The 144179-nt window shown below is 44.3% G+C and overlaps 1 protein-coding gene and 1 non-coding gene across 2 annotated transcripts; one reads left to right on the forward strand and one right to left on the reverse strand.

Annotated features, from left to right (window-relative positions):
- Positions 1 to 2924: 2924 nt before the first annotated feature.
- Positions 2925 to 3007, reverse strand: TRNAS-UGA. The gene has a single exon. It is a non-coding gene; the product is annotated as a tRNA-Ser (tRNA).
- Positions 3008 to 21508: 18501 nt separating this feature from the next.
- Positions 21509 to 114760, forward strand: ANXA4 (annexin A4). Its single transcript, XM_044279287.1, has 13 exons — positions 21509 to 21616; positions 42740 to 42793; positions 55209 to 55296; positions 62158 to 62252; positions 81460 to 81573; positions 84127 to 84217; positions 85250 to 85329; positions 87530 to 87586; positions 90391 to 90484; positions 103588 to 103683; positions 105256 to 105314; positions 112678 to 112800; positions 114540 to 114760. The coding sequence occupies exons 2-13, from the start codon at positions 42785 to 42787 to the stop codon at positions 114597 to 114599; spliced, it is 966 nt and encodes a 321-aa protein (XP_044135222.1). The 5' UTR covers positions 21509 to 21616; positions 42740 to 42784; the 3' UTR covers positions 114600 to 114760.
- The last annotated feature ends 29419 nt before the right edge of the window (positions 114761 to 144179 follow it).

A 144179-nucleotide genomic window follows, 5' to 3' on the forward strand; every position in this document is an offset into this window, starting at 1 on the left:
AGAACCCTTCACATTTTGAGCATGTAAATCGCTAGTTTCACATCTCCATCTGTCATCTCTGACAGATTCTTCTTACAGAAGGTAAAGGAGGTAAAGGAGGTCTTGCACCAGGTCTCAATTTACTAATCAATATGACAGCTTTAGACCATGACAAATTAAATAGAAAATCGCTGTATTCTTCTTTTGGGCTGCAGCCATGTTTTCTCCCCCTCTGATGCTAGTGCAGCTGAGCTAGGAAGTTTAGGAGGAATGGGCTTGGTTTAGGCTACATAATTTAGGTCTACCCAGTGAGAGTAGACAATTTTTGGGACGGAATCTCCTAGTTACCAGTTGAACAAAATAAAAGCTCTAACAGTCCCAGCTATGGTACAGTACATATACAGGGAGTGCAGAATTATTAGGCAAGTTGTATTTTTGAGGATTAATTTTATTATTGAACAACAACCATGTTCTCAATGAATCCAAAAAACTCATTAATATCAAAGCTGAATATTTTTGGAAGTAGTTTTTAGTTTGTTTTTAGTTTTAGCTATTTTAGGGGGATATCTGTGTGTGCAGGTGACTATTACTGTACATAATTATTAGGCAATTTTTACCAGTGAAACCAATATAACATCTCAACATTCACAAATATACATTTCTGACATTCAAAAACAAATCAGTGACCAATATAGCCACCTTTCTTTGCAAGGACACTCAAAAGCCTGCCATCCATGGATTCTGTCAGTGTTTTGATCTGTTCACCATCAACATTGTGTGCAGCAGCAACCACAGCCTCCCAGACACTGTTCAGAGAGGTGTACTGTTTTCCCTCCTTGTAAATCTCACATTTGATGATGGACCACAGGTTCTCAATTGGGTTCAGATCAGGTGAACAAGGAGGCCATGTCATTAGATTTTCTTCTTTTATACCCTTTCTTGCCAGCCACGTTGTGGAGTACTTGGACGCGTGTGATGGAGCATTGTCCTGCATGAAAATCATGTTTTTCTTACCTTGCAGACTTCTTCCTGTACCACTGCTTGAAGAAGGTGTCTTCCAGAAACTGGCAGTAGGACTGGGAGTTGAGCTTGACTCCATCCTCAACCCAAAAAGGCCCCACAAGCTCATCTTTGATGATACCAGCCCAAACCAGTACTCCACCTCCACCTTGCTGGCGTCTGAGTCGGACTGGAGCTCTCTGCCCTTTACCAATCCAGCCATCTGGCCCATCAAGACTCACTCTCATTTCATCAGTCCATAAAACCTTAGAAAAATCAGTCTTGAGATATTTCTTGGCCCAGTATTGACTTTTTAGCTTGTGTGTCTTGTTCAGTGGTGGTCGTCTTTCAGCCTTTCTTACCTTGGCCATGTCTCTGAGTATTGCACACCTTGTGCTTTTGGGCACTCCAGTGATGTTGCAGCTCTGAAATATGGCCAAACTGGTGGCAAGTGGCATCTTGGCAGCTGCACGCTTGACTTTTCTCAGTTCATGGGCAGTTATTTTGCGCCTTGGTTTTTCCACACGCTTCTTGCGACCCTGTTGACTATTTTGAATGAAACGCTTGATTGTTCGATGATCACGCTTCAGAAGCTTTGCAATTTTAAGAGTGCTGCATCCCTCTGCAAGATATCTCACTATTTTTGACTTTTCTGAGCCTGTCAAGTCCTTCTTTTGACCCATTTTGCCAAAGGAAAGGAAGTTGCCTAATAATTATGCACACCTGATATAGGGTGTTGATGTCATTAGACCACACCCCTTCTCATTACAGAGATGCACATCACCTAATATGCTTAATTGGTAGTAGGCTTTCGAGCCTATACAGCTTGGAGTAAGACAACATGCATAAAGAGGATGGTGTGGTCAAAATACTCATTTGCCTAATAATTCTGCACGTAGTGTATAGAACCAGCCATAATACCAATTAGTGTTTATATAACTAATTGGGGCTCGTTTACAGCTTTACATGGAAAGTCACTCAACTTTTCCTAGACACCTATGTGGAGGCATAAAGAGGACACTATTACTGTCTTCTTGCCACTAATGGGACAAAATTTCTGTGTGGGGCACACAATGGAAACATTCATTTGTGGAAAACCTTCTGGGGTACTGTATAAAGCTATTAGTTTTGGAGTAACTATAGTTAAGACATCATTATTTCTGTAGTGGAGTACAGTATTTGGGGGAGTACTTTACAACATAGCAAGTACAGGAATGTGTGAATCTGGGGCAGCTACAGGAATAGTGATAGGGAAAGGAGTGGGAAGTACTTTTAAAGGGGAGGCAGGGTCAGAGGTTTGAGAATAGGGTATAATAGTAAGGGAGGGAGCTGGAAAAGCAAGGTGCTAAAGCTGTCTACTCAGCAAACTCTGCAGAGATTTGTCATGGTCAGAAGAAGTTATCATGGCAGCCTGGGCCTGATGAAGAAGAAGAGGGAAAGTTAACATCTCCAATTAGAGGAGATGTCAACTTGAGTCATTGGACTGAATTGTATTCTAGAATATTAGCCTGTGTGGTAAGATTAAATAGACATTTTTTCGGTCTCCTCTAAGTAGGTACTAACAACATACAATTTGACAAGCTGTGGATGTCCATCAGCAACAATAGCTTGTGGAGGGTTCCATGGTGTAATGGTTAGCACTCTGGACTCTAAATCCAGCTATCCGCGTTCAAATCTGGGGGACCTAACTTTTTGAATTCTTGTTTTCTATTACTTTTGCTACATTGCTTGTTTTTTTTTTTTTTTTTTACAATACTCCACTCTTAATTGCGATTAGATTTCTATTGAGGTAGAAGGTTTTGTATTTCACAATGGGAAAAGACATAGCTACTAAGCTTTGCATTTAACCAGCTCACTGAAATGAGGAGCATGAGCCTATGTGCCAAGGATGCATAAGCTTGACAACTGCAAATGCCCCCAGTTTTATTTAAGGATAAGCTAGACATCGCTGCAAACAGATATTTGAACCTGTGTGGGAAAACCCCATTGGATTTCAAGTCCAACACCTTAACCACTCGGCCATCACAGCCAGGGTGTCACGGTAGGTAAGGGAAGGGAAGCAAACTGAATACAACAAAAGCAACAAAACACCAAGACGGACGGGGAGCAGGAGATCCACCAAACACCAGCTGTGAACTCCAGAAGCAAATATAAACCGCAAGGGCTATAGTGAGAGGTGGGTATAAATTGCACCACTAAATAGCTAATGAGCAGAACCTGTGGGGAGGTGGGATCCTGCCCAAAACCACAACAAAGAGAAACAGAACCATCTGTCAGATAGACTCACGTGCAGCAAGTCTGTCAGATTTTCTCAGGCCTCTCACAGGGCAGGGAGTGACTTAGGGATGCACCACCAATGAGGCGAAGTGAGCTGATTGCTTCAGGCAGCACCAGGTAAGGGCAAGAGGGGTGCAGTGGAAGAGGGATTATCTGTTTCTGCAGTATAGTATTGGGAAGCACAGTGGTAACAGTATCTGGTGCTGTATTACCCTGTATGTTTTGTAGCCCTGTATGTAATGTTTTCCAAATATGTCTTTAACAGTAGGGTTGGAGGGAAGTGGTTAGGGTTGGGGCACCGTTTCAGATTTCACCTCAGACAGCAAAAAGTGTAGGTGCACCCCTGACCGGACTGTAATGGGGTACAACACAGATCTGGCCGTTAACCGGCAAAATAAACTGCTGCAGAACAGCCTGGCCTTTGGACGAAGTGCAGGTATGCACGAAACGGCCGTCGCCTAGATGTTCATGACCATGTAAGCAATAAAGCAAGAAGATTTTTACTCCTGGATGAGTGACATGTTATGCTCTACTGCACATTATTTACAGTACATATGTAATTCCCCCACAATTACTTTCTCTACTGTCTACTCAGAGATTTCGCTGTATATTTCTATGAATTTAGAAGTGGGTATAAATGAATTAAAGATGTCTGGGCTGCTTCACCCTTTTTTTTCTATGAAATTATTACACAGGCACTGAGAAGAGGAAGGGAGCAGGGAAGCTACTGCGCACCTCTGCAGTCCACCTCTGCGTGCAGGAGAAGGTAGACCACAAGGATCAACTGCACTTCCAGAGAGAAAAATGTAATGTACATTAAAAAACTAAATATCTCTATCACATGTGTATTGCAATGATACTTAATTTAAAAACTCTATTCATTGCATAGTAATAATTTTCATAGGATAACCCCTTTAAGGATGTATGCACACAGTACGTATTATGCAACCTGCTTCCATCCTTACTGGTGCCAGAAAATTGCTCTTTGAAATTGCCCATATTGAATCTACCTGAAGCTCTATGTTACACTTAGCTAAAGAGACTTTTATATGTTTAATTCTGGCTCCATTCTTCAGTACTACATCTCCATCGCACTGAACCCTGGGGAGTCACAGCCTGAGGGAGAACACCGTAACACAACACTTCATTAGGGCGACTACCACTCCCATCCTTTGCACCAGTTCTTCCGGGGCTCTCTGCACGTGTAGCTCATGAAGGAAGTCTTGTGTCCTGAGCTGGCTTGGTGGGTATATAAGGTGTGCGATAAGCTGTCTGCATATCCCTCATTGCTGTTATGGGTAAAAGGGGTGATTTATCAAGTTGCAAAAAGAGATTATTATTATTTGGAACAAGGGTGACTATTTATGAAACTGCTCAGTTGGTGAACTGCTCGCCTGCTGTTGTAGTGAAAGTGTATCGTGAGTGGAGAAATGGCGCCACTGCTCATAAGTGACATGGAGACTTCAGAGCTCTACAAGCCATCGATGTGATAGGTGAATGTCGGCTAAAAAGATGCATAAGGGCGGACTGACACCTAGAGTAGAGCAAGTTACTGTCAAAATGAACCAGGGGGCTACCAAATAAATACCCCAATAAAAATGCACCATTCATCTAAATATGGAATTCAGCTGAGGAGCCATGTGCCATTCTGGCCTCTGATATTGATATGGCCACCGAGGGAGATGAGGATGCCACATTCCTCTGCTCTTCAAGAAGGCAGCCCAGGACAACAGCTGAGGTAGCCCCCAAAAAGGGTGCCATATGGAACCCACCCCTTGCGGATTAGTAGTCTTAAATTTGTGAGTTTGTGGGCAGCTCAGGAATCTGGATGGACACTGTGGGATTCATGAAAATTGATTTTTTTTCAGTCTTTTTCTCTGTAGCTTTTATAAATTGTGTGGTGGTCCAAACAAATGTATAAGCCCAGCAATTTATTGCCTAACATCTAACATCACCTTTTGCTTGACCCCTGATGTTAACCCCTGTAGATACAACATAGATGAAAACCTTTTGGAGGATCATGCTACATATCCGCCTCGTTAAAAAGCCAAAAATTAGACAGTATTGTAGTGCTGATGTTTTGTACCACACTCCAATTTACAGTTAAGCCATAGACCCGAATCGATTTAGAAATTTTTCCATTACAGTGACAATGCACAATGCCCACCCCAGAATAACCCAAGATTTAACTATCTAGGTAAAATTAGGCCAGTCCTCGAACACATTTGAGCCAAGTTTGCTCAGGTGTACACCCTCTAAAAAAACATCTGCATAAACTAGTCCCTTATACATTTTAAAGGGAGGGTAAAAGTCCACCAATACCTGCCCAGCAGGAGGGCATTAGAATGGAAAAACTGTGTGAGAGTACCTCTGAATACCAACAGGTCCCTGAGGGTTAATGAAAGGAAGGACACTCTGACTGAACCCCCCAAATGGCCCCTCCATAAAACAACACGCATATAAAATTTGCATGTCCTCTCATGAAATGCCCATGAGAGGACATGCACACTTTAACGCGTTTCAGGAGAGGACGTGCACATTTTATACGCATGTTGTTTTATGGATCTTGTGAGTACAATAAATCACGTTATTTATTAAACTCAGTTGGCGGTATTTCACTATGTAGGGCCATCTCTTCTTTGACTTTTAGGAGATTTGAGCATCGACCTTAGTGGGAATTAAAAGTGAGGAATCACATCGATAGATTCCTCTTGCCTCCCTCAGTGTGAACTGCACTCCAGTTGAAGCAGGGCGGTTTTCTATATTATATACATAGGCATATGGGACAGGTTGACCTTCCAGATTAAGGTCTGAAGCTGAAAAGTGCCATGCACAAAACTAAGGTGTGGTACAAAAAGCGAGCCGTGCCCATTATACAGATGGCACTGTACAATGCTTACGTGTTATTTTAATCTACAGGCCTGACCAGTGGTCATCAAGGCCCTAATTTTGCTAAGCCAACAATGGGGGAACCCAGTATTTCTGGAAGTTATGGTGTCTGTGTTGTACCAGGTCAACATTTCCATGGTGAAATACCCCAAACATCAAGGAAGAACCCAAAAAGACGCAGAGTGTGTTCCAAAAAGGGACAGAGAGCTGGTGCCATCTTTAAAGACCCATCCATGTGGGAACGGGTTAAAGGCAGTCCTATTAATTGCAAAAATACATGTATAGGGAACCTACCCTGAGTCCAGATCAGTCATTTGTATGTCGATACTCATCCCATTTCCTCTCTATCTGCCCACAAATGACAGCAGAAAAATACATCATGGTCCATTTAAATTACCCTTATATTACCGTATATACCGTATTTTTCGCCGTATAAGACGCACTTTTTCTTCCCCCAAAATGGGGGAGAAATGCCCCTGCGTCTTATACGGCGAATGCAGTCAGTTTTACATCGCTGGCAGCGATGTAAAGAGAGCGAGGACTCGGGGAGGGACTGGGAGGAGGAGCTGGGGCCGGCAATAGCGGCGGGGCGGTGCAGTCACTGTACTAAAGGCCCGCCCCGCCGCTCCGGTGTACTAATAAAATATGTCATATTCAATGAATGGTTATTAAATATGCCCCTTTATGCTTAATAGTACCTTAAATCCTTAGCGCTTCAGTAGTATGCAGGCTGGGCGGGCGGCAGCGTAACTCCCTGATGTCACGTGCCTGCGCCGCCTACTTTATGAATGAAGCAGGCGGCGCAGGCAAGTGACGTCAGTGAGTGAAGCGCCGCGCCGGCTGCCCGGCCTGCCGGCATTGTACTGAAGCGCTTCGGATTTAAGGTACTTTTAGGAATAAAGAGGCATATTTAAAAACTATTAATTGAATAAGACATATGATATTAGTATACAGGAGCGGCGGGGGATCTGTGGATGGCACAGTTATGGGCTGGGAGGGTCTGTGGATGACACATGTATAACAGTGCCATCCACAGATCCCCCCCTGTAACAGTGCCAGCCACAGATCCCCCTGTAACAGTGAAAGCCACAGATCCCCCCATAACAGTGTCTGTCATCCACAGTTCCCCCCTAACAGTGTCCGTCATCCACAGTTCCCCCCTAACAGTGTCCGTCATCCACAGTTCCCCCCATAACAGTGTCCGTCATCCACAGTTCCCCCCATAACAGTGTCCGTCATCCACAGATCCCCCCATAAGTGTCCGTCATCCACAGATCCCCCCATAACAGTGTCCGTCATCCACAGATCCCCCCATAACAGTGTCCGTCATCTACAGATCCCCCCATAACAGTGTCCGTCATCCACAGATCCCCCCATAACAGTGTCCGTCATCCACAGATCCCCAGTAATAGTGCCATCCACAGACCACCTAGTTCCAAACCCACAGCACACCTTTTGGTTAAAAATATTTTTTTTCTTATTTTCCTCCCCAAAAACCTAGGTGCGTCTTATACGCCGGTGCGTCTTATACGGCGAAAAATACGGTAATAGTTTATATTATTAGAATATGGTGCCCTCTGGTGGCATGCACAAATGTTTAGGGAACAGGAGGTATTGGGCTAAATTTGAACTAATCTTGAATGGACTAGTTTATATGCTCTTAACCTTAGCAGACTTAGGTGATATGAGAACTGGTTTCCAGATGCCTCTCCACCTGCATGAACTATTGCAGTACACGGCTGACAAAATGCTACATATCATTAGGTTTTTATTTAGCACCTGACAAAAGAAGATATGTGAAACCAGATATTCAATAACTATGCTGAACAGATGAGGCTGAGTGTTGGGTTACGTTGCATAGTTTCGTAGTAAAGCTGCTTTCCAGCAATGCGGACACCCGCTTAGTAGCACTGTTAATATTTGATGACGTTATTGATGTGGTGCAGGCTTGTACATTTGCTTGGAGCAGCTCTGTCTTCTTCTGTGGTCATTACTCAGTCACGTGGCATTGCTCCATGCCATTGCCAAATATATTTAATTTGAGGACTAGCCTGCATTAAAAAAAATTGTAATTAAAGTGTTATGTGTGCTTTGTATGACATTGTGGGCTACACATGCAAGTACCCTGTTCATACCTACCATACACACATGCTCCCCTAGTTGTAGATAAGGCTGTAAAGGGGTCAGACCTTTCTAAATTATCTTTTTGGCACAAGTGGCATACCTGATCCCATACTGTAGGTAACTGGAAGAGGACAAATGGACACAGATGTGACAGTAGCAATGGCTTTTACGGTTTACACTTGAGACAACAAACTTGATGGTTACAAGCAACTTGCAAGAGACAACTGGCTTGATGGTTACAGTCTCTCAATGAGGGCACAGGCTTAGAAAGGGGGTAAAAGAGCTGACAAATGCAGGTGTTGCACCCACTTCCTGGGCGATGTGGGACATCAGTGCACAATCTGCACAGGCTTCTATCAGGTCGCAGTATCACTTTCCTTGCAGCCTGGCTTCTCCACAGGTCCTCAGCTGCTGCAGAGTGCGGGGTCTAGGAAGTGCAAATGGCTGGGAAACTCAAAGTGAGCGCACACTGGAAAACATGTCCTAAACCAAAAAATATTAGATCTTTCAGACAGTCCTAACATGGAACATAAAATATTCATGGTACATATACAATATTCATTTAGAGCAGGCAGACAGGTATCCACACGAGGTTATTCCCTGGTAAGGTCAGACTATGTACTTTGTAAGGAGCAAAGAAACACTCTTTCACACGGGCGAGATTTCTGCGCGGGAGCAATGCGTGAGGTGAACACATTGCACCCGCACTGGATTCGGACCCATTCATTTCTATAAGGCTGTGCACATGAGCAGTGATTTTCATGCATCACTTGTGCGTTGCGTGAAAATCGCAAGCATCCACATGCAAGTGCGGATGCGGTGCGATTTTCACGCACAGTTGCTAGGAGACAATCAGGATGGGGACCCGATCATTATTATTTTCCCTTATAACATGTTTATAAGGGAAAATAATAGCATTCTTAATACAGAATTCTTACTAAAATAGGTCTGGAAGGGTTAAAAAAATATAAAAATTAATTTTACTCACCTTAATCCACTTGTTCGCGCAGCCCGGCTTCTCTTCTATAATTCATCTGTGAGGAATAGGACCTGTGGTGACGTCACTGCGCTCATCACACGGTCCATCACATGATCCATCACCATGGTGATGGATCATGTGATGAGCCATAAATCACCTTCCGGCTGCATTGCAGGAGTCTCTGGACGGAGCTAATGGGATTAGGTGGTGAGCCACGGTCCGGACTCACGTGACCAGTGACTCACTCACACTACACAGCCAGACCTGCCACTGCCACGCAGGAGGAGGAGTTAGGTAGAGCGGCTCTGACTTTATAGACCAAATTATTTTAATAATGCCCCAATAATAGTAAGTTAATAACCTACCGTAACCTCATACATAAATTACTGGTGGATTATTATAGAGACGACCCCAGGCCAGGAGACATAAGGGGTTGGGTTGAACTGTGGGCTGGGGCCACATTTACTAATCTTTGCTCAGGGGGGCCCTCAGAAATATAGACCCACATGGTGTGGACTGGTCATTTTTACTAAGGAATATAGTTTAACTGTTTATGTGCAAAAGAGAAAATAAGAAGTCAGCTCCAATCAGATATCTGCACATAGACCAAGACTCTGGGTCTATGCAGATATCTGATTGGAGCTGACTTAGTGACTTATTTTTTTCTCTTTTGCACATAAACGGTTAAACTATATTACCTAGTAAAAAGCACCAGTCCACACCACACCATGTGGGTTCATTTATGAGAGCCCCCCCTGAGCAAAGGTTAGTAAATGTGGCCCCAGCCCACAGTTCAGCAGACATACAGAAACCCTTATATCTCGTCTCTCAAATAATCCACCAGTAATTTAAATAACCCCATTAGTGGGGGATTATTATAGAGACGGGAGACATAAGGGGTTCTCTCTGTCTGCAGAACTGTACATTTACTAATCTTTGCTCAGGGGGGGCCCTCATGGTGTGGACTGGTCATTTTTACTAAGGAATATAGTTTAACCATTTATGTGCAAAAGAGAAAAGAAGAAGTCAGACACCATTTTCTACCGTATCGGGTGACACCAGCCATAGCAACGCCACTGCACCAACCACTCATCGGTCTGTTGTTCCATGCCCCTCCACAGCTCCTGCGTGGTGTGGGGTTTTTCCCCCAAACAGATGAGCTTCAAAACTGCCTGCTGTTGTTTCCCCCTGGCTGTGCTGAAGTTGGTGGTGAAGGTGTTACGCTGACCGGATCAGGAGGCGGTAGAGGATGAGGAGGCGGTAGAGCAGTGGTGCACAACCTTTTCTGGTCTGGGGCCACATTGTCAGCCTGAACCAATTCCAAGGGCCGAAAATAAAACTTAAAGGGGTATTACCAACTGAAATACGGTATTTTTGGCATATTGAACATACTGTATATTCTATAAATGTTTAGTTACAGTTACAGGACTCCCATCTAATAGGAGAATACATGAAAGATACATGTCTTTTACCAGATGTTTGGGGGCCGCACAAAATGGTATCAAGGGCCGCATGTGGCCCCAGGGCCGCAGGATTTGCACCCCTGCGGTAGAGGATGAGGAGGCGGTAGAGGATGAGGCAACAGGAGGCAAAGAGAAAGGTCCTGCTATCTTCGGTGGCGGAAGGACATGCACCAAACTGCTATCCCCTTCAGGCCCAGCTACCACTGCATTTACCAAGTGTGCTGTTATGGAGATATAACATCCCTGCCCGTGCTTACTGGTCCACGTATCGGTAGTTATGTGGACCTTGCCACAGATGGCGTTGAGCAGTGCACACCTAATTTTGTCCGCCACTTGGTTGTGCAGGGCAGGGATGGCTCGTGGCGGCTGGGAACCACGTACTGTGGGACAGCCACCGCCATAAGGTTTTTAAAAGTCTCTGTCTCTACCAGACGTAATGAAAGCATTTCAACGGCCAGGAGTTTCAGGGCCAGGGATTGTGGGTGGGTGGGGGGGGGGGTACTTCCTCTTTCTCTCTAGTGTTTGGGGGATGCACAGCTGAATGCTTCCATGGGACAGTGTGGACATGCTGGGTGACGGTGGTGGTGTTGCTGCAACATGCTCTGTTTGAAGGGTGGCAGGTGCCACTGTCACTTCAGAGGGGGAGGAAGAAGCCGAGACCGCAGCAGAAGAGGGAGCAAGAGGAGACTGAGATTTTTTTGTGGTTTTTCAAGTGTGTACTCCACCGCAGCTCGTGCTTTGCATTTAGATGCCTGGTCATGCAGGTGGTGCTCAGATTTAGGCCCCTTTCACACCAGTGAGTTTTCCGCACGGGTGCAATGCGTGACGTGAACGCATAGCACCCGCACTGAATCCTGACCCATTTATTTCAATGTGTCTGTGTACATGAGCGTTTTTTTTTCACTCATCAGTTCTGCGTTGCGTGAAAAACGCAGCATGTTCTAAATTTTGCGTTTTTCATGCAGCCCTGGCCCCATAGAAGTGAATGGGGCTTCAGTGAAAAACGCATTACATCCTCAAGCAAGTGCGGGTGCGATGCGTTTTTCACTGATGGTGGCTAAGAGATGTTGTTTGTAAACCTTAGTTTTTTTATCACGCGGGTGAAAAACGCATCAAAAAAAGCATTCGGAAAACGGACAAGAATAGGACATGCTATATTTGTTTTTGGTGGGGCCACAGAACGGTGCAATGGATGCGGACAGCACACAGAGTGCTGTCTGCATCTTTTGCGGCCCCATTGAAGTGAATGGGTCCGCACCCAGGCCGCAAAAAATGCGGCTCGGATGCGGACCACAAAAACGGTTGTGTGCATGAGGCCTTACTTTTACACATAGCAGATTATGTGCAGTTTTCCAGAGCGAATTCTTGTGCAGAAAAAACTGAGCATAATGCAGTTCCAGCAAAGTGTATGAGATCATTTATTTCATGCTGTGCAGATTTTGAAATTCTCTGTGCAATTTTTTTGTTATTATTTCACTCTTTTTAATGTGAGATCTACGAAATCCGCATCGGTGTGCAGGGTAGCCTTAGGCTAGGTTCACATGGAGCATTTTATGTGTGACAAAATCTTTTGTGTATCCCACTTAAGAAACCAATCTGCTGTGCTGCAGGTTCTGCTGTGGTTTTCATGTGGACCTGGCAGTTGAAGGATGAAACTGAGCACATACAAGTACGTCCACCGATACTGGATTGCAGGGTGGTCATAACCATGGAAACGAGTCGTGTATGGAAAAATGAATCAAGCCAACAAAGGAGGCAATATGGACAATTACAATACACTAGTAAGTGGCTTGTAATAACTTTCTCTACATGATAAATGCCATATGCTGAAGTGAGACAACCCCTTTAAATGGAGTTAAACCGCAAGCATGCTTGCGCTCAGGCTTTGCGAGGGGTCCATGCAGTAACCGCGCCAAGAACGGCCCTGTACATTCTTGGCGCCGTTTTGAAAACCGCGTGTCAAAAACCCTTGGCACCATGAACACAATGAAAACAATGGGAATCCACATCAAGTTTTTTTGCCTGTGTTTTTTTTTTTCTGGTGTGTATGTAACATGGTGCGGTTTTGGTAGAAATTTTTGTTCCAGCCCATTTTCAATGGAATTTTTGGATGCAGTATCCGTGTCAAAAATTGACAGGACACTTCTTTTTTCTGTGATGCATTTCTTTAAACTGTGGGGGAAAAAAATCTTTTTATGGTTTAACATATTGATTCCCTATTAAAATCAATGAGGAAGTTCCTGCATGCAGAATCTGCTCCAAACTCTGCACCAAAAATCCTCTGTGTGAACATATCCTAATCATGCACACGACCGTTGTCTTTAGCTGACACTCTAGGATTCTTCTTCACCTCATTGAGCAGTCTGTGCTGTGCTCTTGCAGTCATCTTTACAGGACGGCCACTCCTGGGCAGAGTAGCAGCAGTGCTGAACTTTCTCCATTTATAGACAATTTGTCTTACTGTGGACTGATGAACAGCAAGGCTTTTGGAGATACTTTTATAACCCTTCCAGCTTTATGCAAGTCAACAATTCCTAATCGTAGGTCTTCTGAGAGCTCTTTTGTGCGAGGCATCATTCACATCAGGCAATGCTTCTTGTGAAAAGCAAACCCAGAACTGGTGTGTGTTTTTTATAGGGCAGCTATAACCAACACCTCCAATCTCATCTCATTTATTGGACTCCAGTTGGCTGACACCTCACTCCAATCAGCTCTTGGAGATGTCATTAGTCTAAGGGTTCGCATACTTTTTCCACCTGCACTGTGAATGTTTACATGGTGTGTTCAATAAAAACATGGTAACATTTAGATCTTTGTGTGTTATTAGATTAAGCAGACTGTGATTGTCTATTGTTGTGACTTAGATGAAGATCAGATCACATTTTATGACCAATTTATGCAGAAATCCATATCATTCCAAAGGGTTCACATACTTTTTCTTGCAACTGTAACTGCCTATTCTTGTCCGCAATGTGCGGACAAGAATAGGACATGTTATATATTTTTTGCGGGCCAGGGAACAGAGCAACGGATGTGGACAGCACACCGAGTGCTGCCCCATTGAAGTGAAAGGGTCCGCATCCGAGCCGCAAAAACGGCGGCTCGGATGCATACCCAAACAGCGGTCGTGTGCATGAGGCCTTAGGGTGAAATTTGCACAAAAGAACCGCATGCTGCGGATCTCAAAATCTGCAGGCGGATCACTTTCCACATGGAATGAAAAAGCAAAGTGTACATGAGACCTGTCTAATCTCTACACTTTGCTGGTACTGTATTAGGGCTTATGTACACGACCGTTGTTTTAGTCGGCATCCGATCCGCATTTTGTGCGGGTTGGATGTGAACTCATTAACTTCTATGGGACAAAAGATGCGTACAGTACACCGTGTGCTGTCTGCATCCCTATGTCCTATTCTTGTCTGTTTTATGGGCAAGGATAAGACAGTTCTATTATGGGCCGGATGTTCTGTAAAATGCGGAACGCACATAGCTGGTATCTGTGTTTTGTTGATCCGCAGTTTGTGGACCAGATACAAACGGCTACGCCTGTGTGCATGAGCCCTTACCCTGTGGTTTTTCAACTCCAGAATCCACATGGAAAACCTTTATGTAATCCGCAACGTGTGCAGGTAGCAAGTGGGCTCCAACTAGTAATAACATAAAAGACAATGTAACAGCCAACTGTAGTAACAGCATACGTGTAGGAAAGGTTGGGGTGGCTGCAAGTTAATTTACAAGCAGGAGGAAAACCTTGGCAGCATGTTACTATCAAGTATTTAAACATCCGTCTTCTGGCTTGTCTGCCAACCAGTTTATAGTTGGGCATGTCCTAATAGTTTAGGCAAATGAATTCCGGCTCTGGAAGATTCCCCCCCCCCAACCCCCCGTCAGATACGACTTCTGAAATCAAACAGGTAGGAACAGAAAATAATCTAATAACATATACCAGGCAGGAACAATAAGTATAATATAATAATATAAAATAATAATACAAATAATATTGATAATCATAATAACAACAACAAATATTAACTAATAATAATAATTAAATAAGAAAAAAAATATTTTTTTAATGTTTAAAATTGCTAAGAGTGTTGTTAAAAAAAAAAAAGCATACCACACTGATCCCCTGCTGCTCCCATGCCGAGGCTATAGCAGTTCACCCCTGCAGCCAGTGTTTTGGGATATCATCCCTGGGCCAGGCAGCAGAAAGCGTCAGCGTGGTAGCATGGTTATGGTCCACTGCCTACACAGTGGATATGCTCTAGGCTACTGCTGCTTATTAGGCCACTTAAATGAGTGATTGCTCCCTGTGAAGAGATCACCCTGAGTCGTGTAAATGGTTGCAAACCACTTCTGATTCAGAGACTGTAATGTGGCAGGCCCAAACTTGATAAAGAGAGTAGTACCCTGAGATTCTGAACCCATCAGGCCACTATGCCCTGAATAGTGGCCGTGACACGTGTACCACATGACGCTCTGTATTGATCCACTAAGGCTGGGTTCACACCCGTGCGTTTTACAGAGCCTTCCTACGCGCTGTAAAACGCGCAACAGGCAAGAACCAATGATTCCCTATGGGAATGGTTCTCACCTGGCCGTTTTACAGCGTGTACGATCGCGTTGTAAAACGCACGACGCCCCAAGAAGTACATGAGCTTCTTTGGGGCGTCTTGTCGCGCGTTCCCGTACATAGACTTCCGGGAAAGCGCGACAATGGGCGTTCGCTTGTCTCTGTATGCGCGATTGCAAACGCCCGTACAATCGCGCATACAGAGCGCTCCATTGCGAACGCTCAGGTGTGAACCCAGCGTAAGTGTTTGTCAGGTTCTTCTCTGTTTCCTCTCTTTTATATTATTTCATTAATTAATGCAACTTAGGTTTTAGAAATGTCTATATTCAGATAATTTTTGCGCTATTGTGTAAAAAAATAAATACTGTAATATATAGATGAAAAAAAATGCATCTTTTACACCAGTGTTTCCCAACCAGTGTGCCTCCAGCTGTTGCAAAACTACAACTCCCAGCATGCCCGGACAGCCTTTGGTTGTGTGGGCATGCTGGGAGTTGTAGTTTTGCAACAGCTGGAGGCACACTGGTTGGGAAACACTGTTTTACACAATGCACCATAAGTGTCCCTCTTTGACCGTTCAAAAAGTTGGGAGGTGATTGTCCTGCCACCAATCTCCTGTGGAGTCATACCACACATAGAGACTGCTCTGCTGCTACTGTGCCTCACAGTTCTGTGTGCAACCAAATGTGTGCCCTCTATGAGAGACTGTACCCGTAGGCTGAGAGGGGTACCATGCGGAGGTCATAGGCCACGTGCATATTTCTGTCCCTCATACATGCTCTCGCCCTGAAAGATGTCATCTGGCCAATAGGGCGTGGAGAAAACATGCATGGTTTGTTCTTTTCCCCCTCCCATGGACCCTCAGCCACTCATTATGGTATCTTATGGGGAGCCCATTGCTCCCTCCCCTGTATAGCTAGTGTGATGGTGGTGCAGCAGGTTCTCATATTAAGGCCTCATGCACATGACCGTTGTTTTGGCCCACAACCGAACTGCAGTTTTTGCGGCTTGGATGCGGACCCATTCAGCTCAATGGGGCCGGAAAAGATGCGGACAGATGGGGACTACTTCCCCATGTGATATACGGAGCGTCAGTCTGAACGCACCTCCAGAGACTCTGCTGAAGCCTCATGTCCGATGTCAGTACAGTCTTCTCTATGGAGCATTTGGGAGAGGCCAGTGAAGTCATTCCTCAGTGTCTTCCTTGCACAAAGCAGGTTTAATGGTTTACTTACCAGTTAAGCATTACTATTTGTTTTGCATTTAGACCTATGTAGAACTGCTGGTTTTATACAATACTGGGGGGAGGAAATGTCAACCAGCAACCAATGAAGTTGCAGATTTCATTTAACACAGTTAAAGGGGTTATCATAGAACATAGAAACATAGAATGTGTCGGCAGATAAGAACCATTTGGCCCATCTAGTCTGCCCAATATACTAAATACTATGGATAGCCCCTGGCCCTATCTTATATGAAGGATGGCCTTATGCCTATCCCATGCATGCTTAAACTCCTCCACTGTATTTGCAGCTACCACTTCTGCAGGAAGGCTATTCCATGCATCCACTACTCTCTCAGTAAAGTAAGGGTACTTTCACACTTGCGTTTTTCTTTTCCGGCACTAAGTTTCGTCACAGGGGCTCTATACCTGAAAAGAACTGATCAGTTTTATCCCCATGCATTCTGAATGGAGATTAATCCGTTCAGTTTGCATCTGGATGTCTTCAGTTCAGTCGTTTTGACTGATCAGGCAAAAGAGAAAACCGTAGCATACTCCGGCGAAAAAAACTGAAGACTTGCCTGAATGCCGGATCCGGCATTTTTCCCCATAGGAATGTATTAGTGCCGGATCCGGCATTCAGAATACCGGAATGCCGGATCCGTTCTTCCGGTCTGCTCATGCGCAGACTGAAAAAAAGGTTAAAAAAATAAATGCCGGATCCGTTTTGCCGGATGACACCGGAAAGACGGATCCGGCATTTCAATGCATTTTTTCGACTGATCAGGCATTTTTAAGACTGATCAGGATTCTGATCAGTCTTATTAATGCCATCAGTTAGCATACATTTTGCCTGATCCGGCAGGCAGTTCCGGCGACAGAACTGCTTGCCGGATCTCTCTGTCGCAAATGTGAAAGTAGCCTAATACTTCCTGATATTACTTTTGCCCCTCTAATTTAAAACTATGTCCTCTTGTAGCAGTTTTTCTTCTTTTAAATATTCTCTCCTCTTTTACCTTGTTGATTCCCTTTATGTATTTAAAAGTTTCTATCATATCCCCTCTGTCTCGTCTTTCTTCCAAGCTATACATGTTAAGGTCCTTTAATCTTTCCTGGGAAGTTTTATCCTGCAATCCATGTACCAGTTTAGTAGCTCTTCTCTGAACTCTCTCCAAAGTATCAATATCCTTCTGGAGATATGGTCTCCAGTACTGAGCACAATACTCCAAATGAGGTCTCACTAGTGCTCTGTAGAGCGGCATGAGCACCTCCCTCTTTCTACTGGTAATGCCTCTCCCTATACACCCAAGCATTCTGCTAGCATTTACTGCTGCTCTATGACATTGTCTGCCTACCTTTAAGTCTTCTGAAATAATGACCCCTAAATCCCTTTCCTTTAGATACTGAGGTTAGGACTGTATCACTGATTTTATATTCTGCTCTTGGGTTTTTACCCCCCAGGTGCATTATCTAGCACTTATCAACATTACATTTTAGTTGCCAGATTTTTGACCATTCCTCTAGTTTTCCTAAGTTCTTTTCCATTTGGTGTATCCCTCCAGGAACATCAACCCTGTTACAAATCTTTGTGTCATCAGCTATAGGACACACCTTACCATCGAGGCCTTCTGCAATTTCGCTGATAAAGATATTAAACAATATGGGTCCCAGAACAGATCCCTGAGGTACCCCACTGGTAACAAGACCATGGTCTGAATATACTCCATTGACTACAACCCTCTGTTGTCTGTCCCTCAGCCACTGCCTAATCCATTCAACAATATGGGAGTCCAAGCCCAAAGACTGCACTTTATTGATAAGCCTTCTGTGTGGGATTAATGTAATGATTAATGTAAAAAAAATGAAAATGAGACATCATATAGTACATGACAACCTGTTTCTAACAAAGCTAGAACCAGCCCTGTACCTCACATGGATCCAGAGATCTCCTCATTCATTGCTCTGCTAGAATAGATTTATATCAAGCTGACAGCTCATGGGGAGTGTCTTTTCTGCTGCAGCTAAGGGGGCGTGTCCATGCTCTCCCTATCACAGCTCAGGGGGCGTGTCTCAGCTCTCCCTATCACAGCTCAGGAGGCAGCTGTAGGATGAAACTGAGCATGTGCAGCCTTCTCAGTGGGAAAGACAAAGAAATAAGAAATAGAACAAACAGCAGGTGGCGCTATACATATACATTTTATTAAATAACTCAGTGGCTAAACAAAATTTTTAATGATATGCAATTACAAAAGTATTCAGATTTAGGTGCTGGTTTGAAAACTGGAGAATATTTTTTGTAGGATATCCCCTTTACCCTATACCATCACTGTAATTAGTGTTGTCCAGCTTCTGGGACCCCCACTAATCCTGACAATAAAGGGGAGCTTTGCTCATTTAGTTTCCCGGCACAGTGACCCTCCAGGCAGGGTACAGCACAGTGACTCCTTTCACTTGAATGGGGCAATACTGTGGGTGCTAATTTGCAGGGGAGAAATATGGTCAAGATGTGAAACACATCATTGCTTTCCGATTGATCAAGGTCTGACCCCTGGGACCCCCAATATTTACAAAGTGATGGAATATCCTAGCGATATGCCATTATTACTTTAAATTCTAGAAGATAGAAATAACTCTTAAAGGACCGGGGAAAATTCAGCATTAAAAGGGGTTGTCCTATCTGAAAATTGTATCCACAGGATAAACCATAAACGTCCAGTAGGTGTGGGTCCCATCTCTGGGACCAGCTCCTACATCAAGACTTGGGCCCTGTCACCTGCCTTCAGGAATGGAGAAGAGGCTGCGCATGTGAGACTCACTCCATTTGCTGCCAAGGGACTTTCCAAAAAAGCCACCCAAGTGCACACCTCTATTTTCAGAAGTCGTGTAGCAGTGAATAGAGAGCGCCGTACATGTATGAGTTGCTCTCCATTCCCGATGGCACGCGGCAGGGGCTCTGTTCTTTAGACAGCCAGAGGTGGGACCCGCACCTGTCAGACATTTAAGGCACATCCTGTGGATAGCCTATTTAAAGAAGACCTGTCACCTCTCCTGACATGTTGTCATCCCTTCTTGCATCTTTTCATATAATTCTATGTTGTAGGTTAATTCTATGCCATTCCTCTATTATTCCTACTAAAAGTTATGAATGAGCTACTAGCAGTCTGCATTAGGCCCCTTTCACACGAGCGAGTTTTCCGCGCGGGTGCAATGCGTGATGTGAACCCATAACATCCGCACTGAATCCTCACCCATTCATTTCAATAGGTCTATGTACATGAGCGTTGTTTTTCACGCATCAGTTCTGCATTGCGTGAAAATCGCAGCATTTGCAAGCAAGTGCGGGTGCGATGCGTTTTTCACTGATGGTTGCTAAGAGATGTTGTTTGTAAACCTTCAGTTTTTTATCACGTGCTTGAAAAACGCATCAAAATGCATTGCACCCATGCGGAAAAAACTAAAAAACTGAACGCAATCGCAGACAAAACTGCCTGAACTTACTTGCAAAATAGTGCGAGTTTCAATGAACGCCCCCTGAACGCATCTGGACCTAATCCGTCACGCTCGTGTCAAAGAGGCCTTAGGCCAGGTCTACACGACGACATTTGTCGCACGACATTTTGTTGCACTAATGTCGAGTGACAATGTTTATAATGGCAGTCTATGGTGTTGCACTGCAACATGCGACATGCTGAGACTGTGACGCGACAGTCGCAGAAAATCCATTCGAGATGGATTTTTCTGAGACTGTCGCAGTCGCAGCATGTCGCATGTTGCAGTGCGACACCATAGACTGCCATTATATAAATTGTCACTCGACATTAGTGCAACAAAATGTTGCGCGACAAATGTTGCGCCCTATCTGTCGCGCAACAAATGTCGTCGTGTAGACCTAGCCTTAGGGTCTTGGTCAATAGAGTCCATCTGGATGTTACCAATCTAGTGTCAGACTGTGCAAGGACACCCCCCCAACTGGTAACACCCAGATAGACTCCAATGACCCAGACCCTATTGCAGATTGCTGGTAACTCATTCATAACTTTCTTTTATTACATTGGGAAATGCAAATAATTAGTGAAACAGACATGTCAGGAGAGGCGACAGGTCCTCTTTATGGACATCCGGAATTTTTAAAATTTTTGTGTCACCACTATAATACAAAAGATAACACATTTTATTAGACTAGTAGTTTAACGTTTAAACTATAGTTACATATACATATGTTAGCAGCATTACATTCACAGGAAAAAGTACCCACAGGACCGCTATCCTCAGTACATACATACAATACGCTCCTATAATTGAAGGGATAAAATAAATCCCAACAACAAAATAAGTAAAGTGCAAAGTGCTACAGTATAAATCGATACATACAGGAGACAATCGTATAACGTGTACAGACCGAAGTAATCCTGGATCCCGACACGTGTTTCGCGGTCGCTTTCTCAAGGGACTTGTCCGCCGCGTCCCCTTGTTTCTGCTCTGTAGTTTTTGTGGTCACCACAATGGCATCTCAGAGGTTACATGGCTGGTGCTGTTGCAGCAACGTCTGAAAAATGATAGCTGGAACTGATCACAGCAACACTAGAGGGCAACCAAAAACAGCTAAAAAACAGTTACAAATAAAATGCAAAATTACAAAAGAACTAAACAAAATTACAAAAAAAAACTATAAACACATTTCTGGGGGGGAAAAAAACTAAGCAAATTTACAAAAACGATGGTTCTAATAAAACATCAGTGTATAATGTGCTTGCATGCAGTATGCACAGGGTTAACGCAGCCCCATGAATACAGCCAGCCTGTTCTAGGGAGGCTCCGCAGCGTATTGGGCTGTGTTCCAAAAGCAGTTCTTTACATACTGCAGCAGTCCACCCAGCAGCTGTGGAACTATAATGCCCAGCAAGCTTTATCATACAGCTCCACAATAGCAGGGACGCTCTGCACTGTAAGATAAACTCAGTTCCTAAAACCAAAAGAAGTGTAAAGTAGGAGGGACACTGATCTACCACACCCAGGCCTGGGAAGAGAGTCACCTCCCAGCCAGGCAGCTTTCACTTATAAACCGTGTACATCTGAGAAGGGTTCCTGTGCTGGGCCTGGTCTCTGTGAAGGTGAGTCTGGGGGGGGGGGCACTGTCTGCAGGGTGGTGTGACAGCTACGACAGGACTAGGGGTAAACAGTTAGCTGAAACTTTGCTGCATATACTGTGGCTTCTCTTCTAAAGTTTATACAGATGTAGCAGAGCTGAATGTGTCTTTTACGTTTCTTTTGTACATGCTGACTTATTGAAAACCAGTTAGGCTAATACTACTGCACACTATGCTAAAGGACAAACTCCTCCGTGCTTCACCGTTAGACATTAGCAGGTATGGGTGCGGTTTAGTTGAACAAGCCGGTAATGCTGTAATACTCACAGCTTCAAAAGGGTCTCGCTTGTGTCGAACAATGACACTCTTGTACGTTTCAAGTCCCGTCGCTTTCTTGCCCGTCCCTTTATTATATTTCCATGGCAGTGAGCGCTGGTGTCATATGACTGCTCTGCACAACCGCCCATCTGTGTAGTGCAAGCAATTTGCACGCTGTGGACACTATTGTCCCACAACGGTTGTGCATCAAAACTTCTGTAGCCCTGAGGTTAGCCTTCAGTGATGTTGGAACTACACCGGTCACTCAAGAGATGGTGGGCACATCAATGGTTGTTCGTATCTTGGGAGGTGCGGACATGGCGTCTTTGTCCACGCCAGGAGTTCCACGACCAAAGTTTCGTGTTGTAGCGCTGCCTACGTTCCAAGTAATCTAAGTGAATGGGGTTGCGACCTGCCATGACTGTAGCTCAAGTATCGCAATACATATTAGTATCGCAACCCATCTCGGGAGACAAGGGTTGCCACTAGCGTTGTGCGAACTTGTGTTTTCACGTTCAGCGTACAAGGTTCGGGTTATCTATGGATTCCGCTACCACAGACCATAACTTATGGTCTTCGATAACCCGAACCTTGTACTCCAAACTTGAAAACACAAGTTCTCTCAACACTAGTTGTGAGACCCCCATCTCTTGTTTGCTAAGATAGTATTGTGGGTACAGGGACATTTTGGACAGAACGTAGGCTAGGGTCAATGTCATAGGTCAGAAGTCTGTTAAAAGGAGAGGTACCACTAATGCCCCTCTAAAACTGCCTTCCTGTACCTTGCATCAATGAACCATTAACATTACCGGAGGAATTAGATAGAATATAGAATTACATCTCCCCACAGGACTCCGTAGTTGCATTGACTCTATAGGAGCTTGTTACTATTCTTCAGTGTTAGGTGTGGCTGAGTAAAATACATGGTGAATGCCCCGAGGCGGCAGTACAGTGGGTGTGGACAGACTGCTGTAGTAGTTCAGTGCTCTGTGCTGAAATCCCCGCATGGATCTACAGTGCGGTCTGTGTACACTGCAAATACTTAGATGTGGACTCACCAGACTGACCTGGAGTTCAGAGCCCGAGGTGGAAGTGTCACGCACTATTAAAGGGACACTTCCATCAGAAAGGGGTATTCTCTGAAACCCAATATTCCAAGAAAATATATATTTGTCTTTATTATTTTCCTTCATTTCTGCAGTTCTGTGCCATTAATAATGACGTACAAAATCTCCCTCTGTAGCAGTCAACCCAAAAGATAAGACCTTCCATATAGATAGGTAATCCATTGTCAGTGAAAGATGGTAGCCGTAAGGTGATCTTTGTGATAATAGTAGGTGTAGAATGCTAGGACCGCTTTCTTGATAAGCCTTTATAAAGCTGCTCAGAGAAGATACTTGCATTGGTCAGTTTAATGTGTGATGCTCTGAGTCACTACAGAGGGCTCTCTCTGGTTGCAGTGATGTCTGAGAAAGTTATGCAAGACTATTTGCTGTGCAAAATGTCCAAACAAAAAAAGTTTAAGGGGTTCCCTGAGCCTAGGACCCCCTTCTGAGATGGCCAAGCAGGATGTCATAGACACTCCCGGTCCAGTGTTGAGCTACTTTCTCCTCCAGTTATGGTCCCCGCTGGACCGCAAGAGTGACACTCGTCACCACTGTCGACCAACCAAGCGGTGGCAGAGGTTTTGTGCCGTACCTGAATACGTCACTGAATGTAGACCCTTTTGTGGCTGCAGGACCTGGAAATGAAGGAGACTCGGCGTGGACCCAGGGCGCCTATGACAAGTCAGATTTTATTTTATTTTTATTTTTTTTCACTTTGGTACCCTGCCCGGTTATCTCAACAGGGGTTCTTGTTCTTGGAGAATCCCTTTAAAGAGCTAGGACAGCAGGGACTTCAAAAAACTATCCATCTGTATTTTATATATATTTTTTTTAATTACATAGCATATTCACATGTAGGTTAATATGTGTAAAAATATTTGATGAAAGTTTTCCCTTTTTAATTAGCATAGTAACATAGATTGTAAGGCTGAAAAAAGACATCCGTCCATCCTGTTATCCAGCAGGTTGATCCAGAGGAAGGCTAAAAACCCCAGAAAACCTGCTGTTCTCTATTGCTTTGAAATCTTATTTTAAGCCTTTACCCTGCACTGTCTTCATGAATGCCTTTAGACTGAGTTTACCCAGGGACATTGCTGTTACTGAATACAGCTAGAATAGGCTCTCCCAGTACACTCCTTGCTGTTATGTCACCTCTTGAACATAGGAGTGCCATTCTTTTATATTACTTTATAAGGCCTCATGCACACTAACGCATTTTCTTTCTGTGCCCGTTCCATTTTTTTGCGGACCGTATACGGAACAATTCATTTTAATGGGTCCACAAAATAAACTAAAGGTACTCCCGTGTGCATTCCATTTACATACATCCGTATTTCTGTTCCACTAAAAAATAGAACATGTCCTATTATTGTCCGCATTACGGACAAGGATAGGACTGTTCTATTAGGGGCCAGCTGTTCCGTTCCGCAAAATACGGAATGCACACGGACATCATCTGTATTTTTTTTGCGGATCCATTCTTTGCTGACCGCAAAATGAGTACAGTCGTGTGAACAAGCCCTAACACTTTTTGTTGCTCCCACTGGCTCTCTTGAATAGGACATGGTACAAACTCTGGGGCAGATTCATCAATCCATGATGGGTGTGACACTATGCACAGGGCAAGTATCAGGAATAAATTGTTCCCAATCACTGCCCGCTTGTTCAGTTGCATTTACATACAGCAGTTATCATCTCTGTATGGGAATAGATCCTTAGCCCCCATACAGTTTCATTGTCCGTCAGCAGCCCATCCCTGTTTACACAGAGCAATATGCAATCAACAAACAATAATTTTATATGCTATATAAACATCACGTCACCTGACAAATTTGTGTTTGCTTCTTAGGCTACTTTTACACCTTCGGTTTCAATTCTCTGGATCCGGCGCTGCTGGATGCAGACGGGATGTCCGGCGAAGATCTGTACGCATTCCAACAGACAAGCGGAGATTCTCCGCTACTCTGCCGGAACAGCCATGCCGGAGTTTCAGACCGGAGGTGTGAAAGTAGACTTAGTCGGGTGAACAGCAGCACATTTACACTGGGCAATTATTGGGAACAAGAGCTGGTAGTAACATTCTTTTTCTAATAATTGGCCTTCTAATCTACTCATGTAAATTGGCCCTTACTGCAGTTGTACCTCTTAAAGTTATCCAATATCCACAGATTAAGGGATAACTAACTGATTGGTGGGTGTCCGAATTGTGGAACCCCCACCGATCCCGAGAACAGGGGTCCCGTTCCCCAGTCCTGATGGTGCAGCAGGTCAATCGGGCACTCTGCTGCTCCATTTGTTCTCTAGGAGACTGCTGGAAATGGCTGAACGCTGTACTCTCCAGCTCTTCAGCAGTCCCATAGAGATGAATGGATCAGCTGCACACCTGCTTGACTGCTACAACATTGATACCAGGTGAATGACCCCTGTTCGCATCAGTAAGGTCCCAACGGTAGACCGCCACTGAGCTCACACTTATGTTTTATCCTTAGAATATGGTATAAGCTTATATCTTTAGACAGCTACACAGCAGTGATGGTTTAAAGGATATATTATTTATTATTATATATATATTTATTTATTTTTTTTATTTTATTTTTTACTAAAAGGGGTTGTTCAGAATTAGAAAAACATGGCTACTTTCTTTCAAAAACAGTACCACCCTGTCCATGGATTGTGTGTGGTCGTGTAGCTCAGCCCCATTGGAGTCTCTTAGAGAGCTGCATTACTGCACACAACCTGTGTGGTGCTGTTTTTTGAAAGAAAGACGCCTTGTTTTCCTAATCCTGGAGAAACCCTTTAAATGCATGTATATTTGACTCCATAGAACAACACTCATGAGAAACAAAACCTTCAGGAAAAAGCAGGTTTATTCAAAGCCAGACCAGGAGCACGAAGACTTTCCACAAACACAAAGGAAAACGCTTGCGTAGGGGGAGGGCCCTTTTGACTTATATACTTACATACTTTTGGGGTCCATTCACACGTCCGCCTCCATTCCGCAATTTTGCGGAACAGGTGCGGACCCGTTGATTTTTTTAAATGGGGCCGGAATGTGCTGTTTGCATGTGCATTTGCGGATCCACACTTCCGTTACGCCAAAAAATAGACCATGTCCTATTCTTGTCCGCAATTGCGGACAAGAAAAGGCATTTTTCTATGAGAGTGCCGGCGATGTGCGGTACGCAAAATGCGGAACGCACATTGCCGGTGTCCGTGTTTTGCGGATCACATACGGACGTGTGAATGAACCCTTAATCATACATCAAGTCCTTATCCTGCCTCACTGTCTAACATTATGGCTCCATCCTATTGGATACGTTTGATGCATGCACCACTTGTGTTTTCCAGTGTTTATTTCATGGTAAACACATAGCTATGAGAGTAGAACTAGTTTTGTCAAGTTTCACTTATGGGCCCTCATTTGAATAATTTCCTTCACTTTGGAATGTGGCGAACAGCCCAGGTAACCTTGAGAATGTAATGTATGGCAAGAAAAGGAGATATATTCCTTCTTCATATTATCATAAATGGGCTTAGAAGATCATTCATAAGAGAAGAGTGACCAAGCCGTCAGACAAGCTCTCTGATGGGTTCCATTGTAAATAATATTCTGTAGCCTATGGTAGACATAGAAGCTGCAGACACCAAGAAGCCAACATTTTTAATAAAACCCTACTGCAAAAAATACTTTTCAGCCCAAAAATACATGCATGAAGTAAAAAAAAGTGTCCATAGGGAAAGATTCACTTCTGACAGCTTATGCAGGACTGTCCGTCTCCAAGCTCTGTGGTCTTATTATTGGTGTCCCCCCCCCCCCCTCCTTTATATCACCAAGCTCCTGGGGCACATGCCTTCCCTCTCTCCTCTTGCTTGCATAAGGAAATTGCATTTAAAGGCCATTTGACTATACAGGATATACTAAATAGTCTCATCCTCTAAGTCAGGCATCCTCAAACTGCGGCCCTCCAGCTGTTGCAAAACTACAACTCCCAGCATGCCCGAACAGCCTACAGGTATCAGCCTACAGCAAGGCATTGTGGGAGTTGTAGTTTTACAACAGCAGGTGGGCCGCAGTTTGAGGATGCCTGATCTAAGTAGTAGAAATGAGTCAACTAGATGGGGAGATCTATGAATGCAACGGGTCCGCAAAACAAGGACCTACAGTAACTTCATGGGACCACTGAAGATAATGCATTAAAGGGCTTATCCAACCACTATAATGCCTCCCAAAATGCCTGGGCACCTGATACAGGTTGTACTTGCCCCGCTTCCCGGCACCCGCGTCTCTCCGCTGCATCTCGCCGCGAGGCTAGGGAGACTCATCGCAGCCTGCTATTGGCTGAAACCCCCCCCCCCCCGTCACTCGTGGGGGCATCAGGAGCAACACGGTTGCCGGGGAGCGGGGTAAGTATAAACTGTATGATGTGCCTGGGCATTTTGGGGGGGGCGTTATAAGGGTTGGATAACCCCTTTTGACTTCATAAGTGATTTTATAAGTTCCCTATGATAATCTCATGATCTGATATTTACGAAGGGGAACTTACCTGTTCTGGAGATCATTACCAGAGTATATGGCAAGTAGAGTTGGAACAATTTGCCTTGCTGGCATAATTACACATACGGTATGAGTTATGGCAGGTTGTTTGGAAATTGTCCCACCTCCCGCTAGCTAACAAATGAGTAGCTGGTATTCATTAATATCCTGACTAATGAGTAACGGCTGACAAGTCAGTGATTAATAGTATTTGTATACTAAGACTTTCTAGTATTGATTAGTCTTCTCATGGTTTGTAAATGAACATGTAAATAAAAAAGGTGACCACAGGATTGTGGACAACGTGGCCTAGCTCTGGCAGACGGCTCCACTACCTAACAAGCTCATAGTTGGATTATTGCAATGGGAAATGCTAGTTTTTTCCAGCAGTTTGTGCTGGTGCATGTAAAACTTTGTAGCATGAATAGATAATTCCAAGAACTTGTAGTTACCTGTGATTCTGATACTGCTGTGGTAGGGGTTTTGGTTAGATGTTTGCCATACAATATCTAATGCAGATGGTTGCATGATGCAAGCTTTAGAAGATGTATACTGTGTGAAGTATTTGTTGGGCAGCTTTTCACTAAGGAGTGGTACAAGACAACAACCAACTGCAGCATTGGGTTGCTCACGGCTGTATAATGAGAAGCCTCATGCACACGACCACTTGTATTTTGCTGTCCATCTACCATCCGTGTTGCATCCACTTTTTTTTTTTTTTTTTTTTTTTTTTAAGTCATTGGGTCCATGGTCTGCATTTTGCATCCAAGAATAGGAGATATTCTATCTTTTTGTGTAAAGGACATACCATATATGCTGGCGTATAAGACGACTGGGCGTATAAGACGACCCCCAACTTTTACACTGAAAATATAGAGTTTGGGATATACTCGCCGTATAAGACTACCCCTTTTTCAACACACAGCAGTACATTACTGCATCCCTGGGTACCACTGCCATCCCTGGGTACCACCGCCATCCCTGCATCCCACTGTCATCCCTGCATCCCACCATCCCTAGGTACCACCGCCATCCCATGGTATCACCACCATCCCTGTATCCCACCACCTTCCATGTCCTCCCTCCCTGCCTCCCAGACCCTAAACATGTGCCACCTATACCCTGAACATGTTTTTGTTATGTTATTCTTCATATTCACATTCACATATGCACATCTGCGCCGCACTTAGATACGCCGCACGGAGATCTCGCACATGCGCAGGAGCGAGATGCGAGTGGCCGTGAGGATCCCGTGTATCCACGCTCGCCACATGAAATCTCGCACATGCGTAGGAGCGAGATGCGAGCGTCCGGGAGGATGGCGGTACAAGGGGCATACAAGGTACAGAGCAGGGGGGAGGCATACAAGGTACAGAGCAGGGGGCGGTATACAAGGTACAGCGCACGGGGGGCATATGCCGTGGGTTACATCGCAGCTCTCAGCTGCTGGGGATACAAGGCAATAGCCCGGGCTCTCTCTGTTGATAATTCGGGCGTCCCGGCACTGCAGCGCCCGCCATACCCGGCGTATAAGACAACCCCCCCCCCCACTCTAGAAAATATTTTCTAGGGCTCAAAAGTAGTCTTATACGCCAGTATATATAGTACTCATGTGGAAACCTCACAGTTCATCCATGTTCTTTCTGCATCCGTATGTCCGTTCCACAAAAAGAATGTCTGCAAAATGTGGACCACGGACCCACTGATGTCAATGGGTTGGCAAAAAAAAAAAAAAAGAAAACGGATGGCACACTGACCATATCTGTATTTTGGAGTTTTGCATAGTTTGTGAACTGCAAAACGAACACTTTTGTGTGCATGAAGCCTAATAAACAGGACCAGATTGTAGGAATGGCAGGTCAATCATGAGTTCTTGGGTCTCTTCCACTCACAGTCTGCTCGGTCCCTTTGCGCAGGCTGTGGACTGTTTGCCAGAAAGGCCTCCACTGCCCATAGGCTCCCCCCCCCCCCTCCCCTGGCTCTTAAAGGGACAGCACATGCATCCTTATGTTCACCAGCATGGGAGGGTGCTTCCTAGCATGCTAATATCCTGCAAAGGTGTCTGTTCAGTTTCTGCCCATCTACCAACTTTCTACCTTGTTACCTGATTCTGGTTATGTCCATACTGAAGAATACATAAAAGAGGGTGTAAGACTCTTCCACATCATGATCCTTCTCTACATAGGAATTACTGGAGGTATCTGCATAGTTTGCCATTAGCAAAGCCTGTTAGTAGAAAATACGTTTCAGGTAAAAGCAGTTTCCCAAGAACTGGAACTACCACTCTCCAGTAACCCACAGTTGATTTTCCCATTCTACTGTTAGGTATTTGTCTTATTTAGTGTCCTTATCTCACTTTGGAAATCTAACCTTGTACATACTATACATTCCTAAATAAACTAGACCTCATATGATGACTGGATTAATCCATCCTTTAATGCTCACTTACTGTAATGATCTCTCCCGTGACAGAAGTTAAAAGATCTGAGAGACTTGCATCACGTGAGGTTATCTGACAGTCTCTTGGTTTTCACTTTGCAGTGTTGTTGTTGGTATGACCACTCCTTTTGTTTCAGGTGTAGCTTGTGGTCATTACTGCTCCTCTGTTTAGTCTGAACTCACACTTCTTACCATGCGGTTGATATTATCTGCCTGGAGTTGGAAGAGCTGGTGTGTTGTCCTCTTCTGAGTTCCTGCTCATCCATTTTCTATATACGATAAGTGTATTCCCCTTTGTATTTTGTTGTCCCCTTTTGCTCATTGTTTCCTAGGCCTCAGGGAGATGCTGGTTCATTCATCTGGAAAGGAACCAGTGGTCTCAGATCCTGTCACTACGCCTAGGGATTTTCAGGGTTTCTAGGGCCTAGGTTTCTGGTGTATGAATATTCCCACCTTCAGGGTCTATTCATACTGACAGGAGTCAGGGCTTGGTTTAGGTGGTGACCTTTTTTCCTTTCCCTAGCTGTGAGGCCAAGTTTCGGGTCATTTTTCTTCTGTGGTCATTATGGTGTTCCTCCCCTCCCCCTACATTGTGACACTTAACCCACATTCTCACAATAATGCAGAGCAGATCTGTTCCATTTCCCCCTTCTGTGGATAGGCACAGTAGAACAATTACATCTCTGCATCGTGCCTACCTGTGCCAAACTGCTAACAGGGGACTGGTTGTATTCCACTGTACCTGCATCTTATAGTTGAAGTTGAGACATGCCGCAGCCATCCAGGGAATGAAGAACAGAGAGAATCTCGGAACTGTAGATTTGGGACAGTTGGGAGGCATGAATGACATAGAAGTGGATGTTCACTGAACACAGCTCTAAGGGCTGACTCACATGACCGTGCTTGGTCTGGGAAATGCCACGTGAGTACAGTACAATTGACCTGCAATGCTATAGGAACTGACTTTGTCATAAAACACTGATACAGTCAGTTTGGGTCAGGGTTTCCTGGACCGAGCATGTTCTTATGAATCGGCCCTAACAGAGTCTGTCTTCAGTGTCCAAGTTTAACTGAGCGCTGAAGATTCCTGTGTGTAACATATAGAGACTTCCAGCCACCTCTTGCTACTATCCCAGTCCCTGACTATGTAGATCTGCCCAATAGTTTTTGATCACGAATATTCGAATTGCAAATTTTTATCGTGAATATCGGCACTTATAAAATATAGTGATTTTATTATATATATATATATATATATATATATATATATATAATGTAACCAAAGATGAGGCAGCACTCCAATGGAAAGTAAAAGGTGGATCCTTTATTCCCCTCTGTGCAACGTTTCAACCGTCTCAATGCGGGAGAAAGACCGCATTGAGACGGTTGAAACGTTGCACAGAGGGGAATAAAGGATCCACCTTTTACTTTCCATTGGAGTGCTGCCTCATCTTTGGTTACTCTACTTGTTTATAGCCGTCTAAGCCTGCGGCTGTGAGGACTTGCACCCACAATTTTTTGGTCTCGTGCTGCTGTGTTTCTTCTTTTGGTTATATATATATATATATATATATATATATATATATATATATATATATATATATATATATATATATATATATATATATATATATATATATATATATATATGAAAAAAGATTCAGTGGCAGCACCGTCAATGGAAAGTGTGGGTGCAACTGGCCCAATGCGGATAAAAGCCAATCCAGATAGATAAAATAACGAAAAAAGGGTAGCACTCCATCAAGTAAAAAATGAAAAAATTCTTTAATTACCCATATGGGACAAGCTTGTCCCATATGGGTAATTAAAGAATTTTCTTCATTTTTTACTTGATGGAGTGCTGCCCTTTTTTCGTTATTATATATGTAATTTCGAATATTCCATATTTATTTTTTTATCGGTACACATGATTCTCCCCCCCCGCGCTTCTAGCTTTTGGGCCAACGAGAAGGCTGCAATATCTTTGACTTTAGGAGTAGTGTTGATTGCGAATTTTCGTAATGCAAATTTTCGTCACAAATTTTTCAATTGCCGATCTCCGCAATCAAGAAAATAATGACTGGAGATAATGAATTTGCGAATATATGGCAAAATATCACAAATTTGAATATTGCCCCTTCTGCTCATCACTAATGCCCAAACTATCCCTGCCCATGAGCCTGCCTATCGGACTTGTTACACGCAGGAGTCTTCAGCGCTCAGTACCACACTGAAGAGTCTCCTTAGCACTGCTGAGTTAGAGCTTTGCTAGGAAGGTTGATTTAAACTAAAATTTTAAGGCAAACGTCACCCAAGCGAGTTTTCCGTTGTGATGCGATTCATTTTGTGAACGGGCAGCATCTGGACTGAATCCTGACCCATTAATTTCAATGGGTATATGCACATGAGCAGCGTTTTTCACGCAGTCCTGGCCCTGTAGAAATGAATGGGGCTGCATGAAAAACGGCAGGCATCCGGTTGCAATGTGTTCCTCACTGATGGTTGCTTGAAGAAGTTGAGTGTTATCCTTCAGTTTTTCTTCTCGCATGAAAAACCAATACAATCAGGATGATAAAAACTGAAACGCTGAATGCAATCAAAGACAAAACAGATTTAACTTGCATGCAAAACTATCAGCTCATGTAAAGAGGCCTTACAGTTTTAGCTTTTGCTGGTAATAAGAAAGACCCATCACAAAATGGAAAGTGACTACAAATAATCAGGTTTTCCTTACCACAGTGGAGCAGTTCAAAATACCGAAGGAGTGGGAAATATTGCCAAGAGTAAATTATACAAACCTCTGTGTCCTGTCTGCTGCTGGTTCCAAAGAGATTTTCCATTTGCTTGTTTTAGTTTCCCTTTCTGTAAGATTTTCTCTTATGTGGGTTGCACTCCTTAGATCTAGTATAGGATTTGCTCCGGTAGGCAGGGTAAGCGGCTGCAGAACAGAGGCAAAAGAAACAGTTTGTAAAACAAAACTTCAGTGTTTATTCACACAGGAGAAAAAATCAAAGCAACATTGACAGTCTTAGGCCTCTTTCACACAGGCGTCATGGATTTGGGCCGGATAAGATGCTGGTGCGTCGCGGGAAAATGCACGATTTTTTTCCTGCGAGTGCAAAACATTTTAATGCGTTTTGCATGCGCGTGAGAAAAATTGGCATGTTTAGTACCCAGACCCGAACCCAGACTTCTTCACAGAAGTTCGGGTTTGGGTTAGGTGTTGTGTAGATTTTATTATTTTCCCTTATAACATGGTTATTAGGGAAAATAATAGCATTCTTAATACAGAATGTTAAGTAAATTAGGGATGGAGGGGTAAAAAAGTTTTTTAACTCCCCTCATCCACTTGTTCACGCAGCCCGGTTTCTTCTTTGATGACCTGGGAGGAAAAGGACCTGTGGTGACGTCACTGCGCTCATCACATGGTCCGTCACATGATCCATCACAATGTGATGAGCGCAGTGACGTCACCACAGGTCCTTTTTCCTCCTGGACAGCAAAGAAGAAGACAAAAGAGGTGCCGGCTGCGCGAACAAGTGGATTAAGGGAAGTTAAATTATTATTTATTTTTTTTTTACCTCTCCAGCCCTATTTTACTAAGCATTCTGTATTAAGAATGCAATTATTTTTCCCTTATAACCATGTTATAAGGGAAAATAATAATGATCGGGTCCCTATCATCTCCTAGCAACCATGCGTGAAAATCGCACTGCATCCTCACTTACTTGCTTGCGATTTTCACGCAGCCCCATTCACTTCCATGGGGCCTGCGTTGCGTGAAAAAACGCACAAAATAGAGCATGCTGCGATTTTCATGCAACGCAAAAGTGGTTCTTACCAGTGACTGTATTTGTGAGTTATCCCCTTCCTTCTGATCCTTAGCTGTGTCATATGACCAGCAATCAGACTTTCCAAATAACACAGCATCTTATGTGTAGGCAGGAAGTCCGTTTCTCTATGTATTCCTATGGGAGCCTCAATGTCAGTCTCATAGGAATGAATAGAGAGGTAACTGACTTCCTGTCCGATGTCAGTTGGAGATCAGAGTTTTAGTCACATGACACAGCTGAGGATCAGAAGGGAAGTTAAAACTCCCAAATAAAGTCATTGGTGAGATTTCCTTCACTGCAGCTTACATCATGCACCTTTCTAACAGGTCAGAGAATTAACAATTTTTGTGGAAGTTCTACTTTAAGCATACCTCCCAACTTTTGAAAATCGCAAAGAGGGACAATATATGCCGGCATGCATCGCGGCAATTATTTTCATACTAGGCCATGCCTCTAACTCCGCCCAAAGCATAATTACTGACCCCCCCCCATCACAACTGCAGTAGCTGGGGATTGGCTAGGTGATGAGTGTAAGTTTATTTATATTTTTATAGCATGTGGAGCCCCTGGGACAATTTATTTTAATTTTTCTTGCCCTTCAATATCTTTTTTTTTTTTTTTTTTGGGCCGATACCGATAATCTGTGAACTTTCAGGCCGATAGCCGATAATTTATACCGATATTCTGTGAGTATTTATTAAAAAAAATAAAAATCTACTGAAAATAAATGTTTATTGCTAACGTGTGTGTATATGTATGTTTGTATATATATATTATAAATTTTTATTTTCTTACTTTTAGGCCCCTTTCACACGGGGGAGTTTTCCATGCGGGTGCGATGCGTGCGGTGAACGTATTGCACCCGCACTGAATCCTGACCCATTCATTTCTATGGGGCTGCGCACATGAGCGGTGATTTTCACGCATCACTTGTGCGTTGAGTGAAAATCGCAGCATGCTCTATATTGTCCGATTTTTTTTTTTTTTTTTTTTTTTTTTTTTAATTTTTTTTTTATTTTATTTATTTTTTTCACGCGACGCAGGCCCCATAGAAGTGAATGGGAAGCGTGAAAATCGCATAGCATCCGCAAGCAAGTACGGATGCGGTGCGATTTTCACGCACGGTTGCTAGGAGACGATCGGGATGGAGACCCGATCATTATTATTTTCCCTTATAACATGGTTATAAAGGGAAAATAATAGCATTCTGAATACAGAATGCATAGTAAAACAGCGCTAGAGGGGTTAAAAAAAAAAAAAATTTTAAAAAATTTAATTCACCTTAGTCCACTTCATCGCGAAGCCCGGCATCTCCTTGTGTCTCCTCTGCTGAACAGGACCTGGGGTGAGCTGCTGCATTAAATACAGGTTAAGGACCTTTGATGACGTCACTCCGGTCATCACATGGTCTTTTACCATGGTGAATCACCATGGTAAAGATCATGTGACGTACCATGTGATGACCGGAGTGACGTCATCAAAGGTCCTTAACCTGTATTTAATGCAGCAGCTCACCCCAGGTCCTGTTCAGCAGAGGAGACACAAGGAGATGCCGGGCTTCGCGATGAAGTGGACTAAGGTGAATTAAATTTTTTTTTTAATTTTTTTTTTAACCCCTCTAGCGCTGTTTTACTATGCATTCTGTATTCAGAATGCTATTATTTTCCCTTATAACCATGTTATAAGGGAAAATAATACAATCTTCCGAACCTCAATCCCAAGCCCGAACTTCTGTGAAGAAGTTCGGGTTTGGGTACCAAACATGCGCGATTTTTCTCACGCGAGTGAAACGCATGACAATGTTTTGCACTCGCGCGGAAAAATTGCGCATTTTCCCGCAACGCACCCGGCTCTTATCCGGGCAAAAAAACTGACGCCCGTGTGAAAGAGGCCTTAGCCCCCTTAGGGAAAAGAACCCTTGTCCTATTCACCCTGATAGAGCTCTATCAGGGTGAATAGGAGCTCACACTGTCCCTGCTGCCCTGTGCTTTGTGCACACAGCAGCATGGAGCTGACCATGGCAGCCAGGGCTTCAATAGCGTCCTGGCTGCCATGGTAACCGATCAGAGCCCCAGGCTTACACTGCTGGGGCTCCAATCGGAACTTCCATGGAGGAGGAGGAGGGGGGACCCTGTGGCCACTGCCACCAATGATTAATGTGGGGGGGCGCACTGCGCCAACAATGATTCATACTGAGGGGGGGGGGGGGGGCGCACAGCGTCACCAATAAAGATAACTCTCTCATTAATTCATATACAGGAGGCGGGAGCTGTCTGCAGAATCACATAGCCAGCTCTCGACCTCTATGAGCGGTGGCCGCGATCCGCGGCAGGTAACCCCTCAGGTGCGGCACCTGAGGGGTTAACTACCGCGGATCTCAGCTACCGCTCATAGAGGTTGGGAGCCGGCTATGTGATTCTGCAGCCAGCTCCCGCCTCCTGTATATGAATTAATGAAAGGGTTATCTTCATTGGTAGCGCAGTGGCCACAGCCCCTCCCCTCCTCTCAATGGTGGCAGCAGCAGCACAGGGGGAGGGAGACACTGCTTCCTTCTCCCCTGTGCTGCTGAGGGAACACGGAGAGCGCTGTCAGCAGCGCGATCCTTGTTCCCAACACGTTATCGGTATATCGACAAAATAGATACCGATAACGTTCAAAATCCTGAATATCTGCTGATAATATCGGTAAAACCGATAATCGGTCAATCCCTAGTAGAAACTGCACAAAATAATGACCTTTATGGTCTAATATACAGGTAGAATTCATACAGACACTTTTGTAAGGAGCAATTTACAAAAAAAATTTATGCACTTGTATCCATTAAATCCCCAGGGACATGGGTCAAAAAGAGGGACTGTCCCTCCAAAAGACAGACACTTGGGAGGCATGCTTTATGTAGCAAATGAAACATTTGCAATAGCCATCTAGTGTAAGGCAGGAACAGGCGTCAAGGAAGAAATGGCTAATCTTTGCAAATTATGAACCACAGAAAAGAATAAGCTCACTTTACGTAAAATGATTCCAACGTAGTAAAAAGCTCCTAGATCCTGAAGTTTGCAACACAGCTGTTTATTTGCATTCTTGACGATGAGTCAGGAAGTTTATGTTCTCATGTACAGTGAGCGTCTATGTATGGTGGAATACACTGTACTAAACAAATAAGGAAAATGGAAAAAAAAGGGATTATCGGGGGGGCTATTTGTGAGGCAAATTGGAGGCAACATGTTTTAATTTAAATCATCATCCAAGTTTAATCCTTGATGATCATCTCATCTGTTACATAACTCGTTCTTTTAATACGGTAAAACCAGCATCCCAGCACCTAGCATCGCGGGTGATGCTACGGAGGCTCGTCCCATTGGCTGCCTTCTGTCACTACCAGAGCTTTGAGACGTTCTCACAGCTCTGTTTCTCCACCCCTGTGATGATGTCACTACTAGAGCTTGGAGGAGTTCCCTCTGCCCTGTTTCTCCGCCCCTGTGATGAGGTCTTTACTTTCTGTTTCCTTCCTCCCAGCTGTCCCTCCTGTGTTTGATTTCGCTGCCTTTAAATCACCCCTCCTCCTTTGTAGAGGTGCAGATTATACTTTTCATTTGAGCTGTATCTCTCGCTTGAGTATCTTCATCTGTGTGATATCTTCTCACTGGATCTGTGTTCTGCTGAAGCAAGTACTTCGGATATTGTCTGCTGACTTTGGATCTGTTTTCACTGCAGCCGCAGCTCCTTCAGTTAAGTGTTCAGACATTGTGTGTTTCTGTTTCTTTGCTGACTGGATCCGAGGCGACCCCGGTTCTGTCCATATACTGAGCAGGGCACCGGTGGCCGTGCCCCTTCCACTATTTTAGGGGTTTCAGTGGTCATCAGCCTTAGGTACGCGGGCATGTCTCGATCCACCATATGGATCTGGACATGTGCATAGCAGCTTAGGGAGAGCTTTTAGGGTCTGACAGGGGGAACCCTTTATCCTCCCTAGTTTGGGTCCGGTCAGTTGCTATTCACTGTGTAGGCTCTTGTTGCTCACTTACAGCCGTGACACCTCCCCCCCCCCCCCCTCCCTTGACACCGGATGTTTTCATCCGCACACAGGGAGAAGCGGCAATGGCGGTGCGGGGACAAGGAGCGGCACAGGGAGCGGGGGAAGCATATTTAATGTGAGGGACCCGGCATATGGGGTGACATTTTATAGGATTGGATAACTCCTTCAACCTCTTGGGTGCCGCGGTCAATAGCGACTGCAGAATCTGTGGAGTTAGGCAGAGAGAATCATCGGCTTCCATTACAGCCTGGGGAACAGAATCCAATAGACGGCGATACTATTCTATTGCAGTCTATGGGACAAGTGATCAGTAGATTGCATGTTCAAGTCCCCTAATGGAACAAAAAATTAGGGCTCATGCACACGACCATATGTATTTTGCGGTCCGCAAAAAATACGTATGACGTCTGTGTGCATTCCGTATTTTGCGGAACGGAACAGCTGTCCCCTAATAGAACAGTCCTATCCTTGTCTGTAATGCGGACAATAATAGGACATGTTCTATTTTTTTGCAGAACGGAAATACGGAATGCACAAGGAGTAACCGTTTTTTGGGGGGGTTTTGCGGACCCATTGAAACGAATGGTTCCATATACTTTATCATATAAAAAATATACATAATAGTTATCACCATGTCCAAATTATTCAAATTGAAACATTTTTCTTGTATGGTATATGAAAAATAAAAATCCACGATTCACCCCAAAATGGTAACATTAAAAACTACCCTGTAAACAACAAGCCCTCACACAGCTCTCTAGACAGAAATATAAAAAGTTATGGCTGTCAGAATATGGCATTGTTTTTTAAAATTTGTATTTTTGTTTTAAAGTAAAACAATATGAATCTGGTATCTCCATAATCATAGTGACCCACAGAATAAGGTCACTGTGTCAATTTTAGTGAACGTTGCAAAATCAAAAGCCCAAGAACCTTGATGGAATTTCCATTTTTATTTGTATTTTATTTCCTTTCTTTCGTGATCAAATAAATAATACCATTAAAAAAAATACAACTTGTCCCGCAAAAAAAACAAGCAGAAAATGGGAGGGGAATGGCTCTTAGAAAAACAAAAAAAAAAAAATTAGGCTGTGTCCTGAAAGGGTTAAAGAATGCAAATTGTAATACAGTCATAGTATGCCTTAATACTATCAAATCATAATGTCATAGTGCCAACATAGCAGTGTCCTACGCTGAACACATGGCCAAAATTGTATCCAGTGCCGGTGTTGATTTTCAGGACCCTAAATTGTTCAGGTCCAAGTCAATGGCCCTATTGGTTCTACACGCTCATATAATACAATAAATCATTCACTTTTACTCCAGCACTTAAAGGGAACCTGTCGCCAGTTGTATGGTGTCCTAACTAAGGGCAATATAAATAAGTGACTGATTCTCTTAGCAAAATGCTGGCTCACTTTCTTTAATTGACCCAGTCAATCTGCCAACATCTTGTATTGAAAAGCTCCAGCTTATAATGAGGAGTCATGAATATTCATGAGCTCCTGACTCTCCCCGCCCACCTGCTGCTGAATGACAGCTATTTTCCATATGAATCAGCAGCAGGTGGGCAGGGGAGTGGCTATAGCTCTGAATTAAATATACGCCGGACTCAATGACATCACGCTGGACTCAAATCAGCTCATTAGCATGCGGCATCTTTGTGTGTATATTATGAGGTAACCATCTGTCACACCAGTAAGTGAATACATCTAAGGCACTTTTTAGTAGTTAATGATTGTATATAATTAGTTAGATTATAATCAAATATCCACATGACAGGTTCCCTTTAAGACGGCCACAATGTAAACTTTACAGCCATGCATGTAAGGCCACTTTCACATGGTCAGTATTTTGCATCAGTATGGGTCCATTCACACATCAGTGTGTGTTTTGCGGATCCGCAAAACACGGACAGCGTCAATGTGCGTTCCGCATTTTGCAGACCGCACATTGCCGAGACTAAGAGAATATGCCTATTCTTGTCCGCTATTGCGGACAAGAATAGGACATGTTCTATTTTTTTCAGGATCGGAAGTGCGGGTCCGCAATTCCGGATCGGGGCCGCTCGTCGTGCGGCCCCATAGAAATGTATGGGTCCGCAATTCCGTTCCGCAAAATGCGGAATGGAATTGCGGATGTGTGAATGGAGCCTATTTCTAACAGCAGGAGTGTCATACAGGGAAAAGTATAGTGAAGATTGTCCTTCTGTGTGTGAATGTGCCGTAATGATGATCTTTATTTTTCCTCTGTAAATCTTACGGCCTACACTTATTGGTTTAGTGACCGGGCAGTTTTAGCTCCTAATATTGTTTCAGCTTAACTTTATTTATTTTTTATGATACATGGAGGGGAAAAATCTCAGTATTGAGAACTGCATCTGATGTTTTCAACAGGAAAGCATTCCAGGAACACTTCCTACGGCTTAGAAAACGCCCTCTACTATCTCTGTAACGGCCAGATGTGAGAACCTGCATTTTCTTTTGTTTTCAGTTCTCACATAAAAAAAAAAAAAAGCCTGCTTCAAAATGTACTCGTAGCGGTTCTCGCAGCCATACATTCCTTGTCTATATGCTCCATTACGGGTCGTGTAGGTGAAATATGTGGCAGTCTTCAACCAGCTCCATTAAAGGGTTGTGCCATAAACTACTTTTCACTCTAAAGTGTATTTTCATCAGTCAAGCCGCATTCACGTCAGTTTATTTTTCCGTTCTTCTGATCCGGCAAAAGAACAGAAAAATAAAGAGAAGAAACAGATCCAGTAAAAACATAAGAAGAAAAGCCAGAACCTGAGCATCAGTTCATTTCTGTCTGAGATCCATTTTTTTTTACCCCCAATCTAAAAGATCTCAGATGGAAATGTTTAAAATTGATGCTGAGGATCCATTTTTTTTTTTTTTTTTTCTTTCATTTTTATTTTTTTCTATTTTCTCTTATCCCCATGCTTGAATCCTGGTTTGTCTGCAGTCCCATGGTGACAGCAGTCCCATGCCCTAATGCAGTGGTCCCCAACCTTTTTTGCACCAAGGACCAGTTTCATGCAAGACAATTTTCCCAGGGGCGGGGCTTAGGGGGTAGGCGGGGATTAGGGGGTGCTAGTCGGCGCTGACTGATTCATGCGCATAGCAAAATGCAAGATGCATGTTAAAATATATAACGACTATATAAACTGACTAGGGTCTCTGCTGCACCTGGTCTCTGCTGCACTGTACCATATTTTTCACCCTATAAGACGCAGGTTTTAGTGTAGAACAATAAGAAAAAATTATTTCTCATTACACCTCAGGTCAGACCAGTAATCAAACCCCCAATGTTAATCAGACCTCAGATCAGACCCCCCCCCCCCCCAATGCCTCAGATCAAACCCCCATGTCAGCCATCTATCAGCCCCTTATGTGAGCCGTCAGCCATCAGCCATATGTGAGCCATCAGCCCTTATGTCAGCCCCCAGGGCAAATAAAAAAAAAACTTACCTCTCACAGAGCGACCTCACGCTGTGCGCGCAGCCCTGAACAGCCAATAGCCGAGGACCAGGAAGCGGTGAGTACAGATCCTTCACCGCTTCCTGGTCCTCCTGTACTAATGAAGCACTTCCATAATGGAAGTCCTTCAATAGTACGGCGTTAAAGACTGCCCTGATCGCCGCGGCTCGGCAAACAATCTTCCGGGGCCGCAGCCCGGCGGTTGGGGACAGCTGCCCTAATGAGATGTGTCATGACATCGGCAGATCATGTGACATTAATTAGTTCATTTTCTACTTCTAATTTAAAATACTCTGTGTAATTGGAATTATAACACACAACTTGCGCTAATGTCTGTCATGTTTTTTATTTATTTTTTAGAGCAAAATTCATTGTTATGTTTATCTTTCTATTATCTATCTCCCTGTCTGTGTATCCATCCATACCTGACATGTAGCTGACACTGCACATAGAGGAATGGTTACTGAAGGGAAGGAAGCTCTGTGAGCATGTGCGTCCTGTATTACAAGGCTCCACTACAGGACATAACCAATAGCAACTGAAAATCTAAACAGATTTGCCACAGGGTGTAATGGGCGGCTAATCGCTTTAGAATATGGCAGTTTTGATAAATGGTGGTATTTGGGGAAGGTGATATAACCGTGATATCTGTTGGGCAGGACACATTTATTAGTGGCCCAACCACTTTAATAGCCGCTAATCTCTGGGTTTCAGCAGCAACTTATTTTCTAGAAGGGATTCCAGACGTGCTAATACATTGGGTTATAGAAGTGAGATTAAAGGGGCTCTCTGTCCTCCACTAAAGTTTTCAATTACAAAAATTATACTAAGGGCTCATGCGCACAATTTTTTTTGTGGGTCGGATGCAGACCCATTCACTTCAGTGGGGCCGCAAAAGATGCGGCCAGTACCCCGTATGTCAATTCCATGGCATCCACAAAAATATAGAACTGTTTTATTATGGGCTGGAAGTTCCATTCCGCAAAAAATGTGCAACACATACATGGCCGGTATCCATGTTTTGCTGATCCACAATTTGCGGACAACAAAGCAGGCTGCGGTCATGTGCATAAGCCCTGCGCTTGTGAAAAATGTACTTGAAATCTTGGCACCTGCACAGGAGGGCCTGTTCACTCCGCAGAGTTTATATATGCTATTATTTCACGTACTTTAGTAGTTATGTCTTACTGTCGACATCACTATTTGCACTAGGTCCTTGTAAGTACGGGATGTCATGATGTATGTTCAGGTCTGCAGTGATAATAGGTAACCAGGGACTCGGTCGCACTGTGTGAGATTGCAGGCAGTCACGCTTTGCTTGCTTTTTTATGCCTCTGGCTTATGTGGATATACAATCCTGTTTCCCCTTTGTAAACTGTTTTATCTGCTTTTATTGCAGGTGACATCTGTCTAATCATCTGTGTTGTACCATTAGGAGGAAATCATGGCTGCAGTAAGTATTCCCCACATCTCCCCATATGTTCTCCGATCAATATCTTTATTACATTGGCTGTAAATGGATTATCGGAGCGCTGCCTCCACCTGCCAGGCTGATCACCTTGGGTTTCTTATTGTTATACACTGATTAGTTTAATCAGGCACTGTCACTAAGCCTCTATCAAGGTCACAATAGCGCCCCCTAACTTCAGGCCAGCAAAATGTGTTGTATAGCAAAGGATTTCCTCACCTGTCAACTATGCAAAGAGCAAATATTGGCAAAAAGAGGAGAAGGCGCTCACAGGGTGAGTAAGTCAAACATTAGTGCCTTCACAAAAGAGAGGTGGTTTGCTCACCTGTCCGGGTTGCACCAATATGGGCGCAGCCACAATGAAGGCTGGGTGGAGATAGTTGTTGGTTGGTGCAGCCGGACTTGTCCAAAAACCTTGGGCGGGAGCCAAACCACCAATTGGGTAAACAGTAGTGCTGAAGAAACGCTGGACCATAGGAGTCGAGCAAACATGTGGATCACAACCAGGTGTCTAGTGAATATAAATTTATTTAAGGACAACATGTTTCGGGGTTATATATATAATTATCATATAAATATTGGTAAAACAATTATTAATAAAAATAATGAAATTATCAAAATGTAACACTTCATATATAAAATTGAACTCCAAGTGGACCAATGAGGACAGCCCCCCAGAGCGGATCTCATCTGTATATGTGCATGAGTTTTTTTTTTTTTTGTGTCAGATCACATTATAATATAATAATCCATTTCTGGGGCTACATATAAAACAATTGTGTGTTAAATGAATGTAACATAGTACATAAGGCCGAAAAAAGACATTTGTCCATCAAGTTCGGCCTGTTATCCTGCAAGTTTATCCAGAGGAAGGCAAAAACCTTCCCGACTCCAATCAGACAATCAGAATAACTCCCTGGATGAACGACCCCTCTCTAGTAGCTATAGCCTGTAATATTATTAAGCTCCAGAAATACGTCCAGGCCCCTCTTGAATTCCTTTATTGTACTCACCATCACCATCTCCTCAGGCAGAGAGTTCCAGAGTCTCACTGCTCTTACCGTAAAGAATCCTCTTCTATGTTTGTGTACAAACCTTCTTTCCTCCAGACGCAGAGGATGTCCCCTCGTCACAGTCACCGTCCTGGGGATAAATAGCTGATGGGAGAGATCTCTGTACTGACCCCTGAAATATTTATACATAGTAATTAGATCTCCCCTCAGTTGTCTTTTTTTCTAAAGTGAATAATCCTAATGCTGATAATCTTTCAGGGTACTGTAGTTGCCCCATTCCAGTTATTACTTTAGTTGCCCTTCTCTGGACCCTCTCCAGCTCTGCTATGTGTGCCTTGTTTACAGGAGCCCAGAACTGTACACAGTACTCCATGTGTGGTCTGACTAGCGGTTTGTAAAGTGGTAGGACTATGTTCTTATCACGGGCATCTATGCCCCTTTTGATGCAACCCATTATCTTATTGGCCTTGGCAGCAGCTGCCTGACACCGTTTTTTGCAGCTTAGTTTGCTGTTTATTAAAATTCCTAAGTCCTTTTCCATGTCAGTGTTACCGAGTGTTTTACCATTTAGTATGTACGGGTGACTTGAATTATTCCTTCCCATGTGCAAACCTGAACATTTGTCAGTGTTAAACCTTATCTGCCCAAGCCTCCAATCTATCCAGATAACAATAGAAATCCCAACTTGAATAATGTGTGCTATCATTCAAGTTGAATAGGCAGTATGACAATGAACAAGTTCCCAAACTGGGACACCCATCTGGAGAACAATAAGCTATTCCAAAAACGTCAAAGAACATAAACCTGTAATGGAGGGATAGTACCTGGCCATGAACAGCTGAATGGAGGACGTAGCCACTGCTTGCCGGCACGTGGAGCATTCAATACGCTGTATGGTCACAGCGCGTGCTTGCTGCCGTGGGGTGAAGGTGTGGAGGGACACACTGATTGGAGGGAATCGCGCTGCTGGGCGGGATTGGGATGAGAGTGAATGGGGAGGTGGGCGCTGATTGAAGGGAATCCAACTAGTGGGTGGGATTGGGATAACGGGACTCGGCGATGCACTGAGGGTGGATGAAGGTGCGCGGTGTGGGTAGGGAGGACAGATGGATGAAAGAGGGAGGATGAGGGTATGTTGGTCAGAAACGAAAAGTGGTGGAGGGAAAGAAGTATGGGTAAAGATGGATGAATAAAACTGATAAGTGGTGACCTGAGGGAATTTATGTATTGGCAAAACCTGTGCCAATGCGCATGGTGTAGCCAGTCATGTTGCTTGAAGATCGGGGAATACTGGTGGCTAAAAAAACATTGGTGTTTTTGGAATAGCCTATTGTTCTCCAGATGGGTGTCCCAGTTTGGGGACTTGTTCATGGTCATACTGGCTAATTAAACTTGAATGATAGCACACATTATTCAAGTTGGGATTTCAATTGTTACATTCATTTAACACACAATTGTTTTATATGTAGCACCAAGCAATAGATTATTATATTATAATAGGCTCTGACACTAAACCCCCCTTCCCCCTTCCTCCTCCCTCCTTATTATGCACATATACCCATGAGATCTGCTCTGTCTTTTCATTGGTCCACTTGGAGTAAAATTTAATATATGAAGTGTTACATTTTTATCATTTCATTATTTTTATTAATTGTTTTACCAATATTTATGATTTATATGGTATCATATATATTCACCTCCTTTTAGACTTGATAAAGGGGTACTGTCCTTGAATAAATTTATTTTCACTTGATACCTGGTTGTGATCTTGCGCCCTGTGTTGTCCACACGTTTGCTTGACTCCTATGGTCCAGCGTTTCTTCAGCACAACTATAGAAAGCGGTATCTTCCAACTAATGCTAACCATCTCGCTACCGCTACTTTGTGGAAGTGGTTCCCTAGGAGTCAAAATTAGACTTTTTAACAAGCCTTAAGACATGAAAGGGAAAATAACCAAGCCAAATATCCATTAGGGCTGGTCTCTTTAAAGGGAACCTGTCATCAACTTTTTGCTGACCTCACTGAGGACAGCATAAAATAGTGACAGAAATGCTGATGTCAGCGGTGTGTCGCTCATGAGCTAAAAGGAAGTGGTTGCCGAGAACAAGTATCATAATCATTGCAGCTCAGGCCTTGACATGAGTCAAATCTACCTGAGAAGAGTCCTGGTTATCTATAATCTCCTGCTCTCTCCCCCATCTGCTGATGATTGGCAGTTCTCTCCTAGAGAGATGGGGAGAAAACCAGGTAGAAGCCTGTCAGTCATCAGCAGGAGAGCAGGAATAACCAGGACTCTTCTCAGGTGGCCGGGACTCTTTTCCAGGCCCAGTCTGCAATGATTGTAATGTTTGTTCTCGGCAACCACTTACTATTAACTTTTAAATGACAGACCGCTGAAATCAACTCGCCTGTCTCTACTTTATGCTGCCTTTAGTATGGACAGCATAACATTGATGACAGGTTCCCTTTAAGGAGAGACGGTACCCTACATGTGCATCACCTGTCCACAGAAGAGATGATCAACAATGGTTGACTAGGGGCTAAAATGGAGTGGGAATCGCTACAACGGGTGTCTAGAGCCTAGAGCCCCTCTTTCCTTCTTACTGCATGACTGCACCTAGGAGGACATGGAGTGGAGGGGTGGTCAAGAATGGACTGTGAACAGTGCTCGCTGGGGTTCCAGCAGGAAGACACTTTGCGATTTCCCTATTTTCAAGAGACCCTTCTGATAAGTAGGGGTTGTGCAGGCAGAAAACCGTCCTGTAATCCTTAAAATATTTTAGTCTTTCTGGCACTTACATCCTCTAAGGGGCAATGTTAGGGGGGCCTTCTGGCTGTTCCCATTCACATGGTATTGTCAGTAGATCAAGTTGCGGATTTAACAATCACAAGAGGCTCTAAGCAATACACAGACCGATATTCACATATGGGATATGTTGTAAGTTTGCCCATATTATATATGTATATATTTGTTTTGCAGATAAATTGTAATGGTTGTGAATGAGTTTATACCCTGAATCTGACTTTGCTGTAATCAGACATATGAATCCTATAACAAGCTTTATTCTGTGTTGGTTGCTCCATTGTAAGGACTTGAGCCTTAGATCTGGGCAAAGCAATGCCATGTAAACCACAGAGGTACATGGATGGCTTATTGTCTGCACCACAAGCGGCGCATCGGGCACAGGGGATCTTCTCAGTCAGAGCTACAGGGATTCCTTGTTGTTCAAAGCAAAAACATAATGGCAGTCCCCATGGTGAACTCATACTGGTGATGCAAGTGCAGGTCGGCAAATGCTGTCTATCCGGAACTGGCGCAGCTGTAAGAATTTGTAGTTCCATATGAAATACCTGTTTTACAGGAACTAGACTATACAATGTTTTAGCTGTACAGGTCTGTAATATACAGGTCCTTCTAAAAAAATTAGCATATTGTGATAAAGTTCATTATTTTCTGTAATGTACTGATAAACATTAGACTTTCATATATTATAGATTCATTACACACCAACTGAAGTAGTTCAAGCCTTTTATTGTTTTAATATTGATGATTTTGGCATACAGCTCATGAAAACCCCAAATTCCTATCTAAAAAAATTAGCATATTGTCATGGTCTTACCTCCTTGCTGTTCCCTTCGTTTGACATGTGCTGGCGGCCATCTTGGTTTCTGGGTTTTCTTGTAGCCTCCCACCCTGCGGCTCCTCCTTCCCACTGGGAGGAGCTGGATGCCTAGCTCATATATATGAGGTCTGTGGCTTCAGTTCCTTGCTTGGTCCTCCTGTGTTCACATGCTTCCAAGACTGCTGCTGCTTCTGGTTCCTGATCCTGGCCTCGTCTGACTACCCCGTTGGTTCCTGATTCCGGCTTCGTCTGACTACCCCGTTGGTTCCTGATTCCGGCTTCGTCTGACTACCCCGTTGGTTCCTGTTCCTGGCTTCGTCTGACTACCCTTCTGGTTCCTGACCTCTGTCTCCGCAAGACCCTGCTTCGGTTTAGCCATCCGTTCGGACTTTGCTACGGCTTGCTCTTCAATAAAACCTTCTTATTTTCCACTTATCTCTTGTTGTACGTCTGGTTCATGGTTCCATGACATTAGGACCAAGCCATGAATTCTGACGGTACAGGGCCACCCTCGCTACCTACGCTGGTTGCCAGACTTGATCAGCAGGATCACCTGTTGGGTCGGTTCGCTGTGGCGTTGCAAACCCTGCTTGAACGCACGGCTCATTTAGCTTCCGTTGCCGATGGGTCGGTTGTCGCTCCTGGGCCCGCTCCTACTGCCGCTCCGGTTGTTGCGCCAGAGTCTACCCTGACACCTGTTGCTGCGCCTGTGGTGTTTCAGGGTATGACCGGTTCTGCCCCCCTTCCACAGCGCTTTGGGGGAGAGCCAACTCAGTGCCGAGGTTTCCTTAACCAGGTGGGCATTTACTTCGAGTTGCTGCCACATGCCTTTCCTACTGAGAGATCAAGGGTGGGCTTCTTGATCTCGCTGCTCTCGGACAAGGCCTTGGCCTGGGCCAGCCCTTTATGGGAGAACAACAATCCGGTGGTTGCCGAGTTTTCCGGTTTTGTTGCTTCTCTTCGGAGGGTATTCGATGTGCCGGCTCGTGCTGCCTCTGCTGCGAAGCTCCTTATGTCCATCAGACAGGGTTCACGATCCGTAGCTGAATACGCCATTGAGTTTCGTACCCTGGCAGCAGAGGTGGGCTGGAATAATGAGGCTCTGGTCGCTGCTTTCTCTCATGGTCTCTCGGATGCCTTGAAGGATGAGGTTGCAGCTAAGGACCTACCAGTGGAGCTCGAGTCTCTTATTTCTTTCCTGATTTTGATTGACACCAGACTCAGGGAGAGACCTTCCTTTAAGGAGAGCCTGCGGAGGTCTCCTAACAGATTGGCGCCTACGTTTGCTGTCCCACCCGTGCCTCCCTCTCCTCCCACACCTCCTGGGGATGACTTGTCTGGGGGTGAACCCATGCAGCGGGGGTTTGCTCGCCTGTCTGAGGGGGAGAGGGTACTCCGGAGACGCGAGGGCCGATGCATGTACTGTGGTCTCGGTGGGCATTTTCGGTTGGCATGTCCGAACCGTCCGGGAGAACGCTCGCACCTGAGGTCCTGTCGGGGGCAGATCTTGGGTGGAGTCTCCTCGTCCCCAGTTTCCCGTGTTGACAAACCACTGATCACGGTTGTCCTCTCCTGGGTCGGGGGCTCGGTGACGACCCAGGCGTTGGTGGACTCTGGTGCTGGTGGTTTGTTCATTGATAGAGTGTTCGTTGCCGCCAATTCCATTCCTCTGCAGCCTCGAGGTTCCCCACTGGCTCTTGAGGCGATAGACGGCAGACCCCTTCTGCCGCCACACGTGACTCATGAGACCCTTCCAGTGGGGATGGCCATTGGTGCCGTTCACAGAGAGTCGGTCTGTCTCCAGGTTATTTCGTCTCCACACTACTCGGTGGTCTTGGGGTACCCCTGGCTCCAGAAGCATAATCCGACTTTCGATTGGAGATCGGTCGAGATCCTCTCGTGGTCACCGCAGTGTGGGGCTAGTTGCATCCATGGGCCTGTCAAGTTGCTGTGTACTTCCTCGGACTCTCTGTTGCCTCCTGAATACGAAGAGTACCGGGATGTATTCGATAAGGTGCGCGCGGTTGCCCTACCTCCGCACCGCCCATACGATTGTGCCATAGAGTTACAATCCGGTGCCGTTCCTCCTCGTGGCAAAGTCTATCCACTGTCGGTAGCGGAGAATGAGGCCATGGAGGAGTACGTGAGGGAGGCGCTTTCACGCGGACACATTCGCAAATCCTCGTCCCCGGCAGGGGCTGGATTTTTCTTTGTGAAAAAGAAGGGCGGCGAGTTGAGGCCTTGCATCGATTACAGGGGTCTCAATCGCATCACGATCAAGAACGCTTACCCGATACCCTTGATTTCCGAGCTGTTCGATCGCCTCAAAGGGGCCACGGTCTTTACCAAACTCGACCTGAGGGCGGCATATAACCTGGTAAGGATCAAGGCGGGCGATGAGTGGAAGACCGCGTTTAACACCAGGACCGGTCATTATGAATCCTTGGTTATGCCCTTTGGGTTGTGCAATGCGCCCGCAGTCTTCCAGGAATTCATCAACGATGTTTTCCGTGACCTGTTGCAGCAGTGTGTGGTGGTCTATTTGGATGACATCTTGGTATATTCTGCATCCATGGAGGCCCACATTCTGGATGTCAGACGAGTGTTGCAACGCTTACGAGAGAACAAGCTGTTCGGTAAGCTTGAGAAATGCGAATTTCACCGATCCCAGGTAACCTTCTTAGGTTACATCATTTCCGCTGAGGGGTTCTCCATGGATCCTGAGAAGGTTTCGGCTGTCTTACAGTGGCCCCAGCCCAGTGGGCTTCGTGCCCTGCAGCGCTTTTTGGGCTTCGCCAATTATTATCGGAAGTTCATCAGGGACTTTTCCATGCTAGCCAAGCCTCTCACGGATCTGACCAGGAAGGGCAGTAATCCTCAGGTCTGGCCGCTCGAGGCCATCCGAGCTTTTGAGGCTCTAAAGTCCGCCTTTGTGTCGGCTCCGATTCTGTCGCATCCCAACCCTGGGTTGCCTTTTGTCCTCGAGGTGGACGCGTCTGAGACGGGAGTAGGCGCCCTCCTGTCTCAGCGTAGAACACCAGAGGGTCCTCTGCTTCCTTGTGGGTTTTACTCCCGGAAACTGTCTTCCGCGGAGTGCAACTATCAGATTGGTGACAGGGAGTTATTGGCCATCGTGCAGGCCCTTAAAGAATGGAGGCACTTGCTCGAGGGCTCGGTGGTTCCGGTTCTCATCCTGACGGACCACAAGAATCTGACCTACCTCTCTGAGGCCAAGAGATTGACACCACGTCAGGCCAGATGGGCTCTGTTCTTGTCACGTTTTAATTACGTGGTCTCCTACCTACCCGGCTCCAAGAACATCAGAGCGGATGCCTTATCACGGCAGTACTCCGAGCTGTCCGGGGAGGAGTCGATTCCGACTACGGTCATACCCCCGAATCAGATCCTGGCCGCTATTCGCACCAGCCTGACTTCTCCTCTGGGTGAGCAGATTTTGGCGGCTCAATCTGGTGCTCCCTCTGGGAGACCCAACGGCAGATGTTTTGTGCCTGAGGAGTTGCGCACTCGGTTGTTGCGAACCTACCATAACTCCAAGGCCGCGGGGCACCCTGGAAAGAATCAGCTGTCCTGGGCGGTTTCACGTCTGTTCTGGTGGCCTTCTCTACGTTCCGACATCGCCGCATATGTAGCGGCATGCTCCGTTTGTGCCCAGAGTAAGTCCCCTCGGCACCTTCCGTTGGGCCTTTTGCAACCCATAGCCACCGGGGAGCGTCCATGGTCACACCTGGGGATGGATTTCATTGTGGACCTCCCTGCATCCCGAGGCCATACGGTCATTCTCATGATTGTGGATCGGTTTTCCAAAATGTGCCACTGTGTTCCTCTCAAGAAGTTACCCTCTGCACAAGAGTTGGCCTCGATTTTTGCCAGGGAGGTCTTCCGGTTGCACGGTTTGCCCAAGGAGATTGTGTCGGATCGGGGGAGTCAGTTTGTGTCCAGGTTCTGGCGCGCCTTTTGCTCCCAGTTGGGGATTCATCTCTCTTTCTCCTCGGCCTACCACCCTCAGTCCAATGGGGCCGCAGAACGATCCAATCAGGCCTTGGAGCAATTCCTTCGTTGCTATGTCTCCGATCACCAAGACAATTGGGTTGACCTCCTGCCTTGGGCTGAGTTTGCCAGGAACACGGCGGTGAACTCTTCCTCTGGGACGTCTCCCTTCATGGCCAATTATGGGTTCCAACCTGCCGTGTTACCGGAGGTATTCTCTCCCCAGGATATTCCGGCTGTGGAGGATCACCTTTCCGTCCTACGTGCTTCTTGGGTACAGATCCAGAGGTCCCTTGAGGTCTCTGCGCAGCGCCAGAAACTCCAGGCTGATCGCAGACGAGCGCCCGCTCCTTCCTACCAGGTCGGAGACCGCGTATGGTTGTCCACCCGCAACCTCAACCTTCGAGTGCCCACTCCCAAGCTGGCGCCTCGCTTTGTTGGTCCCTTCCGAGTGCTTCGCAGGGTAAACCCGGTAGCCTATGCCCTTGTGCTTCCTCCTGGCATGCGGATCTCCAACGTGTTTCATGTCTCCCTGTTGAAGCCACTGGTGTGTAATCGTTTCACTTCCTCGATTCCTCGGCCTCGTCCGGTCCAAGTGGGCAATCGTGAGGAGTATGAGGTGAGCAATATCCTGGACTCACGCCTGGTCCGCGGCCGGGTGCAGTTTTTGGTCCATTGGCGTGGTTATGGTCCAGAGGAGCGTTCCTGGGTTCCCTCCGCAGATGTCCATGCTCCTGTCTTGCTCCGAGCCTTCCACGCACGCTTCCCTCAGAAACCGTTCCTTACTCCGCGGAGGAGGGGCCCTTGAGGGGGAGGTACTGTCATGGTCTTACCTCCTTGCTGTTCCCTTCGTTTGACATGTGCTGGCGGCCATCTTGGTTTCTGGGTTTTCTTGTAGCCTCCCACCCTGCGGCTCCTCCTTCCCACTGGGAGGAGCTGGATGCCTAGCTCATATATATGAGGTCTGTGGCTTCAGTTCCTTGCTTGGTCCTCCTGTGTTCACATGCTTCCAAGACTGCTGCTGCTTCTGGTTCCTGATCCTGGCCTCGTCTGACTACCCCGTTGGTTCCTGATTCCGGCTTCGTCTGACTACCCCGTTGGTTCCTGTTCCTGGCTTCGTCTGACTACCCTTCTGGTTCCTGACCTCTGTCTCCGCAAGACCCTGCTTCGGTTTAGCCATCCGTTCGGACTTTGCTACGGCTTGCTCTTCAATAAAACCTTCTTATTTTCCACTTATCTCTTGTTGTACGTCTGGTTCATGGTTCCATGACACATATCATGAAAAGGTTCTCTAAACAAGCTATTAACCTAATCATCTGAATCAACTAATTAACTCTAAACACCTGCAAAAGATTCCTGAGGCTTTTAAAAACTCACAGCCTGGTTCATTACTCAAAACCGCAATCATGGGTAAGACTGCCGACCTGACTGCTGTCCAGAAGGCCATCATTGACACCCTCAAGCAGGAGGGTAAGACACAGAAGGAAATTTCTGAACGGATAGGCTGTTCCCAGAGTGCTGTATCAAGGCACCTCAGTGGGAAGGAAAAAGTGTGGCAGAAAACGCTGCACAACGAGAAGAGGTGACCGGACCCTGAGGAAGATTGTGGAGAAGGACCGATTCCAGACCTTGGGGGACCTGCAGAAGCAGTGGACTGAGTCTGGAGTAGAAACATCCAGAGCCACCGTGTACAGGAAATGGGCTACAGGTGCCGCATTCCCCAGGTCAAGCCACTTTTGAACCAGAAACAGCGGCAGAAACGCCTGACCTGGGCTACAGAGAAGCAGCACTGGACTGTTGCTCAGTGGTCCAAAGTACTTTTTTCGGATGAAAGCAAATTTAGCATGTCATTCAGAAATCAAGGTGCCAGAGTCTGGAGGAAGACTGGGGAGAGGGAAATTCCAAAATGCCTGAAGTCCAGTGTCAAGTACCCACAGTCAGTGATGGTCTGTGTTTTATCAAGGGCAGGGTCAATGCAGCTAGCTATCAGGAGATTTTTGGAGCACTTCATGCTTCCATCTGCTGAAAAGCTTTATGGAGATGAAGATTTCATTTTTCAGCACGACCTGGCACCTGCTCACAGTGCCAAAACCACTGGTAAATGGTTTACTGACCATGGTATTACTGTGCTCAATTGGCCTGCCAACTCTCCTGACCTGAACCCCATAGAGAATCTGTGGGATATTGGGAAGAGAAAGTTGAGAGACGCAAGACCCAACACTCTGGATGAGCTTAAGGCCGCTATCGAAGCATCCTGGGCCTCCATAACACCTCAGCAGTGCCACAGGCTGATTGCCTCCATGCCACGCCGCATTGAAGCAGTCATTTCTGCAAAAGGATTCCCGACCAAGTATTGAGTGCATAACTGAACATAATTATTTGAAGGTTGACTTTTTTTGTATTAAAAACACTTTTCTTTTATTGGTCGGATGAAATATGCTAATTTTTTTAGATAGGAAATTTGGGTTTTCATGAGCTGTATGCCAAAATCATCAATATTAAAACAATAAAAGGCTTGAACTACTTCAGTTGGTGTGTAATGAATCTAAAATATATGAAAGTCTAATGTTTATCAGTACATTACAGAAAATAATGAACTTTATCACAATATGCTAATTTTTTGAGAAGGACCTGTACATGTGCACTACTGTTTCCATACATGTTGCTTCTAGGGAAGAGTATCTCCATAACCCGATGCCTGGTGGAGTGCGTATTGCTTTGTGGCTGTGTGTATGACTTTTTTTTTTTTTTTTTTTTTTATTTTTTTATACTCAGTGGATTCAACATAAAAAATCCCCATTAGTCGGGTACTATTGCTGAAGAAAGCTCTATACGGCCAAACTTTTTTCATGGAGTACATAGACAAGCTGGGTCCGCAAGTAAAAAAGCGCCTGTTTCAAGCTGCTCTCTGTTCTGGGTAATGTGGGGCTTCTAGGGCGTCCATATTCCTAATAGGAGATATGAAAAGACTGAGGTCTTCTTTTTGAGAGAACCCTTCAGATTCCTCTTTGGTTAAAGTAGTTATCCGACGCTTTGCAAATGATGACCTATCCTCCGGATAGGTCATCAGCATCTGATCGCTGGGAGTCCGACCAGCTGTTAGTCCAGTGACGGTTACGTGGCTAAGGTGCAGCTCAGCCCCATTTACTTGGGTGTCGGATCCATAACTATCGTATGCTGATAACCAATCCAAAGGATAGGTCATCAATGACAAGAGTTGGATACACAGTACATCAAGGTTTTGCTTCAAAGCTCACTGTTGATTTGAAGAACTGGGGTCCTGGTAGAATCTGACTAAAATCTGCATGGAGTTTGTATGTTCTACCTGGATTTCGGTTTGATAATTCACAACGACTGGCTACAACTGCCTCAACTGGAAGTTTACATCCAAGGACCCAAGTGAAGACTGGAGAGGGCAGGGACCAGTGTAGGGAAGCAGATAAGTATGCTTCTCTTTAAATGTCTGACCAGGTTTGCCAACCCCCTGACCACCAAAATGTGCTCAACCTCTTAATTACCATGGCACCATGTACTAGGATTTCCTCTTCAAATGCAATATACATGAAAGAATTTTCGCATTTCAATATATTGGAGAACAGATATGTTTTAGATTTTTAGGCTTTGTGCAGCTTTACTAATATTATTCCATCCCACACGGCACACCTCGATGGCACACAAATGTTTGGTATCATTTCTGCCAACCTTTATGTTGTATTAGTTGTTGCTGGCCATTGTTTCACATGTACGTATTTACAGGTTGGAACTAAAGGAACCATCAGACCCTACCCAAACTTCAATGCCGCGGATGATGTCCAGAAACTAAGGAAAGCCATGAAAGGGATGGGTGAGTGCTAGAAGTGTGCTGTAATATGGCTACAGAAATGGCTGTGGGAGACACTTGTCACTGTTTGCATTAGTTCACCATGGGGTTAATGAGCCTGGCAGAGCCATTTCACTAGAAATCCTGGGCTGCAGCCACACACAGGTCGAGTTATAGAGAAAATTATGTCCGGTGTAAAACTGTAGAAACACTCACATACAAGTTTATTCTCTGACCTGTTAGAAAGGTAAATTATATAAACATTAGTGACTGTATTTGTGAGTGATTATAATCTCCCTTCTGATCCTCAGCTGTGTCATCTGACCAACTCTCTGATCTTCAACTGACACAGGACAGGAAGTCAGTTACTTCTCTACTCATTCCTATGAGACTGGCATTGAGGCTCCCATAGGAACACATAGAGACACTGTCTACACATAAGATGTTGGTCACATGACACAGCTGCACAGCTTAGGATCAGAAGGGAGGGAATAGCTCACAAATACAGACACTGGTAAGAAGATTACCTTCACTACAGATTACATCATGTACCTTTCAAACAGGTCAGAGAATACATTTATATATATATATATATATGTTGGTAAGGCTGATTAGTCAGCCTGCATTTGTGGGAGGGGCGGAGGCTCTTCATATACGAGCCACACCCTCACTCACAGGTGTGTGTTTTCAGGTGCCCCACCCTCCCTCCCTTATCTTCTCATTTCCACAGGGTATGCCCACTTATAGGCCTACCCACGATCATGGCTTAGGGCACACAACAAGCCGTTTAGTCAGGTCAGCTAAGACACGCCTAGCTGGGTTAGGTTGTTCCCGTTGTTTTCTCCCTAGGGTTCTTCGGATACCTCTTGGCCGTAGCCATGACCACAAATATATATATATATATATATATATATATATATATAATACACACATACACACAGCCTTGCATGTAACTTTGAATTTGAACAGTCACAGAACCCTCAAAGAACATTTATGAAGACATTAATGGATAACCATATGGCAAACCACTGTCAGTAATTGTATGATCCATGGAGGGGGGGCCCGATATACTGGTTTCCTATATTAAGAACTTTTGTGGACCTTTTTTTTTTTTGTCTATATTGCATTCTATTAATTTTGGGCAAAATATTTTTTTCAGTTGGTCTTTAATGAAAATGTTCAACTTTTTTTTTTTTTGTTTTCAATTACCGTGCATTTGCAGACTAGCGGGCTCTCTGCCTCACACTTCAAGTAAAACTATTGTTTGGATTTAGAGGGTCTTTTTAGTAGAGCATTAAATGAGCGTTGTTAAGAAGAGCCTGTCTCCAGTCTTCACAAGTCGGATATGCAGGGTGCTGGGCAGTTATTCTTAGCATAGTCAGGGATTGGGGTAGTGACAAGAGACAAGTTGGAAGTCTCTGTATGTTATATAATGGTGTCTTCAACATTCAGTGGAACTGAAGAAAGTTTCTCCTTTGCGATGCTCAGAGTTTTGCTATAAAGACTCTATACACATTGCATCAAGAGAAAAATGTGTTTACGTAATAAAGTATATTACAAAAAGTTTAACATCCTTGCCCCTCAGGATAGGTCATAAATATCAGATCAGCGGGGGTCCGACCCCCATCAATCAGCAGGTAGAAGACGCTTATGCTCTGTGTGTGCCGTGACCTCTTCCTAGGTCATGGCCTAGTTGCATCTCAGCCACATTGAAGTGAATGGGATGGAGCTGCAATACCAAGCCCTGTATTGCACTGTCCTTGGAAAGATGCCGGGAACTGGTTGCACTCAGCAGAGCTCCGCTGAGTGTGACAACTCCCTGAAACAGCTGATCAACGGGGATGCTGAGGCTTGGACCCCTGGTGACGTGATAATGATGACCTATACTGGGAATAGGTCATCATTAGCAATGCCTGGATAACCCCTTTTAAGCTGTCAGGGAGCTGCTTTGTCAGCCTGTATCTGTACTTTCCTGCCCGCTCCTAAACACTCCATTATAGCTAAATTCTTATTTGGCTATAAGGATTCTTATTTTGATAGGGGGTTGCCCACTTTATGGTTACTGATGACCAATGTGTTTGTGAGATGATTTATATGGCAGTTACTTATATAGTCTTTGAAATTCTACACCATTTTCCATATTTTATAAGCTATGCTCCCTTGTATACAAAGTCTTTTGTGCTGTCCACACAGAGGTCCTGTCCATAAAATGGCTGCTGATGGAGGGTCATGTGACCAGGCAAATCGCCTCCATTTGATATCTCCTCCATTCAAATACACCGTACCTGCTATCTCTACTTGTTCTGTTGGAAGTTTCAAGCAGATCCAGTGTGTAAGAATGCAGGAGACATAACATATAACATGGAGGTGTTTTGCTTGGTCTCGTGACCCTCCATCAGCGGACAGGACCTCTGTGTGGACAGCACAAAAGACAAGGGAGAATACCTTATGGAAAATGGTGCAGAATTTCAACAAAGAATATATTAGTAATTGCCATATAATCATTGCACAAACACATTGGTTAACAGTACCCAGAAAGTGGCCAACCCCTTTTAAATGAGTGTTTTTGAGCTGTCAGGAGTTCAGAGCTAAGAGCTACAGATCGAGCCGTCATAGCATTTCTCTGATGGCTTCAGTGTGAGGAAGCCTATTGGGCTACTTTCATACTGGCGTTTTTGCTGGATCCAGCAGGGTTCAGCAAAAACGCTTCCGTTACTGATATAACCATCTGCATCCGTTATGAACAGATCCGGTTGTATTTTTAACATAGCCAAGATGGACCCGTCATGAACTCCAGTGAAAGTCAATGGGGGACGGATCAGTTTTCTATTGTGGCAGAGAAAACAAATTGACTTGCATTGTGGGTCATGATGGATCCGTCTTGCTCCGCATCCCATAACGGAAAGGAAACCACAGCATGCTGCTGTTTTCTCTCCAGTATGAGAACGGAATGCATTTTGGAGCACTCCGTTCTGTTCAGTTAAGTTTTGTCCCCATTGACAATGAATTGAGACATTATGACAGATCTCAATACCGGAAAATAGAAACTCTTGTGTGAAAGTAGCCTTAGTGTCACGACCGCTATCCCAGCAGCAGTCGTGTCGCACCAGACGGAGGGGAAGGGGGACCCTTATCTACGGATGGGAAATAGAACGGTCACCCCTGACTAACCCTAAGCTGGCACCTGTCTGCCCTGATACCCTAGACGGGGTGTGAACCCGTGCGGCGAGCAGGATGCCTAAACCCTCAGTCACCCTAACAAGACTAGACTGGGGAAAGGCAGATGGGAGCACTAGTCACCATCACTCACGTCTAGGAGAACAACAGGGGAAGACAGCAACAAACAAACAATCAATCAAACATAGATAGACTTATCCAGTCACGAGCAGAGAAGGTGATCCCAATAACGACAGTCCACACCAGACGAGAGCTCCACAGCAATACCATCAAACGATCTCCTTCAAAGGTCAGAATAGCACTGGAAGTAAGGACTATATCTGGCAATGACTGCAAGTGAAACTGAAACTAATATAGTAGCTGGGAGTGGCAGACAGGACTCACCTGAGAAGGATGCCTACAAACTCCCAGTCAGGACAAAAAGGTTCACAAGGCAAAACCCTGATGACATACCCTGAACCACAGAGCAAACTCACAAGCTATCGCGAGTAGCAAGTCGCTGCGACCTTCTCCTCCCAGACCTGTCTGGATCAGTCACAGTCGTGACAGTACCCCCCTTTCTACGAGGGGCCACCGGACCCTCAAGACCCGGCCTCTCCGGATGGGACCTATGAAAAGCCAGAATAAGTCTGTCCGCCTTTATCTCTGATGCTGGCACCCACATTCTCTCTTCGGGACCATAACCTCTCCAGTGCACCAGGTACTGAAGAGAGCGGCGAACATATCGTGAATCAACAATCTTTTCTACCTGAAACTCAAGACTGCCATCAACAACCACCGGTGGAGGCGGTAGTGGCAATGGTTCAGGAGGTTCTACATATCTCTTAAGCAGAGATCTGTGGAAGACATTATGGATCCTTAGAGTCTGAGGTAGCTCCAGACGAAAAGCCACCGGGTTAATGACCTTAATTACCCTATAAGGACCAATAAATCTCGGACCTAATTTCCACGAGGGAACCTTCAACTTGATATTTCTGGTAGACAACCACACCAAGTCATTCACCCCAAGGTCCGGACCTTCAGAGCGCTTCTTATCAGCCGCACGTTTGTATCTACCACCAATTCTCTTCAAACTTTCTTGCACACTCTGCCACACTGATGAAAGTGAAGACGCAAATCGTTCCTCCTCGGGAATCCCAGACTGCCCCCCCCTCACTAAACGTACAAAACTGAGGATGGAAACCATACGCACCAAAAAATGGTGACTTATCTGTGGATTCTTGACGACGATTATTAATGGCAAACTCGGCTAACGGTAAATAAGATGACCATTCCTCCTGATTTTCGGAAACAAAGCATCTCAAATATGTCTCTAGGTTTTGATTGGTACATTCAGTCTGACCGTTGGACTGTGGATGGAAAGATGAAGAAAACGACAGATGAACCCCTAAACGAAAACAAAAAGCTTTCCAAAATTTAGAAACAAATTGGGTACCACGATCCGAAACAATATCGGAAGGGACCCCGTGAAGCTTCACGATGTGGTCAATAAAAACCTGAGCCAGTGTATTAGCATTAGGCAATGCGGTAAGAGCAATAAAGTGCACCATTTTACTGAATCTGTCAACAACTACAAGAATAACAGTCTTCCCAGCTGATACTGGTAGATCCGTAATGAAATCCATTGATAGGTGCGTCCAAGGCCTGTTGGGGATGGCCAGAGGTAAAAGACGCCCTGCTGGACGAGTGTGATCTACCTTAGAACGAGCACAGGTAGCACATGCAGACACAAAATTAAACACCTCCTGGCGCCACATAGGCCACCAGAATTTTAAATGGCCAGATATACTGTCACGACCGCTATCCCAGCAGCAGTCGTGTCGCACCAGACGGAGGGGAAGGGGGACCCTTATCTACGGATGGGAAATAGAACGGTCACCCCTGACTAACCCTAAGCTGGCACCTGTCTGCCCTGATACCCTAGACGGGGTGTGAACCCGTGCGGCGAGCAGGATGCCTAAACCCTCAGTCACCCTAACAAGACTAGACTGGGGAAAGGCAGATGGGAGCACTAGTCACCATCACTCACGTCTAGGAGAACAACAGGGGAAGACAGCAACAAACAAACAATCAATCAAACATAGATAGACTTATCCAGTCACGAGCAGAGAAGGTGATCCCAATAACGACAGTCCACACCAGACGAGCGCTCCACAGCAATACCATCAAACGATCTCCTTCAAAGGTCAGAATAGCACTGGAAGTAAGGACTATATCTGGCAATGACTGCAAGTGAAACTGAAACTAATATAGTAGCTGGGAGTGGCAGACAGGACTCACCTGAGAAGGATGCCTACAAACTCCCAGTCAGGACAAAAAGGTTCACAAGGCAAAACCCTGATGACATACCCTGAACCACAGAGCAAACTCACAAGCTATCGCGAGTAGCAAGTCGCTGCGACCTTCTCCTCCCAGACCTGTCTGGATCAGTCAGTCGTGACACTTAGGCCTCTTTCACACTTGCGTTGTCCGGATCCGGCATGTATTCCACTTGCCGGAATTACACGCTGGATCCGGAAAAACGCAAGTGAACTGAAAGCATTTGAAGACGGATCCGTCTTCAAAATGCATTCAGTGTTACTATGACAGCCAGGACGCTATTAAAGTCCTGGTTGCCATAGTAGTAGTGGGGAGCGGGGGAGCGGTATACTTACCGTCCGTGCGGCTCCCGGGCGCTCCAGAATGACATCAGAGCGCCCCATGCGCATGGATGACGTGTCAATGCGATCACGTCATCCATGCGCGTGGGGCGCCCTGACGTCACTCTGGAGCGCCCGGGGGAGCCGCACGGACGGTAAGTATACTGCTCCCCCGCTCCCCACTACACTTTACCATGGCTGCCAGGACTTTAGCGTCCTGGCAGCCATGGTAACCATTGAGAAAAAAGCTAAACGTTGGATCCGGCAATGCGCCGAAACGACGTTTAGCTTAAGGCCAGATCCGGATTAATGCCTTTCAATGGGCATTAATTCCGGATCCGGCCTTGCGGCAAGTGTTCAGGATTTCTGGCCGGAGCAAAAAGCGCAGCATGCTGCAGTATTTTCTCCGGCCAAAAAACGTTCCGGTCCTGAACTGAAGACATCCTGATGCATCCTGAACTGATTTCTCTCAATTCAGAATGCATTAGGATAAAACTGATCAGGATTCTTCCGGCATAGAGCCCCGACGACGGAACTCTATGCCGGAAAAGAACAACGCAAGTGTGAAAGAGCCCTAAAGGTAGGCAGACAATGTCATAGAGCAGCAGGAAATGCTAGCAGAATGCTTGGGTGTATAGGGAGAGGCATTACCAGTAGAAAGAGGGAGGTGCTCATGCCGCTCTACAGAGCACTAGTGAGACCTCATTTGGAGTATTGTGCTCAGTACTGGAGACCATATCTCCAGAAGGATAGCGATACTTTGGAGAGAGTTCAGAGAAGAGCTACTAAACTGGTACATGGATTGCAGGATAAAACTTACCAGGAAAGATTAAAGGACCTTAACATGTATAGCTTGGAAGAAAGACGAGACAGAGGGGATATGATAGAAACTTTTAAATACATAAAGGGAATCGACAAGGTAAGAGGAGAAAATGTGTACGTTATGGGTAGGTTTTCAAAATCAAGACCAAATAATAATCTTATTTTTGTCTGTGGGTTATCAATAATTAAAAGTCTTGAACTTCTGCCCCACCTCTTATTTATGCCTGCCTTTCTCCATTATTTTCAGGCACTGATGAAGATGCCGTCATTGACGTGATTGCAAACAGAACAATTGCTCAGCGCCAGGAAATCAAAACTGCTTACAAGACCACTGTAGGAAAGGTAAGACTTCAGTAGGCTTCATGGGACCTGATAGATCATGTATACATTATGGGAACATTGTTGAGAACCACATTTAGAGTTATTTAAAGAAAATTCCAAACTCCCAATAGCACTATATGAAGTTAGATTGTTATTGGAACACTACTAAAGGGGGTTTTCAGTGAATTATTATTATTATTTTTTTATTTTTTTTACTGATGACTTGTGTTCTGATCGGTGGGGTATGAAACCGGGGACCCCCACTGATCGGCTGTTTGAGAAGGTAGTGGTGACCCTGGATCACCAACCTTGGACCAGGGTACCAGCATTCTGAAGAGAGAGAGGAAGAGCTAGTTCAGGCCTTTCCTCAGCATCAAACCCTTCTTCTGCCAGGGAGGACGTTCACAGGAGCACTGCTGCCTTTTCAAACTGCTGATCCGTTTGGGTTTAGGACCCCCACAAATATGATACTGATGACCTATCCAGACGATAGGTAATCAGTGAAAAAATCTTGGAAAACCCTTTTATAAAAGGACTAATAATATTAACATATGTCAGATAATTGATAGTTGCCATTTTATATTAAGAAATCTAAGCATGCCATAGAAGGAGAGGTGACTTGATAGCATCAACTACTGGTCAGAAATATGGTCATCCTTGGAGCTCCCTTTCTTTGTTGATACTTGGGAGGATTCCTAACCTTTGCTAGTTAAAAAAAAGAAAAAAATATTGTATAAACCATCTTTTGTAATAAACAAGTCTGCCAAGGATATCATGGAAAGCTATTGTCATACTGCCGTTTTCACAGTCCTCAACCTAATGTCTTAGGCCACATAGGACAGGTCAACCTAGATAAACATGAGCACACCCAGTATGCTCCAGTCTGCACTTTTTTTTAATGGTTAATATAGTTGAAATAAGACATAACTTCAAAGAATTCAACCAAGGGAGAGGTGGGGGCGTGAGTTTTTGAGTACATTCCAGTGCTCATAAAACAGGCCAAAATTTTTTGGGCTACCAGTTTGCATCACAGAAAATATTACAAATCAGATCAATTTCCCCAGTATTCCCCTGAGAAAGGAACCCTAATGCATAATATTAAATACAAATGTATTTAGATCTGCATGTTAGTGTCTGTATTGGCCTTATGCACATGGCCGTTGCCGGCCTTGGCCCGTATTGGGGCCTGCAATTTGCGGGCACCGGCCATGTGCTCACCGCATCATGGATGCAGACCCGTTTACTTGATTGGCTCTGCAATCCAGAGCTGCGGTGCGGAATGGAGGCACAGAACCCCACAGAAGCACTACGGTGTTCTATTATTTTTTTTCGTTTAATTTTTTTGCGGTGCGGATGAATCACAGACCCTTTCAAGTTAAATGGGTATGGATCCGTTGCGGCAGCGCTCGGATGGTGACCACAAATTGCGCCCCCCTTCCCCAATGCACGGAACGGCCGAACAACGACCATGTGCAAGAGGCCTTATGGCTGCAACACCTGGACCTTAGGTGGTTTTACTGGCCCGAACTTAGGTCACTATAGTGGTTTTTTGGTGATCTGTTTGGTCCCACGCCCAGTCTCATTTTTGCAAAAGTAGTGAATGCATCAGAAAAGAGGGAAAAAGTTGCACATTTGTGGCACAAAACGGTACATTCAAGTATGCCACAATAGTACATCTTCCCGTCCTTCCCCATCTCTAGAGGGACTATACATTTATTTCAGTGGGGGAACACGAGTTCAGTGGCATTTGTACCATGAAAGTGCAATGGATGCCATCAACTATGGAGGTTGGCCCAAGTGTAGGTTTCTAAGGCTACTTTCACACTAGCGGCACAGACCTCCGGCAGGCTGTTCCGTCGGGTAAACAGCCTGTCAGATCCGTCCTGCCGCTAGTGAACGTGTGTCCCCGGACTGCCGCTCCATCTCCATTGACTATAATGGGGGCGCAGTTCCGGCAGAGGCACGGCGAGAGGCTGCCGAAATAAAACTACGACATGTCCGACATTTATTCCGGCAGCCTCTCGCCGTGCCTCCACCAGAACCCCGCCCCGCCTCCATTATATTCAATAGGGATGGAGCGGCAGTCCGGGGGCACACGTTCACTAGCAGCAGGACGGATCTGACAGGTTGTTCACCAGACAGAACAGCCTGCCGGAGTTCCATGCCGCTAGTGTGAAAGTAGTCTAACCTGTTTCCTACAAGTGGTGTAAATTCCAGTAGAACTCCTCCTTTTCTTATAGGCACTGCAGTGCTAAATAAAATTAGCAAGTGTCATGTACAAGAGGCAAAATGAGAGAAAACATGTTCATGGCCCTCTTGTCCAGGAATGAAGGGTGCGGTGTATGAACCATTACTAGGTTGGGAGGGTGTTGATTTTTACTATTTGCTCCAGAACGCTCTCTGCAAGATGAGCCCTAAAATTTCCCTATGGCTGTAATGACGGGCAATTTTGGTGGCAGTTTTGTATTTATTTTTTGAGTCAAAATGAGAAATAGATTCAAACAGAATGGAAAATAAAGAAAATATGTAATATTTCTCCTTCCTGCTTGATCTACTTCTGGCTACTACAAAAAAAAATACATTAAAACTGCATCTCTGACCCCACTACTACTGATGGTCTATACTCAGGATATTAATCTCTAATTGTTGTTCAGCAGTAGCTCCAGTGCCGGAACTACACAGCTCCATCCACTGTATGGCAGCTTTCAGACGAGCGAGTTGCATACTGTGGACTCGCAGCGCGAGTATAAAACTGCTCCTGTCCTGAACTTCCAGCGCTGCTGGGGTCGCATAGCAATATATGGATTTATGATTAGTGTTGAGCGAGCATGCTCGGCACATCGCAGAGCTTGGCTGAACACCACGTGTGCTCGAGCGCGATGCCCCTATTTCTATGCAGAAGATCGATGTACAGTGAGGGAATCCCTCAGTGTGAGTCCACGGCTTAGGAGTCCCTGCTCTGACTCCATATATAGCTATGTCCATATATGGAGTCAGTGCTTGGGGACACCCCAGTGCATTTAAAAGGAGATTTTTGTATAACTTCCCAGTAAAATCTTTCTCGCTCTTTATTGGGTGACACAGGAACCGTGGGTATAGCTATGTCCTCTAGGAGGCGTTGACACTAGATAAAGCTATTAGCTCCTCCCCTGGCAGCTATACTCCCTCCAGCCTGGAGAGAGAGCTTCAGTTTGTGCACAAGCAGTAGGAGAAGCAAGCCAACCAAAGAAAAAACATGGAACACCAACCATGCCAAAAGACCCAACGGGGTTTAAACCAGCAACTGCCACAACTGTGGCTGAACAACAATACTAGGTGGGTGCTGTGTCCCCCCCCCCAATGAAGAGCAAGAAAGAGATTTTACTGGTAAGTTATACAAAAATCTTCTTTTCTCACCCATATTTACTGGGGGACATGGGAACCGTGGGATGTCCAAAAGCAGATCGCAGGGAGGGAAAAATCAGACCCGTGGAAGCAATCGTCCCTGCAGGCATCTAAGAAACTGCTGCCTGCAAGACCATGCAGCCTAAGACAGCATCCACCAATGCAAAAGTATGCACCAGGTAAAAGTTTGTGAATGTGTGTAAGGAGGACCAAGTAGCTGCCTTGCACAACTGTGCAGCCGAAGCGCGATTCCTCCGAGCCCAAGATACACCCACCGCTCTGGTGCAGTGAGCCGTGACACCTAAGGGCGGAACCCTGCTTCGGGCGCGGTATGCTTTAGCAATTGCAGACCGGATCTAGAGTGTGATTACCCACTTGGAAGCCACCAATCTCTTTCATGGACCCTCCGGGATGACAAAAAGGGAGTCCGTACGGCGGAAGGGACCGGAGGCTGCTAAATAGATCTTCAGAGCTCTGACAATGTCCAAATGGTGTAACTCCTTTCCCTTAGGGTGTGAAGGAGATGGACACAGTGAGGGAAGAACAATTTCTCGTTAATATGGAAGTCAGAGACCACCTTCGGAAGAAAAGAAGGGACAGGCCGGAGAACCACCTTGTTCCTATGAATAACCAGAAAGGGTTCTCTACAAGAGAGTGCCGCCAACTTAGACGCCCATCTGATGGAAGTGATAGCGACCAGAAAAACTACTTTCCAGGACAGGAGTCGGAGAGAAATCTCCCACAAGGGCTCCAAGGGGGAAGCCTGGAGCACGGAGAGGACTAAATTCAAATCCCAAGGCGGTAAAGGAGGACGGTACGGAAGAACCGTATGTGCCACTTCCTGAGGAAAAGTCCTTACATGCCCCAGGGGGGCCAGAGGGCGCTGGAAAAGGATAGAAAGTGCCGACACCTGACCCTTCAAAAAGCTAAGGGCCAGACCAAGGTTCAACCCTGATTGCAGAAAGGACGGGACCGTGGGAAGAGAAAAACAAAGTGGCGGAATATTTTGGCTTCCACAGAAAACCAGGAAGGACCTCCAGGTCCTGTAATAGATCCTGGACGATGCAGGCTTTGCGGCAGAGTGGCGGTTTTAATAGCCACGCCGGCAAACGAAGAGACCTTAAATACTGATGGAAGACTGGACTCTGAAAGAAGGTCATCTCTGAGTGGCAGTGACTAAGGACATCTCCTAGAAGGAGAACGAGGTCTGCGTACCACGTGCAATGGCCAATCCCTGGGGCGACTAGGATAGTCGGAATACCCTCCATCCTGATCTTCAGTAGAACCCTGGGTAGGAGGGGGAAGGGGGGAAACGTAAAGGAGGGAGAACACCTGCCAAGGGAAGATTAGGGTGTCCACTGCCCCAAGCTTCCGGATCTCTTGCTCGGGCGGTGGAAAGTATGATCACCAGAGAGCTGACGTGACCTAGATATTAGTCATGTCTTAAGAAAGATAATGTAGATACAGGTAGCACACCCAGGAGAAATGGGAAGGATTCATCTGTAGAAGGAGAGATGTGGAGTGCGCCACAGCCTACCAGCCGGGTCCGGAACTCTGGAAATAGAAGGCCACACAAAGAATACCCCGTGCAAATGCAGATGCAACCAGGGATTTGGTGGCTGTGCCAAAACTCTGCCTGAGGAGGAAGCCAAGCAAGGGGAGCCACAACTGTATCGCTAGGCCATACCCCAGTGGAGGAGGGGGGGGAAACACCGCAGAGGCCACCAATTCAGTACTAGAAGAATCCGCCACCTGACAAAGAAGCTGTGCAATAAGAACCATAGTATGTAGTGGTAACGCACATACCACTCCCCCAGTAGTAGCCAGCGCCTGCCTCGTCTGCGCAAAACTGAGGGGGAGGCCTGAGGCTATCCCATAGAAGCCATGGCACCATACTGCCACAGTTAAGTAGATCTAGCCTTAAACACTTTACCTTGGAAGGGCTCTGAATAGGTAACAGCAGCAAAGCTAGCATCGGGGTAGAACCCCCAGCTGAGGGGGATTACAGAGTCGGTGAACACTCGACTCACTGGAACGTACTCCCCATATTATGCGCAATGGCATATGCACTACGTATTGATGAGGACAATATCATGACTGACTGGAACCTTGGAGGCCCATGGAGATGGGTGATCTCTAGGACACATAAGTGTTGCTAGGCAACCCCTCTGGGGGGGACAGAGGATGTCGCAACCATGCTCAAAACAGCACCGAAAGAGAAGGATACAATGTGGAAACAGCTACCATATCCACTGGCAGCACCCATACACCACTAGATGCAGAGCACCAGCACCCGCGGGTACCGACTGTTGCCACGCCCCACTGTGAAAGAAGCTAAGGCATCTACAGCCGTGGTGTAGTTGAACTGCAGCATCCCAAGATGCTTAGGTATTCCCCTGTAAGCTGATAACTTCTGGAAGGGAGTAATGCAACAGGAAGCACGGTGATTGGAGAAAGGCTAATGAATAAGGCAGGTACAGAACCCAGCGGAGACGCAATGCCGCCACCTACCGAATGGGGGGGATGCATACGTCCGGCACTGAAACCAGTGTAATTGTACTTAGTCCACCTACAGCAGGGGACAATATATAACAATATATAAGGCAAGTACTGTATCCCGTAGTAGTGCAATTACTCCGCCTATGGAAGCGGTAATGCATACAAGTACTGCTAGCGGAAGTGGCAATGCATACAGCAGGAACTGAATGCAATGGTAGAGAGATTACAGTTTATGGAAGGCGCAAGAATTCGCATATGGCGAATCCATTACCCTGTGAAAGTGCAATTGCTCCATCTAAGGAAGGGGTAATGCCTATGGTAAACACTGTAACCGGTGATGATGCCATAACCTTTAGAAGAGGCTAATGCATACGGTACGTACTGTACCCAGTGGAAATGCGATTCTGTCCCCCACGGAAGGTGAAAAGCCTACAGGCGACACTGAAGACAGCTCTCTAGCAGTTAGTTCACCTATGGAAGGAGGTAATGCCTAAGGTAAGTATTATATGCACCAGTAGTGCAAATACTCTGCCTGAGGAAAGGGGGTAATGCAGACGACCAGAACTGCTGGCTACCATGGACGCAATCTTGGAAGATTGCAACGGATTAGAGTCAGAGCCCGAATAACTGATTCCCCCCCCCTCGGACTGAACCTCTCCATGGATGGGAGGGTGTGTCCAAGCGAGACCCTAAGGAGGAAAAGTGGGGGTGCGGAGGTGACTGAGGATAAATATGTTCTGCTCTGGCCCGCTTGCGTGCAGTTCTACCTCTCAGAAACTTGCTCGTGGAGATATATCAACCAAACTACCCAGAGGGTGGAGTGGGAAACTAGAGGTCCATCCACCGGATTGCATAGGCAGAGCTTTATCAACCACACGACCATGAGGGTGGATTGGGAACCTTCAGCTGTCCTCCCTGGATAACAACCCTGGAGGGCGGATTGAGAACTATGAGAGGTCCTCCCTTATAGGACATGGGCCCAGCCTGGTACCACACAGACAGGGTGGTCCTGCGGTGATGAGGGCTGAGGAGGGGGAGGGGGCAGGAAAGGGTTAACTGCTTCAACGTTAAGGCACATTGCACTGGAGATAGAACCCCCAGATAATCTGGTGCCGACCTCAAAAGGTGGCTGGCCAGCCACAAAGGGTTAAGCTGCCTTTTTAGAGGACTGGGGGCGGGGCCCAGTGGCTTCTGGGGGAGGGAGTGAGGTGGGAAAAATTTGGGCCAGAGTGCACCCCCACCCCCATACCAGGGGTTAAAGCTGCGGCCTAGTAAGCCGCGAAGCCGGGGCCTAAGTTTACGCGCACGGCCGACCGGGAGCCTGTCGGCCGGCCGGGGAGCAGAGGGACCTGGGGCAGTGAGCGGAAGCACCCGCTTGCACCCACCAGCCGGGGGTTTTCACCCCGCGGGCTGGGAAGAGCGCGGCCTGGAATCTCTTGCGGTGCCCGGCCGTTCGTCCAGGCGTTAACCCTTCCAGAGCGGCGCCCTGGTGCCCGCTCCCGAAAAGGGCGGATCCTGGAGGTAGCTGCGGGACCAGCCGGGGACACAACGGTGCATGATCGGGGCCGGCCAAGAGGGCAGCACGCTTACCTCACCAGCGCATTACATATAGAGGAGTGGGGAGCCTCCTCCGCTCCCTTCCCTGCCTGTCCAACTGTTGCATGGTCCCGGTCCGCAGTGATGTGCTCAGCCTCCTAAAGCAGCGCCTGCCAGAGATGGTTATTAACCCCTAAGTGCCCGAGTAGCCGTCGGCCTAGAGGGGGAGTGAGAGGGGGTCCTGGGCTACAATAAACAAAGTCCTGTGTTAAACATATACTTATCACTGTTTCAAGTCCCAGGAGATCTATATTCAAGGCAGATCACTCTACCAGCCGGAATCACTGCTAAGCTATAGTATTACCACCCTGTTAACCCTAGAAAACTATTGCCACCAAAGAGGGAGGGAGGGGGAATAGGGTTAAACATACTTACCAAATCCCGTGTACTCGCCTCATCTTCATCCTCTTCTGTTCACCCTCTTTAAGTGGACCCGTAAGGTCACCTCTTCCAGCAGGGTCACCTCCTCAGCAGCTGGCACCGGAGTGGCAGGAGTCTGGTATGGCGGGAGGGTCTTCTCTTTGGCGGACCTAGGTGACCCTTTGGCTGGAGGGATGCAGGGGAGCGAGGCTGCCCTGATCCACCTTGTCTTCTTGTGGGGGAGGAGGCAGCTTGGCAGGCCAACGCTGGCGTGCTCCCCCAGGAGAAAAGGGAGGCTAGGCGACCACTGTTTCCCATCTGAAAAGAAGGAAAAATAAAATAAAAAAATCTTCAGGAACTAGCCAGCAGAGCACTAGACACTAGAAAAAACTGAAGCTCTCTCTCCAGGCTGGAGGGGGTATAGCTGCCAGGGGAGGAGCTAAAAGCTGTATCTAGTGTCCACACCTCCTAGAGGACATGGCTATACCAACAGTTCCTGTGTCCCCCCCCCCCCCCCCCCCCCAATGAATATGGGCGAGAAATCTAATTTAGGCTACATGCACACGAACGTTTGTTTGGTTCCTTGTCCGTTCCATGTGTGTTTTTTTTTTTTTTGTTTTTTGCGGATAGGATGCGGACCCATTCATTTCAATGGGTCTGCAAAAAACACAGACAGCACAACAGCACACAATGTGCTGTCCGCATCAGTATGTCCGTTCCGTTGCCCCGCTAAAAAAATAGTGCATGTCCTATTTTTATTTCTAGTTTGCGGACAAGGATGGGCATTATTACAATGTATGCGACCAAAAAATGGATGCCATACGAAACGTCATCATTATTTATTTTATTTTTTTGCAAAACACATACGATCGTGTGCATGTAGCCTTAGCCTGTAGTTCAGAAAAGTTTCTGCCGGGATTCAAACTCGCAACCTTTTGTATTAGAGGCATGGCACTTAACCACTCAGCTATAATAGCCTCTATTTCTGAAAAAGTTTGTGACAGGATTTGAACTCACAGCTTCTGCATCACAGCCCAGAACTCTAACCACTACACTGTATAGCTGCATATCCAGTCGCAAAAAAAAAAATGAAATAGAAGTCTTCTACTGTATAGGTCTCAGTAGAAGTACAGTAGAAGTCTCATTATTTTTTTTATTTTTTTAAGTAACTGGCTATGCAGCTATTATAGCTTGTGAGTTTGAATCCTGGCAGAAACATTTCTGAAATACAAGCTAAATTAGATTTAAATACACTGGGGTGTCCCCAAGCACTGACTCCATATATGGACATAGCTATATATGGAGTCAGAGCAGAAACTCCTAAGCTGAACTAGAGTCCCGGCACCCTCCTCTCTTCAGAACAGGGGGTGCCTGGGGTTCTCCCATTGACTTCCATTGTGCTCGGTAGAACACCCGAGCACTTTGGTGCTCGTTCAACACTAGTTATGATGCTATGTAACCCTTAGGTCTCTTTCAGACGGGCGTTGCGGGAAAATGTGCGGGTGCGTTGTGGGAACACCTGCGATTTTTCAACGCGAGTGCAAAACATTGTAATGCGTTTTGCACTCGCGTGAGAAAAATCGTGCGTGTTTGGTACCCATGGTTATAAGGGAAAATAATACATTCTGAATACAGAATGCATAGTAAAATACCGCTGGAGAGGTTAAAAATAAATAATTTAACTCACCTTAGTCCACTTGCTTGCGTAGCCGGCATCTCCTTCTGTCTTCATCTTAGCTTTGTGTAGCAACAGGACCTGTGGTGACGTCACTCCGGTCATCACATGATCCATCACCATGGTAAGGTCCTTGTTGCTACACAGAGCTAAGATCAAGACAGAAGGAGATGCCAGGCTGCGCGAGCAAGTGGACTAAGGTGAGTTAAATTATTTTTTAAATATTTTTTTTAACCCCTCCAGCGCTATTGTACTATGCATTCTGTACTCAGAATGCTATTATTTTCCCTTATAACCATGTTATAAGGGAAAATAATAATGATCGGGTCTCCATCCCGATCGTCTCCTAGGAACCGCACTTGCTTGTGGATGCTTGTGATTTTCACGCGACCCTATTCACTTCTATGGGGCCTGCGTTGCGTGAAAAACGCACAAACAGGAGCATGCTGCGATTTTCACGCAACGCACAAGTGATGCGTGAAAATCACCGCTCATGTGAACAGCCCCATAGAAATAAATGGGTCAGGATTCAGTGCGGGTGCAATGCGTTCACTTCACGCATTGCACCCGCGTGGAATACTCGCCTGTGTGAAAGGGGCCTTACAGTTCTGCAATGTATTGGAATCTGACAGCATTATGGCCAGGTGTGTTTCTGCATGAGGGATGTTATTATATAATACTTACTTCACATGACCATGGAAAACAGCCATGTGATGGCCTTTTTCTTTTTAAAGAAGTAGTTCCATAAATATTTTTATTCTCTGACCTGTTAGAAAGATACATGATGTAAACTGTAGTAAAGGTAAATTTCTTACCAGTGTCTGTACCTGCGAGTTATCCACCTCCCTTCTGATCCTCAGCTGTGTCATGTGACCAACACTGGCTCTAGAAATAACATAGCATCTTATGTATGGACAGGATGGCAGTTTCTCTATGTGTTCCTATGGAAGCCTCAATGTCAGTCTCATAGGAATGAATAAAGAAGTAACTGGCTTCCTGTCCTGTGTCAGTTGGAGATCAGAGTGCTGGTCACATGACACAGCTGAGCATCAGAAGGGAAGTTATAACTCCCAAATAAAGTCACTGGTAAGATTACCTTCACTACAGTTTGCATCATGTGCATAATTTCTAACCGGTCATAGAATAAAAATGTTTGTTTGTGGGAGTACTTCTTTAAGGGCCATCACATGGCTCTTTTCAAAACCATTTTTCATGGCCATTTTTTGTAACAGCTAGCGAATAATGGACATACAAAAATAGGATATGTATTTTGTTTTGTTTTTTTTTGGCAATTTTGAACATACATGATGTAAACTGTAGTGAATGTAAATTTCTTACCAGTGCAATCACTGAAATCACTAGGCCAGTTATTAACAGCCAGTTATTAACAGCTGTTAAAAAGGAACACTGGAGGCAGCAGGACCTGACGCTCCCAGTGTGATCATGTGACGTCACGAGGCTGGGGGCATCAGGTCCTGCTGTCTCCCTCGTGGAGCAGAAGTAACATTACTGGGGACAGGCAAAAGGGAAGAGGGCAGTATATATACTGAAGGTACTGGATTGTGCATGTGTGTGATTTTTATTTTATTTTTTAACCTGCTATTTTATATCTCTTTAATACAGCTGAGATCTATCTTTTTTTTATTTTTATTTTTTCTATTCTAGACCAATGTTTCCTTTATTCTTTTTTTGAGAGTTTGACTCCTCTGCACGAATGACCTGTTTCCCCTGCACACTGCTCATTCACAGCTGGTAGCCGTAGTTCTGGAATCTAAATTTAGTTGAGGGTGATTGTGACGTTTGCTGAGGAACTAGACCGAGGTTGTCAGGTATGAGTCAGTAAGTCAACGCATCAAGCTCAAGGGACATTTGACAAGGTCTTAATGAGTTTGCATTTATATTTACTTAGGTCTGGGTCTTTCCAGCAGGGGTAACCTCTGGGTACAACCTGAGCACTGCTGTATAGGTCTGACACATGTAGCAAGGGTTAAATTGTGATGAGGGGAAATGTTTACTGAAATAAAAATCATCTTGTGCTGTCTTCATACACGTTCACACAGTGTGCAGTCTGACATTTAGCATAAACCATTCCTGTCTTCCAAATAAGAGGACTGTTCTTTGTAGTCTAACTTGTTTATTGGTAAAACCTAGAAGAATACAAATGGCAAGTATAAAGTATAGATAGCATGTAAAATCACAGAATAAAGTGGTCTTAAATGGCAGAAAATGCTCAAGACCCCAAATGCTGTTGTGCATTTATAACCAGGGGAGCAAATTCTGCACATGTGATACGTTGCTAACAGCGATCCCCAGCAAAATTGCATACAATGGAGGATGCCAGCAGCGGACTACATATACCACAAAAACCTCCTACACAGAATAGCCAAATGTGCGGATATAGCTATAAGAAATACAAAATCACAGAAAATTGTGCACTACAGTGGTAAATGCATTTGACAATATATGGCAGAACCATTACACTGATATTAAAATGACACTTTCGCCAATATATTCTTATATCAAGAACATACCAGAGCCTGCGCACCCCGTCAAGGTCTCTCAATGTGGCACGGGACCTAACGCCAACCTACCTATCCCATATCGGTAGTCACTGATAGGAGCATAAGGTCTGACACACAGCCAGCAGCTCCCAGTTACCTCCAGCGTGAATCACACATACAATGGGAGGAGGCTGTGAGTCCCACCTATAACTAGCTCATGTGACGCAGGCTACCCAGGCCATATATTGTCCATTGCATTTACCATTATAGATGGCATATACTATAGCATTTACACTGAAGCACATAGTAAAATGGCTGTCTGTACATAAGATTACATGGCTAGCTAACAGTAATGACAACTCACTGAGTAACAATTACGACTAGCTGAACATCTCTGCATAACCCAATATCCCTGAATCAAAGGTAGATCTCTCACCAGATATGCTTATGCAAGGATGGTGGAGTTTAGGAAGGAGATAAGCAAGAGGACAGCTTTGCTTATGTCTCCTGTAGACTGTAGACTTTTCTTTCTCAGGATGCTTTTCACTCCCACAATGCAGTAGTCTTTGTAACTGAAAAACAAAGTGTAATACAACTCAACACCGCTAGATGGTGCTATAACTACACTAACCACTTGAGAAATACCAAGACTCTGGCAGAATGAAATGGAATTATTTTCTAACCCTGCTGGGCAAAACGCATCTTATGCCATAGACCTGCGACTGTTGAAGAAATTTTTGTCGTAAATGCTCAGAAGTCAGGAGATCGTCGCTCACAGATGACGTAGCAGAGATCAACTTTTTCAGCATTACTTATGGACTATGTTCATAGGGAAGACACTTTGACAACGGTCTTAAAGGGGGCATCCACCTAACAATGTCTTTCAATGTGCTTCCCACTTTGTGCTGTGAACCTGGACTACAAGATAGCAATAGAAGTAGTCCTTGGCTGGGAAGATAGCGCACAGGCTGCAAAACAAAATTACAGGACAGCTCCAGAGGCATCGCTGCACATTATTGATGAATAGATGGGGGATGTCAGTTAAGCCAGGGGGCATGCGGGATTGCATGACTCATCAAGAACTTGCCTATATGATTATTCACCATAACTGGCAGAGTTTCCGTGAGAGATGGTTGTGTACATGGGTAGAGTGACTGCAATTTTTTTTCTTGGGCTATACACACCTATTTATACAAGCCATACACTTAAGGCAGGTCACACCCCCTTTCTGTGAAGCGATGACACCCCCTTATGGCTTTTGTCTAGTCATCCAGGAGATTTACCAACTATTCTATCACAGGGTCACGTGACATTGGAACCCTCAATCCAAAACTCGCCATGCGACTTACGGTAAACACTATCATTAGGGTTAGTATTTATTATATTACTAATCTTTACAACCACAGTTCATGGGATGTAGATATTACCCTTCTGCTACATCCCGTGGCTGCTTTAAACCCATGTGACTTTAGCATGTCACGTGACATCACAAGGTCCCTACGGTCCATGAAGTTTAGACACTACCATGTTATCATTGACTTTACTGTTACGGTAACATCTAAGGGTTGTTTCTTTATATAAATGTCCCCTGTATAATGCCACCCTGTAGTGCCAACTGTATTGTAATGCTACCCCACCAGTAGTGCTCCAGCCTGTAATCCCACCCCAACTGTAGTGATCCATCCTGTAAAGCCAACCAACCTGTAGTGCTGCAGCCTATTCCACCCCCCATTTAGTGCTCTAGCCTGTAGTGCCACCCCTCCATGTAGTGCTTCTGCCTCTAGTGCCTTCACGTATAAAAAAAAAATCTAAATACACACCGGACTCCTGTTTACCACCACAATCTGTGTTGCAGGCAAGTTCCAGTTTGAGTTGCCATGACCTTCTTTGCTGTTCTACTGCCCCACAGGCTCCCGTGTCCACATTGTCTCCTCATGGAAGATGTGGCCCTGATTTGGCATATCTTACTCCAGCACACAGGCGTATAAATAGCTGGTCTTACAGGGGTTTTCTGAGTTATTTTTTTTGTTCTTTGTGTTTTTCTAACTAGGCAAATGTAAGGACTTTACCATGCACTTCCTTTATCTGCAGTGACTCCTTTCTCAGATTTCAGAGGGTCACATTTCCTGGGATGTCAGCTTCTCTCCCTGCTCTGATGATGTTTCATGCACAAGCCTGAGAGAGCAGATATGTGTCTGTACAGAGACATCACTGTGCTGGCCACGCCCCCCTGCACTGGGAGCTGCTGCTCCCTGCCCTGTGTCCCCCTCCCACTGAATTCTTCAGGAAAGATTAACTCCTTCAGCAGCAGAGAGAGCGGGAGGTTTCCTGAGTAGCTGCAGGCAGTGAAGAGCCGCAGGATCTTCATTCTGCAGACACAGAGCTGACGGACTGGAGGAGTTCTGCAGAGCATTGCACAAGTATAGGTAGGGGGAAGATCCTGTGTGTATCAGCACTGTCACTGTACAGCTGGGACTCGTTTTTCTACAAATATAACATGCTGCTAAGTATCCCAGCAGGCAGACATGTCACTCAGGGCAGGACTTGTATTCACTCCCTTTGCAGAGCAGTGGGAGGGGCACAAATATTCATGAGGAAAACCTCAGAGATTGCTGTTATTGCAAGTAAACAAAGGGCCAGGTAAATGAGTATTTTGCTGACCATCAGATTTAGGCTACATGCACACGACCGTTTCGTTTTTTGCATTCCGCAAATCGTGGATCCACAAAAAAACTGAAGCCGCCCGTGTGCCTTTTGCAATTTGCGAAACGGAACGGGAGGCCCATTGTAGAAATGACTATTCTTATCCGCAAAAAATGCAAATGAAGTTGAGGTTAAAGTATGTCTTGCTTCCCCCCCACCCGAGGAAGTTTTATACTCTCCTCAAAAGCCCCTAACATTCTGGTTCTGACCCATCCAAGGTCCCTACCTGTTCCTGGTTCCATATGACACACAGGAAATGACTGTTCAGTCCATCACTGGCTGAGGCAGGTCACCAAATGGACCCTTGTATAAGGAAGGCCTATGGCGTTTGTACAGGTGGAAAGTACTTTTGTATAGCTTATAGCTTTAGATGCTGGCCCAGTGGACATCATTCTGTACTTTGATGGTTGATACTCACTATAGACTAGTCTATTGCCTGATAGTATCTTGCACCTAATGATGATAAATCGGAGAATTGCCTTGCATTGCTTAAAGGGAACCTGTCACCAGGTGGGTATAGAGCTGAGGACATGGGTGGCTAGATCGCCACTAGCACATCCGCAATACCCAGTCCCCATAGCTCTCTGTGCTTCTATTGTGTAAAAAAACCGATTTGATACATATGCAAATTAACCTGAGATTAACCGTGTGCATTCAGTATTTTGCGGAACGGAACAGCTGGCCCCTAATAGAACAGTACTATCCTTGTCCGTAATGCAGACAATAATAGGACATGTTCTATTTTTTTGCGGAACAGAAATACGGACATGCGGAAACGAAAATGAATGGTTCCGTATACGGTCTGCAAAACAAACGGAACGGACACGGAAAAAATACGTTCGTGTGCATGAGGCCTAAATGTGACTTTCAAATTGCCACCTCCAGATGTCCAGTTCTTTTCCATTGATCTGAGACGGATTCCATGTTACAAGGCAGACAAGAATTACTTCGGGCGTGTCCGTGTCTTCGTCACATGTTTTCCTGCATTATTTCTAATAGCTGATAATTCTCACGGAGCTGATGAGACTAAATAGAAGTCAAGTACTGCCTAAGTATATCTTCACCCACCCTCCCTCATTGAAGCATTTCCTGTTACATTACAAATATAATAATCCTGAGGAAAGAAATGTCAGAAAAAGTGCAGAGCAGCAGGAGACGGGGGACTCAAACGGAGCCTGCTGACGCTGTCATTTGTGAAGTAGGAAGCTTCGGAGTCAGCTGTTAGTAATCATCAAATGGCTAAAATTACACAGAGGGGAGGAACCTCCGTGATGTAGTGAGGATGAGCGCCACCAGTGCTCCCCAGTAAAACTGGTATATCATAAATATGTTTACCGAAATTTTTTTTTTTCGAAGAATGGACATGTTCCTATATGAAACTAGACATAAAATAATATACATTACAGATGGATATATAATATGAGAAACCAACAACATAAACAAATTGTTAAATACACTCAAAATATCTCTAGTGGCTGACCCCCTTCAACTACGGATAACCTGTTAGGCCGAATGGTAAAAATGTGCCCTCAGTGCTAAAAAATGAAAATTCAAAGTGATATGTAATCACCTCTCCAAGGCTTAGAGGTGGTCTATTTAAAATAAATTTTAAATAAGCAAGGTAAAAACCTATACAACGTAGGTAAAATAAATACAAAACGATATAAAAATGTACAGAAAAAAGCAAACAATTTGGTCACACTCTGCACTGCAAGCTAATGCAATTTTTCAAATGTTTGGTACATCTTTCCAATTCAATAACAATTGCAAACAATATGCGCTTTTTACAGTTCAGTAGTAATTGCCAACGGATGTGTGTAATCCTTGCAGATAATTGCCAAAATGTATGCTTTTTTGCAGTTCAATAGTAATTACAAACAGTATATACTTATGGTGGTGTGTGTGTGTATAATATATATCCACTGTTCTTTTAGTGAAAGACGCCAAGCATTATAGTTATTGGAGTGATATTGTATATCATGAGATCATTGGTACTTGCATACCTACATGCAACTTCCAACTGACCCTATAGCTGGCCATGTACATGTAAGGCTACTTTCACACTAGCGTTCGATCGGATCCGTTCTGAACGGATCCGCTCATATTAATGCAGACGGAGGCTCCGTTCAGAACGGATCCGTCTGCATTATAACTTAGAAAAATGTTCTAAGTGTGAAAGTAGCCTGAGCGGATCCGTTCAGACTTTACATTGAAAGTCAATGGGGGACGGATCCACTTGAAGATTGAGCCATATGGTGTCATCTTCAAGCGGATCCGTCCTCATTGACTTCCATTATAAGTCGGAACGGATCCGCTCGCCTCCGCACGGCCAGGCGGACACCCGAACGCTGCTTGCAGCATTCAGGTGTCCGCTCACTGAGCGGAGGCTGAGCGCTGGCAGACGGATGCAGTCTGAGTGGATCCGCCTCCACTGAGAATGCATTAGGGCCAGACTGCTGCGTTCAGGGCCGCTCGTGAGCCCCTTCAAACGGAGCTCACGAGCGGACACCTGAACGCAGGTGTGAAAGGAGCCTTAGACTTCATTCTCCTCACGCATACAGAACGTACGTTCAGTACGCTCGGGTCTGAACCCAGCCTTAGGCTTCGTTCACATTTCCATTTGGAGATCAGGCAGGCAGTTCCAACACATAGCCGGGTTTCAGCAAGCAAAAACTGCTGCATGCATCTGTGAGATCTGGCAGGCCGCTCTGTGCTGGAACAGCCTGCTTGATCTCCAAATGGAAATGTGAATGAAGCCTAAGGCTGGGTTCAGACCTGAGCGTACTGAACGTACGTTCTGTATGCGCGATTGTACGGGCATTTGCAATCACGCATACAGAGATGAGCGTTCACGACAAGACGCCCCAAAGAAGCTCCTGTACTTCTTGGGGCGTCGGGCGTTTTACAGCGCAATCGTACGCGCTGTAAAAAGCTCAGGTGAGAACCATTCCCATAGGGAATCATTGGTTCTTGCGTGTTGAGCGTTTTACAGCACGTAGGAACACGCTGTAAAGTGCTCAGGTCTGAACCCAGCGTAAGGGGAAAGATGGATTCAAACATGACAGAGCCTTTGCTCTCATTGAAGACTGGCACCACCAGTCTCGTTGAGAACATGCATGCTCAGACAAGTGTGTATGAAGAAAGAGGGCGAATAGCTTTTGGCTGAACAAGGTTTGGGGTAAATGGTCCCCTTTTAGGCCCCTTTCATACGGGCGAGATTTCCGCGCAGGTGCAATGCGTGAGGTGAACACATTGCACCCGCACTGAATCCGGACCCATTCATTTCTATGGGGCTGTGCACATGAGCGGTGATTTTCACGCATCACTTCTGCGTTGTGTGTAAATCGCAGCATGCTCTATATTGTGCGACTTCCACGCATCGCAGGCCCCATAGAAGTGAATGGGGCTGAGTGAAAATCGCAAGCAAGCGCGGATGCGGTGCGATTATTTTTTTTTTTTTTTTATTTTTTTTTTTTTCACGCACGGTTGCTAGGAGACTATCAGGATGGGGACCCGATCATTTTATTATTTTCCCTTATAACATGGTTATAAGGGAAAATAATAGAATTTTGAATGCATAGTACAATAGTGCTGGAGGGGTTAAAAAAAATTAAAAATAACTCTCCTTAATCCACTTGCTCGTGCACCCCGGCATTTCTTCTGTCTTCTTCTTTGCTGATTGCAGGAAAAGGACCTGTGGTGACGTCACTCCGGTCATCACATGATCCATCACCATGGTAAAAGATCATGTGATGGACCATGTGATGAGTGCAGTGACTTCACCACAGGTCCTTTTCCTGCAATCAGCAAAGAAGACAGAAGAGAAGCCGGGCTGCGCGAGCAAGTGGATTAAGGGGAGTTATTTTTATTTATTTATTTATTTTTTAACCCTTCCAGCACTATTGTACTATGCATTCAGAATGCTATTATTTTCCCTTATAACCATGTTATAAGGGAAAATAATACAATCTACACAACACCGATCTTCTGTGAAGAAGTTCAGGTTTGGGTACCAAACATACCGATTTTTCTCACGCGCGTGCAAATCGCATTACAATGTTTTGCACTCGTGTGAAAAAATCGTGCATTTTCCCGCAACGCTCCCGCCTCTTATCTGGGCCAAAAATATGACGCCCCCGTGTGAAAGAGGCCTTAGAGTAGTTCAACCCTAATACACCATTTTGCCAGGACTCCCCTCCCCTAACGGCAGACCTTCCTGTACTACACCTTCAATCTACTACACAAGGAAGAACCAGAAAAGAGAATGATGCAGAAACCCCAAGCACATTAACTTGTAGATACTCCGGCAGGGGCAGACCTATTATAGAAGAAAAGGACCGTGATGGCAAAAGCTGATTATGGATGAACGCCCCATACTATTGTTGCTCAAAAAATAAAAATCTATTGTGAAGACACCAATTCATAGTAATTTTATATACAGTTTGTTTTGGATTTTTTTTTATTTTTTATTTTTGTTACATATTTTTTCTTTTTTTTTTTTTCTTTATAGGATTTAGAGGATGATTTAAAATCGGAGCTCACCGGACACTTTGAAAAAGTGATCCTGGGCCTGCTGAACCCAATAACACTGTATGATGTGCTGGAATTGAAGAAAGCAATGAAGGTAACAAATATGTACATGATCAGTATAATAGCAGTATCATGGTACTATATAGTTAAGCTTAAAGTGGCTCTGTCACCAGGATCAACCCTATTGGACCAGGCATTTTGTCTGGTAGGGCTCATCATGCTGATTAGCATACAGACAAAAGAAGGTAAAGGCTTAAACAGCTGCAGAGAAACATTGTGTTTTTATTCATAGGCAAATGAGAAGTTAGAGTACCAGGAGGCGGGGCTGAATCCTTTGAGCATGGCTTTGTAACACCCCCTCTGCTCCGCACACTCCCCCTCAGCTTGATTGACAGGGGGCAGACATCAGCATGCTGAGGGCAGAGCAGTCTCCTGGTATCTAGATTTCATTTACATTGTGTTCACTATTCACCACCCTGAGATATGCTCAGATAGCTAATCTACATATTCCTGCTGTATTCCCACGCAATATATGATTATAAAGACACCAGTAAAAATGTATTGGCTTATAAGCACACTTCTCTATGTGGTATTGTTATAGCTCAGTGGTAAGTGATTGATTTGATTTTGCATGTAGAGATCTCAGGTTTGAATTTTGGGAGAAACTGCAAGGTTTTGTTCTTCAGATATTTTTTCTTTTTTTTCTTCCACATTTAACCCATAATAAAGGTCTATATCCTTATCATACTGAGAATGTATGTTTGTTTGTTTTTTGTTAGAAACCTAATGTACAGTATATTACTGGTTTCTTTATAATCGAATATTGTGTCTGTGAATAAACCAGTAATAGGTTAGATAAGCAAATAGGTGTTGGCCAAGCAAAAAAACTAAACAAAAACCACACTATTAACAATAGAATGCCTTACTACAGTATATTGAGATTATATGATTATATATTCTAGTATTGCCTTTTTATTATAGGTTAAATGAGAGAAGATGAAAAAATGGTGTAACTCTCTCCTGGGGCTTGAACTTGAGACTTCTAAATGCATGGCAGACCACTTAAAGAGGACCTACAGGTGTTCTACTTATCAGCGATAAATACCTCTACTTGCTGATGCTGCCACCCGGTTTTTTTTTTTTGGTTTTTTTTAAACATCTCTTCTACGCCGCGCTGTGGCCCCTTGTACTTTTCGCGCTCAGTATGTAAATGCAGAGCCTCATAGCAATGAGGAGGAGACTGAGTCTTTCTCTGTGGGAGTCTCCTTCTCCCTGGCTGTAGAGCTGTCCAATCAGAGCGCAGGGCGTTGCAGCCAGGGAGGTTTCTTTTCTCCCTGGCTATGATGCGCTCTGCTATGATTGGATCGCGACATAGCCAGGGAGAAGGAGACTCCCACAGAGAAAGACTCAGTCTCCTCCTCATTGCTATGATGCTCTGTATTTACATACTGAGCGCAAAAAGTACAAGGGGCCACAGCGCGGCGTAGGAGCAATGTTTTAAACATAAAAGAACCGGGGGGTACCCCGCAAGTAGAGGTATTTATTTCCGATAAGTAAAACACATGAAAGGTCCTCTTTAACTCCAAGATATAGCATTACCACATAGCGATACATGTTTTTGTTATGCTCATAAGATAACACTTATTACTGGTGTCTTTCTAATGATTGTGCATGTGAATAAAGCAGTAATATGTATCTGCTTTCTGAGCAGATCTCAGTGTGGTGAAGCTATAGTACATAGTGTATGTGATATATACATGCTAGCACACAGCTGCCCTCAGCATGCTGATGTCTAGCCCTGTTAATCAAGGAGAGGGGAAAGTGTGTGGCACACAGGGGGTGTTACAAAGCAGTGCTCAAAGGATTCAGCCCCGCCTCCTGGTTCTTGAACTTCTCGGTTTGCATATGAATAACAATGCAGATATTTCTGCAGCTGTTTAGCATACAGACAAAAGAAAGGTATAGTTTTATTCACAATGATGAGCCCTACCAGCCTGTGTGTCTGGTTTAATAAGGTTGGTCCTGTTATCAGAGCCACTTTAAGTTCACATCTGTGCATGCATGACTATTGATGGATACCATGATGGAAACCTGATGGACCCCATTTTAGTCAATGGATTCCATCAGGCGTTGTCGGTGTATGACAGATCTGGAACCGCCATTGTTTCTGTCTTTCTGTTCCTTGAACCTAGCCTAAGGAATTGATGGGCAGCATGTTGGCTCAGTGGTCAGTACTGGTGTCTTGAAACATTGGGGTCCTAGGCTTGAATTTACCCAAGGATATTTGTATGGAGTTTGTATGTTTTTTCCTTGTGTTTTGCGTGGGTTTCCTCTCACAGTCCAAAGACATACTGATGGGGAATTTAGATTGTAAGCTCTACTGGAGAAAGCAATTGATGACCATATCTGTAAATCACTGCGGAATATGTTAGCGTTATATAACCAAGTAAAAACAATAAAAATAAACCTGATGGACCCCATTATAATCAATTGGTTTTAGTGGCCGTTATTTGTGTCTGGCATGTAATGATGATCCAGTACTGCCATTGTTTGTCTTTGTTCCTATAACATTGTCTAATAATGTGTTTCGGATTCAGGATATTACTAAAACATTGTTAAAATATATGCTGCATCCATTTTTTTGTAGGGAGCAGGGACAGATGAAGGTTGTCTCATTGAAATCCTGGCTTCACGCTCAACAGAAGAGATCCGAAACATCAACATCACTTATAGACTGAGTAAGGAAACTGAAAATTCATAGCTAAATTCATTCTAGAAAGTAATGGTAATCAAAGCTAAGAGTTTACCAGTGCTGTGGCTCCTTTATAGTATATCAAGAACAGCACCGTACATTGTATACTGGCTGTGCTTGGTATTGCAACTATGCCTCATTCACGTGAATGGGACTGAGCTGGACATAGGCCATGTGGCCAATTCATGTGACGTTACTGGGCCTCGGATGAGTGCCACCACTTTTGTAAACAGCTAATCAAAGATTCTGTATGGAGATGAGCAGTAGATGGTATTAGCGATATCTCCTGCATGTAAATGCTGCGGTCTCCTTCACTGACGACCAGAAAATAGTTGGTGAAGGAACGCTTCCTTCCTGACCCTCATCTGCTAAGACTAGCAGTGTAAAAGGACCTTAACAAATAGAAGTATAATCTAGAAATTTGATTAAAAATAAACATCTTTATGTGAAGATATTCAACTGGAATTCTAGAAATTCTCCTTTTAAATAATAGTCAATAATATTTAAGGGGGTTGTCGGGCTCTACAAAAACTTGGGATGTGGGCAGGTATGGCATGTGACCTCTGATGGCATTGATGGCAATGTGTGGGGAGTCGGCATGTCACACTTCTGGCCAGGATGGGACAGAGATGCACTACAGGAACTGGGATGACCAGAGCAGGTGAGCGTGTTGTGTGTTTTTATTTTTATTTATTTTTTATTTGTCTTTACTCACACTCCATGGCTGGCAATCCCCATTTTTTCCAGGGCCTGGACAACCCCATTAAGCTCATAGTTTGAGACTTCTAACATAAAATTTACATAAATATGTATGAAGGCTACCACATTGTTATGTTTCTCCAATTTTTTTCTGGATAAAGCTAGGATATGAATACCTAGAAAAAATAAATGAGGCATGTCGAAAAACCCTATTTAAATAGTATAAAAAAAAATTGAAAAGGTGCACAGTCGGTATTTCCACCAGGTTATTAGAAGTCTCTCTTCTTTATCATGTGTTCCATTTCTTTATCTCTTGCAGAATACGGCAAGTCCCTGGAGGACGACATTTGTTCTGACACATCTTTCATGTTCCAGAGAGTGCTGGTATCTCTAGCTGCTGTAAGTCTTTATCAGTCACGAGCGCTATCCCTTCAACCTGCATTAGGATGATATAGACACAAAGATGTCATTGATATAGATATTCCTCATATTACGCAGCAGTAGACCTATTCTTTATTGTCCACAAAGCTTCCCTAGAATATAGAGCTGAGCGACCAGTCAGGTTTTTCAAGGTATCACTCAGCAATACATAGATGTATTATTATTTTTTATGGCTTCTATGGCTCAGAATCCACAGCAGAGATCTTGATATGTTGTGATCACTTAGTGTCGCTACACATATAGGTTCTGATTGGTGGGCATCTCAGTCTTGAGACCCCCACCAGTTGCTAGAATGAGGAGGAGAGATAAGCGCTTGCGTTGTTTCTCTTTGCTGCAAGAGATGGGTTCAAAAGAAAACCCATGAGCCTGTCTCAGTACTGACTCCTGCAGTTCTTCTCTCTCCTTGTTCTAGTGATCGGTCAGAGTCTTGGCACCCTCAGAACCCCGTCAATCAAAACCTTTGATATATAGCTATGATTTCTGTTTTATTTTTATTTTATTTTTTTAAAGTGGAGGTAGACTCCAAGCCCCATCATACACATTGGGTTACTGTCAGCTCAGTCCCCTGTTTTTTGCAGACCAGCCAACAATCCAATGTGTAGGGAGAAGTTCCCAACTCTCCTCCAAAAGATGATGTCATGGGAAAAAGGATCAGGACCTTTGAATTTTATCACCCAATCATCTAGTTTTAATTTAGATTTGCCCCCTCTTCCTACTGACCACACAAACATACCCAGCTGAACTGAGTGTGTATGGGGGAGTGGGGTGATAGAGCTGTCATCTAAATGTTCTTCAAAGGTCTGTGGGCACCTTCTAGATGAGCTAATCTGCTGTGCAAGGTAGTTTGAGCTGGTTCCCTCGGAAATATGCAGCAGAAATCTGCACGCAGATGTTTTTTTGACCCACTGAGTCCACACAGCAGTTAACTATTAGTAAACCCTGAAGGAAAGTATTAAAGGTATTGCAGAATGCTCTCCTCCTCCTCCTCCACTCCGATGTGCTATAATGGCAGATGTAATACCACCTAATGCACATAATTCTATAATTACATTGTTCCTTATCCCTGGTTTATCCATGCAGCTATTTTGACTTCTTTCCATCAGGCATTCATGGTAAACACACACCTTACACCACAGTAAACTACACAAGTAGATGAAATGGATGACCATTTAATAAAGATGGGAAGCAAATGAGCTGTCCTCACAAATGGGGTGATCTAGGGTTCAGCTTATTGAAAATAACCTGAAACAAAGGATATCTCTTTGCCTGCTGGGAAGGGATAAATCAGAGCAGATGACTGCAATTTCTTGCACAGATTATCATATGCATTAGATACTATACAGAAAAAGTATTGAAAACACCTTTTAACTGTTGAAATGTCAGTAAAATAGTCATCAGTATCCAATTGGTGGGTGGCCGACACCTGCATCTCCATGGATCAGATGTTCCCTGCAGCCTCCAATTTCAGAAGTATCAATCTAAATGGAGCCAGAAACACAACTCCATTCAAAGTGTAGTGGTCTTGTTGGGTTGCTGCAGTTCAGCTCCCACTCAAATAATGGTCATCAACATCTGGAGCCTGGAAAATCTTTTGCGCACAAATGTTTATTTCATCTTATATGAAGCTAGAACAATGGGCAAGCATAAGTATCTGAGTGACTTCGACAAAGGGTCAAATTGTAATGACTAGACTACTGGGTCAGAACATCTTTTAAAAGGGCGTGTTTAGGGTATGCAGTGGTTAGTATCTACCAAAAGTGTTTTGAGGAAGGACAGCAACAGGATCATGGGCACCCAAGACCTATGGATTTTGGTGGGGAGCAAAGGCTATTCCATCCTATTCCACAGAGGAGCTGCTGTAGCACACATTGCTGAAAAAGTTACTGATGACTATGATGGAAAGGTGTCGGGACATTCAGGGCAGCTGTGTACACAATATTAAATACGGTTTTAATGTTATGACTGATAAGTCTACATAATACATACAGTATATTTATGGATGCCTATTTTTGATGCTAGCTAACCTTAGAGGCCCATCTGTGGACAGGTCTGTTCCATTAGACCTTACCAGCGCACTCCTTGAAGACAACCTGTAAAAATAGAAAGACCTTAGGAAATGCAATTATTATATAATTATATTCATATTATTACTCCACAGGGCGGCCGAGACCAAAGTGACAAGGTTGATGATTCACTTGCTAAGCAGGACGCAAAGGTACGCCTGTGTGTGTATACGATCACTGTTCTATGTCGTTTGATCTTGACGGGTGCTTTTACACCTTCCTCTTTTGGGCATTGCGTTGATTTAAGTGGACTCTGTATAATACTAGTATCTTTCCACCATGATGAAAGTTGATTCCCAGGGGTTTCAGCAGCTGGATCTGTAGTGATCAGTGAATGCTATCAGTTGACTTCAGAAAGGCTCTACTTTTATCTATATCGAAACTTATGATCTTGACTGATCCATTTTGAGCTAATCAAAGAAAGAAGCAAAACAGATGGCATTGGATTTAATGGGATCCACCAAGCTTTATGCTTTTTTTATTGGTTAGAATACATGGTTGAAAAATGATGTAAGTTCATCTAGTTCAACTACTACTTATTGTATCGTTGATCCAGAAGAAGCCATTCTATCCATCAGGAGCCATGGAAACTGTTCTTCCATCACACTATCTTCTTGGAGTATACCAATGCAGATGACTGTAATCTGCACAGACACCAAAGCAGCAAGGCTTTGACATCAGTGACTAAGGACCCTTTTCCACGGACTGATCTTTCAGCCAATGAAACCAACTAAACTTTCCCAACAATTGCCACATTGCCAGTGGATGTGATTGCTGCATCCGTTATTGCTTGTCCCCATAAAAAATAATTGCTCATGGGCAGCAGATCACTTTTTTTTTTTTTTTTTTTTTTTTAAAGACGGCACAATCTAATGCATAGGAACCATGATTTTTGTTGCTGGCAGAACGACACTATCACTAGATGATCGCGCGTTTGCTCATTCATCCCGGCACCTTTTACACCAGTGGATTATTGGGAATAATCATTTATACAAACTCTCATCCCCGATAATCTGCTAGATCATCGGTCCGTATAAAAGAACTCTTAGGAAACAGCAGGCAGAATTACTAATGCTCCATTGAATCTGAGCTCAGAAGCATCAGAAAAGCAAGTCTTTACAAAGTCACTCAACATAACTAGATTAGATCCAGACCAAAATGCCTGCTTTAACCTTTAATAACATTCCCCTAGCGATGTTCTCTGTGTCAGAACGGCAGAGTCTGAAAGAAATTGCCGGATTCACATGGATAATTCCGAGCCGCCTGTGAAGGTGTGTGAGACATTTGAAGTGTTTGTGAAGGCAGCAGGACTCAGTCTTTTGTTCTGCACACACAAAAAAAAACCTTCAGTTTTTTGACACTTTCCTTGTTTCTCGCTGCTGTATTTTTCTCCATTGTTTTTCCTCCTGTGCTTATGCGCCCCATGACATCCCTATAAGGAATTCAATTCACAATTTTACATCCTCCTCAGTGAAGATGCTGCCTCCATTTCAGTCCGTGCTTTGTACTTGTGCCTCTTTTAACTCCTCAGGTGGAGTATTCAGTGGGATAGTAATACGAATTTTCTTCCCCATAGTCGCAGCAGCCTTTTCTGCTGGATTCATTTTAATTTTCTTTAGGAAGAGATATAATATTTTCAGAGGCTTCTATCGCGGCTGTGGTTGGCAGATAATGAGCGTAATGTGTGATAACATCCGCCATTAAATACTTATCAATTTAGTTTTTCTGTTATTTCTGTGATTCCGCTTAGGGAATAGTGACAAATGGGTGTAATGTGCATCCTTGTACATGGAGTAGATATCGCTCTCTATCTGTGTTATATAGTTTTATTTTTTCCCTCTTCATGGCCATTAGAAGATATTTTCTTTAAAGCAGGCATGCCCAACCTGCGGCCCTCCGGATGTTGCAAAACTACAACTCCCAGCATGCCTGGACAGCCTACAGCTATTGCCGCCCAAAATGCCTGGGTAGCTCATACACGTTATACTTACCCCGGTCCCCTGCACCGTGTCGCTCCTGATGCCCGCACCGCCACCACTGCATGTCCCGGCACATGGATCAAAACATCCGGCAATGGGGACAGCCAATAGCCGTCCATGACGGGGACGAGCCTCCCTAGCAACACGGGTGACACTAGGGAGCCTAGTTCCTGTCGCAGTCTGCTATTGGCTGTTCCCTCACCCCCCCCCGTCGCCAGATGTTTTGATCTGCGCGCCGGGGAAATGTAGCGGCGGGCATCGGGAGCGACACGGGTGCAGTGGACCGGGAAAGTATAACCTGTATGAGGTGACAGGGCATTTTGTGGGGCATTTATAAGAGTTGGTTAACCCCTTTTTAATGGGAATATTAGTGGAATATCACTATTCTATTGGCACCTCCACCTAAGAGCTGAATGTAGGGGCTGCCTTCATTCTGTACTCGAGCAGAGCGCCGTCCTTATGGTTGTGGCTGCCCCTGGTACTACAGCTCAGTCCCATTTACTTGATGGAGGCCTTGTTCACATCTCCGTTTTGAGATCCGGCAAGCTGTTTCAGCACAGAGCAGACTGCATGGAACGTTTTTTTTTGTCCAGCCAGCATTTGTGCTGGATCCGGCAGACTGATTTCCAAAACTGAGATGTGAACGAGGCCTAAGATTAGTATGAGCTACAAGACCAGACTAGTGTACGTACAGTGCTATGCTTTGATGAACCTCGGTCCATCTATTCAGCTATTGGAGGGGTACCAAGATCCCCCAGGGATCAGATATTGATTGCCTATGTTAATCACACTGGAGATAGATCATATATGTAATCTCAGGTATAAAGTGTAGTCTAAATTGCTTATCAAAGTAATTTCAATAACTACATCTTCATTATTGCATTATTATCAGCAACTTTATAATATACAAATTTTATATATTCAGTTCTTCACCATGTTCCGAATTTCTACTTAATTCTCTCCTCGTCTTGTTTTAGGACCTGTATGAAGCTGGTGAGAAGAAATGGGGGACAGATGAAGTCAAGTTTCTGACCATTCTTTGTACTAGGAATAAGAAACATTTACGTAAAGGTAACACACACACTCTTTGTGTAATCTGGATTGGTCTTGTATTACACTTTTTTATCCAGGCGTTGTATTCGACACATTTAGTTGTGTATACACTTTTTTTTATGGTTTTTGTATTCATAAGAACAACCTACAGCTGAAAATCGAAAAATCTGAATATCGTGCAAAAGTCCATTTATTTCAGTAATGCAAATTAAAAGGAATTACATTAATGCAGCTTAAAATTAGAATTTTGTGAAAAGGTTCAATATTCTAGGCTCAAAGTGTCACCCTCTAGTCAGCTAATAATTAGGGATGAGCGAACTCGAACTGTATAGTTCGGGTTCGTACCGAATTTTGGGGTGTCCGTGACACGGACCCGAACCCGGACATTTTCGTAAAAGTCCGGGTTCGGGTTCGGTGTTCGTCGCTTTCTTCGCGCTTTTGTGACGCTTTCTTGGCGCTTTTTGAAAGGCTGCAAAGCAGCCAATCAACAAGCGTCATACTACTTGCCCCAAGAGGCCATCACAGCCATGCCTACTATTGGCATGGCTGTGATTGGCCAGAGCACCATGTGACCCAGCCTCTATTTAAGCTGGAGTCACATAGCGCCGCCCGTCACTCTGCTCTGATTAGCGTAGGGAGAGGTTGCGGCTGCGACAGTAGGGCGAGATTAGGCAGATTAACTCCTCCAAAGGACTTGATTAACTGATCGATCTGCAGCTGTGGATCATTGAGCTGCTGATCCTCAATTGCTCACTGTTTTTAGGCTGCACAGACCGTTTGTCAGTCTCATTTTTCTGGGGTGATCGGCGGCCATTTTGTGTCTTGTGGTGCGCCAGCACAAGCTGCGACCAAGTGCATTTAACCCTCAATGGTGTGGTTGTTTTTTGGCTAAAGCCTACATCAGGGTGAAGCTGTCACACCAAGTGCATTTATCCAGCAATAGTCTGTTCATTTTTTGGCCATATACAAAATCAGGGGCAAGCTGCGCCTGTCACCAAGTGCATTTAACCCTCAATGGTGTGGTTGTTTTTTGGCTAAAGCCTACATCAGGGTGAAGCTGTGACACCAAGTGCATTTAACCAGCAATAGTCTGTTCATTTTTTGGCCATATACAAAATCAGGGGCAAGCTGCGCCTGTCACCAAGTGCATTTAACCCTCAATGGTGTGGTTGTTTTTTGGCTAAAGCCTACATCAGGGTGAAGCTGTCACACCAAGTGCATTTAACCAGCAATAGTCTGTTCATTTTTTGGCCATATACAAAATCAGGGGCAAGCTGCGCCTGTCACCAAGTGCATTTAACCCTCAATGGTGTGGTTGTTTTTTGGCTAAAGCCTACATCAGGGTGAAGCTGTCACACCAAGTGCATTTAACCAGCAATAGTCTGTTTATTTTTTGGCCATATCCCAGTCTAATTCTGTCACTAAATCCATACCGGTCACCCAGCGCCTAAATACTAGGCCTCAAATTTATATCCAGCTAAATCTGTCCCTAGTGCTGTAGCTGGGCGAGTTATTTAGTGTCCGTTCAAGCACATTTCTTGTTCTGGGTTGAAATACAATTCCCAATTTAGCAATTTCATAATTTAGTGGTTCCTGCTATATCAGAGCTATTTGAAATCTATCCCAAAAAGGGTATATAATATTGAAGGTGCACATTGGGTCATTCAGAATAACTTCACACACACCCGCTACTGTGTATTTCCAAGTCTAATTCTGTCACTAAACCCATACCTGTCACCCAGCGCCTAAATACTAGGCCTCAAATTTAAATCCCTCTAAATCTCTCGTTACCCACCGCTGTACTGTTGTTGCTGGGCAAGATATTTAGTGTCCGTCAAAGCACATTTTTTGTTCTGGGTTGAAGTACAATTCCCAATTTAGCAATTTCATAATTTAGTGGTTTCTGCTATATCAGAGCTATTTGAAATCTATCCCTAAAAGGGTATATAATATTGAAGGTGCACATAGGGTCATTCAGAATAACTTCACACACACGCTTCTGTGCATTTCCAAGTCTAATTCTGTCACTAAATCCATACCGGTGACCCAGCGCCTAAATACTAGGCCTCAAATTTAAATCCCTCTAAATCTCTCGTTACCCACCGCTGTACTGTTGTTGCTGGGCAAGATATTTAGTGTCCGTCAAAGCACATTTTTTGTTCTGGGTTGAAGTACAATTCCCAATTTAGCAATTTCATAATTTAGTGGTTTCTGCTATATCAGAGCTATTTGAAATCTATCCCTAAAAGGGTATATAATATTGAAGGTGCACATAGGGTCATTCAGAATAACTTCACACACACGCTTCTGTGCATTTCCAAGTCTAATTCTGTCACTAAATCCATACCGGTGACCCAGCGCCTAAATACTAGGCCTCAAATTTAAATCCCTCTAAATCTCTCGTTACCCACCGCTGTACTGTTGTTGCTGGGCAAGATATTTAGTGTCCGTCAAAGCACATTTTTTGTTCTGGGTTGAAGTACAATTCCCAATTTAGCAATTTCATAATTTAGTGGTTTCTGCTATATCAGAGCTATTTGAAATCTATCCCTAAAAGGGTATATAATATTGAAGGTGCACATAGGGTCATTCAGAATAACTTCACACACACGCTTCTGTGCATTTCCAAGTCTAATTCTGTCACTAAATCCATACCGGTGACCCAGCGCCTAAATACTAGGCCTCAAATTTAAATCCCTCTAAATCTCTCGTTACCCACCGCTGTACTGTTGTTGCTGGGCAAGATATTTAGTGTCCGTCAAAGCACATTTTTTGTTCTGGGTTGAAGTACAATTCCCAATTTAGCAATTTCATAATTTAGTGGTTTCTGCTATATCAGAGCTATTTGAAATCTATCCCTAAAAGGGTATATAATATTGAAGGTGCACATTGGGTCATTCAGAATAACTTCACACACACCCGCTACTGTGTATTTCCAAGTCTAATTCTGTCACTAAACCCATACCTGTCACCCAGCGCCTAAATACTAGGCCTCAAATTTAAATCCCTCTAAATCTCTCGTTACCCACCGCTGTACTGTTGTTGCTGGGCAAGATATTTAGTGTCCGTCAAAGCACATTTTTTGTTCTGGGTTGAAGTACAATTCCCAATTTAGCAATTTCATAATTTAGTGGTTTCTGCTATATCAGAGCTATTTGAAATCTATCCCTAAAAGGGTATATAATATTGAAGGTGCACATTGGGTCATTCAGAATAACTTCACACACACCCGCTACTGTGTATTTCCAAGTCTAATTCTGTCACTAAACCCATACCTGTCACCCAGCGCCTAAATACTAGGCCTCAAATTTAAATCCCTCTAAATCTCTCGTTACCCACCGCTGTACTGTTGTTGCTGGGCAAGATATTTAGTGTCCGTCAAAGCACATTTTTTGTTCTGGGTTGAAGTACAATTCCCAATTTAGCAATTTCATAATTTAGTGGTTTCTGCTATATCAGAGCTATTTGAAATCTATCCCTAAAAGGGTATATAATATTGAAGGTGCACATAGGGTCATTCAGAATAACTTCACACACACCCGCTACTGTGTATTTCCAAGTCTAATTCTGTCACTAAACCCATACCTGTCACCCAGCGCCTAAATACTAGGCCTCAAATTTAAATCCCTCTAAATCTCTCGTTACCCACCGCTGTACTGTTGTTGCTGGGCAAGATATTTAGTGTCCGTCAAAGCACATTTTTTGTTCTGGGTTGAAGTACAATTCCCAATTTAGCAATTTCATAATTTAGTGGTTTCTGCTATATCAGAGCTATTTGAAATCTATCCCTAAAAGGGTATATAATATTGAAGGTGCACATAGGGTCATTCAGAATAACTTCACACACACCCGCTACTGTGTATTTCCAAGTCTAATTCTGTCACTAAACCCATACCTGTCACCCAGCGCCTAAATACTAGGCCTCAAATTTAAATCCCTCTAAATCTCTCGTTACCCACCGCTGTACTGTTGTTGCTGGGCAAGATATTTAGTGTCCGTCAAAGCACATTTTTTGTTCTGGGTTGAAGTACAATTCCCAATTTAGCAATTTCATAATTTAGTGGTTTCTGCTATATCAGAGCTATTTGAAATCTATCCCTAAAAGGGTATATAATATTGAAGGTGCACATTGGGTCATTCAGAATAACTTCACACACACCCGCTACTGTGTATTTCCAAGTCTAATTCTGTCACTAAACCCATACCTGTCACCCAGCGCCTAAATACTAGGCCTCAAATTTAATTCCCTCTAAATCTCTCGTTACCCACCGCTGTACTGTTGTTGCTGGGCAAGATATTTAGTGTCCGTCAAAGCACATTTTTTGTTCTGGGTTGAAGTACAATTCCCAATTTAGCAATTTCATAATTTAGTGGTTTCTGCTATATCAGAGCTATTTGAAATCTATCCCTAAAAGGGTATATAATATTGAAGGTGCACATAGGGTCATTCAGAATAACTTCACACACACCCGCTACTGTGTATTTCCAAGTCTAAGGCCTCTTTCACACTACAGTTTTTTGCGTTCCGTATACGGTCCGTTTTTTGCGTTCCGTATACGGTCCGTATACGGAACCATTCATTTCAATGGTTCCGCAAAAAAACGGAATGTGTTCCGTATGCATTCCGTTTCCGTATTTCCGTTTTTCCGTTCCGTTGAAAAGATAGAACATGTCCTATATTTGGCCGAGAATCACAGTCCGTGGCTCCATTCAAGTCAATGGGGCCGCAAAAAAAACGGAACACATACGGAAATGCATCCGTATGTCTTCCGTATCCGTTCCGTTTTTTGCGGAACCATCAATTGAAAATGTTATGCCCAGCCCAATTTTTAATATGAAATTACTGTATACTGTATTTGCCATACGGAAAAACGGAACGGAACAACGGAACGGAAACGGAACCACAACGGAAGCAAAAAACGGAACAACGGATCCGTGAAAAACGGAACGCAAAACACTGAATGCAACATACTGTAGTGTGAAAGAGGCCTAATTCTGTCACTAAACCCATACCTGTCACCCAGCGCCTAAATACTAGGCCTCAAATTTAAATCCCTCTAAATCTCTCGTTACCCACCGCTGTACTGTTGTTGCTGGGCAAGATATTTAGTGTCCGTCAAAGCACATTTTTTGTTCTGGGTTGAAGTACAATTCCCAATTTAGCAATTTCATAATTTAGTGGTTTCTGCTATATCAGAGCTATTTGAAATCTATCCCTAAAAGGGTATATAATATTGAAGGTGCACATAGGGTCATTCAGAATAACTTCACACACACGCTTCTGTGCATTTCCAAGTCTAATTCTGTCACTAAATCCATACCGGTCACCCAGCGCCTAAATACTAGGCCTCAAATTTATATCCCGCTGAATTTGAATACAATACATTGGGCCAAATAATATATTTGTTGTTGTGGTGAACCATAACAATGAGAAAAACATCTAGTAAGGGACGCGGACGTGGACATGGTCGTGGTGGTGTTAGTGGACCCTCTGGTGCTGGGAGAGGACGTGGCCGTTCTGCCACATCCACACGTCCTAGTGTACCAACTACCTCAGGTCCCAGTAGCCGCCAGAATTTACAGCGATATATGGTGGGGCCCAATGCCGTTCTAAGGATGGTAAGGCCTGAGCAGGTACAGGCATTAGTCAATTGGGTGGCCGACAGTGGATCCAGCACGTTCACATTATCTCCCACCCAGTCTTCTGCAGAAAGCGCACAGATGGCGCCTGAAAACCAACCCCATCAGTCTGTCACATCACCCCCATGCATACCAGGGAAACTGTCTCAGCCTCAAGTTATGCAGCAGTCTCTTATGCTGTTTGAAGACTCCGCTGGCAGGGTTTCCCAAGGGCATCCACCTAGCCCTTCCCCAGCGGTGAAAGACATAGAATGCACTGACGCACAACCACTTATGTTTCCTGATGATGAGGACATGGGAATACCACCTCAGCATGTCTCTGATGATGACGAAACACAGGTGCCAACTGCTGCGTCTTTCTGCAGTGTGCAGACTGAACAGGAGGTCAGGGATCAAGACTGGGTGGAAGACGATGCAGGGGACGATGAGGTCCTAGACCCCACATGGAATGAAGGTCGTGCCACTGACTTTCACAGTTCGGAGGAAGAGGCAGTGGTGAGACCGAGCCAACAGCGTAGCAAAAGAGGGAGCAGTGGGCAAAAGCAGAACACCCGCCGCCAAGAGACTCCGCCTGCTACTGACCGCCGCCATCTGGGACCGAGCACCCCAAAGGCAGCTTCAAGGAGTTCCCTGGCATGGCACTTCTTCAAACAATGTGCTGACGACAAGACCCGAGTGGTTTGCACGCTGTGCCATCAGAGCCTGAAGCGAGGCATTAACGTTCTGAACCTGAGCACAACCTGCATGACCAGGCACCTGCATGCAAAGCATGAACTGCAGTGGAGTAAACACCTTAAAACCAAGGAAGTCACTCAGGCTCCCCCTGCTACCTCTTCTGCTGCTGCCGCCTCGGCCTATTCTGCTGCTGCCGCCTCGGCCTCTTCCTCCGCCTCTGGAGGAACGTTGGCACCTGCCGCCCAGCAAACAGGGGATGTACCACCAACACCACCACCACCACCTCCGTCACCAAGCGTCTCAACCATGTCACACGCCAGCGTTCAGCTCTCCATCTCACAAACATTTGATAGAAAGCGTAAATTCCCACCTAGCCACCCTCGATCCCTGGCCCTGAATGCCAGCATTTCTAAACTACTGGCCTATGAAATGCTGTCATTTAGGCTGGTGGACACAGACAGCTTCAAACAGCTCATGTCGCTTGCTGTCCCACAGTATGTTGTTCCCAGCCGGCACTACTTCTCCAAGAGAGCCGTGCCTTCCCTGCACAACCAAGTATCCGATAAAATCAAGTGTGCACTGCGCAACGCCATCTGTGGCAAGGTCCACCTAACCACAGATACGTGGACCAGTAAGCACGGCCAGGGACGCTATATCTCCCTAACTGCACACTGGGTAAATGTAGTGGCAGCTGGGCCCCAGGCGGAGAGCTGTTTGGCGCACGTCCTTCCGCCGCCAAGGATCGCAGGGCAACATTCTTTGCCTCCTGTTGCCACCTCCTCCTTCTCGGCTTCCTCCTCCTCTTCTTCCACCTGCTCATCCAGTCAGCCACACACCTTCACCACCAACTTCAGCACAGCCCGGGGTAAACGTCAGCAGGCCATTCTGAAACTCATATGTTTGGGGGACAGGCCCCACACCGCACAGGAGTTGTGGCGGGGTATAGAACAACAGACCGACGAGTGGTTGCTGCCGGTGAGCCTCAAGCCCGGCCTGGTGGTGTGTGATAATGGGCGAAATCTCGTTGCAGCTCTGGGACTAGCCAATTTGACGCACATCCCTTGCTTGGCGCATGTGCTGAATTTGGTGGTGCAGAAGTTCATTCACAACTACCCCGACATGTCAGAGCTGCTGCATAAAGTGCGGGCCGTCTGTTCGCGCTTCCGGCGTTCACATCCTGCCGCTGCTCGCCTGTCTGCGCTACAGCGTAACTTCGGCCTTCCCGCTCACCGCCTCATATGCGACGTGCCCACCAGGTGGAACTCCACCTTGCACATGCTGGACAGACTGTGCGAGCAGCAGCAGGCCATAGTGGAGTTTCAGCTGCAGCACGCACGGGTCAGTCGCACTACAGAACAGCACCACTTCACCACCAATGACTGGGCCTCCATGCGAGACCTGTGTGCCCTGTTGCGCTGTTTCGAGTACTCCACCAACATGGCCAGTGGCGATGACACCGTTATCAGCGTTACAATACCACTTCTATGTCTCCTTGAGAAAACACTTAGGGCGATGATGGAACAGGAGGTGGCCCAGGAGGAGGAGGAGGAGGATGAGGAAGAGGGGTCATTTTTAGCACTTTCAGGCCAGTCTCTTCGAAGTGACTCAGAGGGAGGTTTTTTGCAACAGCAGAGGCCAGGTACAAATGTGGCCAGCCAGGGCCCACTACTGGAGGACGAGGAGGACGAGGATGAGGAGGAGGTGGAGGAGGATGAGGATGAAGCATGGTCACAGCGGGGTGGCACCCAACGCAGCTCGGGTCCATCACTGGTGCGTGGCTGGGGGGAAAGGCAGGACGATGACGATACGCCTCCCACAGAGGACAGCTTGTCCTTACCCCTGGGCAGCCTGGCACACATGAGCGACTACATGCTGCAGTGCCTGCGCAACGACAGCAGAGTTGCCCACATTTTAACCTGTGCGGACTACTGGGTTGCCACCCTGCTGGATCCACGCTACAAAGACAATGTGCCCACCTTACTTCCTGCACTGGAGCGTGATAGGAAGATGCGCGAGTACAAGCGCACGTTGGTAGACGCGCTACTGAGAGCATTCCCAAATGTCACAGGGGAACAAGTGGAAGCCCAAGGCCAAGGCAGAGGAGGAGCAAGAGGTCGCCAAGGCAGCTGTGTCACGGCCAGCTCCTCTGAGGGCAGGGTTAGCATGGCAGAGATGTGGAAAACTTTTGTCAACACGCCACAGCTAACTGCACCACCACCTGATACGCAACGTGTTAGCAGGAGGCAACATTTCACTAACATGGTGGAACAGTACGTGTGCACACCCCTCCACGTACTGACTGATGGTTCGGCCCCATTCAACTTCTGGGTCTCTAAATTGTCCACGTGGCCAGAGCTAGCCTTTTATGCCTTGGAGGTGCTGGCCTGCCCGGCAGCCAGCGTTTTGTCTGAACGTGTATTCAGCACGGCAGGGGGCGTCATTACAGACAAACGCAGCCGCCTGTCTACAGCCAATGTGGACAAGCTGACGTTCATAAAAATGAACCAGGCATGGATCCCACAGGACCTGTCCGTCCCTTGTCCAGATTAGACATTAACTACCTCCCCATAACCATATATTATTGGACTCCAGGGCACTTCCTCATTCAATCCTATTTTTATTTTCATTTTACCATTATATTGCGATGCTACCCAAAGTTGAATGAACCTCTCCTCTGCCTGTGTGCTAGGCCTAAATATATGCCAATGGACTGTTGCAGTGGTGGCTGACATGAAGCCTGATTCTCTGCTATGACATGCAGACTAATTCTCTGCTGACATGAAGCCAGATTGTCTGTTACGGGACCTCTCTCCTCTGCCTGGGTGCTGGGCCTAAATTTATGACAATGGACTGTTGCAGTGGTGGCTGACGTGAAGCCTGATTCTCTGCTATGACATGCAGACTGATTCTCTGCTGACATGAAGCCAGATCCTCTGTTACGGGACCTCTCTCCTCTGCCTGGGTGCTGGGCCTAAATTTATGACAATGGACTGTTGCAGTGGTGGCTGACGTGAAGCCTGATTCTCTGCTATGACATGCAGACTGATTCTCTGCTGACATGAAGCCAGATCCTCTGTTACGGGACCTCTCTCCTCTGCCTGGGTGCTGGGCCTGAATATATGCCAATGGACTGTTGCAGTGGTGGGTGACGTGAAGCCTCATTCTCTGCTATGACATGCAGACTAATTCTCTGCTGACATGAAGCCAGATTGTCTGTTACGGGACCTTTCTCCTCTGCCTGGGTTCTGGGCCTAAATTTATGAAAATTGACTCTTACAGTGGTGGGTGACGTGAAGCCTGATTCTCTGCTATGATATGAAGACTGATTCTCTGCTGACATGAAGCCAGATTGTCTGTTACGGGACCTTTCTCCTCTGCCTGGGTTCTGGGCCTAAATTTATGAAAATTGACTCTTACAGTGGTGGGTGACGTGAAGCCTGATTCTCTGCTATGATATGAAGACTGATTCTCTGCTGACATGAAGCCAGATTGTCTGTTACGGGACCTTTCTCCTCTGCCTGGGTTCTGGGCCTAAATTTATGAAAATTGACTCTTACAGTGGTGGGTGACGTGAAGCCTGATTCTCTGCTATGATATGAAGACTGATTCTCTGCTGACATGAAGCCAGATTGTCTGTTACGGGACCTTTCTCCTCTGCCTGGGTTCTGGGCCTAAATTTATGAAAATTGACTCTTACAGTGGTGGGTGACGTGAAGCCTGATTCTCTGCTATGATATGAAGACTGATTCTCTGCTGACATGAAGACAGATTCTCTGTTACGGGACCTCTCTCCTCTGCCTGTGTGTGTGCTGGGCCTAAATATATGCCAATGGACTGTTGCAGTGGTGGCTGACGTGAAGCCTCATTCTCTGCTATGACATGCAGACTAATTCTCTGCTGACATGAAGACAGATTCTCTGTTACGGGACCTCTCTCCTCTGCCTGTGTGTGTGCTGGGCCTAAATATATGCCAATGGACTGTTGCAGTGGTGGCTGACGTGAAGCCTCATTCTCTGCTATGACATGCAGACTAATTCTCTGCTGACATGAAGCCAGATTGTCTGTTACGGGACCTCTCTCCTCTGCCTGTGTGTGTGCTGGGCCTAAATATATGCCGATGGACTGTTGCAGTGGTGGCTGACGTGAAGCCTCATTCTCTGCTATGACATGCAGACTAATTCTCTGCTGACATGAAGACAGATTCTCTGTTACGGGACCTCCCTCCTCTGCCTGGGTGCTGGGCCTAAATATATGCCAATGGACTGTTGCAGTGGTGGCTGACGTGAAGCCTCATTCTCTGCTATGACATGCAGACTAATTCTCTGCTGACATGAAGACAGATTCTCTGTTACGGGACCTCTCTCCTCTGCCTGGGTGCCGGGGCCTAAATATCTGAGAATGGACTGTTCCAGTGGTGGGTGACGGGAAGCCAGATTCTCTGCTATGGAACCTCTCTCCAATTGATTTTGGTTAATTTTTATTTATTTAATTTTTATTTTAATTCATTTCCCTATCCACATTTGTTTGCAGGGGATTTACCTACATGTTGCTGCCTTTTGCAGCCCTCTAGCTCTTTCCTGGGCTGTTTTACAGCCTTTTTAGTGCCGAAAAGTTCGGGTCCCCATTGACTTCAATGGGGTTCGGGTTCGGGACGAAGTTCGGATCGGGTTCGGATCCCGAACCCGAACATTTCCGGGATGTTCGGCCGAACTTCTCGAACCCGAACATCCAGGTGTTCGCTCAACTCTACTAATAATCCATACCCCCTGAGCAAAGGGGACCTGAGATTGTGAGTTTGGGGTTTCATAAGCTGTAAGCCATAATCATCCAAATTATAACCAATAAAGGCTTGAAATATCTCGCTTTGCATGTAATGAGTCTCTCATATATTAGTTTCACCATTTACGTTGGATTACTGAAATAAACGAACTTTGCACGATATTCACATTTTTCAAGTTTCACCTGTATAATCAAGAATAAAAAATAGTAGTATAAGTTTTAACCTTTTTGAAGTGCAAGTTGGCTACCCCAGCTTCAGGCTTTCCTTCTCCACTGAGGCTACCCCAGCTTCAGGCTTTCCTTCTCCACTGAGGCTACCCCAGCTTCAGGCTTTCCTTCTCCACTGAGGCTACCCCAGCTTCAGGCTTTCCTTCTCCACTGAGGCTACCCCAGCTTCAGGCTTTCCTTCTCCACTGAGGCTACCCCAGCTTCAGGCTTTCCTTCTCCACTGAGGCTACCCCAGCTTCAGGCTTTCCTTCTCCACTGAGATACTCAGCTGCTCTGTGGCCTATCTATGCCCTGCAGTGGCATACCATTACGACTAGTATGTCAAACCTTCACTGCTAGCTCAATATATTGCAGGAGTATGGCTGGATCTGTGTCCAGAAGCAGCTTCTCCCCAGCACATAGGGGCACATTTATTAAGACCAGCGTTTTAGACGCCGGTCTTAATAAAGCCCTAAGGTGGTGGTGGTTATGAAATGGCGCCGCACTTTCTAGTGTTTCTGTGGGCTTCTGATCCGTGCCTCCGCGCCGCAAAAGATACGACATGTCCTATCTTCAGCCGTATCTTGCGGATCGCAGATTCAAGTCAATGGGTTGGCATCCGAACCAAGTAGTGCACGCGGCTGGTGCCCATATATTGCGGACCAGCTGTTTGTCCTCATGTTCGTCTGCATGAGCCCTAACAGTTCAGCAATTCAACTTGGCTGGAATGGTCACTGCAACAGGGTGAAATGGAAACCCACTGCAACAAGTTAACAGTAAAAGATATGTGCTCACCACTAGGGGGAGCTTAGAGGCCTACTGCATACCATTTTATTACTGAGTTCAGTGTACAAACGGTATGCAGTTAGCTCTTAAGCTCCCACTAGTGGTAGTTCTAGCCATACAGAATAGTATCTTTTAGGGTCCATTCACACGTCCGTTGTGTATTGCGGATCCGCAATACACCCGCCCGACACCCCTATAGAAATTCCTCTTCTTGTCTGCTATTGCAGAAAAGAGGAGGACATGTTCAATTTTTTTTTCGGGGGCTGCAGACCGGAAGATCGGGGCCGCGCACCGGAAATGCGGATGCGGACAGCACAATGTGTGCTGTCCTCATCTCTTCCGGCCCCATTGAAAATGAATGTATAGAATGATTGATTTAAAAAAAAATCCACAGACAATCCCCTTAAGAGTCCATTTACACGTCCGTAGAATGGGTCCGGATCCGATCTGCAACGTTGCGGAACAGATCCGGACCCATTCTACGGACGTGTGAATGGACCCTTAAAGATTCTCTGTGGAAATTTTCAAATCATTCTATACATTTTTTATTTAATGCTGTTTTAATCTTTACTCCTTTCTGACCCATTTAACAGAATACTCACCTCCACCAATCCCCTTTCATTGACATTCCAACACGGTCAGTCAGTCTCTACTTCCTGTCCTTTCTCAATGGAATGGGAAACGCCATAAGAACGCACATAATAAAAATGGGCCTTAGCGGTGATCCATCTCAGCTTGTGGTTGACAGATTGAGCCTTTCCTACCATTCTGACCTGGGGGGACCAAGGCCGCATTGGAATTGCAGCAGTTCCTTCTTCTTCTTCTCTTTCCTCTTTCCTCTTCTTTTTTCCTCTTTCTTTCCTCTTTTTTTTTCTTTCTTTCCTCCTCTATGCTCCATACTAGAAAAATACATTTGACCTGGTGCAATGAATGTGTGCAGAGAATTCTGCAAAGATATATACATGACTACTGACAGACTGTTTCTGCACACAGGCAAAGCTTAAACTTGACTCTTTGCTCTGCTCTGTCTCTAGTGTTTGATGAATATAAGAAGATTGCAAAGAAGGACATTGAGGCCAGTATCAAGTCTGAGATGTCTGGACACTTTGAAGATGCTCTCCTGGCTATTGGTACAGTATTCATCATACTATTATCTCTTATGTCTCTTACACAAAATAAAAATGGCTACATCCTTTTGCTTTAAAATTGTATTGAAGGTGGTAAGAACTGATTCCTAGAATTTCATGTCAAAGGAACATGCTGGGATTTGTAGTTGCCTATTAGAGAACCACAGGTGCATTTGCTGCACGCTGGCTCTCAGGAGGAAAGCACAGGGAGTGGAGCTGGCTTGTAGTAGTGGCTGTGGCAATGAGGGTGGTTGTATTCCTCATAGTGGCTCATCCAAGGCCCTTTAGCTCACCCTGGCCACGTGGGCAGTAATCAAAGGAGCACAACCCTTCTTCCCCTCGGGACACACCCTGGATCTGTGGCCCCTTGTCTAGTAGTGGCCAAGGTGTTCTTGGTTTTGGAAGGTACAAACCAGGAGCACAGGTCCAGAGACCAGCAGATGGTGGAGGCAGTGACCTGGGTGTTTGGTTGGAAAAAATAAAGTCTCTCTTTACTGAATAGATGATGGGAGTTACACTATAAATGCAAGCAGCAAACTTTGTTCTCAGATATTGCACAGAGAAGGCTTTTCCCGAAAGCTGTATGTAGGAGGTTACTCTAATGCTGGTCTCTGAGTCTCTTTCTATAGGTACTAGCAATCTTCCCAAATTGACCAAAGGCATGCAGTCACTACCAGAATACTTTCTGCATTACTTGGTTGCATGGTGCAGTCCTAGATCGGATGACTAGTCTATCTCAGAAGTCTGGCAGGCACCAGAAGCAATCAACCCTTTCCACGTGCAGTAAAGTCTATTACCATAAACATGTGTTTGCCTTATTGACTCAGTTCAGCGTGGCCTTTTTTAATGCTCCTTAACCTTCTGTAAATATTCGTTATTTGCTTCTCTCGAGGGATAATCCTTAGAGTCTGAGGGGGCCTAATGGCCTCAGAAGGGAGTTTCCAATGTTTTGTTTTTTTTCCCTTTCCTATGACTCTGCAGTATTTGTTATACGTTCTCTATGACTTCACTGTGTGTGTAATTGCCGTGTTATGTTTATCACTTTGTGCATAGTGAATAGTGATATACAGTTACCACTTTATGCACTGTGACATCACTTTGTACATTATCCCTGCACAGTGAAATACAGTAACCACTATACTGTGTGCACTGTGACATCACTCTGTCATTGCAGTTTTATTACTTTGGTCATTAAACCTGTCCTGTGACATCACTGTGTGTATTAATTCCTGTCCTGTGGCACTACTATGTGCACAACACTTTCTTATGACTTTAAAGTGTTCACCACCTCTGTACTGTGACATTCTGTGACACCACTGTGTGCTATAACTGTTTCCTATTATTACCCATGTACTAGAACCCCACTGTATTTGCCATCATCACTTTCAGCATCAAAACTATATATATATATATATATATATATATATATATATATATATATATATATATATATATATATATATATATATATATAATTTTCTTTAAATGGTGGTTCTGGATAATAACATGTTTCTCGACTTTACGGGTAGGCATGAGAAATGTGTTTCTAACCTACAACCATATCTTATTTTGCAGTAAAATGCATCAGAAGCAAACCCGCTTACTTTGCTGAGAGATTATATAAATCCATGAAGGTGAGTTGTTCACGGCTAAATTAAAGCTTTTATTGCATCTGCCAAATCAATACCCAAGATCAATAATATTTCCTCTATGGATTATAACGTGCAAAATCTTTGTTAAACACTACAGAACCAAAAATTATCTTGACACTATGGCTACTGCATATTGCAGAGACTACATTTTCTTCTGACAAGCCTTTCAGGATTTTATTTCAGAATGTTATTTTACTGGAAAGTCTGCAGCTGGTGAAATAAACAGGAGTTATTTGAATGAATTTTATGATCACAAGAGATAGAAGTAGTGCATATTGTTGGAGCAGGTTTTGCACTGGAAGGTTCGTTCATTCAAAATCCTGTTTACAAATCATATGAAATAATGTTGAAGTGGAGGAGGGCACCTTCTGCTGCCAGTTGCCTTACAGCCAGAGACAGGTTTGTCAGCAGAAGAAAAATAAAATTCAAGTATTTTTTTATAATTTTCTCACAAGAAAATAAAAAGAGAAGATTATTAAGTCATGATTGGACAGCTACCATTTATACGAATAGTCTCCTGACTTTTTCATGTAAGGCTACTTTCACACTAGCGCTTGATCGGATCCGTTCTGAACGGATCCGATCATATTAATGCAGACGGAGGCTCCGTTCAGTACGGATCCGTCTGCATTAATAACTTAGAAAATTTTCTAAGTGCGCAAGTAGCCTGAGCGGATCCGTTCAGACTTTCAATGTAAAGTCAATGGGGGACGGATCCGCTTGAAGATTGAGCCATATGGTGTCATCTTCAAGCGGATCCGTTCCCATTGACTTACATTGTAAGTCTGAACGGATCCGCTCGCCTCCGCACGGCCAGGCGGACAGCTGAACGCTGCAAGCAGCGTTCAGCTGTCCGCCTGTCCGTGTGGAGGCGAGCGGAGCGGAGGCTGAACGCCGCCAGACTGATGCAGTCTGAGCGGATCCGCTCCATTCAGACTGCATCAGGGCTGGACGGAGGCGTTCGGGTCCGCTCGTGAGCTCCTTCAAACGGAGCTCACGAGCGGACCGACAAACGCTAGTGTGAAACTAGCCTAATGTGTGTCTGTCTGGGGAACATTGGTATTCCTTATCAGCAATTACTGCCAGGAGAAGTAACTGCCAAAGGTTCATTTAAAAAAAAATAAAGAATGACCATGACCCCATTGAAATGAATGCCCAGTCCATGTAATGCATGGACAAGATGTATCCTCCAGAAGATGAAATCTGCATACTAGTATAAAGAAGAGTCTGAAGTGGGGAACCCAACTCTGTTATATACTTAGCAGGCTTTTGCATATGTCCTAAGGCAAACAACCCTTTAAGGGAAGAGTTGATGGCATGTTTAGTGCTCCTAACTGACTCCATTCTAAAAAAAACATAAACTAAATATTACATGGGTCACAAGGGTTCAGTAAGCTGGCTCTAAATGAACAGAAGTAAATTTAAAATAAAAAGGTGTGTGCAGCCTGAACCCTACGACAGACATTTCACATTTGTGGAACCACTTCTATGATGGGTCCTAATGCTGTGTTTATAAAGGGATACTCATTGCTTCTCTATATCAAAATATATGTTGTGACAAAGTGCCCTTTAACACAACATCCTTGCATCAAGATGTCATGGCAGCGCAGATGCCTTCACTGTAATCAGGTTAAATTAGCTTCAATTATAGAAGTTATTATAGGATGTTAATAGGCTGAAGGAGAGAGTCTGTGATCAGCAGTACTCTATTAGCTAGACATTAGTGTCAAGTGTGGCACCAGCATTCTTAGAAATCAGTAGACGCACCATGCATTTCAATGGATGCCATGTAATGCTTTTTTTTTTTTTTTAAGCAGAATTGTGGTAGGAGAAATCTGCATTTAAAGGGTTGTCCCATGAAAATATTCTACAGTTTTCAAACCAGCACCTGGATCTGAATACTTTTGTAATTTCATGTATTTAAAAATTTAGTATAGCCACTGAGTTATTCAATAAAATGTATCTGTATAGCGCCACCTACGGTTTGTTTTTTCTTATTTCTTTGTCCAGCTCACTGAGAAGGCCGCACATGCTCAGTTTCATCCTTTAACTGCCTCCTGAGCTGTGATTGGGAGAGCATGGACACGCCCCCTTAGCTACAGCAGAAAAGACACTCCCCTTGAGCTGCAGCTTGTTTTAAATCTAGCAGAGTAATGAACGGGGAGATCTCTGGATCCATGTGAGGTACAGGTCTGGTTCTAGCTTTGTTAGAAAGAGGCTGTTGTGTACTCTATGATTGATTTACATTAGTTATAGGATAAACCCTTTTTAAAGGGGTTGTCAGTTTTTTTGTTTTTTTCTTATATTGATGACCTATCCTCGGATATGAGATCGGCGGGGGGCTGCCTTCTTTTCGGTTTACCTACTCGCAATCACAACTGCAGTGGTGAGCAGGTGTAATTACAACTGCTCCCTCCCCATTCACTTTATAGGACGGCCCTGTCACTTAAACAGGAAGGAGCCGTCCCATTAGTGACGTGAAGTGAAGCATTCGAATCGGAATTCAGTCTGAAGTTTAGGAAAATGTTGATTCACAATGAATCTGAATTTCCTCGTGCACGTGTTACAAAGTGAAATTAAGAAGCCCGGGAATTCAAGATCACCCGAAATGCTATGCAGATAGCCATCCCCTGTGATGTCACAGCCCTTTAAAAGTCTCATCCCACGCAGTCTCTGCCATTTGTCCTGTGAGCTGAGCATAGGAAGAGACATGGCAAGCACTCATGTTCTAGGGATAGTGTCACTGAAAACGATTAATAGAAGAATATTGGAGAGTGAGACTGCGGGAAGAGTGTAGGGAGACTTATCAGTTTTATTTATTTATTCCTACATTTACTTATTCCTACATCAGCCGTAAACTAAGATATGTAATTCAATACCAATAAGAGCAAAGCCTTATTATTCCAGGCCCCCAGCGTGCTAACCAATACCATCCAGTCTGCACCCCTTATGGGGGCCAGGTCTTAATGATGACAATCCTTCTCATTTGCTGGCTTTACTTCTTTCAATTTATCCTTCAAAGTCTCCATGTCCTAGAAAAGTCAGCAAGATGCAAAAAGAGGAGGAGCTGGATGTTCCTGATGACATATTCTCATCAATATTAGATGATGTGGAAAAGAAGGAAAAGCAGATGGTAGAAGAAGGGCTCCCACCTGTAGGGCAGGAGAGCGCTTGGGTTGAGAAGTGGGTATGCCAGAACTGATTAATATTCAGTGTTTACAGTAAAATAACCTGTAGGAGATTACGGGCCATAACAATAATAGTATGCATATTGTGCCCTCACCTAACCAGCCAAACCCCATACAAGCAACAGACCCTGTTTAAAGGTGCCGCGTGGCCAGTAACAATGAAGGACTATACAGTGCAGTCTTCATTATTACATGAAAAGCAGCTGCAGGCTAATTGGCTGCGCGGTTCTTCATTGCAGCGTGGCTGCAACTCGCCAGCAGCACTGCCGCTCTGTGTGGCCGTACCCTAAGGCAGAGAGGCCTGGGTATACCTCATTTTATAGAAATTCGTGACACATTAATTTGCAACGGATCAAATTTCTTGGCTACCTTTGGCAAAGTATAAAATTTCGCTCATCTCTAGCTATGTACACCTTTGGGGGGACATTTTTTTTTAATTATTGGATTGTACTAATTTTGAGCGAAATTATTATTATTTTTTTTTAATGAGTCTTTCTTTATAAAAAATTGTGAGCCCCTTTCAATGTGCAGCCTTGAGATTCTTTAGTAGCAGGATCTGTATTTTCACACTGTTCCATCAGGTAGCTCAGCTGACAGCTCCTTATCTCTGATCTCTGACCTTTTTGTTAACACTCGTTATAGGTCAATTTTTACCTTACTGATAACAATTTGGCTTAGGCCTCATGCACACGACCATTGTGTGAATCCGTGTCCGTTGTTCCGTTTTCCGTGATTTTCTGCGGACCCATTGACTTTCAATGGGTCCGTTGAAAACTCAGAAAATGCACCGTTTGTCATCCGCGTCCGTGATCGGTGTTTCCTGTCCGTCAAAAAAATGACCTGTCCTATTTCTATTTTTTTATGACAGACAACAGTTCACAGACCCATTCATGTCAATGGGTCCATGCAAAAACACAGAGGCACACAAGATTGTCACCCGCGTCCGTGATCCGTGTCCGTTTTTTTTCCTATAATTTTCAAGGCAAACTTGACTTTTTTTTTTCACTTTTCTGGTCTGGTGATCCTCCAAAAATCAGGGAAGACACACAGAAGAAAAAACTGACACGGATCAACTGAACCCCGTTTTGCGGACCGTGAAAAAATACTGTCGTGTGCATAAGACCTTAAATGAGTGTTTATGACCTTTTTTAGTAATTTTAGAGGTAAGGTTTATTAGATGACCGCAGGAAGTGAAAGTACTATTCACACAGCTAGAAAAACAGTTAACCCTTTGTGACAGAACGGCTTAATATTTTTAATAAAGACCATTTGCAGAAATTATTTTTAGCCCAAAATAAGTAGAAGCAGGACAGAGAAATTAGATAATAAGCAAACAGCAGGGGGCGCTATACAGAAACTTCACAGAATAACCCAGTAGTTATAATACATTTTTATTTGCAGGCAATTACAAAAGTATTCCGATCCAGGTGCTGGTTTGCAAACTGATGAAATGTTGTTTATGGGACAATCCCCTAAGTAGTGGAGTGGCAATGGGACAGTCTTTTTATGAATGTAACAGTATATAATCTGACAGTGACATAATGAATGCTCATTTACATAACATATTTGTCGTTATTCATATTAAGAAATGTTACTTATTAAGAGCTGGAATAAATTAGATTTGTGAACCGTTCTACGAAGAGAAGATTGGATTGGCAGGGTATGATAAAATTCAGATAAAAATACATGGTACTTTTTTCGGTCATTTTCTAGTCCCTTTGCTGACTTCTCCCAGGAGGGATGCACTGTCTAGCACATTCTCCTGGAAATGCCCGAATATTTTTCGCATTTGATGAAGGACTTGCTCTTTTAAGCTCCAGTGAAGCTAAACCACATGTGACAAATGAGCAGAGAAGCTGCAGCTCTGCTTGTCATTCATTACAGCTTTCCTGCCTGCTCAGAGCAAGAGAAGGAACTAAAGAGAGGGAGCAAGATACATGGAGGGACGAATTATAGATGAGAGACATTAGTCAGAATGGATACAGAACTATGCTGGGAGGAGGTGCCATATTTTGGATGGAAGATTTTTTTATTTTATTTTTTTATTTATTTTTTTATTGTGGCGATAGGAACAGTAAAATGCATGGTGAAGTCCCGGGAGGGGGGTATATCTCTCCCAGGTTCAACTGGCTGAGGTGGGTGAAATCCAGAATGGTGCTGGTTTCAGTAAATATAGTTGCTGGAGCTATTTTGTTTACTTGGATTTTTGGATTTTATTCGGATTGGGATGGTAGGTTTGGTAGTGGGACCTCCCAATTCACCCCCATTTCAGGGCAGGTCTTTCCCTAGCAGGAAGGTATCCTCTAATCAGGCTGGGATAAAACACCCCGGGCATCTCAAACTGCGGCCCTCCAGCTGTTGCAAAACTACAACTCCCACAATGCCCTGCTGTAGGCTGTCCGGGCATGCTGGGAGTTGTAGTTTTGCAACAGCTGGAGGGCCGCAGTTTGAGATCCCTGTTCTAGAATGTCAGTCAGAGAGAGAGAGTGTGATCCTAGAGCAGAGACCTGTGGAGGATCTAAATGGTCGTAGCCGGGTGGGCTGAGAGTCCACGGGGTTGTGTGATGGCCCGAAGTTTGGGGGGTAACAGCGACACCTGCTGGAGCGAGGGTTGCACGGCCAGAATCCGGAGGACTACTGGGCCACACTCCCCCCATAAAGGTACTGGACTTGTTACAGCCTGGAGGCTGCGGGACTGTTAGGCCTCGTTCACACTTCAGTGTTTGGTCAGTGATTTCCATCAGTGATTTGTGAGCCAAAACCAGAAGTGGAGCCTCCATAGACATGAGGTAGAAGGGAAAGATCTGCTCCTGTTCTATGTTTAGAGCTGCACCTGGTTTTGGCTCACAAATCACTGATGGAAATCACTGACCAAACACTGAAGTGTGAACGAGGCCTTAGGCTGAGAAAGCCACAGGTGATTACCATGTGTGAATGCTGCTTTAGGTGAGGTCAGGGATCTGATTCTGTTTAGGTAGAGCCCAGGACGGGCAAGGTGTTTATTTTTTCGATTTTGTTTGTTTGTTTTGCTGAGGTCTCCACCTCCCTGTACCGATGCTAGTAATTAGCATATTAGGCAAGAGAACAAACTGGGGGGCACAACGGAGGGGACAATAAAAAAAAAAATAATAATTTTAAAAAAAAATTGTGCAATGGCATCTGCGTAAGGCAGACAACATTATAAGGTATTGATTTTAGAATGAAAAATCTGGTGTCACGCCCTGCCCTGTGGGTGTTCTGAGGAGACCTGTCAGAATTGCTGAACGTGACTCGATCTGACAGTTTTTGTTGTGGGTTTGAACAGAATCCAACCTCCCATCAGGTGTGGTTTGTTTGGTTATTGGTGAGGCTATTTATTCCTCCCTCTCCCTATAGCCTTTGCGGGTTATAGTTCTTCCTTGTTTGACCACTGGAAGTTTGGTGGATTGTCTGCTCCAACTCATCTATAGAGAAGTCCTTTTCCCTTCTGTGTCTGTTTTTACTAGGCCCCTTCAGTTGTGGAAGGAGCTGGTTGTCTCTTTCCCTCTTCCCTACTGCTGAGGGTTTGGTCCAGTGCGTTACAGCTTTAGGTACATGGGCATGTGCATATCTACCATCGAGATATGAATATGGGCATAGCAGCGTAGGGAAAGTCTCTTAGGGATTGCTAGGTGGTGACCCCTTTGTTCTCTAGCTTTTGGGGCCTAGTCAGTTGTTTTGTTTGCTTTGAGGTGTTCTGTTTCCTTCCCTTATCTTACCTACCATGACATCCGATGACAGGTCCCTTTTTAAGGAGAATATGTCAGCACTTTTGGTCATGCTAAACTATTGGCAGCACTCTGTGGGGGCTGGGGAGAGCAGTAAAAACATACCTTTTTGTGGAAGTTTTATCAGTAGTAGTGTAAATATGAACTTTTATTCTGCAAGTGCACTCTCTGCAATGAGCTGCTTCATAGCCCTTCCCCTCTATCCTGAGTGACCTCTTTAGTGGTCTCCTGGTTGGATGCTACAGCTGTCACAGAGCAGAGAGGGAGAGGGGTTGTGAAGTAGCTCTCTGCAGAGCAGAATACAGGATTTATTCTCAACTTTTGTAGAACCCCTTGTATGGTGGTATTAGGAATGGATTTATGTTCTGTATGTTCTGCCACTGATCTGCCATCACATGTACATGTTTACAGGGTCTGGGAACTGATGACAACACACTGATCAGAGTGATGGTCTCCCGCTGCGAAATCGACATGTTGGAAATCCGCTCAGAGTTTAAGAAGTTGTATGGAAAGTCCCTGTTCTCTTTTATCAAGGTGAGAGTCCCAATCATTTTATTGGTCAGAGGCTTATCCAAAAAGTCCAAGTCACACTACATCTACTGCTAGCTGAATTTCAGCTCCAGCATTGCTCATGTTCTTTTAAGGGTTCAATCAGACGTCCATAGAATGGGTCCGGATCCATTCCGCATAATTGCAGACCCATTCATTTTCAATAGGGCCGGAAAAGATGCGGACAGCACACAGTGTGCTGCCTGCATCTGCATTTCCAGTCCACGGCACCAAACCTCCGGTCTTATTCAATAGGAATCCTCTATTAAGTGCCGGCAATGTGCGGCATCAGTGTTTTGCGGACCGCAAAACACTAGAGATGTCTGAATGGACCCTTATCCAGTACAGTAATCTTCTCATGTTCCTAAAGATCACTGTGTGTGAGACTTAAGCCAAGTTTACATGGGGTAATTGTCAGATGCTGAGGAGAGTTCATCAATATTGAAAGCCCGGATAATCCATGGTACACCCATGGAAAAACAAGGCTGTGTGGACGGGCAACTCTGGTGCTTCAGATGGTGCTGGGATTTCTTGGTTATGTAAGTAGGGAATTGTCACTGATCAATGCCTGCTGAATAATCGCTCAGCTTTTTGTATGGTGATCTTTAGTCTTGTAGTCTGAGGCACATCATTACAAAGTAAGGCCTGCCATCTACTTTAGACAGCTGTCGGCTGAATGCCCAACCTCCTCCCCATATACAGATGTAACAGAGTTAACACACAAACTCTTAACTCAAACTTGAAACAAAAGCCATTGAAAAGCAATTGAAGGTGTTTGTTCAATGCATTTAGTTTAGATAACTTGTCTCATAAAGCATGTGTGTTAACTCTACTACATGTGTACATGCCTGTTCAGCTCGGCATACATGTGTTGTGAATGAGCTGCTGTGAGACACCTCTGGTGGCAACTTTTCTCCCCAGAGAACAAAAGGATCAGGCACATTAAAAGCCAACAGCCAGATACTTTTTTTTTTTTTCTGCAGACATCTGCATTGGGAAAGTCAGGAAACTCCCATACACGTGAGATGATTGGCTAATTTGGCCAACCTTAATGGGGTATTCCCATCGGAGACAATGGGGGCATATTGCTACGATAAGCTCCCATTGTCTGATAGGTGCGGGTCCCACATCTGGGACCCGCACCTACATCGAGAACGAACCCCTGAAGATTGTGAAGGGCGCACTGTGCATGCGCAGCCTCCCTCCATTCATTTCTATAGGGCCACCAAAAATAGCTGAGCGTTGGCTCAGCTATTTCCGTCGGCCCCTTAGAAATGAATAGGAGTGGTGGCCGCGCAAGCGTGGTACGCTCCCATTCAATCCTATGGCGGTGGCTGGACTCCGGAAAACTCGGGGTCCTCCGGCCACCACCTTCCCCGCTCCATTCTCAGTGTAGGTGCTGGTCCCAGAGGTGGGACCTGCACCTATTAGACAATGGGGGCATATCCTAGCGATATGTCTCCATTGTCTGAGATGGGACTATCCCTTTTAATTTAATTTGTATGGCCAGCTTTAGGATGTAGTCTTAGAAGTTTTGATAAGGGAAAAATGATGAACATGGGTCTTTGTCTGAAGTCTATATTGCTAGATAGATGAGAGAAGAGGATACTTGAAGAATTTAGAGAAAGCAGAAACTTTGGCATAACCATTAGAAAAATCAACCTTGTTGTTGTTTTTATCTAGATGGTTTATAGAGTGTTCTGACATCTAACCTTACTTTCCAGGGGGACTGTTCTGGAGATTACAGGAAGGTTCTCCTGAAACTGTGTGGAGGAGAAGATTGAATAAATCTGTTCCCAAAAAATCATCTTTCAAGACTACGAGATCTCATCAGATCATCTCATGTGCTTACCAATCGTGTATTGCTAGCAGTAAAAATAATGTTTCTTTTTTATGATTGTATCACCTCTGTCATTTAATTGCATATAAATTTTTACATCCACTACTGATCTAAGCATTTATTGTTGCTTGAGGCTGTTTATTATGATCTGTAACCGATGTAAGGAATGGAGCAGTCCTTTTATATGGCACCAAACTTTGAGAGGCAGACTAAAAAAATCCATGCTGGTTTGATGGGTCTCTAATTTCATAATGAGTTATCTTTTCAGTCTTGTTAACCAGAACAACATTGCACTTTTTGGAATGACAGATTCTAAGAGCTTATGCATGCACCAAACCGTTTTTTTTTTTTTTTTTTTTTTTTTCTTATTTCTTGCCCTAATGCAATAGCTCTTATTCTTATATAATTTACTTAGACTACTTTCACACTTGCGTTGTTAATTCCGGTATTGGAAACTCAATTACAATTGGGAAGTTGGATGTTGCCAGAGGACCCAGAATCCAGATTAGCTTAGGCTGAATGATTGTTTGTCCAATAACTATGTCTCCCTATTCCCCCATACACATACACATTCAGTTCACCAAGCATGTACAGTACAGACCAAAAGTTTGGACACACCTTCTCATTCAAAGAGTTTTCATTATTTTCATGACTTTGAAGGCATCAAAACTATGAATTAACACATGTGGAATTATTTACATAACAAACAAGTGTGAAACAACTGAAAATATGTCATATTCTAGGTTCTTCAAAGTAGCCACCTTTTGCTTTGATTACTGCTTTGCACACTCTTGGCATTCTCTTGATGAGCTTCAAAAGGTAGTCACCTGAAATGGTCTTCCAACAGTCTTGAAGGAGTTCCCAGAGATGCTTAGCACTTGTTGGCCCTTTTGCCTTCACTCTGTGGTCCAGCTCACCCCAAACCATCTCGATTTGGTTCAGGTCCGGTGACTGTGGAGGCCACGTCATCTGGCGCAGCACCCCATCACTCTCCTTCATGGTCAAATAGCCTTTACTTTCAAAGTTTTCCCAATTTTTCGGCTGACTGACTGACCTTCATTTCTTAAAGTAATGATGGCCACTCGTTTTTCTTTACTTAGCTGCTTTTTTCTTGCCATAATACAAATTCTAAGAGTCTATTCAGTAGGACTATCAGCTGTGTATCCACCTGACTTCTCTACAATGCAACTGATGGTCCCAACCCCATTTATAAGGCAAGCAATCCCACTTATTAAACCTGATAGGGCACACCTGTGAAGTGAAAACCATTTCAGGTGACTACCTCTTGAAGCTCATCAAGAGAATGCCAAGAGTGTGCAAAGCAGTAATCAAAGCAAAAGGTGGCTGCTTTGAAGAACCTAGAATATGACATATTTTCAGTTGTTTCACACTTTTTTGCTATGTATATAATTCCAAATGTGTTAATTCATAGTTTTGATGCCTTCAGTGTGAATCTACAATTTTCATAGTCATGAAAATAAAGAAAACTCTTTGAATGAGAAGGTGTGTCCAAACTTTTGGTCTGTACTGTATGTGCATTCAATAAGGCGCGATGGAAAGCCGGTGCCAGAAACTTCTCCCAGGAGAACAAATTAGGCTGTCGGCTGAACCCACGTTCTTGGAAGCTTCGACAATAGACAATTTCTCAGTTGTATTTACAGGTGATTATCTCCAGAGTAGGTTGTCAAGATAGAAGCCAGGGGTCATCAGCTTGGGGAGCAGTCAGGGTGAGATGAAGACCTAATCACAAGATGACAAGGGGTCAAAAGCAGGAGGTCTAACTACAAGTACCAGAAGACAGGCAGAATCCAGGGTCAACGCTAGTATCAGGAGGTCAGGATGAAAACAAAAGTACACTAGCTTGCACAGAATATTCCTTGGGGTTTATGCACATGACTGTAAGTCACAAGTCACCAAGGTGAGTAACACTGACCCAAAAATTGGCCCCTAAGTCATATGGACATCATAGAGGGGATACCCCACTCTGGACACCCTCTGTAAACTAGAATAGAGAGTAGTTTCCATTCTGGCAGACGCAGCACGTGCGTTATAATACATGATGTTACACTGCCCCCGAAACGGGATGTGAAAATGAGGGTTGCTGATAACTGGGGGTTAAAGAAGCCGGACCTACTTTGTTTTAAATTTACATTTTGATGGCCTATCCTCTGGATAGATAATCAATATCAGATCTGCAGGCTTCCGACTCACTGTACTCAATTGTACGAAGAGGCTGCAGCGCCCAGGGAGTGCTTAGGCGTCTTTCTAAGCCATGTCACGTTCACTAGTCTCGAGGCCTAGCACAGTAGCTCAGCTACATTCGAGTTTATGGGGCTGAGCTACGATACCAAGCACAGCCACTATCAAATGGATGCCGCTGTGCCTGATAAACTGTGAGGAGGCCGCGTCTCTGGTGAGCACCGCGGCTTCCTTAGACAGCTGATCGACGGGGGTGCTGCGATCCCCACAGATCTCATATTGATGACCTATCCATTGTTTTGTAACATTTCCTCATTTTTATCCACATCTTCTTCATTATGGTCCCTGGATGTGCGCATTTATGAGCTGTATATAAGCTAGATACTACTACTGTTTTATCATGCCTAAAAAGACAGAATGTTTCATTTGGAAATTGCACGGTATGATATACAAATGTACGGATGTCCCTGGCCATATTGAAGAAAATCACAGAAATAAGATAATAATGCACTTATAAAATGCTTGCATCTACTTTACTATGGACAAAGTCCTCACTCTGATATGATAATATCTGAGACACTTAGCCAATATATTTTGATCAAAACACATCTGAGCCTGCCTACCAAGCGCCAAGGTGGTCTCAGGTCAGGCAGGTCCTACGCTAAACCTACCTAAGCCTTTGGGCTTCTATGTTCAGGAGCGCAGACACCACACATATATGGTGTGCTGCGCCTAGTCACCTCCATGTGCATCAAGCAACCAATGGGAGGAGGATCACGCACTCCTATATGTACCACCTAATCAAGGCGCTCCTGAACATAGAAGCCCAATGGCTTAGGTAGGTTTAGCATAGGACCCGCCTGACCTGAGACCACCTTGGCGCTTGGTAGGCGGGCACAGATGTCTTTTGATCAAAATATATTGGCTAAGTGTCTCAGATATTATCATATCAGAGTGAGGACTTCGTCCATATATAGTGCTTGCATCTACTTTACGAAGTGCATTATTATCTTATTTCTGTGATTTTCTATATCATCTTAGTGTAAACTTCTGCTTTCCAACCAGTACTGGATTTACTATATCTGGGCGTCTGTAAGCACAAAATGCCTCCAGTAAGTTAATAATCAGTCAGTGTGAGGGTGCCTGTATGCCGTGCAGATTTCATGCGGAAAAACTGCAGCATAAGGCTACTTTCACATTTGCGTTCAGAGCGGATCCGTCTGAGATGGATCCGCTCATATAATGCAGACGATGGATCCGTTCAGAACGGATCCGTCTGCATTATATTGTTAAAAAAATTCTAAGTGTGAAAGTAGCCTCAGACGGATCCGTCCAGACTTTACATTGAAAGTCAATGGGGGACGGATCAGTTTGAAAATTGAGCCATATAGTGTCAAATTCAAACGGATCCGCCCCCATTGACTTACATTGTAAGTCTGGACGGATCCGTTTGCCTCCGCACGGCCAGGCGGACACCCGAACGCTGCAAGCAGCGTTCAGGTGTCCGCCTGCTGAGCGGAGTGGAGGCCAAACGGCGCCAGACTGATGCATTCTGAGCGGATCCGCATCCACTCAGAATAGCGTTTGGGGCTCCGCTTGTGCCCTAATGCAATGTGAAAGTAGCCTAATACAGTACCTGCAAAGTGTATGAGATTAGACAACGTACACTCATGTACACTTTGCTTTTTTGTTAGGTGTGGAAACTGACCTGCTGTGCGAATTTTGAAATCTGCAGCGGTTTTTTTTTTGTATTTTATTTTCTTGTCGATTTTACCCTTTCCAAAGAAAGGGTGAGATCTGCGGCAAAACTGCTTCAAATCTGCACGAAAAAGCGCACAAAAAAATGGGCCGAAACTGAGATAAATAGTGCAGATTTTCCGCACACATCTGCACTGTATACAGGCACCCTTTGGGTTGGTTTACACCTTGCTTTTGTGCTACCTTTTGTTTATTACAAAAAAAGAACCCAAAACAAGTGTTTTTATTGCAATTTCATTTTATCTTTTTACAGATGTAACATGATAAATCAATGCGTTTCCATTAGTAGCAGCTCTACCTGCTGACCTGTATTACTTATTTGTGGATGGGTGATATGTTTTTGATGGGAAAACTGTTTAATACTATGGTCACAGGGGCAAAATCTGCCACTGATTCAGCAGTGGAAAACTGTTTTGCTGGAGTTTGATGCTGTAGATCGCACCAAATTTCTGAACCTGATGCTGTAGATGCTCCTGCCTGTACACCGCTCTCTGCGGTCCCATTGATCCGTACAAAGCTGACAAGTCCGCAATGTGCCAGTGAATTTAAAGAGCGGTTGAAATCAGGGCTTTAGGTGGAAATTTCTTTAGTAAAAAGTCAAAATCAATTAATAAAGTATATTAGAAAAATGATTTTAGGGCATTTTGGGACATAAAAAAAAAAAGTTGAATAAAAGTTCCATTACTCGTTAAAGAAGAACTCCCGCCAAAAATGTTATTCTCTGACATGTTAGACTCATAATGTAATCTGTAGTGAAGGTAATTTTCTTACCAGTGACTGTATTTGTGAGTTATAACCTCCCTTCTGGTTCTCGGCTGTGTCATGTGACTAGCAATCAGACTTTCCAAATAACACAGCGTCTTATGTGTGGACAGGAAGCCAGTTCTCTGTGTATTCCTATGGGAGCCTCAATGCCAGTCTCATAGAAATAAATAGAGAAGTAACTGTGTCAGTTGGAGATCAGAGTGCTGGTCACATGACACAGCTGAGGATCAGACTGGAGGGCATAACTCACAAATACAGTCATTGATGAGAAGATTACCTTCACTACAGTTTACATCATGTACCTTTCCAACAGGTCAGAGAATAACATTTTTTGGGGGAGTTCTTATTTAAAATTAGCTAAACACGGCCATTTCCCCACCCAGTTTTCAAAACTGAAGTTAGTGGGGTAACTATGCAAAAAAAGCACAACATTTTTGTGCAAATTAAAAAAATAAAACAGAAAAAGCAGGAGTGAGGAGCTTGATAAATTTCCCCCCCTAGGGGCACATCTAAACAACGGCATGTGTTGCGCGACAAAATGGGTACAACAATATTGTGACATGTGTAGCGTGACATTTTTTGTAATGATAGTCAATGGTGCGACATGCTACCAGTGTGACGCGACAGTCCCAACTTGGATGGATTTTTGTGGAACCGTCATGTCGCAGTATGATGCAATACGACACTATAGACTACCATTACAAAAAAGTCACGTGACATGTGTAGACCTGCAGATACCTGCACACGTTGCGGAATACTTGCGTTTTTTTCCATGCAGATTCCTGTGTGGAAAATGCAGCGTAGAACAGTACAAGCAAAAAGATTACTCAAATCTCATGCACACTTTGGGGATTTTTTTTTTCTGTACGGATTTCAAATCTGCCGCATGCCAATTATGTTTTTGCTGCAAATTTCAACCTTTTCTAATTAAAGGGGTTCTCCGGGCTTTTAATATTGATGACCTATCCTCAGGATCAGCAGGGGTCAGACACCCGGCACCCCCGCCGATCAGCTGTTTGAAGAGGAGGTGCGCGATTTGCCAGCGCTGCCTCCTCTTCACGGTTTACCTTTTCACCGCTGCAGAGGCGACAGTGAAAAGGTAAACGGTGAAAAGGAGGCGGCGCTGGCACAGCGTGCGCCTCCTCTTCAAACAGCTGTTCGGCGGGGGTGCCAGGTGTCGGACTCCCGCCGATCTGATATTGATGACCTACCAAAAAAGTACCACTCAAAACTCATCCTGCAAAAAATGAGACTTTACCTAAGACAATCGTTAAAAAAAAAAAAAATATCACTCAGACAATTGAGACACTGAATTATTATTTTTTGCTTTAAAACTGATATTATTGTGCTAAAGTGAAATAAATAAATAAAAATTACATATTAGGAATTGTCACATCTGTAACAACCTGCTCTATAAAAATACCCCTAAGGTGAACACTGTAAATAAAATGAAATAAAAACAGTGCCAAAAAAGCCGTTTATTGTCACCTTACATCACAAAAATTGCAACACCAAGCGATCAAAAAAGGGAAGAAAAGAAAAAATCTAAAATAAAAGAAATCGTGTCCACCTCCAAAACAACTACATTAAAGATAAAGGGAAATATCTCATGCGAGACTATGGGGGTCATCTATATGTTGGAGTGCCCGTGTGGGCTCCAATATATAGGTAGAACCCTAAGGAAGCTGAAAGTCCGGGTGGCAGAGCATATTAGAAATATTAAGAAGGGGCTGGAGACGCATAGTGTCTCAGCCCATTTTAAAAGAGTTCACCAATAAGATCCTAGTGGTTTGAAATTTTGCGGTATAGAATCGGTGAAACGATATTGGCGGGGGGGCAATCCCGCCATGCAAATTAACAAGAAAGAGGCACAATGGATAGTTGAGATGGATACTCTACATCCACAAGGATTAAACATCGAGTGGGATATAAAAGCAGTCTGTATGGCTTGATTTGTATGATACCATTGCCGTTCATATTTTATAATGACAATTTTATATGTATAATTTTTACTTGTTGCATATATGTATTTATATTGTATTTATGTATCATGGTGTATTTTATGTGATTTCACGTCTCTATTTATAATGCACATTTTATATATGTTTGACATCTGATATTTGTTAGTGATAGGTTATCTGATAACGGAAGTCCGTTTCAGTTCCGGGGTAGAAGTGATCTTTTACTCGTGGTTTGCAGCGGCGTTTGCACCGCAGCCCCTGAAGAAGCGAATAGCGAAACCCGGGTAGGGCATTTCTATGTACATGCTTGTAACTTGAAAATTGTATTCGGGTCCGGTGTTTGGATTCCTTGGTTGGTGATGCATCACGAGATCTGTGGACCAGTAGGAGGTGGATTACACTCTTTTTCGTATGAACATTACGTCTCTGCGAATAACGCCTCTGTTAGCTGGATCAGACTTCAGTTCTCTGTGTCTGTAGAGTTCAAGAACTGACATAAACTGTCTTTTTAGAGCGCGGTTCCCGCACCTTCTGTTTTTAGCTACTTAGGAGATTGAACCTACTCCATTAAGGGTACCGCTGCTGAGGTCCATTACTTTCACACCGGATAACATTATATATTGAAAATGTCATGCCCAGCCCAATATTTTCTATGTAATTACTGTATACTGTATATGGCATACGGAAAAACGAAAAGGAAACAAAAAATGGAACAACGGATCCGTAAAAAATAGACAGCAAAACAATGAAAAAGCCATATGGTCGTGTGCATGAGCCCTAAGGGTGCATCAGGGGGGCTTAAAATAGGACATAGCATCTAAAAACCAGTCCAGCACAATCTGCCTTCCAAAAACCATATGGCGTTTCTTTCCTCCTGCACCCTTACATCAGTTTACGACCATGTGTGGGGTGTTTCTGTAAACCGCAGATTCAGAGTAATAAATATTGAGTTTTGTTTGGCTGTTAACCCTCGATATGTTAAAGAAGAAAATGGACCACGTGGTGAGCGCGATTATGTCATCAAAGGTCCTTTTGCGGGTCTTGAAACATGAAGGAAGAAGACTATGCCGGCTGCGCGAACAAGTGGATGAGGTGAGTTAATTTTTTACAAATTTGTAACCCCTCAAGCAACATTTTTGTAAGCATTCTGTATTAAGGCTTCGTTCACATCACCGTTCAGCCTTTCCGTTCTCCTGCTCCGTTTAGGATAAGCACATAACTGACACCAAACTGAGTCCTTAGGACCCCATAGATTAACCATGTTATAATTGAAAATAATAAAGTAAATGGGGTTCCGGGTAACTCATCCCTCGTCTCCTTAGCAACCATGCGTGATGCTATGCGATTTTCACGCATCTCCATTCATTTCTATGGGGCCTGCGATGCGTGAAAAACGCTGAATATAGAACATGCTGTGATTTTCACGCAACGCACAAGTGATGCGTGAAAATAACCGCTCATCTGAACAGCTCCATTGAAGTGAATGGGTCCGGATTCAGTGCGTTCACCTCACGTATTGCACCCGCGCAGAATTCTCGCTCGTGTGAAAGGGGCTTAAGGCTACCTGCACATGTTATGGAATATGCATGTTTTTCCTGGCAGATTTTCATGCAGAAAAACCGTAGCGTACTACAGTACCAGCAAAGTGCGTAAGATTTGACAAATGTCGTGTACACTTTGCTTGTTCCTTCCGTAAGAATATTGGCCTGTCGAGTCAATTTTTTAATTCACAGCATGTGAATGGTTTATGTGATTCCACACCTTATGGAGATTGGTTTTCTCCATAGACTGCAATGGGATTATTGACACAGAACGGCGGTCATTTATTATGTGTTATACGCCACTTATTGGCTTATTTAGGTCACAGATTTTGTTGCAAAGGTGTTTTGCGACAAAATCTGTGACTTTATCCCACTCATGCCGCTTTTGCAAAGTAGTGGGTAAAGGTGGTGTTTGCGGGGAAGAAGGCTGCCCGGTCTCATTGTGGAAACATGACAAACAGCAGTGGCGACCAACACCGACAACGGACATAATGGGTTCAGTACCAGTATATTAGATTATTGGACCTATTGGAGGTGCACATACTTGCTGAGCACGACTAGTTACCGTATTAATTTTCAGTTTTGTTTTGTACTTTTGTCCAGCATTAGCCTTCAATAGAATCTTTTAATAAAATATAAAGAACGTGCTCGAGAGAAACAGGAAGCGCACAGGTGATATTTCCGTTAAAAGGAAAACTAATTTACCAAAAACTGATGACATTTCTGCAGTCCACAGAATTACATTGTTCTGCATATAATCCAGAGAAGCAATTAGGTTTCTATTTATTTCTGTCCATTATGCTCTGGTTTTACAATAACGGCATCTTTCCTTTCTTTGCTGAAGTACTGCCATTAGAAGGGGTTGTTTCTGCAGCTGTATTTACAACCTACTCGCTCATTAACCCCATTTACTAGGATACTTTGGGTTCTGTACTCGAGCAGATTCATTGAATTCATTTTAGGACGGATATAGTAGCAGCGAAGAAAACCGATTCTGTGTGAGATGCATAATAATACATTTATGCTCGAACCAAATATATCTGCCAAGAAAATCCTCAATGCATTTCAGCTGAAAAGAATTTAAACATGGACGCTTATTATGGGTGACATTGCTCCTAAATTATTCATGGTCTTGAGATCAGTTTCACTCTGGGCAGTTTTTTTCCAATGCAATAAAATTAGCCAAAGCTTACATTCATGCCACCCACGGGGGAGGATGAAAGCTATCTTGGGGCTCCTTTACACAGTGATTCACATTCACTAACATGACTGCGCCTAGAATGTGGCATGAAATGGGATAAAATTTAGCACATTTCTGGCGCATAATGTTTATGAAGCAAATATACCAAAAATAATAATCCACGCTGTGCGACAATGGGGTGTAAACTCAAATATAAATAAATAAAGGAACTTACACTCACCTAGCCAATCCCCAGCTACTGCAGTTGTGATGGGGGTCAGTAATTATGCTTTGGGCGGAGTTAGAGGCGTGGTCTAGTAGGAAAAAAATTGCTGCGATGCGTGCCGCCATATATTGTCCCTCTTTGCGATTTTCAAAAGTTGGGAGGTAAGCTTAAAGTATAACTCCCACAAAAATGTTTATTTCCTGACCTGTTAAAAAGGTGCATGATGTAATCTGTAGAGAATGTTATCTTCTTTCCAATGACTGTATTTATGAGTTATAACCTCCCTTCTGATCCTCAGCTGCATTGTGTGAATTATATTTTTGAAGATCAGTTCACCATAATATCTGGCAACTGGGGTAAAAAAATTAAATAAAATCATATATGCGAATTCAGGGGCGTAGCTATAGGGAAGGCAGGGGAAGCGGTTGCTTTTGGGCCCTGACCCAAAAGGGGCCCATCCAGGAGGAGGAGGACTAAAGGATTTTGTCAGGGCCCTCTCAACAGTATTACACATTGAATTGATATACAGTGACAGTATAGACAGTGTAGGAAATGGATGGAACAGCTGCCGGGCCTGGTCCGAGAGAGCGATCTTTACTAGCCACAGGAATGGGGGCGGCATGAAAGGATGGGGTTGTGAAAGAATTACTGGGGGAGGGGGGGCCCCATTCAAAAATTTGCTGTGGGGCCCATTCATTTCTAGCAATGCCACTGTGCGAATGTACCCCTAAAAGATGGCTGGCACCAACGCCAAACCATCAATTCCTCACTATGAAACAGTGACCTCTAGTGGCAAAACGATCATTTACATGCAAAAAGGCTCCTAAAAAAACAAGAGCGAGTAGCTAGGACTCCTATATGGGTCTCTACACACATTTGCTCTGGCATTATTTGTTCACAAAAAATATCTCCTAGAAACTGCTCGCGCTTTTTATACCACATGGTCTTTATAGCTTTTTTGTGGCTTTTTTTCTAAGAACTGCGTGAACACGTGTTTTTTTTATTTTTACGTTTTGTACATGAAAGGACAACAGCAGTGTCTCTTCTGGTGTGGTGTGTGTGGTTTCCTAGTAATCCCTTCTGCCATCGGGTTAGAATGTCCAAACTTTGCAAGTACTGTAAAAGGACAGCACTTATTTGATTTGATGCAATAATTCGTGATTTCATTGATAATCCGCCACCAGTATGCACTTGGTACATATATGTTGCAATATTTCAGGCCTTAGCGTGCAACCACACGGTCAAGTTTCTGCATGCAGTTTTGGAAGCCAAAACCTGGAGTGAACTTAAATGAAGAAGTCGTATCTGCCCTTCATACTGTCTCTCCTTTTATGATCCATTCCTGATTTTGGCTTCCAAAACTGCATGCAAAAACCTGACCTCGTGGCAATACCCTTCAAAAGCATCTTTCACCATGATTAACCCTATTAAACCAGGCATACTGCCTGGTAGGGTTGATCATGGTGACTAAGATTAGCCCTTCTGAAACTGCCATTACCGGTGCAGATAAATTATTTTTAGTTATATGCAAGTAAAGTGTTCTGAGCACCAAGGGGCTGTCCTGTTTCCTCAGAGCACCGCTTCACCTCCTCCACGCCCCCCCCTGGTGAGAGTTGCAGGTCCAGAAATCGTCACTGCTCCAATCCCCGGCCCTGAAATCTTGCGCTAAACCTGGAGAGTGAAGATATCAAAGTGGTCATCCCCGTTTTGAGATCTTCACAGCGCATACGCAAGATTTCAGGGCCAGGCATCGAAGCAGGATTCTGGCAGGTCCTATTGTTCAGAAACCATAGACACCATTCTGATTGCAGCTTGCAATCTAAGAGCACGTGTCTTGGCTATGTCTGGCAAAAAGCAATTACAGACACAAGCCATTAATCTAGGTGTGGTAGGGAGAGTATAGGACCCCTTGCAGACGAGCATGAGCAGAATAGGTCCGGTGCAATGCGATTTAATGCGTTCTGCGCGAGTGATAAAACACTGAAGGTATACAAACAACATCTCTTAGCAACCATCCATAAAAAAAAACACATTGCATCCGCACTTGCTTGTGGATTGCGATTTTCACCCCATTCACTTCTATGGGGCCAGCTTTGCGTGCAAAAATGAGAATATAGAACATGCTGCGATTTTCATGCAACGCACAAGTGATGCGTGAAAACCAATGCTCATGTACACAGCCCCATTCAAATGAATGGTCCGGATTCAGTGCGGGTGCAATGCGTTCGCATTACGCATTGCACCCGCGCGGAACACTCGCTCGTCTGAAAGGGGCCTAGGTGTTTCATACTGTTTTCCTACAGCTGCTAGCAAGTGAAAAGTTCCTGTTGCACAGTAGATTCTACAATCAACAAAGTCCTGCAACAACTTTTTTTTTTTCTCGATAAATTAAAAGCCGACGTTATTTTTGGTAAAAACCTCAATTTTATAAAGTTTATAATTGTTTTATAGACTTACTGCCAGCACCTCCACCACCAACATCTATAGACTACATCCTACTCCAAACACCATGCACTTGTCCCTCTTGCCCAGAAATTAGCTTGCAAACAAGCTAACTGCTGGTCATGAATAGTTTTCTCATGGCCACACCTTCCATTATGGATATTTCATGATGGAGAAGAGGATGAGGAAGAGTCTGAAGAGTCTGAGCAGGAAAAAAGGCAGAAGAAGAAGAAAGACACTGTAGTGCTTAGGGATGTGGACTGGCTGCACACAAAAGAAGCCAGGAGAAGTGGACAATCTTGTTCCTATTTGTAATTCTGGCCAGTTCTATTTCCCCACAGGATCCAGTGATGCCTCCTCATGTGCTGCAATAGAACCCTGGTACCTATGTTTGATTGCCCACGGCTTATTTTAATCCTGCAGATCTTGCACACAGCTGTGGTTCTGTGTGCTGGCCTTGTGGAGAAAAACAGCCATGTGGGAGAAACTCCTACAAAGTTAGTAGCTGTCGAGCTTGGCCATGGTCTGGTACATTTTGAGCCTGCGTCTATACTATCAGCATCATCATTAGTTCTGAGCTATCCACAATATAAGCAGATCTGGCAGTTTTTTTTAAAGGTTTTGGCCATATGTTGCCTTTGCTTTTTATTGCCGCTGCCACCACCCTCCTCCTTGCATGTCACCTCCTCCTCAGCACCCCAATCCAGCACACAGGTCCTATCCAATATCCCCGCCATAATCAGACTATGGCATTACATCATGGGCTCATTGGCACCCCTCCTAATTCCATGCTCTATCGCTATTATTGCCCCTACCACCCCCACCTTGGCTACAAGTGCCACTACTACTATTATCACCCCCACCAACACAGCTATGCATGGGATCCCCATCCTCAGCCTGAACCTCCTCCTCGCAACAGTCCAAACACTGAGGCTGACGCTTCTCACACAAATCATCAACAGGAATACTTGAAAGAAATCTTGAGTATCTTCTAGAGCACATGGAGTTTTATTAGAAAAAAAAACAGGCACTCCACTAGAATGGGTTAGTGAAGACAGAGATAATGTAAGTGAAAGGCTTCTCTGGGGTTGCAAGGAAGAGGAGCAGGAGGAAAACTGTGACCCCTTGCTCGAAGGCATGGTGTCAGACTCCAGGGTGACATCAATGTCATCCTTCTGTGAAGAGAAGTAAGCCATCCAGTGAGGAAGAGCTGTGGCCTGCTGCTGCTACTACTGAAAAGACAGCTACTGTTGTTTGCCCTACTACAGCCACCCAGATTATGATAAGGCATGAGACATTTTCTTCTCTTACGTTTACCAGACATTTTATTATGAGGCGTATAAATGAAAAGACGTAGGTTTGGTACACAGATTATTAGACAGTACTAGCAAAATTGCAAGTATTTTTTCTGCAATTTAAAGACAAAGCTGCAGTTAAATGTTCCTTCCCTTTTACAAACACAGTGTACACTGGTATTGACAATTTACAATGGTAATAGAACACTTGGAATGAAACTGGTATATTAACAGAGTTATTGCAGCAACGTGTTCACTAAAACTACACAGGTATCTTGATGCAAAACATTTTAGAAACTACACCCCTCAGGTTATTTAAAACTGATATTACAAACTTTGTCAACCTTTTAGGTATTCCACAAGAATTAACAGAAAATGGAGATGACATTTCTAAATTTAACCTTTTTGGCAGATTTTCCATTTTAATCCATTTTTTTCTGTAACATATCAAGGGTTAACAGCCAAACAAAACTCAATATCTATTACCCTGATTCTGCAGTTTACAGAAACACCCCACATGTGGTGGTAAACTGATGTAAGGGCACACAGCAAGGCGCAGAAGCAAAGGAGCGCCGCATGGGTTTTGGAAGGTGGATTTTGCTGGACTGATTTTTAGACAGCATGTCCCATTTGAAGCACCCCTGATGCACCCTACAGTAGAAACACCCAAAAAGTGACCTCATTTTGGAAACTAAGGGATAATGTGACAGTTTAGTTGATACTATTTTGGGATACATCTGATTTTTAATAGCTCTATATTACGCTTTTTCTGAGGCAATGTAACCAAAAAATGGCTGTTTTGGCACAGTTTTTATTTTTTACAATGTTCACTTGACAGGTTAGAACATGTGCTATTTTTATAGAGCAGGTTGTTACGGAAGTGACGATATTAAATATGTGTACGGTACTTTGTTTGACATAAAGCATTTTAAAAAAAATAATGTTCTTGTGTCTCCATTTTCTGAACGCCATATATTATTTTTTTTCTGCTGATCGTCTTGTGCAGGGGCTAGTTTTTTGCAGGAAGAGCTGAAGTTTTTATTGGTACCATATTTGAGTACATACGATCATTCAATATCACACCTTTTGGGGCAAGATGACCAAAAAATTGGTTGTTTTGGCCGTTTTTATTTTATATTTTTTATAGTGTTCACTTGAGGGTTTAGGTCATGTGATATTTTTATAGAGCAGATTGTTACAGACTTGGCAATACCTAATATGTCAACTTTTTTTTAATTTCAATTTTATACAATAAAAGCATTTTTGAAACAAAAAAAATAATATGTTTTAGTGTCTTCGTATTCTGAGAGCCATATTTTTTTTTTTTGGGCTATTGTCTCATTTTTTGCAGGATAAAGTGATGGTTCGATTGGTATAATTTTGGGGTGCATATGACTTTTTGATCTCTTGTGACTTTTTGTGATGTAAGGTGACAAAAAAAAGGCTTTTTTGGCACAGTTTTTATTATTTTTTTACGGTGTTTATCTGACGGGTGGATTATGTGATATATTTATAGAGCCAGTCATTACGGTGCGATACCTAATATGGGTGGGGTTTTTTTAACAGGAGAAAAGTTTTTTTTTTTTTATTACTTGAAACTTTATCCTACTCTAGGACTTCAACTTTTGGGGGTCTGATCCCCTCTGCAAGGCATCGGGTTGCCTTCTCACCCAGTGGGTCCCTGTCACCGCAACTCGGGGACCGGATTGAGATCATCACCCGCTGCAAACACCTTCAATGCCGCAGTCAGCGCTGACCGCGGCACAGAAAGGGTTAATCCACTGGCATTAGCTTTTACAGCGATGCCAGCGGATACAGCAGGGGCCCGGCTATCAGTGACTGCTTGGCCCTCGCACTCGTAATAGTACGTCAAATTGTGGGAAGTCACTTCCCACTATGACGTACTATTATGTCATTGGTTGGGAAGATGTTAATGCAGTTATTGCAGCACAACATATTCACTAAAACTGCACAGGTATTTTGACAAAATACAATGCATGGAATGAAACTGGTGTATTAACCCCTTCCTGACATGTAATAGTACTTCACATGTCGTGTCTTTAAAGATGCTGTCCCCTCCCGAGCAGAGCGAGCGCCATAGCAACCAGGTGCCTGCTGTTTTACACAGCAGACACCCGTGGCTAATGTCCGTAATCGGCGGTAATGCCAATCACAGACATTTTGAACTCCTCAGATGCTGTGCTCAAATGTGACCACTGCATCTGACAGGCCGAAAACCTGCACACTTGCCAGGTTGGAACGCCTTCCCACGGGTGAGAACGGGGAAGGTGTTCCGTTGGGGTAATAGCCAGAGACTGTACTAGGCTTCTAGGCTTATTACAGTTCAGGCCTGTAGGTAGCAGCACTGAATTGTAATATAGCAGGGATGGCCAACCTGAGGCTCTCCAGCAAAACTACAACTCCTAGCATACCCACACTGCCTACAGCATGGGGGGAGTTGTAGTTTTACAACAGCTGGAGAGCCGCAGGTTGGCCATCCCTGTAATATAGTAATCTTTGTATATGGTAATGAATAAAATTCCATTACTTTATATAAATTGCAATCTAATGATTGCATGTTAGGGACCATTTGGGACCTAAAAAAAAAGTGAAAAAGCTTTTAAAAAAATATACAGTGCCTTGCAAAAGTATTCACCCCCTTGACTTTTTTCGTATTTTGGTACATTATAGCCTTAAGTTCAATGTTTTGTTAAACTGAATTTTATGTGATGGATCAGAACACAATAGTCTAAGTTGGTGAAGTGAACTAAGAAAAATATATAAATAAAACTATTGTTTAGAAATAGAAAACTGAATATTGGCCTGTGCATATGTATTCACCCCCTTTGTTAGGAAGCCCATAAAAAGCTCTGGTGCAACCAATTACCTTCAGAAGTCACATAATTAGTGAAATGATGTCCACCTGTGTGCAATCTAAGTGTCACATGATCTGTCATTACATATACACACCTTTTTTGAAAGGCCCCAGAGGCTGCAACACCTAAGCAAGAGACATCACTAACCAAACACTGCCATGAAGACCAAGGAACTCTCCAAACAAGTAAGGGACAATGTTGTTGAGAAGTCCAAGTCAGGGTTAGGTTATAAAAAAATGTCCAAATCTTTGATGATCTCCAGGAGCACCATCAAATCTATCATAACCGAATGGAAAGAACATGGCACAACAGCAAACCTGTCAAGAGACGGCCGCCCACCAAAACTCACGGACCGGGCAAGGAGGGCATTAATCAGAGAGTCAAAAAAACACAAAAAATATTTTTTCAATATATATCAATTCCTGCAGTATCGCAACTGAATCACAGAAGGCAAGAATTAAAACTTAACTTTTAATACTAATAATTATAACAAGAGCTACTTCAAAATACATCAAAAACAAATGAAAAACAAAAAATTATATCATATCCTTGTTTCCAATCTGTTAGTACAAAAATCGAAAAAGGGGGAGACAGACAGTGGGGGAAAAATTTGTACCTTAACCCACAGGAACACCCTGATGGTGGGTGGCCCATGGTCTCGTGCCTGCCCTGACTCACCCTCACATTACCCTAAACATCCCAACGCGTTTCCCCAATTATAGGTTCATCAGGGGAGAAATACTGGGTAACAATAAACCAAGAATAGAAAGATTATGATAAATTCAAAATGAACCAACCAAACAGAATGAAAATCAATACATAATTCAGAGATTTAAAACATAATTATATCAACATGATTGTTAATGCACCAGCTAATTAACAAAGGTGATTTCTCAATGCACAAGCAAATTATAGCCCAACATGATTAGTGCCGGATTGATCAAGATTCTAGGATTCCTAATTGAAGTAAACCATATATGCATAATTCATGACGTGTATCACTGACAATCAGATACATATACACATTGAATGCACAAAACTTGATTCATTAACCATATCATTCAGGAATGGCCCTCACCTTGCATATGTATAGAAGTAATATATAAGGCATGTCCAGGTATTGCTATGATTAGATAGTTCAATTCTTAGGTAACCTAGGAACGATATGCATATAAATAGCATGCTCCTAATAACACAAGTGTCACTACAACACCTACAAGATACACTATTGTGGTCAAAAGACCTCTCGCATGTCCCATGACTATGCTGGTGGAGATCAGGCTGGTGCATGGCCCGATGTCCGGATGGATGCGCCTTTTTTCGATTTTTGTACAAACAGATTGGAAATGAGGATAGGATATAATTTTTGGTTTTTCATTTGTTTTTGATGTACTTTGAAGTGGCTCTTGTTATAATTATTAGTATTAAAAGTTACATTTTAAGCCGTACGCTCCACAGAGTTGGGCTTTATGGCAGAGTGGCCAGAAGAAAGCCATTACCATTACTTTCAGCTAAAAACAAAAAGGCACGTTGTGAGTTTGCGAAAAGGCATGTGGGAGACTCCCAAAATGTATGGAGGAAGGTGCTCTGGTCTGATGAGACTACAATTGAACTTTTCGGCCATCAAAGAAAACGATATGTCTGGGGCAAACCCAACACATCACATCACCCAAAGAACACATTCCCCACAGTGAAACATGGTGGTGGCAACATCATGCTGGGGGGATGTTTTTCCACAGCCGGGACTGGGAAACTGGTCAGAGTTGAGGGAAAGATGGATGGTGCTAAATACAGGGATATTCTTCAGCAAAGCCTGTACCACTCGTGATTTGAGGCTAGGACGGAGGTTCACCTTCCAGCAGGACAATGACCCCAAACACACGGCTAAAGCAACACTTGAGTGGTTTAAGGGGCAACATGTAAATATGTTGGCTCGGCCTAATCAAAGCCCAGATCTCAATCCAATAGAAAATCTGTGGTCAGACTTAAAGATTGCTGTTCACAAGCGCAAACCATCCAACTTGAAGGAGCTGCAGCAGTTCTGCGAGGAGGAATGGGCAAAAAGCTCATAGGGACTTATCCAAAGCGACTTGGAGCTGTGATTGCCACAAAAGGTGGCTCTACAAAGTATTGACTTTAGGGCGGTGAATAGTTATGCACATTGACTTTTTCTGTTATTTTATCCTATTTGTTGTTTGCTTCACAATAAAAAAAACAACACACCTCTGCAAAGTTGTCGGCATGTTCTGTAAATTAAATGATGCAACTCCTCAAACAATCCATGTTAATTCCAGGTTGTGAGGCACCAAAATATGGAAAAAAGTCAGCCTGAATACTTTTGCAAGGCACTGTAAAAATTTAAATAACCAGTTTCCCCATAATTAAAATAAACAATCAAAAAAATAAACATCATAGGCATCACTGTGTCCAAAAACGTTCGTACTATTAACAAATAAAAAATGTATCCCATTTAGTGAAAGGCATCACAGAAAAAGAAAAATCAATATGGGCGATTCTCAGTTTTTTCATCACTTCACCTCCCCCAAAGAAACTGAAAAAAAAAAAAATGATGAAAAAGTAATACACATCCTGAAATGGAATCAATACAAACTACATATTGTCCCACACAGCTCCGTAGACGTAACTATGAAAAGCTTATGGGGGCCATATTACGGTAATGAAGATATTTTTTTCCAAAGTTTTTATTTTTTTTCAGTATTAAATCACAAGAAAAACTATACAAATGTGGTATTGTTGTAATTGTACTGACCCAGACAATGAAGAGAACAGGTCAATTTTACTGCATAGTGAACGTCGTAAAAAAAAACTATAAAACTGTGGTGGAATTGCATTTTTTTCCCCAATTCCACCACTTTTTGATTTTTTTTCCAGCTTCCCACCACATCCTATACAATATTAAATTGTGGCATTTGAAATTACAAGGTGTCCCGCAAAACCCAAGTCCTCATACGGCTATGTTAATAGAGAAATAAAAAAGTTATGGCTCCAAGAAGCCAAGGAGTAAAAAACTAAAACGCAAAAATAGAAAATCACTCCATCAGGATGGAGTTGTACCAGGGGTTAAAGGGAACCTGTCATCAACTTTATGCTGTCCATACGACAGAATAAAGTAGAGACAGGTGAGTTGATTTCAGTGGTCTGTCATTTATAAGTTAAAAGTAAGTGGTTGCCGATAACCAACATCACAATTATTGCAGACTGGGCCTGGAAAAGAGTCCCGGCCACCTGAGAAGAGTCATGGTTATTCATGAATCCCTGCTCTCCTGCCCACCTGCTGATGACTGACAGGCTTCTACCAAGTTTTCTCCCTTTCTCTTGAGGAGAGAACTGCCAATCATCAGCAGATGGGTGAGAGAGCAGGAGATTATGAATAACCAGGACCCTTCTCAGGTAGATTTGACTCTTTTCAAGGCCTGAGCTGCAATGATTATGATGCTGGTTCTCGGCAATCACTTACTTTTAGCTGATGAGTGACACACCGCTGAAATCAGCATTTCTGTCACTATTTTATACTGCCCTCAGTGAGGTCAGCATAATGTCACGGCTGAGGATGGAGAAAACTCTCAGCTGTGCGATGACAGAAGATAATGGTCGCTGCTAGGCCAGGACAGGAATCAGGAAGCAGGTCACCTCCTATCACATCCCAAATTCTGACCCTGACTCCTAGCTGTATGAGCCAACCCTGATGGTAGGAGGGCTCATACTCCAGAACCTAGGGTCCCTACTAGCCCTCAGGGTAGCCCTGGACTAGGAGCAGGGTAAGACGACCTGTTCCTCCTAGATATGGACGAACAGGAGTCTCACTGGCCAAGCTGCAAGGAAAGGGGAACAAATACAACATATGGATATGGCAGGTGAACTAAAGCAGTTCCAAACCTACCTGCCATAGACACGCTGACTGGAACCCGTGCATGACTACTGTTGTCCACACATTAAGGGACACAGCACACAACACATATCACACAGGTAACCAGGACATCCATAGCTGCAATAAACAGAAAGACCATAAAACATCTTCTAACATCAGACATATCGTTTATGACCACAAGGGTGGCCCTCACTGGATAGATGGTATATAAGAGCAGGTGGACGACTCCAGCAAGGCATGGCTGAAGTACCCCTCAGCTACAGGGATCCAGCAGAAGCTAAATAGCCCAAGTAGCCACACCCACACACAGACACACACAGTGTTCACACACAAAGAAGGGAGTTAACCCTTCCTACACCAGGCAAGGAACGGAAACCACTTAAAGGGAAAAACACCCATAAACAACACACTCCACCTGTTACCGCCGGCATCGGCATGCATGGCAACCATGTCCTGGGAATCAGCCAGAAGGCCGAGACACTGCCACCACATGCACACAAACAACACGTTGCCGCAGGCAACCGCAAGTGAAGGGAAAAAGTCACAGTGCATACCATAGGCCGTGACACATAAAATTTATGACAGGTTCCCTTTAAATGTATACCCTATCCAGTCGGACCTCGACTGATCACAAGAAATATTGCTTGAAGCCCACCCATATCAACAGATTGATGGTTCCATGCCCCTGCTCCGTTCATCATTCTGGGACTGCTGGAGAAAGGTACTTGGCGATGTAGGGATGAGTGGAGAAGCACGCACTCCATTCATGCAAAAAACACATGACCACCATTATCGTGAACGGTTAGGATCCCAGCAGTCGGATCCATACTGATCAGACACACATTCTCTATCCACAGGACTACCCCTTTTATCCTTCATACAAACTTTTTGCTATTCATATAGCATTGTATATCTTTTTGGATGTTCTCATTACTACTTTTCAGTGTTATTGATATGGGGTATTGCAGCTACAATTTACACATATGTCACACACTTGGCAGCCATAACTTCATATAAATTTGGCACTTTTCACTTTCTGCAGTGTTATGCAAGGCCATATTTAACCCCTGACCCTACTGGACTTATTAGTGAAACCGGGATCTTTCGGGGAGGGAGACAGCATTAAGATAGGAGGGCACGTGCTCTAAGCTATAACAGTGGCAGTATCAAGCTGGTGGAAGACGGTAGACAGCATGGCGGGGTGAGCTTTCTAACGACAGTTAACACCCAGGAAAAGACCTTTTCCTTTTCCTCAGCCGTGACCCGAATGAGAGACCCGAGGTCTGCTTTCTACTCATAAAAGTCATAATACAATGCAATATGGTAGACTTGCTGTGTATTATATCAGTAATCAAGCAATCGCATGGCCAAGTCCTTTAGAGATAAATCTGCATCACAGGCTCCATTGCAAATTGCATAAAAAATACAGGACTAAATAGCCAGCTAGGTTTTCTAATGGAAACCTGATGGGTCCCACTATAGTCCATGGGGTCTGCTGGCCGGCGATCCTTACCATCATTTGAAGCCTCCGGCATTTGTTTGTTATGCTGCTATAACAGAAGTATGGAAATTGAAACACTGGTGTGTACCCAGCCTGAAGCCTCATTCAACCGTCCGTGTCTGTGCTCAAATCCGCGAGAAGGTGGTCATTGGTGCATCCGTGATGGATCCGAGTTAGTTCCATGTGTCCGTTTTTCTGCTGTCCGTGTACCATCTGTGTTTCACTGACCCCTCACAGCTGAAAAATAAGTTTCAAAGCATCCCTTCCTAATGATCCGTAAAACACGGATGCAACATGGATGGCATAAGTGTTTTTTGCGGACCCATAGACTATAATAGGCGAGATGGATCCGTGAACATGGACAAAATAGAGCATCCTAAAAACACGGATCGTGCTAAAACACTGATTAAAATGAACGGTCACGTGTGCTGTCCGTGAAGAACGCGTTCAGCACATGTCCGTGGAACACTGACGTGTGAGTGACGCTTTACTCTCCATTCAGAACACGTACATGATCAGCTGAGCCTAGCATGCATGTGTATGCAGCGCTCCAGGGAAATAGCAGTCAATCTAAAGAGCATTGGACCATCAGCTATCTGACCAAAATATGGCCCTGGGATTATGTGAATGGTTTAGCAGTGCATGATTTCGTATATACATTTTTGGCCATTTAACCGTATACATTACATGGACCTAAGTATTTGGACAGCTGACCATGACACCACCGAGTTTGCTGGGCTTTGCAATCCAAAATCATGAGTATTAACGTATGGCTATACCGGCCTCTTCTGTTCTCCAGGCTTTTGAAGATACTGGTGTCCATGGGAATTTTTGCTCATTCATCCAGAAGACTATATGTGACATTGGGTAATTGGGTTCTGGTATTGGATGAGACGGCCTGGTTTGCAATCAGCGCTCCAGTTCAACCCAAAGGAATTTGATAGGGGTTGAGATCGGGGCTCTGTGCGACCACTTGAATTCTTCCATATCAGACCCTTCACGTCATATCTTTATGGACTTTGTTTTGTGCACTGGGGCACACTCATGCTGAAACAGGAAAGGCCCTTCCCCAAACTGTCCCCACAAAGTTGGAAGCATAAAATTGTCCAAAATGTTTTGTTAGTCCGAAGTGCTACTATCACCCTTCCTAAGGGGCCAAACTCTAGAAAACAGCCCCGTGCCATAAGCCCTCCACCAAATCTTCAGCAGGCACTGTGCCATACAATAAGGGCCCATTCACATGACCCTATTTATGGGTCAGCATCTGTTATTCTGTTCACTAATTTTGCAGAACAGATGTGGACCCATTTAGTTGAATGGGAACGAATAAGATGCAGACAGCAAACCATGTGCTGTCCGTATCTGTATTTCCGTTCTGCTGCCCCGCAAAAAAAGATAGAGCAGTCCTATTCCTGTCCGCAATTGTGGACAAGAATAGGCAATTCTATCATAGGGCCGGCCATGTGCATTCTGCAAAAAGCGGAACGCACACGGACCAGTATCTGTGTTTTGCGGATCCGCAATTTGTGGACTGCAAAACACATGCGGATGTCTGAATATGCCCTAAGTAGCATTCATGAATCATCAGCCAAACCAAGATTCATCCATCAGACCTCTGATGAAATGTTATTGAACACTCAGGACAGGGGTGCACATAGCATTTTTGCTGCCTGAGGCGAAAAATGAACCCCCCCCCCCCCCCCCCTTACAATGCCAAATTCTCAACCTAACCCCTTCCCTCCAGCCCTGTTAAAGGCATACTTGGAAAACATTACATACAGAGCTACAAAACATATAATACAGCGCCCCATATCTCTTACATCCAGTGACTTCTCTTCTCTGATGCAGGTGTTCAGTTTCCTTATCTTCTCCATTCAGACCAGACCACCATGATGATATCTTTCAGCCATCTCTCGTCTGCAAAGTTTGGCACAGAGGCTTCTTAGTCTCCTACTTTTCCATCCTCCACACCTCCTGAACACCCCTTCCTGCCAACTCTAATACTGTTCCCGCTGTGCTCCCCAATACTGTACTACAGAAATACAAACCGGATTCCAAAAAAGTTGGGACACTAAACAAATTGTGAATAAAAACTGAATGCAATGATGTGGAGATGGTGTCACGGAAGGTGTACAGAAAACTAGAAGACACAAAATGAAGATCCGACTGACTGGATCCAAAACTAAGGAACAAAAGGGAGAGCCCTGCAACAGACCTGGCTCTCTCCCTAACTGCTCAGCCTATGCGAAAATCTCAATGGTAGATGATCGCATATCCTCGTACCTCGACTGTATAACACCTGAACACCCTATAATAGTGAGGGGACACGACCACCGGCTCCCTACACTTGATACGGAGGGAGTCAGGGTCACCTGGGATCCAGCAAATAGGAAAACACAAATGAATGAACAAAACTTATCTGTAGAAGACTCAGTAGTAGCATCAGCATGCACACACTCCAGGAAGTAATATAAACCGCAAAGTGATGCAGTATGGGAAGGGATTTAAAGGGATGCAATCAGTGCAACTACATGACAGCTGAGAGAGGCTAACGAGATGAGAAAATGAAAGCAAAACAAAAGGAACCTCAAGGAGGAGGTTCTGAAGGACGTCTGTCAGAGCTTCTCAGATGTCTGGTGGTGACAGTACCCCTCCTTCTATGAGTGGACTCCGGACACTCAGAGCCCACCTTCTCAGGATGGGACCTATGGAAAGTCCTGATGAGACGAGTGGCCTCAATGTCCGTCACTGGGACCCACATCCTCTCCTCAGGACCATAACCCTCCCAATGAACGAGGTACTGGAGAGAACCACGGACAACACGAGAATCCACAATCCTAGAGACCTGAAATTCAAGATTACCATCAACCATAATCGGAGGAGGAGGCAAAGACGAGGGTACAATGGGTTGGACATAAGGTTTTAATAAGGACTTATGAAAAACATTATGGATCTTCCAAGATGGTAGGCAACAGGATTGATGACGGACAAGATTTTGTAAGGCCCAATAAACTTAGGACTAGGGATGAGCGAACTCGAACTGTATAGTTCGGGTTCGTACCGAATTTTGGGGTGTCCGTGACACGGACCCGAACCCGGACATTTTCGTAAAAGTCCGGGTTCGGGTTCGGTGTTCGTCGCTTTCTTCGCGCTTTTGTGACGCTTTCTTGGCGCTTTTTGAAAGGCTGCAAAGCAGCCAATCAACAAGCGTCATACTACTTGCCCCAAGAGGCCATCACAGCCATGCCTACTATTGGCATGGCTGTGATTGGCCAGAGCACCATGTGACCCAGCCTCTATTTAAGCTGGAGTCACATAGCGCCGCCCGTCACTCTGCTCTGATTAGCGTAGGGAGAGGTTGCGGCTGCGACAGTAGGGCGAGATTAGGCAGATTAACTCCTCCAAAGGACTTGATTAACTGATCGATCTGCAGCTGTGGATCATTGAGCTGCTGATCCTCAATTGCTCACTGTTTTTAGGCTGCACAGACCGTTTGTCAGTCACATTTTTCTGGGGTGATCGGCGGCCATTTTGTGTCTTGTGGTGCGCCAGCACAAGCTGCGACCAAGTGCATTTAACCCTCAATGGTGTGGTTGTTTTTTGGCTAAAGCCTACATCAGGGTGAAGCTGTCACACCAAGTGCATTTAACCAGCAATAGTCTGTTCATTTTTTGGCCATATACAAAATCAGGGGCAAGCTGCGCCTGTCACCAAGTGCATTTAACCCTCAATGGTGTGGTTGTTTTTTGGCTAAAGCCTACATCAGGGTGAAGCTGTCTGACCAAGTGCATTTAACCAGCAATAGTCTGTTCATTTTTTGGCCATATACTAAATCAGGGGCAAGCTGCGCCTGTCACCAAGTGCATTTAACCCTCAATGGTGTGGTTGTTTTTTGGCTAAAGCCTACATCAGGGTGAAGCTGTCACACCAAGTGCATTTAACCAGCAATAGTCTGTTTATTTTTTGGCCATATCCCAGTCTAATTCTGTCACTAAATCCATACCGGTCACCCAGCGCCTAAATACTAGGCCTCAAATTTATATCCAGCTAAATCTGTCCCTAGTGCTGTAGCTGGGCGAGTTATTTAGTGTCCGTTCAAGCACATTTCTTGTTCTGGGTTGAAATACAATTCCCAATTTAGCAATTTCATAATTTAGTGGTTTCTGCTATATCAGAGCTATTTGAAATCTATCCCTAAAAGGGTATATAATATTCAAGGTGCACATTGGGTCATTCAGAATAACTTCACACACACCCGCTACTGTGTATTTCCAAGTCTAATTCTGTCACTAAACCCATACCTGTCACGCAGCGCCTAAATACTAGGCCTCAAATTTATATCCAGCTAAATCTGTCCCTAGTGCTGTAGCTGGGCGAGTTATTTAGTGTCCGTTCAAGCACATTTCTTGTTCTGGGTTGAAATACAATTCCCAATTTAGCAATTTCATAATTTAGTGGTTTCTGCTATATCAGAGCTATTTGAAATCTATCCCTAAAAGGGTATATAATATTCAAGGTGCACATTGGGTCATTCAGAATAACTTCACACACACCCGCTACTGTGTATTTCCAAGTCTAATTCTGGCACTAAACCCATACCTGTCACCCAGCGCCTAAATACTAGGCCTCAAATTTATATCCCGCTAAATCTGTCCTTAGTGCTGTAGCTGGGCGAGTTATTTAGTGTCCGTTCAAGCACATTTCTTGTTCTGGGTTGAAATACAATTCCCAATTTAGCAATTTCATAATTTAGTGGTTTCTGCTATATCAGAGCTATTTGAAATCTATCCCTAAAAGGGTATATAATATTCAAGGTGCACATTGGGTCATTCAGAATAACTTCACACACACCCGCTACTGTGTATTTCCAAGTCTAATTCTGGCACTAAACCCATACCTGTCACCCAGCGCCTAAATACTAGGCCTCAAATTTATATCCCGCTAAATCTGTCCTTAGTGCTGTAGCTGGGCGAGTTATTTAGTGTCCGTTCAAGCACATTTCTTGTTCTGGGTTGAAATACAATTCCCAATTTAGCAATTTCATAATTTAGTGGTTTCTGCTATATCAGAGCTATTTGAAATCTATCCCTAAAAGGGTATATAATATTCAAGGTGCACATTGGGTCATTCAGAATAACTTCACACACACCCGCTACTGTGTATTTCCAAGTCTAATTCTGTCACTAAACCCATACCTGTCACCCAGCGCCTAAATACTAGGCCTCAAATTTATATCCTGCTAAATCTCTCGTTAACGCTGTCCTGTTGTGGCTGGGAAAGTTATTTAGTGTCCGTCAAAGCACATTTCTTGTTCTGGGTTGAAATACAATTCCCAATTTAGCAATTTCATAATTTAGTGGTTTCTGCTATATCAGAGCTATTTGAAATCTATCCCTAAAAGGGTATATAATATTCAAGGTGCACATTGGGTCATTCAGAATAACTTCACACACACCCGCTACTGTGTATTTCCAAGTCTAATTCTGGCACTAAACCCATACCTGTCACCCAGCGCCTAAATACTAGGCCTCAAATTTATATCCCGCTAAATCTGTCCTTAGTGCTGTAGCTGGACGAGTTATTTAGTGTCCGTTCAAGCACATTTCTTGTTCTGGGTTGAAATACAATTCCCAATTTAGCAATTTCATAATTTAGTGGTTTCTGCTATATCAGAGCTATTTGAAATCTATCCCTAAAAGGGTATATAATATTCAAGGTGCACATTGGGTCATTCAGAATAACTTCACACACACCCGCTACTGTGTATTTCCAAGTCTAATTCTGGCACTAAACCCATACCTGTCACCCAGCGCCTAAATACTAGGCCTCAAATTTATATCCCGCTAAATCTGTCCTTAGTGCTGTAGCTGGGCGAGTTATTTAGTGTCCGTTCAAGCACATTTCTTGTTCTGGGTTGAAATACAATTCCCAATTTAGCAATTTCATAATTTAGTGGTTTCTGCTATATCAGAGCTATTTGAAATCTATCCCTAAAAGGGTATATAATATTCAAGGTGCACATTGGGTCATTCAGAATAACTTCACACACACCCGCTACTGTGTATTTCCAAGTCTAATTCTGTCACTAAACCCATACCTGTCACCCAGCGCCTAAATACTAGGCCTCAAATTTATATCCTGCTAAATCTCTCGTTAACGCTGTCCTGTTGTGGCTGGGAAAGTTATTTAGTGTCCGTCAAAGCACATTTTTTGTTCTGGGTTGAAATACAATTCCCAATTTAGCAATTTCATAATTTAGTGGTTTCTGCTATATCAGAGCTATTTGAAATCTATCCCTAAAAGGGTATATAATATTCAAGGTGCACATTGGGTCATTCAGAATAACTTCACACACACCCGCTACTGTGTATTTCCAAGTCTAATTCTGGCACTAAACCCATACCTGTCACCCAGCGCCTAAATACTAGGTCTCAAATTTATATCCCGCTAAATCTGTCCTTAGTGCTGTAGCTGGGCGAGTTATTTAGTGTCCGTTCAAGCACATTTCTTGTTCTGGGTTGAAATACAATTCCCAATTTAGCAATTTCATAATTTAGTGGTTTCTGCTATATCAGAGCTATTTGAAATCTATCCCTAAAAGGGTATATAATATTCAAGGTGCACATTGGGTCATTCAGAATAACTTCACACACACCCGCTACTGTGTATTTCTAAGTCTAATTCTGTCACTAAACCCATACCTGTCACCCAGCGCCTAAATACTAGGCCTCAAATTTATATCCTGCTAAATCTCTCGTTAACGCTGTCCTGTTGTGGCTGGGAAAGTTATTTAGTGTCCGTCAAAGCACATTTTTTGTTCTGGGTTTAAATACAATTCCCAATTTAACAATTTCATAATTTAGTGGTTTCTGCTATATCAGAGCTATTTGAAATCTATCCCTAAAAGGGTATATAATATTCAAGGTGCACATTGGGTCATTCAGAATAACTTCACACACACCCGCTACTGTGTATTTCCAAGTCTAATTCTGTCACTAAACCCATACCTGTCACCCAGCGCCTAAATACTAGGCCTCAAATTTATATCCTGCTAAATCTCTCGTTAACGCTGTCCTGTTGTGGCTGGGAAAGTTATTTAGTGTCCGTCAAAGCACATTTTTTGTTCTGGGTTGAAATACAATTCCCAATTTAGCAATTTCATAATTTAGTGGTTTCTGCTATATCAGAGCTATTTGAAATCTATCCCTAAAAGGGTATATAATATTCAAGGTGCACATAGGGTCATTCAGAATAACTTCACACACACGCTTCTGTGCATTTCCAAGTCTAATTCTGTCACTAAATCCATACCGGTCACCCAGCGCCTAAATACTAGGCCTCAAATTTATATCCAGCTAAATCTGTCCCTAGTGCTGTAGCTGGGCGAGTTATTTAGTGTCCGTTCAAGCACATTTCTTGTTCTGGGTTGAAATACAATTCCCAATTTAGCAATTTCATAATTTAGTGGTTTCTGCTATATCAGAGCTATTTGAAATCTATCCCTAAAAGGGTATATAATATTCAAGGTGCACATAGGGTCATTCAGAATAACTTCACACACACGCTTCTGTGCATTTCCAAGTCTAATTCTGTCACTAAATCCATACCGGTCACCCAGCGCCTAAATACTAGGCCTCAAATTTATATCCAGCTAAATCTGTCCCTAGTGCTGTAGCTGGGCGAGTTATTTAGTGTCCGTTCAAGCACATTTCTTGTTCTGGGTTGAAATACAATTCCCAATTTAGCAATTTCATAATTTAGTGGTTTCTGCTATATCAGAGCTATTTGAAATCTATCCCTAAAAGGGTATATAATATTCAAGGTGCACATAGGGTCATTCAGAATAACTTCACACACACGCTTCTGTGCATTTCCAAGTCTAATTCTGTCA

The sequence above is a fragment of the Bufo gargarizans genome, chromosome 2 (assembly GCF_014858855.1).
Source record: "Bufo gargarizans isolate SCDJY-AF-19 chromosome 2, ASM1485885v1, whole genome shotgun sequence".
NCBI lineage: Eukaryota > Metazoa > Chordata > Amphibia > Anura > Bufonidae > Bufo > Bufo gargarizans.

Coding starts and splice junctions, on each gene's coding strand:
- ANXA4 (XM_044279287.1), top strand. Junction 62,253..81,459: donor ACAAGACCACTGTAGGAAAG/GTAAGACTTCAG, acceptor TTTTCTTTATAG/GATTTAGAGGATGATTTAAA. Junction 90,485..103,587: donor TAAGAAACATTTACGTAAAG/GTAACACACACA, acceptor CTCTGTCTCTAG/TGTTTGATGAATATAAGAAG.